The 142640-nt window shown below is 36.9% G+C and overlaps 2 protein-coding genes across 2 annotated transcripts; both read right to left on the bottom strand.

Moving 5' to 3' along the window:
• Positions 1-728: 728 nt before the first annotated feature.
• Positions 729-3307, bottom strand: LOC113429267 (vitelline membrane outer layer protein 1-like). The gene is made up of 3 exons (XM_026691788.2): positions 3012-3307; positions 2616-2710; positions 729-1334 (listed from the first exon to the last, which is right to left on the bottom strand). The coding sequence occupies exons 1-3, from the start codon at positions 3180-3182 to the stop codon at positions 1043-1045; spliced, it is 558 nt and encodes a 185-aa protein (XP_026547573.1). The 5' UTR covers positions 3183-3307; the 3' UTR covers positions 729-1042.
• Positions 3308-17327: 14020 nt separating this feature from the next.
• Positions 17328-109870, bottom strand: CWF19L2 (CWF19 like cell cycle control factor 2). Its single transcript, XM_087966218.1, has 18 exons — positions 109750-109870; positions 93766-93876; positions 85219-85320; positions 83220-83336; positions 80196-80315; positions 78720-78804; positions 77429-77544; positions 75607-76262; positions 71142-71238; positions 70385-70474; positions 53372-53497; positions 52110-52247; positions 35408-35620; positions 34350-34466; positions 25589-25744; positions 24266-24346; positions 20444-20545; positions 17328-19914 (listed from the first exon to the last, which is right to left on the bottom strand). Exons 1-18 carry the CDS (start codon positions 109831-109833, stop codon positions 19774-19776), a joined length of 2652 nt encoding a protein of 883 aa, XP_087822344.1. The 5' UTR covers positions 109834-109870; the 3' UTR covers positions 17328-19773.
• Between the last annotated feature and the right edge of the window lie 32770 nt (positions 109871-142640).

A 142640-nucleotide genomic window follows, 5' to 3' on the forward strand; every position in this document is an offset into this window, starting at 1 on the left:
GAGAAGGGCGGGGCGGGGTGAGCGGGGCAAGCTGTTCTTCAGAACTTCCAGTTCGCCAAACTGGATGTAAAATTAACATCCAGTTTGCCCGAAACAGTAGAATCCCACCCCTGGTCTGGTATTAATATCAATTAACAAGAGGACACATTTTCCTAGTGGAATCAGGCTTGTGGTCATGTTGGGATAAGCAGTTGATAGTTCCTCATTTTCAGAAATGCTGATTGGCTTCCAGCTACCTTCAAGAAGAAGCTAAGGACAGATCATTTCTGAAGAGTGTCATTGCGACCTGTTTTTTTGTTATTTATGTTTAAGGGTTTTAATTATATTTCAATTTATCCCAAAGTGGGTTTGTGTCAATTTGTAAGCAACTAAGACCCTGATTAGGTTGCAATGGTGTATACATAAAATCAATAAATACATAAAAATAAAAATTCAGAGCCAATGAAATGCATGGGATTGGAAGAGAGATCTTTTTATATACAGGTAAGTGTTTAAAGAACAGGAGAAAACTTTTGTAGCTCATAATTCACATATAATTAAAAAAAATCCAAAACATACATCATCAATTTTTGTTGGTTCTTAACTAGTGCTGGCTCATCTGTAGTTTATTTTCTTTAATATTTCAGTATTCTCTAGAGTGAAATGCAGACCACAAGAATAAATAAACCCAGAGAAATATATATGCATTATCGTGGCCCAAACCTGGCTCAATGAAAGAAAGAAATGACTTTGAAGATGCAACATAATTTTATTTGCAAGCAAGAAAACAGTAATACACAATTACAGTTTGGTTCTGTGACTTCATTCAAAATGATAGAGAAGAGGTAATTAATCTTTGCAATGCTTGAGATTTCTGCCACCACATTTATTTCTCTCTGATCTGAATCATAAAAAGACACACCTAGGGAAGTGTTACCGTGTACCACCACATTTTACACAAACATACCCTCTCTTCTCAAGTTAATATTGAACTATAATTAACAGTCTTTGGAAAGGTATAGCATAAAAGTGTATTTCTAGGTGACAAAATATGTATCAGCCATTAACAGCAGTAAAACTTGACATCATTCAGTGCTGTGTCATCACCCTTGCCCTGAATTCCCTCCACCTTTGTTCGTATGCCACATATACCAGTTGAGGGGCAGCGAATGCTCCATGGGCCAAAATCACCCCAACTTTGGCCTTTGCCCAGCAGGGGTTGACCATGACTGCAGGTGAACTGGATGTTGTTAGCTGATGTGTCATCACCTCTTCCTTGAGGGGGTTCCACTCTCAGAGAAAAGGAAACCAGGTAGCCCGAGTGGCAGATCTGGGGGGCAGTCCAGGTTCCCCACCTGCCAAAATAAGGAAAGATGGATACACATCTCTTTGGTCATCAGGCTGCAAGGCTCAAGCATAATGTCTAAAATCTGGGATTAGGAACCAGTTGAACTCTATGTCTGAGTATCAAAATTCATTATCTCTGGGCCTATAATTGACTTTCAACCTAACTCATTGGGTTGTTGTAGGAAAAAAAGAGGATCTTGGGGTTGCTGCCATAAGCTGCTAGGGGAAAAAATGAAGAATACATTTTTTTAACTCCCAACCTTCCCTTGACCACAGTTCCAAGACTACTCCATGTCACAATCAGAAACCATTAGAGCCCAGACTCCTTAGTCCAGAAATTGCAGCATTGTAAGCACCATTTCCCCTGAAAAGAAGACCTTTTCCTTCTATTACCCACTAGTGAAGAGGGGAGTCATTATTCAGCTAGTGAGTCACCTGTGGAAATTCAGTGCCCCATTTTCTTATTGGAAGTCTGAGCTTTTATCTCAGTTCCACAAGAAAATAGAGAGCTCCCTCTGGTGGCCATGGGGCCCTTCCCCATGGTTTTATCTGGGGAGAGAGTATTTTGCAATAAATAAAATTGGAACAACCTCTCATAGCCCCATTGCTGCCCTAATCCTGACTTGAGGCATTTTGATTGCTGAGACCTTCATTAGCAATGAACCTGATTAAGTAATCTGATAAATAAATCAAAGGTACTGTAAATAAGAGACATTACCATCAGTCTTTAATACAGTAACAAAATACTCTTTAGCATGTGACTGAATTGACTGAGATTTGATGTTTAAAGAGCTATCCCCAGAATTCAAGTATAGGACGTTAATAGCAACCACACTTCTGACTTTAATAAACAGCAATCTCACATCTAGTTCAAGACTGCAGTTCATGTCTCCCCACAAACAGAGTTATAAGAGCAGCATATAGATCCATGGATTGCATAATGAGAAAAGTGTCAGGGAGACTAAAGTCAATAAAGGGGTGTTTAGAGCATGAATGAATGGGGGAAGAGCAATGAGCACATCAAGAAAGAGCAAAGGTTGGAGATAGATTTGCTGTGGTCCACAAAATATTAGTGGCTATTTTTGGACTTCTCAGGAATAAACAAATCTCCATCCGTGTCTCTGCTGCTAATTCAGAGAGACCATTGCACATCAGTGCCTGAGAATCAGCTTTATTAATCCCAGTGCATCCCCTTCTGAAATCAGTAGCAGTAAACTAAGGATCAGTCATCTCCTCCCCCATTCCTGATCACAAGAAAATAAAATAGGGCATGAAAGTCAGTTACTCACCGTCCAACTGTAGACTCAATTGTATGGCCGTTGGCACAGTACAAACGGATTCCATTCAGAGCTGTATCATCCCCTCTCCCTTGGCGGGATTCTACCTAAGAAAATGAGACTCTGATAAAGTTCAAGATCAGCCATTTCCCCCCTTGGTGTCCTTCACCTTCAATTCTCAGATTTGCCAACATTTACCCATCAATATGGGACAATGAATTCAACCAAAACTAGTTCTGCCACGCAATATCGTACACTAAACTCGATGTCTTTGAGTATAGGATCAAAAACATGTTATGCATCAACATACATCTTGTGGCCTTTCTTAAAAGACAAAGTGGAAAAACTGAAGAATTAATTTCAAGGGAATAGACAGAAGTAAAAGAGCATCTGAAAAATAAGTTTTACCTTCAGGGAGAAGCCATTTGCATAGCCTTCAGAGCAAAACTCGCTGGAGCCCCAGGCACCCCAGGGACCTCCATTTGGTATAGTGAGCACATATTTGTAATTGTGGGCTTCTGTATTCCACAGGCAGCAGGAGATGATCAGGAGAAGAGTGGTGCTGACAGAGAGAGCCATGGAAGAGTAAACCAGTCAGCCTCTTGATACAGAAATGTTTTCAGAAATTGCAGCCTCCAGAAACCACGAATCTTTTATAAAGTATCTGCAGTGCCTCCTTCATGAAATCATGCAATTCAGTTATTTTATTGTGTATATATGAATCAATTTTATGCAAACTTCCTGGACTACATCCTGCACTTATCTTCGCAAGATAACAGAAATTATTTGCCCACTGTTTCCTTCTTCCTAAAGCTGAGAAAGAGAGACTTGCCCAATTGGCTTTGGCTTGGTGACTTAGTGAACATAATTGGTCATAAATAGTTTCCATCATAACATTTTACTGCCTCAAACATTATTAAACTTTATCAATTGCAATACAAGCTGGGATGACCAAAGACAACTCTGAAAACTTATTGTAGAATATTATTCTTCAAAAGATGGTCCATGACTATAATGAATTTTCACTACAGGAAGCTGAGACTATTACTTAGTAACTGTTTATTTAAACATTGGCAGCCTACAAACAAATTGGTTTCTTTGTAAAATACATTTTTCTGAAATTGCTGGTGTAATTTAAAAAAAATAAATGCTTCTGTGTCAAACAATATTTCTGGAACGTATAAACTTTATGTCAATTTTAGGGTGAAAACTTTGGTCATAAAAGTTTGGTCTTTGCCATCTTCCAGAAAGAAACTCCATCACAACTTTTTTTGTATTCAGAAGCCTTTGAGTCAAACTTAGTGAATTTATTTATTTATTTATTTATTTGATTTGTCAATTGTTTACAAGATAATAAGTACAAGTGTATACATAGTTGTGAATATATGAAATGGGTACATATAAGAAAAATAAAAGAATAAGAGAAACAATAGGACAGGGACGGTAGGCACGTTGGTGCGCTTATGCACGCCCCCTACAGACCTCTTAGGAAAGGGGTGAGGTCAATAGTAGACAGTCTAAGGTTAAAGTTTTTGGGGTTTGGGAAGAGACTACAGAGTCGGGTAGAGTTCCAGACATTGACCACTCTATTGCTGAAGTCGTATTTCCTGCAATCAAGTTTGGTGTGGTTTACTTTGAGTTTGTATCTGTTGTGTGCTCTTGTGTTGTTATGGTTAAAGCTGAAGTATTCATTGACAGGTAGGACATTGCAATGTATGATTTTATATACCATGCTTAAGTCGGACCGAAGGCGGCGTAATTCGAGGTTTTCTAGTTTTAGAATTTCGAGTCTGGTGGCATAAGGTATTCTACGGGTAGAAGAGTGGAGAACTCTTCTTGTGAAATACTTCTGGACTTTCTCAATTGTGTTAATATCACATACGTGATAAGGATTCCAGACTGATGAACTGTATTCGAGTATTGGTCTAGCAAATGTTTTGTATGCTCTGGTTAGTAGTGTGATATTACCAGAGAAAAAGCAACGTGGATTAGGTTAACAACTCTTAATGCCTTTTTGGCTATGTAGTTGCAGTGGGCTCTAGCACTTAGATCATTAGAGGTGAGTATTCCCAGGTCCTTTACAGAGCTTGGGTCATCAACAAGATCTTGACTATTCAGCTTGTATTTTATTTTCTGATTTTTTTACCAATATGTAAGACAGAGCATTTATTTGTTGAGATTTGAAGTTGCCATATGTTAGACCATTCAGATACATAGTCTAGATCTTTTTGTAGAGTAGTAGTATTGTCTGTGGTATTGAACAGCTTTACATCATCAGCGAAGAGAATGCAACTGCTCTTGATATGATCACAAAGGTCGTTTATGAAGAGAGTTGGTCCTAGAACACTGCCTTGGGGAACACCACTATTGACAGGTACTGGATTTGATAGGGCGTTCCCAATTTTGACCATTTGTTGTCTGTTTGACAGGAATGCTTCTATCCAGTTATTCAGTTGTCCAGAGATACCATAAGATTTTATTTTTAGGAGTAGTTTGTCGTGTACCACTGAATCAAAGGCTTTGCAGAAGTCTATGTAGATTGCGTCTATTGCTTTGCCCTGGTCGAGTTGTGTAGTCCATATGTTTTTGCAGTGTAAGAGTTGCAGATTACAGGATAGTTTTTTTCTGAAACCAAATTGTTTATTGGAGAGTAGGTTGTTTGTCTCTAAATGGAGGATGATGGATTGGTTAATAATTGATTCCATGACTTTACAGGTGACGCAGCATAAGGAGATTGGTCTGTAATTTTCAACTAGGCTTGGGTCTCCCTTTTTGAAGATGGGGATGACTGTGGCTTGTAACCATAGGTTGGGCAAGGAGCTGGTTCTGAAAGATTTTTCAAAGATTATGCTTAGAGGTTTGGCTATGGCAGTGGATAGTTTTCTTAAGAAGTAGGCACATATTCCATCCGGTCCAATAGATAGAGATGGTTTTAGGTTGCGTAGTGCTTTTTCAACGTTGTCTACTGTAAAATCGATATGTATTAGATCATTATTGTTATCTGTGGTACGGCTAGGAAACATTGGGCATGATCCATTACTGTTTACAAACACTGAGCGAAGAATGTGTTAAAGATGTTGGCTTTAATGGTGTCGCTGCAATCTTTACCATCAGGTCCTATCAAGGGAGGGATGGACCTTGAGTCTTTTAGTTTGTTGTTTACAAAATTGTAAAAAGCACGGGTGGAATTGGTGCTTAGAAGGTTTTCCTCTTGTTTAATGTGGTAATTGGTGCATTCGGTCTTTATCTGGTGGCATAAATTTTTGTATCGGTTTTGAAATTAGCGTGACCAGATTTGTTTTTCCGCCAGAGTGATCTCTTTTTGGATTGAAGTTTCCTTATTGATATGGGTAATCTGCTTTTTTGTTTTGTTTTTGGAGTTGTTGTTGGAACATATAGTTTGATGACTCTTTTGACTTCAAGTAAAAATATGTTGTAATGGTCTTCAACAGTATTGCATCCAGTGAATAGAGATTGCCAATCGAGGGATGAGAAGATCGTTATCTATAAGATCATAGTTGCCTTTTTGAAGTTACAACTAGGGATGACATCATTGTGGTGATTTTTGTGTGGACGTATGTTGAGGCAAAAGTCAATCATATTGTGGTCACTACTGGAAAAGGGTTCTTTGGTTTGTATTGATAAATTAAATTCAAACTATTGCAGAAGATGAGATCGAGGCAGTTGTTCAGTCTAGTGTTGTTGGTTACTAGTTGTTCAAGACCTAGATTTGTAATAGCATTGTAGAAGGTTGTGTGTATGATTTCAGTTGTACAATTATTTAGGGTCCAGTCAATATGAGGTAGATTGAAATCTCCAAGAAAGATAAAAGGGTATGGGCAGGATGCAGCCCATGTTAGTAGTGTATTTAGCTTGTTTACATGTTCGATGTAAAGAATATTACAACAGTTTTTAGAAAGAACATTAGTCTCCCTCTGTGCAAGAAAAGAGGTAAACAGAAGTTCAACAGAGAAACTGCAACGAAGACTGACCTTGAACGCATAAAATTATGAAATCTGGGTAATCAGACAACATCAGCAGGGACTGATAAACAGCTGGGTCTCAGGTTGACAGAATAGGTTCTGAATACATTTTACACACACACATACACACATGGGAGCTTTCCACAACCAAAATCCATGGGGAAGCCTGCAAGAAATTAGAAGTTGCTCCAACCCCACTGCTTTTTTGCCCATTGATGTTTATTCTGTTTTTCTGTTTCAGTAAATAAATATTGAGTTATGGTTGAAGTGCATTTGTTATTTTTCTATTTATCATATGTGATCATAATTCATCACAAAATTTTCCTGCATTGCAGTAAAAAATATGGTCAGTCTAAAATCAAATATTTATTCTGGTCATATCAGCTTGACTGCCTTTCTCTCAAAGTATAACCCAATTAGGTCACATGGTTGCCTAATATATAGTACATTAAGCTGCACACGCACAACCTACCACCATAACCACTGCCCATCTTTGCCTGATGAAGATATTATCTTATCTGTTAATGTACATACGTAAAAGCGAAAAAGAACTCATGCATCATCACAAAATCACAAGAACCGTAAAGTCTACAAACTTGAAATTTGGCACCCTCTTGGCTTCTAGGTGCTCACTAAGAAAGGATTTTCCAAATGATTATCAGAGCATTAGTATTTTGTATATTATTAACACGCTCTGATGCTAAGGAGTTCTACTCCCCCTCCCCACCTGAAAAGAAATCTGTTCCAAATGCAAAACACAAGCAGAGGAGAGGAGTTTCAGTTTCAGTTTTAGTTTCACAGCAGCAACCAGCTTTAGTACACAACAGTTGAGCTAAACCATGCCCAGGCTCCTTGCTGTCTCCTTCTTGCTCACACAGCAAATACTGTTTCAATTTCCAAACAGCCCTCAACTCTCTCACACACTGACAGGACACTAGACAGATGAATACCAACAGATGCTAATAGGCAGAGGCAGGTTTTTTTCCTTATTTTCCTCCCCAAAAACTAAGCCTGATCACATAGTTTCATAGCGAAGCATGGGTATCCAGCTAGTTCACTATAAAAAACATATGATTTAACATCTTTCTCATATCTAGAATGTATGTGCACTTGCTGGACTCATTTTTGCATAGAAGATTGTGGACAAAAATAGAGCTAAGTATCTGTGGGAGTTCCAGAAGGACAGGCAGGCGTTAGTTAATCAACCAGACACTGTAGTAGTAAACAAATTAATAGACAAAGACCAGAAGAGCTCAGATGCAAGGCTACATAATTCCTTCTTATTCTGCAAGGAGACATCACAGTCCATGATTGTCCGTAAAGGAAGTAAAGAACACTTATTCCCTGAAAAGCCAACATTTCCCAATTCCAAATGATCATTGAAAGATGCTAGTTTCTAGTTCTTCTACAAATTAAGACATCAGGCAATGCTGTTAACCAATTAGTGAATTTTCCTAGCAATAACTGATGAAGAGGCCTCGCTTGAAATGCTCAATACATCAGGCTAATGCCAGGCTATTATAAATTGCTTTAAAATGGGAAGAAACAGCAGTATTTTCTTCCAAAGTTAAGATATGTGAGAAAAGAATTGGCATAACTTCTAAATCAAATCTTCTTTTTCAAAATTAACTATTTTTTCGAGTTCTCAAATTCCAACCTCTTTAATGTTCCTCTTTTCATGCAAGCAAAATTCATCACTGTTTCAGACAGAAGCAGGATGTACAAGATGCCAAATGTGTTTCATTTGCCCAGAACAGTTTTCCTGGTCAAGATTAAGCTCATCGGTATCTCTACCTGCTATGACAAGACTCTTTGCAGCTAGAAAAACAGCAAACTTCGCAAGTGTGTGTCTTATGCTGCTTTGCAGAGGACCTGAATTTTCTGGCAACCTGGAAGCAAATTGCCAGTGTGATAATTTAGTGTCATAACAAAGGAAAGGTTTAAACAAGAAACAGAGGTGGGTATTTATTTATTTATTTCCCTTTTCAATAGGAGCTCCATTTTCACTTCCAAAATTGATACACAAACTTTTCTTTTTATTTTAGGTGTCCTTTTCTGAATGCATGGCATGATTCTCTCATAGTAAAATGCTTGTGGTATAAATGTATAAAATACACAAACTTTCGTGTCCTCAAACCATATTTCAATTATAATTTCAATTGAAATTATATTTCAATTTCTAGGAGAGTACAGAGAGTCCTTGACTTACAATGTTTCATTTAGTGACCGTTCAAAGTTACAACGGCACTGAAAAAAGTGACTTATGACCATTTTTCACACTTATGACTGTTGCAGCATCCCCATGGTCACGTGATTTACATTCGGATGCTTGACAACTGACTCTCATTTATGACGGTTGCAGTGTCCCAGAGGCATGGGATCCTCTTTTGTGACCTTCTGACAAGCAAAGTCAATGGGGAAACCAGATTCACTTAACAACCGGCTCACTAATTTAAGAACTGCAGCGATTCACTTAACAAATGTGGCCAGAGAAGTTGTAATAGGGAGCAAACTCATTTAACAAATTTCTCACTTGATAACATCAACGTTGAGTTCAGTTGTGGTCATAAGTTGAGGACTATCTTATTAAAATATTGTTTTTAAAAAATAAGGAATAGTTACAATCCAGGGGTGGGCTGCTGGGGGTTCACAGGGGTTCGGGAGAGCCCCTAGCTAAGATTCTGTGCAATTTGGAGAACCCCCAAATCCCACTCCTGGCTGGCCCCCCCATCCCTCCTGCCCCCCCCCCAGGAGTCCCCAAGTGGCCCGTTTTGGATGTAGGTAAGTGCAGGGCGCAAACGGAGGTTCAGGGAGGGTGAAAAACAGGCCTCCCGGAAGTTTGGGAAGACCAGAAATTGGCCCATTTCCAGCTTCCAGAGAGCCTCCGGAGCCCAGGGAGGCCATTTTGCCCTCCCGGAGACTTGAGGAAAGCAAAAACTCCCCCCACCATGATGCAGGAGTCCAACTAGGCCATGCCTACAATGGCCATGCCCACCCCGTTACAATCTACTTACCATTACATACTAGTCACATCTTCTCACATTTCTCAGGCATCCTTAAAATAATGCATAGCCCAAGGCTTCCTGAATCTACAATTACATAGGAAATGTAGCCCACACTGCCCCCTGTTGCCCGACCTGTTAGCTAGCAGGAACATTGAAAAGCCACCTCTACACATGTCCTAGCACAAATTATAAATCTGACAGCAAATGAAATCAGCATTACAATTAAATGTCATATCCAACATTCATCCTGCTGCACCATTTTGCTAAATGGTAATGACATTAGCAATCTATGTATCGCATTAAAACACCAGCTGCCAGCTATTTGCTAACACCTGCTCTCTTCTCTCTTTTCTGCTGTCAAGGAACCAGAGGGGAAGAAAATCTTATCTTCCATTCAAAAACATCCAACAAAATAGAACCTGAAACCCTTCGGGTACTTTTGAGAGTAATGCATATGCTAGTTAGGGTCAGTGGGTTATTTGCAAAAATCCAGATAACCACTAGATAGAAGCAAAAGAGATTCAAAACTTACCCTTTACTTCCAGCTGACATCCAGGTGTGTGCAGCCCAGGTATAACAACTGTCCTTTTCTTTGATGCATTTGTTAAATGGAGACAGTCTTCTGGAATTCAGCATATATGGCATTGTGGGTGGGTATGTTGCAGAAAAGAAAGACAATAATTATAATTCATAAGATATAAAGATAGAGGATATCCTCAGTTCAGACAACCAATTACAGAATTTCCATTCTTCCCCATGTTTAGGGTTGAATCTGTGGAACTGTACGCTATGTGTGTGTCGTTTTGTGGTTTAAAGCTAATTTTGTACAGGTGGGTGTAAGCCCCCAGTCTAGAAACTAGTCTAGAAACTAGGAGAGTTTGAGTTCTAATTCCACTTTAGGTACAGGTAATCTTGGGCCAGTCATTCTCTCTCCTAGGAAGAAAGCAATGGCAAACTACCCCCCCCCCCCAAAAAAAAAAACCTTGCCAAGAAAACTGCAAGGACTTACCCACGGCAGTCGCCAGAAGTCAATATTGACCTCAAAGGCAAAAATAGTAATAATTGAGGACGTCTCTTTTTTGTATTCCAGCTGAGAATTTTTGATAATCAAAAGCAAATAACAAGATGAAGATGAAGATGAAGATGAAGATGAAGATGAAGATGAAGATGAAGATGAAGATGAAGATGAAGATGAAGATGAAGAAGAAGAAGAAGAAGAAGAAGAAGAAGAAGAAGAAGAAGAAGAAGAAGAAGAAGAAGAAGAAGAGAAGAAGAAGAAGAAGGAGGAGGAGGAGGAGGAGGAGGAGGAGAAGGAGAGGGAGGAGGAGGAGGAGGAGGAGGAGGGAGGGAGAAGGAGAAGGGAAGGAGGAAGGAGAAGGAGAAGGAAGGAGGAGAAGGAGGAGAAGGAGACAAATGTAGTGCTACCCAAATAACATCGGTTGTGATTGTCCCAAAGGTGATTTTTCAAGAGGCAACTGGATTTTTTTGGGTTTTTCTTGGAAGACTTCGCATCCAAGAAGCTTCTTCAGCTCTGTTAGTACCTCTCAGGTACTAACTCAGAAGCGAGCTGATTTCAGGTTCATCCCAGTGCTGCGGCCAAGTGCTGTTGGGCAGGGTGGCCTAGACCAAGAGGGAGATAGGTGAATGTGAAAAGCGGCGTACATTTCTCAGTGACTTCAGCCCTAGTGCTGTCTCTTCTTCAAACCCAACCCTGGCACTATGGCCAAGAACCACTATGCAGGGCAGCCTAAGTAGGGCAGAAGAAAGGGAGGCTGCAGCACCTGAATTTTTATCACATGACCATGGGACTGCTGCAATGGTCATAACTTCAGGCATGGGTCTTAAGTCCCTTCATTCAGCACCACCATTATTGCAAACAAATGGTCATAAATTGAGGATTACTTGTAGAAAACCATGAGCGACATCTCAGAATAACATGTAGTTACTACAGCAAAGGAATTCCAGTGGCTCTACTCTGCTAGACTCTGTGCTTCCAGAGTTGGATGGCAGACCTACCTCTGTGCCCACAGATGAACAGCAAAACAGTAAGTCTTCTTTGAACCCAAAAGACAACCATATAATAGGGGTTTTATAGCAGGATAATTTGCCATTGATTTTATTTTTTAAATTTATATTCTGCCTCTAAAAAAACTCAAAGTGGCTAACATATCAGGCTCAAGGTTGACCCAGCTTTCCATCCTTCCGAGGTTGGTAAAATGAGGAACCAGATTGTTGGGGGCAATATGCTGACTCTGTAAACTTCTTAGAGAGGGCTGTAAAGCACTGTGAAGCAATATATAAGTCTATGCGCTATTGCTATTCCTCTCACCTCCTATTTTCCCCCAACAACCCTGTGAGGTGAGTTGGCTGAGAGAGTGAGAGATTGGCCCAAGGTCACCTGACTAGCTTTTATGTCTTAAAGCAGGAGTAGAACTCAGGGTCTCCCATTTTCTACTCTCGTGCCTTAACCACTAGGCCCAATTGGGTCTCTATGGTTTCAGGAAGTCGATATGATACTAACTCTCATTCAATTGTCTTTTTATTTGGCTGAGGGAAGACATTTCCCACAATTACAAACACTACTTTCTTATTTGCAGTAGAATAGCTGCGTTTTATTTAATTTTTACACATTTTTGACCCACTCATCTCCCTCGGAGAGGGATTTGAAGCGATGGTACAATCAAATATTAAAATATAAAAATTAAAAAATAGAAAATTTAAATTTAGAAGGCAAAGATGATTAACCCCTATTAAAAATATAATTAAAAAGGTGAAGAGAGGGCTTTCAGACCACAAACCAGCTCTCTGGTCCTCTCAGCTCATAAGGCCACAGGGCCATGTTTTAACATCTTTTTCAGAAGGAGTGAATAATAACTGTATATTCATTAAATGTGTATGCTGCTGGATCTATTAAACTTGTGGCTGTCATATAGTCCAAAATACAATACCATAACCATTGAAACTAAGAATAAATTATAGTGAACATTTGATAAGCAAAAGTGGAATAACAATTAAACAGTAATCAACACTAATTAATTTGTTTAAAGCCAATTATTAATGTCTTCCTTGTCTCGGCACTATTCCTCTGTGGCTTAAGAAGCAGAATGTGTGGAAGGAAGGGGGAGAAAAGCAATAAATAAATATTAGAAGAAAAAGTGGGCTGACAGGCCCAGCACATTGTATAAACCATGTCCCCTTTCTTGATCCTGACATTTTGATAGGTGTACTGTGTCCTGCCCATAAGCCATTCTTTTTCCCTCACAGAAAATCTTCATCCTGGCATCCTTCCTTTGCTCACTGTTTCTTCAAGAAGATATGTCATAAAACAACTGTCCAGATATTTGATTTCCTAGCTTTTCTAATATTGCTTGTCTGTTTTATAGAGATTTGCCAAAATGCTACTCTGTCATTTGTGATACATAATAGGTGTTAAAAATCATTTCTGTGTCATCCCGTTGATTTTACACAGACAGATTCAATCCTTTACCTAAACTGATGTCATGAATAAGGTTCTCTCTGAGACTGTTTTGTGTTGCTATTGGTTTCCCAAACTATTTACAAGGTAGTTCCTGAGATACCTGGTGGTGAGATGTACTTAGAAGACATAAACAATTCTGATATTTTCAAAGTCTGAAAGATTCTAGAGTTTCAAAAGCAGCTTGACTATTATCAAAAACAATGTATTAAAACTGCATGAAGATTAGAACTGTACTGACAATGTTCGTTTTCTTTTTTTCTTTTTTCTTTCTTTCTCTATTTTGTTTTTTTCTTTTCTTTCTCTTTCCCTTTTCTTTCTCTCTCTCTCTCTTTCTTTCTTTCTTTCTTTCTTTCTTTTTCTTTCAGAATCCATGATTCAAGTAATATTGGTTTATGTTTTGAAAATTAACCTTCGTTGGAAAAGATAGCAATGGATGACTATGTAATCATCTATTTTGTAAATATACAGATAAAGCCGGCACTGTGGGACTTCGCTGCCTGATGGTTTCAAACATCAATGCCTCTTTAGCTTGCATTCTCCATTATCTTCTGTTTTATATCTCATTTGTTATTTAGGAACACTTTTTTATCTTAAAATAAGAGAGGGTCACACAGGGAAGCAAAGCGTGTTTGGCATCTCAGCCTGTCGAAGTGGCCCAGGATTGACCTCCAAACCACACTACACGAAGGAATCCTTATCAGCCTTGAAACTTTTTATTTCCATAGGACTCTGCTTGTTCTTTTCAGAGTGCGTGAAGAGATAATATGCTGAAGCTTGAAACAGGAAGTTTGCTTAGAATGGAAACATTTTTGTGTAATAAACAAAAAATAAAAATAAAATCTTCCAGAGAGCTAGGTGGGAATAAAGATTTGTTAGCAGCATATAGTATAGACAATTTCTAACAGAAATAATTGGCAGACAGACTTCCAGTTTGAGCTTCTTCAGTGACGGACCAAAATCCGCAATTGTGTGCAGTTTCGATCTGTGCTCGCCGCTGGAGCGCCCCGAGCCGGTTGGTTTCAGAGCTAAGCTACCCCGTAGAGATGGTGAAGAGAGGGGAGACCGCCAGCAGGGTCGAGGAGAGCCGCATCTCTCTTCCCCAGCTGGCCATTATTCCCTTTCCCAAAGGCGGTTTCAGCGGTGGTCAGAAATGGCCACCTCAAAGAAGAACTCAACCAGAAAAGAATGTGCAGGAGGAAGATAAGAGAAAGTTTTGGCTGACTGGGTTGAACTGAAAAAGCAACAACATAAGGTACCCAGGAATTTGAACTATAAAGAATAACATTGCTCCCAAAGAAGATTTTGAAGTGGCGAATGAGAGAGGGAAGGGAAAGGATTTGGTTTCTTTTTCTTTCCTTCCCCATATTGACAGCTAAGAGATTTAAGTAAGAAACTGACAAAAATCCACTTTGACATTAACAGGCATTTAAGCTGAAAATAAAATGTCAAAGGGATAATAAAGATTTCTGGATTTTCAAAAAATTTCAAAAGAAGGAAAGGAGAGAAAAGGAAAAAACAAAAGGGCGGGATCTGGAAAAATGGAGAAGACCACCTGGAAGTGAAAGGAATTAACAGTGAAACTTTAACAAGATTCCTAAAGGATATATTCTAACTGAAACTTTGTAACAAGATAATAGAACCCCAGGAAGATAAAGTGGAAAAAGTAAGCAAGAAGCAGCAGCTTTGGATTATTTGGATTACTTGGTGATTTTTGGATTTTTGGTTATTGGATCTAAAGGACTAAAATCAATCGGGTGTTGTTTAAAAGTTTTTAAAATGGTATCACTCTTGGAAGAACTGAAAATGGAACTTAAAAAACAGAAAGAAGATGCACAAGAAGGAAGAGGTTCTTTTGGCTTCGTATTTCAATTTTTAGAAATAGAAATCTGGAACTATGAGAAACAACAAGAAATGCCTGTATAACAAGAAGGGCGGGACAAAGAAGAAGCCAATGACCAAGTAATTCTACGTGGGGAAAAGAAAGGAAAGGGGGGAAAGAGAGTAAAAAATTTAAGACCTGAAAAAACAACCAAAAAAAAAAAAGAATAGTTTGAAAAGTAATTACAACATTAGGAAGAAACAGAAGATTACAGAAGAGAGAATCAGAATTAGAGAGACAAGGGGTCAAAAAGGGATAGGAGAAGAAGAGGGGGAAGAGGGAAAGGAAAAGAAATTATAAAGGACAGAAACAGGATATAAAGAAACAGGGGAAACGTACAAGGATTAAAGGTATAAGCCTATTTAGAAGACACAGAGATAATGGGTGAAAACTTAATTGAAAGAGGGATTCTGCAAGGGTACATAAGATAGTATTGTTATATTAGTAATAGAAATTAACTTCAAAAATATGAAACAAGTGTGATCAAAATGATAGATAAAATACTCATTGTAATGTAATGGAATGTTTGTTAATAAATAAATGAAATAAAGAGAATTCCTTGCCCCTGCACAATGGCCATACTATATTGAGCTAGATACCAGACTCAATGACACCATGAAGATTATAAGTGGATATATTAAAACCACTCCAATTTGCTGGCTTCCTGTTCTGAGCCATATAGCACAGTCAGCTTTACAAATGCAAGATGCACTAGAATATAGAAAAACTATGAACAACTCACTGCTACTGGTGCATGCCGACTTTCCTCATTTAGCCACCAGAAGACTCAAATCCAGGAAGCCTCCACTGGCACTTGCACAACATCTGCTCAACAACTTTGATTCCCAATGTAAAGCCAATTCGGTTGCTCAACGTCCAGACATAGGACATACAAATGACCCAACAAAAAAGGTACCAGGCTTTAAAGCACCCCACCAGCAATGGAGAATCTTGAACAGAATTCACACCTCATTTGGCACCTGCCAGGACTTTCTGTACAAATAGAGCATAGTATCCTCTCCTCAGTGACTACAGGATCCCATGTCAAACTGTAGATCACACTGTGACCAGTTGTAAGCTGAGGGCATTTACTCTATCTATCTATCTATCTATCTATCTATCTATCTATCTATCTATCTATCTACCTACCTACCTACCTACCTATCATCTCTCTCTCTCTTAATGACAGTTATATACTGTATATAACTAGTCTGAAATAAATGATGCTGTGCTTCAATGGATAGATGGCGTAGACATTGATAATTGAATAAAGATCTTTTTAACATTTATATTTTATTGTGTTTTTTAATCTAGATAAAATGTTAATATATATTGCAAGTCTATGTATAATATGTCATACTCTTAGGTAAATAAATACTGTGCAAGAAATCAGCCTGATATTCTTTGATCCATCATAAAAAAAGTTATAAATCTTATGCCATACATAATCAAGCCCAATTGTCTCTGAGGCATCTAAAATCTTTTAGGACATTTGGAAATGTGATGGATAAAGTTGTTTTTGCACACCTTAGACCCCAAATATTAGAGTTCAATTTACATTGTTATATGTCGAGATCAAATCAGATTATACATCCCACTGAAAAACTTGCAGTATTTCTGAGTGAATATACAGTATATAAAACAGTGAAACGTGAAAGTTTACCAATCAAAAAGTGGATGGTATAGCAAACATAATACAAGCCCAAAAATCTCCAAGAGAAACCTACGAAACACCTATCTCTAAGTTCCGGGAGAAATATAGTTGGTACATATCGAACAACTAATGTGATTCATTTTGTTCAGTGAAACTCAAAATATAAATTCGTATCATCATTAAAGGTAGCCAGGATGTAACCTTAAAACCAAATATGAATGAGAAGGAACTAAAGCTTCTCCATTTCACTTTTTGGATCAGGTCCTATTAATATCTACTGTAATAACAATCTTGATTTTATAACCAGTTGTGTGCAGGAGGAACAGATATCTGTTAAAGTCAAATGGCCATTAAATCTGAATGTATGTAAAATTTACCAGCATTGTCCAGATTTATTAGTCAAACAATGAGGTTTATCCATTGTTTGGAGACACATTCCACATTCAGATTTTGTCTGTTTCATCCAAAGTCCACTGACTGTGTGTGTTTGTGTAAAATTGAGATTCTAGTGTATATTTCCTTAGGGTTAAATTAATTGCTTATACATCTGCTGGACTTTGGTTAGGGCAATGACTGTTTACATGATGAAAAAGTAACTTTCCATTTTTCAGTTGCAGTCCAGATTGTCCTAGTACAGAGACATGAATTTCATATCATAAAAGAAAAACTGCAAGTCATTAAACTGTAGCCAGATATAGGACAAATGTAAACAGAGATGCAATGTATTTGAGCTTAGATCATCATTTAATGCAGACTTAATACAATAGAACATAGAATCATCGGGTGCGCCAGGCACTGTTTTTGGCACGCATGGGAGCACCAGAAACTGGAAGAGCAGGTCCCCGCCACGCATGCATGCGCCGGGAATCTAAGCTTCCGGTTTCCGGCATGCTCCAGAAATCAGACCAGGTAGCCACACTCCTGGTTTCCGGTGCTCCTATGCACGCACACACACACCGGGGAGTTGCTCTTCCGGTTTCCAGCACTCTCCTGTTTCGGCATTTGGTGCCAAAAAGGTTCACCAAAACTGTTATATACCATTCCAGTCAAATGGTTGTTCAATTGATTTTTGAAAACCTACAGTGATGGAGCATTCACAGGGAGGTAAGCTACAGGTAGTCTGACTTATAAAAGTTCATTTAGTGACCATTCAAAGTTACGACAGCACTGAAAAAAAGGGACATGACCATTTTCATCCTTGCAACCACTGCAGCATCCTGTCAGAGTATATTCATGAACTGGAATAGAGCTTGGTAACAAGGTCAGCCAATGAATAGGCATAGCAACTAAGTCAGCCAATGGGGACTGTTTTGGAAACTGAAACTAGAAGTAGCCTAGGCTGGAAACTGAAACTAGAAGTAGCCCAGGCATGGCTCTATATTAAGCTCTGCAGTTCTGAAGCTATGTTGAGCTCTGAGTCTGTCTATTGAAGATGAAACTGCTTCTCTCCTCTGCTTGTTTGCTGAACTAAAGTGAAACTGTTGTCTGCTCTGCTGAAGTTACTTGCAATATGTTTCTGTTTGAGTTTGCTCCATGTTGGAGAAATCTACAACTGGTTTGTTAAATCTACTTATTATGTTTATAAAGACATTAAATGAAGCATCAGCCATCTGTGTTTATTTTTCTGGCGCTGAATTAACGCTGCAAAATTCTGAATACATCCCCATGATCAATGCAATCAAAATTCAGACACTTAGCAACTGACTCATATTTATGGCAGTTGCAGTGTCCTGGGATCATGTGATTCACTTTCCTGACCAGCAAAATCAATGAGGAAGCCAGATTCACTCCTCAACCATGTTATTAACTTAACAAGTGCAGTGATTGACTTAACATTTGTGGCAAGAAAGCTCATAAAAATGAAGCAAAACGTAACAAATGTCTCACTTAGCAACATAAATTTTGGGCTCAGTTGTGGTCGTAATTCGAGGATTACTTGAATTCTATTAATTAGCTGTTCACAACATTTCTTCTTACTTCTAGGTTGGATCTCTCTTTAACTAGCTTTCACCCATTATTTCTTGTCTTGTCCTCTGGTGCTTTGGAGAATAATTCCCTCCACTGTATGACAGCCCCTCAAGTACTGGAGGGCAGTTATCATGTCTCCCCTTCAATAGGCTAGACATACCTAGCTCCCTCAACTGTTCATTATGCTTTTGTACTATCACACAATAATCCCAAAGAGTGGATACTCTGACCCATAGCCACTTTCAAAAAAAAAATTCACCATCCACATTCAAAAGGGAATCTCAAGCTATTCTTCTTTATACTATATAGTTCTCAGGGTAAAGCAAAGGTTAGCCAAAAAAAATATACCAACCTGTTATTATAAATAAATACCACATAGTTCAAAGAGAATTCTGTATATGGAATTTTTTTCTCCTGTCAGTCTTATGTTCCTTGCATTTTTCTTTGCAACATTTTGGAAATGGTCACTTCTGAATTTAGAAAATACCCTTACCTATCTATCTTTCTGAAAGTCTGTGGTTATGGGTCCATTTTAGGGGAGAAAGGGCTATCTTGAACAATTACTCCCCTTTTCATTTAAAAAAAATAGGAATTAAAATTCCCTAATCTTTGGTAATCCTGACATTTTTAAAGAAACAATACTTTAGAAATATTGTCTTACTTTGTGTTTAAAGATTGGGACATATTTATTCAAAAGTTACATCATTATTTTCAAAAGAATTTACATTACATCAGTTTTCTTTTAAACTGCAGACTAAACTTTCTCAAATTGTCAACACTTAAACAGAATATTTTTAAAACTTTAAATGTTCTGCATTAAAAATGTCACCATTTTCAGTATTTAAAAATCTCTTCACTATGATATCCTTTATCAAGACAAGACTTACATACAATGTAAAGCACCGAAACATTAAAGAATACATGGCAGGAAAATTGCTAATCTATTATCTATTAAAATAAAGACTTTTTTTTCAAACATATATCTACATATTGTACATCAGACATGATTTATACATGACTCAAATATCTTAGCGTCAATCCACTTTTTTGTCTTCCTTAAGGTATTATTATTCCTTCCAGTGTTCACTTTACAAACACATGTTTATTATTTTCAGCAGGAGTTCTTCCACAAAAGGAACTTTGTAGATTGTGATGGTTCATTAACTTTTCAGGATCCTATATATCAGCATCTGCAGTATATTTTCATTCTTTACTTTTAGTGAAGTCATACAATTTCCACTTCTGAGCAAAATGCAACACTTTCTTCCTTTGGTCTTCAAAATTTTCTCGTAGTCCTTTCCTCCAAAGTCGTGGTTCCAAATCTAGCATGCCACCAATTATTTCCTTTCAAAATAGGAAAGAATATTATTTTTCTTAAAATAACCAGAAAAACCCACACCTGTTCGAACAAAGATTGTCAAGCAGGAGAAGAAAATCATTCTAGCTTTGCATGTTAAGAAGAGATGAGTCATCTAACTGGCTACCACATTAAAATCTTTTATGCATGCTAGATCTCCCAAAGGCCATAGGAGGCTGGGGGTGGAATATGGATTTGAACTAAAATAATTCTCAATTCATCCCCTACAGAACTAGGTAACATACCTGGAGTTATTCCATAAAATTTATTCCTAACGCTTGTAGGAACAGAATATATACAGCTTTTTTAAAAACAACAACACATTAATAATATTCTTTAAGGAAATAGTTATCGGCAGTTTCACTTTGCATCGTGGGAGCTTTAACAACCAATTAAACCCCAGATACAACATTTACATCCTCAGGTAATTCTGAAGAATATAGTTATAAAACTGTGGGGTATAATCCTCTTGGCCTACATCTTAAGGAAATACATAGAAAGCATTAATCTTAATACCTTTCCAAAGTATCGAGGGAACTTGTATTGATTTTCAATGACATGAGCGAAACCACCTTGGAGGCCAAAATCTACAGAGAAGTAAGGCAAACCTTTTGGCACCTAAATAACAAAAAATAAATAAAAAAACAATAATAATCCAGACAGTTCATTAATTGTTTCTTTCAAGCATATTCAATTCCAAATCTTTTAAAATGTTTAAATTGAAGGCTGGCTTATTTATTTACCTTCAGATAGTTTCAACCATTCCAAAGTTTCCAAATTTACTCAAGCTAAATCCCCAAATGGATAGGTGCTCTAAAGCTCTTTGAAGAGTTTGGGGAAGGGAGGCTGCCAGAGAAGCTGCTTTTTGTCCATGAAGACATATAAACATTTAAAATATTGCATATTTTTAGAATATAGTTTTTAAATATTCTGTATTGCACATAGCTTTATATATAGCTGAGTTTGACCTGTATTCCAAGTATTCTTTGATGGAGACAGGTAAGCAAACATGTTTGATTTCCTGATCAAACTTGTGAGTGGAAGAAGATCAATGTAAGATAGAGATTCAAGCCTAGCAGGTAATTGTCTGTTTTTGGCTAAAGCTAAAATTTAGCACTGTGAACTTAATTTCCTTAACAACCCATGACAAATGGGAGACATAGTGGAAGAAATCCCCAAAGGACAAATTGTTGTCACATGGCCTCTCATTAGAGCTTTTGCTACCAACGAAATACTAAAATGCTGTACAAGGAGAGGTTGTTTAAACAATGAGCTACCGATGTAAAATGGCAAACTGGCCTACTTTTAGTAATCAATAATGTTAGGACTTCAAGACTCAACATTAGTATCAAGCCAATTATTAGTATCTTACAACTTTAGAACTGCCTAAGTAGTTAAGAACTTTCTCTTGGGCCTGCTTTAACATTCTGCTATCTGCTTTGCTAGAAGGCTTGTTTAGTAAGATTTCCTTGGAGGAGCAAGCATGCGAATTGTTGAAGAAACTAGATGCGTTCTAACAATTGCTGTTTCCAGTAATCGTTGTTCAGGCAATTACAGCATCTCCTCCTGCTTTTAAACAGGCACTCTGGGCAAACTGGTAGCTACAGAGGAGAAACTGTGATGGACTACAGTGAAGCAGCAATTTCCCAGCAAGACAGGTGAGAAAAGAGGCATCATAGCCCAGAGCTGGAGTCAGAGGAAGAATGTTAGAATATTCATTCCCTAAAATTTCTCAGGTTACGTCCATTAGGATGAGAATAATAAGGGTTTAGACTGGCAAGATTCTATCTACTGTGCATAAACAAATAAAGAACTGAACTTTTGGCTGGATTGTGCTATGTCATTCTTCGACTAAGCCTGACACAGTCAGGCATTACATATATAGACATACTTACATGTGCATGACACATTTGGTCAAATTCTCTGAACCAGAAGGTAAAGCCCTATCTGATAAAACAATGGGTTGTTCACAACATTCCTACAAAATAGTGTATTTGGATAAAGGAAGCCATGATATTGTGCAAACACTGTTTTTGAATTCTACATATCTTATGTGTAATATTGCTGAGTTGTGATTATAACAAAGTTTCACGAATTCATTCTACACATTTTAATACTGTTCAGAACTGTTAGGAAAGTGATGTGCAAAAATTTGTTTCTTTATTTTAAGCTGTCATTAAGACAAACAGTGGTAAACAGAAAGAGCACTTTGGGCCACTTGCCATGATCATATGAATATCATCACAAGGCAGTCAAGGGGCTATTTAATGAAGCACTAATTCTAAAATAAACAAAAAATCCAGAATTAATAATTTGTAAGCGATTTAGACAACCCTGTGTGAATATGGTTAAGTAAATAATTAAAAAGTTAAAAATTGAAATCCTGGGCTAGGTGAAAAATACAAACATTGCAATGTGAGTCCAGAGACTCCTCCTGCCAAGAGAGGAAATGATGTAATTCTTCACCTTTCTCCGACCCCAAAATATTCTGAAGTGTCAAGCAACTCTCTAGAATATAACATCCATTCATTCAGCAAAGCTATCTCTTTCAGGGAGATTCCTCCACAATCAAGAGCTTTCTGGGGTTGAAATACGTCCTTCAGTTCCTGCAAGGCAAAGCTTGTACAGGTAGTCCTCAGTTAAGCACTGTACATGCATGTATTGTCAAGCTTCGAAATTGCGCGTTCACTGGTACAATTATTATCGCTTCTCAGCTTGCCAACAAACCAGGAAGAGGGAGGGAGGGAGGGAGGCTTCTCAATGCTTAGTTGCCCTGAAGAACTATGGATTAGGAGTTACAGCAAGATAAATAATAGCTGCTAGGTCTGTACTAACATTAGGTGAGACATTTCAGTTGACAGATTGACATGGATCTAATAATTAGATTTCTCTACATAGTGAACTCCCAACGTAATGCATACCCAAGATAGTGAACATAGTAGTTTAGGTGTTCCAACTAGATTTATTTATCCAATTTCTACATTGCCCGTCTCACCTAAACTAAGTGACTTTCGTTGGTTTAGGAAAAGAAAAACATATAGCAACATAAAAACAGAGTTAAAACTGAATTAAAACCAGTTAAAATTAGACATTACAGATTTAAAGGTTACAAACTTAGAGAGGCTTTGAAAAGTTAAACATTCAAGTCTGGCTTCCACCATGGAATCTCAGTAGGTGATTTTGGGCCAATCATTATTTCTTTGTCCAAAATACCTCACAGAGTAGCTATTTGAGGAAGGGGATGAAAGATGTTTTCTATATAAGCAGCACTGAATTCCTGGAAGAAAGGCAGGATAATAAAGTAAAATAAAATAGCCTTTCTTTCCAATTCTGCATCATAGCTCTTCTGAAGGAAACAAACCTCTAGCTGAAAATTTCAAATTATTCCAACTGAATGTGTAACCCAATTTTCATAAGCCACTGCATATAAATGTAAGCCATGCATCTTTCACTAAACTCTTAGTGAACTTAATGGGATTCAACAGAGTAATTACATTTGTAAGACATATGGAATTGAAGCAGATAAAATCTGCCAATAAAGCCAATACCTTCAAGAACTTACAAGATATTTAAGAAAATATTGGAATGTGCTGAAATGAGTAGATTGACATTTGAAATTAGAGAACAAGAAGATAAACAATTTTATGAAGTTTGGGATCTTTTTTATCAATGGTTAGATAATGCAATATAATAATAGAATAGTTAGAAATTTAGGAACTAACGAATATACATTTTTTCTTGGTCTTGAAAACACTTTTAGAATATTTTATTAAGATAGATTTGGTATGATTTTATGATCTGTTATAAAGTAAAATAACTAAATTACAGTTATCTCGCTTAAGTATGAATTAGTAAAATTATAGTCAAATGATTGTTTAATAATGATATTAGGATATATAATTGTTGATTGATAATATGAGTTATTATGTAATATAATTATTATGATGACTATGAAATGGATGCACAAAAAGGAGTGGTGGACCAACCGATACACTGTCTGTAAATATATGAAGAATGATGATGTTTTTATGTTATGTTTTATGTTTTTGTGTTTTTGTTTGTCGTTAAAATCAATAAAAACTTTTATTAAAAAAAAAAAAAAGAACTTACAAGATAATTAAAAAGCATTCCCATTGATATCTCTCACAATTTCATTGAAATATACCAGTCACTATGGTTAGATTTAGCCTTGGAATTCAGATATGTTTTTTCACCAACTTTATTCAATGTATTTTTCTATGTAGCCTTTTATTATAAAGGCGCTGTCTTTTAAAAGCATCGCTCACATTCACATGGAAATCAGCTTTGCATTAAAAGTGATGAGCTTGGAATGCTTACCGATTTGCGAACATCTTTTGAGCCTAGATTAATTAGTTTTTTATTCATGGCCCACTCTTCGTCTGATTCCATTATAGCTTTCTGGAAAAAAAAATATTGCAAGAATATACAAAACGTCCACAAAATGGCGAAGTATGACACAAAGTAGAATTCATTTGGACCAATCCCCACCCCCCAAATTATGATCAGAAGGGAGACTCCCCCCCCCCCGTTCAATTGTGTCAAATTCTCAGAGATTGCAGTTACTTCAGCAAGGTTTTTCAGAAGTGGTTTGCCATTGTCTCTTTCATAGCGCTACGAGAAAGTGACTGGCCCAAGGTCATCCAGCTGGCTTTGTGCCTGACAGTCTCCTGGTTTCTCCCTTAACCACTATGCCAAACTGGCTCTCAGAAATTTCATTAGGACATATTAATTAGGTAATTCAATTTATATATTAAATTAAAGCATAATGAAGACTGATGTAGTAATAACTTTACTCTGTACCTTTCTCTTTTTATTTTACTGTTTTAGAACTGCAGTTTAACTGCAATCTGACATAAATTATTTCAAAATAAGGAATTTCACTTTACAGAATTATACATGCTATTGCATCTTAATAATTGTGACAATTATGTGAAGTCTATTTACGGGTCACTTTCACCATATCAAAAAAAGGGAAAGGGAAAGGAAAGGAGGGGAAGGGGAAGGGGAAGAGAAAGAGGAGGGGAAGAGAAAGAGGAAGGGAAGGGAACGAGGAAGGGAAAGGGGAAAGGGAAAGAGGAGGGCTATGAAATGAAATTCAAGCCAAAGAATCATGTCAGTAAAAGCTCCCATATTTACTAATATCTTTACATGCGATTTAAATTGCTTCAAAATACACAGTATATAAAAGGCATTGTGGGTTCAACATGTCTGCTGGGACCAACATATTCAAATCATCCATCTTTAGAAAAATTTGATTTCCATTTTACAACATTCTATATTTCACTTCTACCGAAGGGTCTCATTCATGAAGAAAAGTTTGCTTTCCCCTCTTTGATTGTCTGGGAAGTGGATCAAAGCAGATAATGCCAACTCCACAGCTAGTTTAATATAACAATTTCCAGGCAGTGGCATACTTTAAAAATATTTCATTGCTTAAAAAAATGAAAAAGAAAAAAAAGAATCATCATCTGAGTCTTCAGCAAACAATAATCTTTTTGCTGATAGAAGGTCTTGGAGAAAAAAAACACAGTTTCTACGAAGTGCTATAAAGGGAAGTACAATAAAATGAGATATGCCTATACTAGTTTTGGCTATGCTTTAGGGTCAAAAGAAAACCAGAGATATTAAAAAAAATGTTACCTTGAAATAGATGGGAGCCATATCCCCCACTTCCTTTGGGAGAGGAATACATTCGTACACCATGTGGTATTGTTTGCCTATACTTAAATTTGTCTCCAGAAAGACACAATCCAACTCTTCAGCTTCAAACATCTTTACCAAAGTTTTTCTGAATACCTGATACAAGAAAGGGTGGGATGGAAGAGAGGAAGGGAGAGAGAGAGAGAGAAAGAGAAGAAAACAATAGTTTCCAACCTTAACATTATTAGGCAATGTGACTGTGCAAATGTCTGCAGTGAATTGAGGAAGTCTTATGCTTTTCATAGTGTTGGAAGAAAAATCTAGTCCGGTTCCAAGCCTGGAGGAAAAACAAAATGCTGGAAATAAAATGGAGGCTGGCTACAAGGAAAAGGGGTCTGTTTATTTGGTTTCCAGAAACTTCAGGAACAGCAGCATGTTTCCGGAGTGGCAGACAAAATGGTTGAGTGAATGAATGGATTTTTATAGGGTTCTGGGATATGGTAATTGAGATGCTCCTGGGGGTTGTGCAATGTAGTGAGTCTTGTGTCTTTTGCTATTCTAATGGTGGTGGGTAAATCCTATTATGTCCTAAAGGTCATGTCCTGTCCTTAGAATTTGGGTGGAGGTATGTAAATTCTTAATCCCATCAGCTCCAGCCTTCTGTGGGAGTTTGTCGCTGAAGGGGTTTTGTTTATGAATAGATCGACCCAGTCTTTCTGAATGGATACAAAATCTCCATTCCAAAAAACGAGTCTCGTCTACTTGAAGCTGTTTTCCTATGGCAGGAAGACTGGGGCTGCATTCTGCCTCTGTTAAGATTTTTCTGCGTTTTTCCTTTGGGGAAATATTCTATCCTGTCTCTTTTTAACATTAAGAATAAAGAATATTTTGATCTGGAGAGAAGGGGGGGGGGGCTTCCTACATTTTGCCTCTTGCTGCATGCAAAGTAAGATATAATGAACTGATAACTGAACATATTGGGTAATTTTAAATATTTATACAATATGCAAAATGTCAGAGGAACTTCTTGTGGAATCCTTGGTGCAGAGCGCCATTTATTGGGCAACATAAATGGAGATAGAAACAACAGGAGGTCCTTTAGGCCAGTGGTCCCCAACCTTTTTTATGCCGCGGCCCGGTACCAGCATCAGCTGGGCGCCGCCATCTTGTTTTGATGAAAAAGTGCTTCCGGTGAGCTTTTACCCGGAAAAGCTCACCGGAAGCACTTTTCATCAAAACAAGATGGCGGCGCCCAGCAAACCAGCGGCCCGGTAGGATTTGTTCTGCGGCCCGGTACCGGTCCGCGGACCAGTGGTTGGGGACCCCTGCTTTAGGCGCATTTACACAGAAGTTAATCTCTTGTCTTATATTGACTCCAAATGACACCATTCTTCCACTTTGCCTTCCAATTACATAATTTGTCAAAATGTGACATTTTCATCAGGCTTTATTGACCTTTAAGTGCAATAATAATATTCCCTTAAAGAAAAGCAATCATAGATCTCTCATCTCTGTTCTGCAGAGGTTTATCCAACCTGTTAACTGTAACAGACCTGACCTCTGTTCACGTTCACTCATTCTCCTGCATAGGATGGGATGTCACAAAGAATTACGGAGAGAATCAGTTTGAATCTGCCCTAGTGTTTGTAAACTGGGACTTTTTAGGGAAAAAAAAATGGAAAAGGTGGAAACCACAGTCCAGATTTCCAGTAAATGAAAGATGAGTCTATAACCCAAACTTGAAATGTTGTAATAATATTCGATAAAGAAGATGAAAGTGCTAACAACTTGAGGTCCTCAAAATAACCATAGTCTGTATTTGCTTGAATCACAGGCCGATTGTATAGCATCACATATATTTTATAAAACTCACGTTTCATAATATAAATAAGCCAAATAAGATGAGGAGGCATGCTACACTAACTCATGAAATACAGTTTCAAACTTTATTTTTTTAATTATGAGAGCAACTATTTATTTTGTAATACCAGAAGCAAATGAAACTGTCTGTATTTGCTGCTGAGGCCAAAACATCCATACAGAATAAAAAACAAACTGAAAAGCAATACATTCTTATAAAAAAATATCTAATACTAATACATCTGATAATGGCAGCCTAACTACAGATGGTTGCGTTATTTTCTTGCTAACAATTATGTAAATGTCCGAACTGCCTTATAATAAATCAGACTACTTGTCCTTCCAGAAAAACATGACATAGTTTGAATGGCAGAAATACTCCAGAGGTTTATGCAGAGTTTCCCCCACCCACATCCATTATTTGTCACTTGAACTATTATCTAGAGACGCCAGTTTGAAACTAGGACTTGCATATGTTCTGCCGTAAGTTATGGTCGAAAGAATCCCAGGATGAAAGGCAACAGATCTTTTATTTTCATGAAGTACCAGAAACAATGACAAACAAAATAACTGAATAGCCTGATGTGGCTACCAAGATGCTTGGTTCTCCAGTAAAGTAACACAGTGTTATTGGCAGTGTTGAAAGAAAACAAAATACAACAAAAAAACTAAGTAAGGCATACTTTAAAAAGGGGACTGAGTCTATAGATTAGACCGGGTGTCAGCAACCCACAACTCCTGAGCCACATGCAGCTCTTTGAGCCCTCTCCCGTGACTCCCTGCTGACCCAGTTGCGCGACCTGCTCTCTGCCCCGAGCCACTGGCCCAATCCAGCTGTGGACGACACCAATCTCGCTAACACAAGGGCTGGTGGGGTGGGAATGGGATCTGGGAGGAGAGTATGATGGAAAGGGGGACAGGCCTGCAGCTGAGGAGCAAAAACGAACTGCAGTGGCGGCTTCCTCCTCCTTCTCACGTGACCCCCTGGCAGGCTGTTGCGAGGCCAGGAGGGCACGCACGAGTGGGGATACCCTCCTCAAGCTAGAGGCTGGGCTTGGCCAAAGTGCAGCGAAGGCACGCAGAGTTGGCAGGTTGACTGGCAGACGGGCGAGCATCTTTGGTGAGGGTCCTCCGGCTTTCTCCAAGCCTGATCCCTGGGGTGGTCGTGTGAGGTTCAGTGGGGCCAGCCCCCTTTTCCTGCTACCCTGCTTGAAGAGAAAAGGATGGAGGGAGAGAATGAGAGAGAGGAAAAAGAGAGAAGCAAATGAGAGAGAAAGAGTAGGGAGAGAAGGAGAGGGAGGAAGACAGAAATGAGAGAGAGCTGGAGGTAGAATGAGAGAGAGGGAAACAAATGAGAAAGAGAAGGGGAGAGAGAAAGAAAAGAATGAAAGAGGGGGAGAGGGAGGGGAAAAGGAGATAAAAACAGAAATGAGAGGGAGAGAATGAGAGGGAAATGAGAGAGAGAAAAGAGGAGAAAAACAGAGAAAGAGAGAGAAATGGGGAAATGATGGAGGGAGAGAATGAGAAAGGAAAAAGAGAGACAAATAAATGAGAGAGAAGGGGAGAGAAAGAAGAGAGAGAGAGAGAGAGAGAGAGAGAGAGAGAGAGAAACAGAAATGAGAGGGAAGGAGAGATAGAGGGGGGAGGGAGAGAGACCCATTTCCCACAGAAAACACCCAGGAGCCACAAAATCTGGGGTAAAGTGACTGGGGTCATGTGACTGACGTTGAGTTGGCCATGCCCACCCAGGTTTTGTGGCTCCCGGTGGTTTGTTTGTTTTTCTATGGGAAACGGGTCCACATGACTCCTTGAGTGTTTAAGGTTGCAGACCCCTGGTTTAGATTATACATCAAGGCAAATCTCTGCAAAAATACATATATATTTGGAGAAAATCTGAAGACAGCTAACAAACTTCCATTTCAGATTTTTGTTTTTAGTTTTAACGTGCTGAGAATTCTAATCAGCCTCAAGCAAAGGCTATCAACCTAAAATCCTGGCATCAGAAGGTCTGAGTTTCAATGACAATTAAATGCAAAAATAAACAGAAACAACCCCCTGGCCAGCATCTTCAAGAACCATTTTACCAGTCAGCTAAATATCCTGTTCTTGTTGTCCAGACTAAGAATTAATTCAATGGTTAACACATTATTGCTTGACATTGCCACTAGCATGCATTCTGGCAATAGTATTTGGGAGACTTTTGTGGCAAAGTATACCAAAACAATCTGCTTTGTCACTGCAGTTACTAGGATGAGGTTTGATTATCATCCAGGATATATAGTAACAAGTACCAGGTTCAATTCTCTAAAAGTTTTAGGAGACAATTATGAATTTTTTATAACTATTACTTGAGGTTAGCTAAGCTGAAGTTGCCTAGGTTCCCAGAGACTCCTAAAAGTTGTTACTTATTTGTTTGTTTATGTATTTTGTATGGCTGCCACCTCACCAATGACTCTAAGCAACAAACAAAACTTAAAAGAATAAAGACAATTAAAATAACACACATATTAAAATTCATAGCAGCCAAGAACAACGCATACATAATTATGACTAAATGAATGACCTAAAATTGCTTGGCAAAGGGATCAATGTTCACCTGAAAAGCCCAGTAACGTTAGCCATAGAATAATGTTTTAAATCAGATCGTCCTATCAATATTTTTGAACTTAAGAACAAAAACTGGAAACAAGAAATCCTGTACCCCAAAATGCCATTTCCAAAAAAAAATACTCCAGTCCAGCAGAGACCAACCAGTGCCATTTTTATTTTTTACCAATTTTACTTCCCTGTAGACTTATCCGCCATTACCCAGACCAAAATATCTGGGAACCCAGAGACAGCAGGAGTAAGAAGAACAAATGTTACATCCCCCAATTTACCAGAGTCAATGTCATACAAGCGAAGTTTCTCGCTTGGGAAACTGACAAAATCCACAGCATAACAATATGACTAATGGAACCAGAGACTTAAGACAAAAAAAAGATCAAAGAGTAAAGCTTGACTTTCCAAAAGACATTGCTCGGCTCAGCTCTGAGGCAAAGGCCTTTGCTAGGACTATCAGCTCTGAGCTTTAAAAATCTGGATGATCATCTGATGGCAAGGGGGGAAAAAAAAAACTACTTTACAGACTGTCATCTGGATTTCTGCAACCAAGATCCAATAGCCTGCATTTGTTATAGATTTCATTAAACCTTCTCCGAGATTTTGTATTTCATACCTGTGATCAGAGTGCAAAAGTTTATAGTTCAACTACAAACTGTATACATTTCAGACTGAAATCAATAACGGCAGCATTCCAAAGGATATGTCTGACACCCATTTTTAATATTGTTTTTCCTATTTGTTTGACCATAACTAAAGAAAGAAAAAAATCACGGTCTTCCTTGCTGTCTGCAATATGTTAGAATATGTTGTGCAAGCTGAGTACGAGAGGTGATTTTAAAAGGTATTTATTTTGTAAATTAGACAGTTCTTGCACATTGCAGCTGACAAAACTAGGCTTTATTAACAACAAGTTATCTCCAGATTAAATAGTTACGTGCCCAGTTTCTGTGCCAAGTAAATGTGTCTGTTTCAACAACAGAGGCGAAGGATGAACAGGGTTTTTTTTTTTTTTTTTAGAAAGGCTCAGAAATCCCAGTTTTATGAAATTATTCAGTGCACTGGGGATGGATAATTTAAACATAGGATTGTATTCACATAGATCTAGAAACTGAAACGTTATGGCATAAATCAGCCATAGTGATGCCAATAATAATTTTGTGCTGTCCAAGGTATTTTGGCATAGCAAATATTATTGGCACCCTTGGTGCCATACCAAAATATGCTGGACAGGACTAACAAAACCTGTGCGTTGACAACATTTCCAGCTGTCAATTAAAAAGGCCACACCGCTTGGATCTGCAGATATACCACGCATCAATATGTCACAACTCCTAGGTTCTGGTATATGAAGGACCATACCAGCTAAAGAAGTGGCAGCTGTAATTTCATATTTTTGTGCACATGTGTGTAAAGCTGAAGAAACAGTGGACCACTTATCTAGTTGCTGCAAGAAGATCAAGCAGACTTGAGTTACAAACATGACAAAGTAGCAACGATGGTATATTGGACCATCTGCAAGAAAAACCATGTGCCTGCAAGCATGAACTGGTGGAACCACAAAATAGGAAAAAATAATAGAAAATTACTTTTTCTATTAAGAGTTTTCATTCAACATTTAACAATTGTTGATAAGAAAGATAAAAAAGGCTGGATAATAGACATCGCAATACCTGGAGACAGCTGAACAGAGGAGAAACAACAGGAGAAAATCACAAAATATAAAGACCTGAAAACAGATATAGAATGACTACGTAAAAATAAAGCAAAAATAGTACAATGCAGGTAGTCCTCAACTCACAACCATTCATTTAGTGACTGTTCACAGTCACAACAGCACTGAAAAAAATGACTCACAACCATCCTCACACTTACAACTACCACAGTGTGCATATAGACACATCCCAGGGTCATGTCGTTGCCATTTGCAACCTTCCCAGCCAGCTTCCGACAAGCAAAGTCAATTCGTTCAACAACTGCATGATTCACTTAATAACTGCAGTGATTCACTTAACATCCATGGAAAAAGTGGTCATAAAATCGGTGTGACTGACTTCACAACTGCTTTGCTCAGCAACAAAAATTCTGGTCCCAATTATTGTCATAAGTCGAGAGCAGAGAAGAGCAATCCAGATGATTAGGGGACTGGAGGCTAAAACATATGATGAACAGTTGCAGGAACTTGGCACGGCTAGCCTAGTGAAGAGAAGAACCAGGGGAGACACAATAGCAGTGTTCCAGTATCTGAGGGGCTATCACAGAGAGGAGTGGGTCAACCTATTTTCCAAACCACCTGACAAAAAATAATGGATGGAAAATGGACGAGAGATTCAACCTGGAAATAAGGAAAATTTTTCTGACAGTGAGAACAATCAACCAATGGAACAGAAGTTGCTTTCAGAAGTTGTGGGACCTTCATCACTGGAGGCTTTCAAGAAGAGACTGGACTGCCATCTGTCAGAAATTGTGTAGTGCAAAGGGTGTCAAACTCATGTCGTTATGGCGGTGTCACGTGACATAATGGGGCTTTCTTCTTCACTAAAACGGCTGTGGGTGTGGCCAGCATGGGACGCATCTGGCCCCATGGGTCGGGAGTTTGACAGCCCTGGTGTACAGTCTCCTGCTTGAGTGGGGGGTTGGACTAGATAACCTACAAGGTCCCCTGTTAATCTAATCTAATCACTATTTATAGTAATAGGCACCATGAGTACAATTCCAAAACATCTGGAGCACCCCTTGAACCCTATCAGCATTCACAAAATCACCATCAGTGAATAGCAAAAGGCAGATATGTTTGGGGCAGCTTGTATCCTGTGACAATACCTTTAATATTATTAAACATCTGCTTATCCAGTTCCTTGGGAAGGACTCAATAAGTGGACAAAATTGCTAAATCCAGTCTAAAATTCTGGCTGACTGGGAAACTAAGCAAAATAATAAGCCAGTAATTGAAATCACAGAATAGTTTAATCGAACAATACATTTTCTGTCATCTGGTCCACCCTCAACACATGACAATCCAGCCCATTGGATCATCTTGGATGAAGGGAAGGCCAAAATTCTTCCTCTTGACTCCCTGTCAGGGGCTGCTCCGATATGCCTTCCTCCTGATTAATCTCAGGCTGTTCCTCTTGGTTGTCTGATGAAACCTGAGGCATTATCAGGGAGGAAGGCATTGCCAGAGAGGAAGGTCCTGGGGAGGAAGGCATTCCCAGTTCCTCCTCCTCATCTTCCGAGTCCTCTTCCTCTAACAGCACAGGCTTGGGAATCGGAGCCACAACATGTATGTATATATTTCAGTGTGTGTGTGTGTGTTGAGCATTTATATTTAGCTTTTCAGTGAATTGGTTTCCTCTATCTGAGGAATGTGGAGAACCTTTGCAGGCTCTTAAGGGCTTAAATGATCTCTAGTAAACACCATTAATCATCCCAAACAAATAAACATTATCTCCAAAGATAAACTATCTAATTTTTTCTAAAGTTCAATAAAAATGAATATCTGACTTGGCAACTGTAACTGTTACAAATCATCATTAGCAAGGTTATCATTGTGGCTTGTTTTGCCAAAGCCTTAAACTGAAAGATTTAAGTTTTGAAATATTTTTATTTCAGTAACAGTGAGATCGTCAACAAATGCACTGTAATTTCCTTTGAGAGAACTGGTCTTCGCAGAGGTCTGGAAAGCTCCAGTAAAACACTTTTTATCAAAAGCATTTTGATAAGCGTATCTCTTTGAAGGAAAACTGATACAATATGTATTTTACAGACCATATTCATCTTTTATTTATTGTGTTTTCTTTCTTCTTCTAGAAAGAGATAAGGATACTCCATACTCGGCTCTCAGGAAATGTCTCAACTTGCAGTCCTTATCTAGTGGGCTACAAACTCTTAATCCTCAGAATGTAAGCTTCTCTTATAATTTCTTGTCGAACTTTTGTAATTCAAAGGACAAATTTCACAATTCTACAGAATATGAACTACAATAGTGGTCATCCAAAGACATTCAGAAGAAAGGGTCTAAAGCAACAGTCCCCAACCTTTCTGGCTCGAGTGGACCGGAGGAGTGAAGGAAATGGTTTCGTGTGCACATCACTTTCACAAATGCAGCTTCCAGTACATTCAACCACCACTTCTGCGGCCCGGTTCTGAGCGGGCTACAGCCTGGCATTAGGCCACAGCCCGGGGGTTGGAGACCCCCAGCATAAAGTACATACCAAAACCAAGCTTCGTACCATGTTATACTTACAGCACCTAAAACTCGCATCATAAAAAACCGGATCAAACTAGAAGCTGTGCTCACCTGAATTTCTTCCCAAATGTCTTCATCTAGAAGTGTGGCAGCAATGTAATGCTGCATAGGAGTGATCAGGCAATGACCTTCAGTAAGAGACTGGTACCTCGGCAAGGATAAGTACACCTAGAAAAGAAAATGCAATGTTTGAGCATCTAGTTAGTGTACACTGACCTTATGATTTGCATGATTTATTCTAGCCAAACTAGACATGTTATAAAACTTGTTTAAAGAGACTCTCATTTTAAAGGAACTACAAGTTCCAGCAGTGGGGAATCTGCTTAACAGATTTCATACCAGGGTTTTATATATCCATATAGGACAGGGTCCATATGGGACAGGTTCCTGAATGAGAAAAAGTGGCAAAACGGGAAACATTATTATTTCTCAGCTATAAGGTTCTTTTATTTGTATATAGAGTCTGAAAAAATACACACAGAGGGAGAAAGAAAGATTTCCATGTCATCTAATTTGGACTGGAATCCCTTCCTTGAATATATTCAAGCACAGGCTGAACGTCATTTATCAAGGATGCTGGATTTCTGCAAGGAGCAGAAGATTGAATGTGATGCCTTAGAATGGTTTCTTTCAGCTCTTTGAAACTAATTCCAAATTCGTTTTAAAAGGAGGAGAGACTATATCTGTTGTTTTTTTAATATCTGAATGACTTTGTTTGTCTTTGTGCCTTTGTTTTCTTCTGCCAATTATAATTTCACCTGTCCTCTATGACTCTTCTCGTCTTACAACTCAACTCTGCTTTGGCCTCCTAATTATTTACTCTTCTTGTGCCACCTAAATATTCAGATCTTGTGTATCATTGCAGCAAGGTCATCAACAAATCTGAAGTACTGAAAATTAAGTTTATCATTCAAGACAAGTCATATTCATATTTGCTGCATCCTTGAAGTGGCTTTTTCCTCTTAATTGAAGAGCCAGGGTTATTCAAAAGCAATCATTCATGTCATGAGAAGCAATCTTAATTTTAATTTCATAACATCATGCACAGAGAACAGCCTTCTTTTAATTCATCCATTTCGATGTCAGAATAACGGATGCTCTTCCCTTACCTTGTTACCGATTGCAATGATTAGGTGTTTAGGAAGTTCAGAGCTACCAAAGCAATGAGGGCATTTTTCCATGCAGGCAGCAAGTCGTTGATGCTCACGGATTGCTTGGTTTCTTTCCCTTTCCTCCGCTTTTCCACTTTCCTCCCTCTTTGCTGCTTTGGAAACGAACATGTCATCCAGAGTGTAATAATCTCTATCAGTTTTGTCTGAAAACTAAAGCAAAAAGTAGATCAGGTGAGATGGAAAGCTAAACTTGGATTATAAAATTCATTTGATGACTTCTAGAAACTCACTAGCTCTAATATAACAACTATGGACGGTGGTGTTTTGCAAACAGCAAATGCACAGACTACAGTGGTGCTATATGCTTAACCTCAAAGTACTCAACAATTCTGGGATTGCCATGAGGTAGCTTGTATGTGCACTCACATACAAAAACAACATGTGAAAACTCCTACAGCAGCCATACTGAATCTTCAAGGAAGATGCAACTGCTTCCAAGCTCAAAGGTGTGTCCTTCAACCAGTGAACTCTGTGAAACTCCACTGGAGATGTTTGCACAGCCCTAATAAAAACCAAATCTCATTTCATTTTTATTAAGGCACCTTGCTTTTCATCAGTGGGAGTTGCTGCCTTACATAAAGTCAATAGCTTGTCTTTATTCTTATAATCTGCATTAGATGGAGGATCAGGGATAATGCAGACTGCAAGTAATGACAACGACAGGTTAAGACAAAGTCATGATAGGTAAATTTAGGCCTTCAAAAGTTGTTCCAAGTTTGGGGATGAATGGAATCTATTAAATCAAGTTATATATAGAGATACAAGGCCACACTCTGATATCTTATTAGAATAAGATTTGCAATAGGAAATGTTTTTCTTTTGATGCCTAATCATTCCCAAGTCCCTTCTCCTCTTGATTTATGGGAAATGTTTTCCTCCCTGTTTTATTGTTTAATTTCTATCTTTTGGTTTCTGAAGGAAAAATTGTGCAGGAAGTAACCTGAGCTTCATTACCTATAGTGAGTGTCCCTCAGGCAAGGGTGATGTCACCGGCCAATCTTTCATCCATTGCTGGGATTCAAATAATTTAACAACTGACTCGCCCAGGGTCAGGCTGCCTGTTGTGGGAGGCGTGGCCAAACCTGACCCTGGGCGAACTGGTTGTTAAATTACATACACCCCTGCTATCAAAATGGATTCTGGGTGCTGTCCTGTGCTGCCATGGAGAAACGGGCAATGGAGCGGCTGGCGCAAGGGGGGGGGAGGAGCAGGGAGAAGAAAGAGGAAAAGCGGCTTTCTCCTTCTCTTGCACCAGCCGCTCCATTGCCTGTTTCTCCATTGCAGCAGAGCATAGCACCCAGGATCCACTCTGATTGTGGGAGTGGGTGGGTAATTTAACAACTGGTTCACGCGAACCAGTGCGAATCATCTGAATCCCACCACTACTTTCACCATAAAGGGCTTCGGTGCTTCCGACAGGGAAGTATAGTATAGAAATACATATAGTAACTTGAAATCCTTTATCTACTAATAAGTACCCTACTTCTGTTGCTTATGCATTGGATTCTCCTATCTTTCTGAAAAGTATAAATACAAGTGCATCACTTTGTTGAGCGGGGTCTCTCTCAATATTCATTCTTTTGAAGGAATCCTACCAGCACATGCTGCTTAATAAACACCACAGTAAGTCTTGATTATTTACTTTGGTTCCTATGTTTGATTCCGTACAGGTAGCTTGGCCCAGTCTTGTCCGAAGAGTAATGTGTTCTAGCAAAACTCTTCTGTAGATAGCAGAACAAACAGGCACAGCCTTTCTGACTGCAAGTGAGATGCCTCATTTTGCAACTACCGAATTTCAAACGCAGGACCCAGTTTCAGAGTCTTGCTACTAATTTTGCACAGCCTTAGCCAAATGCTGCATTTTCTAGGTAACTATCAGACAAAGGGGGAATGGATCTCAAGTCTCCCATGGAATATTACACTGGAAGGACCCTTTACGCTCACACATTTGGAATCCGTTCAAATATATATTTCCTTCTAGGACTCTGGATACCCTCCCTCTTTCCACTGTTTTGGGGGGGGAGAGAGGACTGGGAAATCAGTGCCTGATTTCTTTTTCCTAACTTATCAAGACAAAATAGTTAAAAAAGAAAATAACCAGAAAATGAAGGCAAGGAAATATTTTTAGAAGAAAAAAAAAAAGATGGAAATTGCAACTTGTTACCTGATTGCATATAATAACTAAAAGTAAAAAAGAAACAACCAAGACATAAATGGACACAGTGCTCTACCCATCTTAAACTACCAAAAGGTGAGTGAAAAAATAAAAATAAAATAATAAAATAATAAATAAAATAAAATAAAATAAAATAAGATACATCTTTTTTCCCCCAAAGTTTTGCTAAATAACTTTGCCCAAATGCTATTGATGAAAATACCTAGTATCATGGATGAAAATTTCACCATTTTTTTAAAAAACACACAAATGGAAGAGCATCCATAGTATGTGGCAGAAAAATGCATGATACATGATACACATGATCGTCGCTGCAGTGTGATTTAGAACATATTTTCATAAGATTCTATAGAAACTAAAGAAATGCGCTTTAGAAAGCTTTTCAAAAGACAAGTTGCCTTGAAATGTTAATATTTTTTCCGTCTTCTTCCGTTTAATTGTACCCAATTCTCAGTGACTGCCTGGACTAGCCTCTGCAGTTTTCTTGGCAAGGTTTTTCATGAGTGGTTTGCCATTGCCTCTTTCCTAGGCCTGAGACAGAGTGACTGGCCCAAGGCCACCCAGAAGGCTCCGTGCCCACAGTGAGATTAAAACTCAAGTCATCCAGTTTCTATCTTGATGCCTTAACCACTATAGCAAATTGGCCCTTTCATAAAACAAAAAAATATATGTTTATTACTGTGTGGTAAACTGAAGCATTTATGAAGTTAAGCATATAATTTCATGAACTGATTGCTTTTTTTAATAGTATTTTTAAAAGTTTAATTCTGACATCATTTAGAGCTCCACAGGTCAGTATCTTTTAATGAATGTTGACAACCAAATACTCGGAGACACTGAAAGTTAATATAAACAATTTTAAAGTCTTGACAATATAACATACAAAGAGAGGTTTCTATATAATTTCCTTGTACTAATTAATCTGAACAACACACTGAATTTTAAATTAACTCATCTTATAAAGTATTTTAAAGGACCATACAAAAGAAGAGTAGGTTTTAAACCTGGATTGTCTTGTCTTTGCATTGTGTTTTTGTTTTGTTTTCTGTTTATTTGATTTTTTTGTGCCTTTCAGATTTCAGAAGTGGGGTTTTGTTGTTTGTTTGTTTGTTTGTTTGTTTGTTTTGTGTCTTTGAATCAGTGTTGACTCCTGGCAACCTCATAGACGAGTCTTTGCAGTATTCTTGGCAAGATTCGGGAAATGGTTTGCCATTGCTTCCCGCCTCCTAATGCTAAGAGAGTGATTGGATCAAGATCACCCAATTGGATCCAATCTAAGTTGGTCCCCAGGACCAGAAGTTTTGTCTTCTGAGCTTTCGGACTTCTACGGGAGCCAAACTAGAGAAAAGTTCCTTAAAGATGGGCTTCAGCACGAATCCGAAAGCTCGGAAAACAAAACTTCTGGTTCTGGTGACTGACGCAGATTGGATCCTGCAACATTATCCTGGGTCACATGTATTCATCTTCATTTGTCACTCAACTGGGTCTGTGCCTAATGAGGGGGACTGGAATTCATGGTCTCCTGAATCCAGTGTCTTAACCACTGCACTAAAGTAGCTCTCTTAAAGTAGCCCTCTCTACTAAAGCAACCTAAGAAACAGCATCCTTAATATTCCAGTGATGAAATCACTAAGAATCAAATATTCCTTGCACCCATCTGGTGAAAAAGCAATCACATGAACAGTATTTTGCTTATTAATGTAAGACCCCTGCTGGATTAAAATATAGGCCTAGAATAGCACTTCCTTTTTATGGTAGCTAAAAGGATACTATAGGAAATCCAATGAGGATGTAGGATAAACTGTAATATCACAGTAATATATATGAAGAGGCATATAACCATAACAGTTAATAGCCTCCAACTATTTTACCCTTCATGAATTTCTTTAATCCCTTTTAAAGACTGTCTAAATTACTACCATCATTTTAATGTCATCCTATTATGGAAGAAAATGCCTCTTTTTTTTTTATACCATGGATCATGCCCCCTCTCTACTTTGTATTCTTTTCACCCTTTCTCTTCTTCTTTTTTAAATGTAAACTATCTTTATTAAAAGTTACTGTTCTATCTACCTGGGTTTCTATAGAAACCATGCTCAATAGGTTCTTATTCCCAAGTTACACTACTTCAGCCTGGACAAGAACAGGACAAAGCTTCCACATTAATGGTGCCCAATTATAGGAAAAGTGCTGAATTCAAAGGCTCAGATCTAATTCTCAGAGGCTCATTATCCACTAGGAGAATGTATCTTACATGTCTTGAGGAACATATTCCATGGAAAATTCCCAATGAACAATCACTGAGCATGTATAGAGATTGCAAATGCCTTCTTTTTTTCACAAGATCACTTGATGTTTGCCATCAAATCTGTGTCAACTCTTAGCAACATACAGATCCTTTCTATGGTGAAATGTTGGGTGTAAATTCTACATTACTTTATAGGGGAGGTCTTGCTGTGCCCACTTATGCTATTTATGACTGTACCATATTGTGTACTTGGCTTCTTCTATCTCATTGATCCAGATTTAAGGCAGTGTCACTCTCCATGTTCAATACAACCATAATAAATCATGCAAACTAAGCATAACATATACTATCTATTGGCTTATAAGGCAGTTTGCATATAAGATACAGAATTCAAACTTTCTTAACATAGAATTTTAACTCTTAGTTTTAAAGCAAAGAGTATGAAGAGACCATATTACAGGATAGGTCAACTAGACTCAACACTTCATCTATCACTATCATCAGTATTTTTTCTTTATCAATATCAACTGGAAAAATAATCCAAAAACATGTTTTAGTACTTCTGTAATGTGTGGGTTTAAAGAATTGTAATTTTTGAGACAAAATATATTATCAGTTTACTATTTATTTCACAGTGCTTGCTTTTGACAGTATAGTTTGATAGTATTGTTACTATCAAACTATACTATCTATTACTGTTATTTGAAAGTAATTTGATCATATTATTTTTCAGACCTTTAAGGTGATGTTACCCCTTTTCATTTCCCTTAAATTATCCAGTATTCACTTAAAATGTTTGGTTTCTTTAAAAAAAAAACCTTTTATCTTGTCAAATCACATTCATTCACAGTGATCCATATACAGGAAATATGAAAAGATGGCTAATATAAAAAATGGTGTGTTTCCTAGAAATTTATTTTCTTTTATTCCATTTGTTTCCAGAATTTTATAGATTGCAGGATAGATGCATGGCTTGGAAACATTACATCAGAAAATGACCTGAGTGTGGTCAGTGACTACAAAATGAATTGAACCAGCTCTGTGAGATAGCTGCCAGAAGGACTAATATGATCTGGGATGCTTTAGAAGAAGCATGATAACAGACATGCGAAGTCTACACTGCACTGATATGGTTACATCTGGACTTAATACAATTCTATGTACTTTATTTCCAGAATATTGGCAGGCTAGAATGGTTTGAAATCAAGCTGCCACATTTTGATAAAAACTAAAGGATGTCATTGTTTGTGGAGCTTCTGCACGGAACCTACTACTAGTTATTATGGAAACTGACTGCCCTTGAGATATCTCAGCTGTCATTATTAAGGACCTCCCTGGCAGTCTGTGAGAGATTTGAGTATTATCTTGCTTTATATTTATGTTTTTTATGTTACACTTTTAAATTTGTTTGCTTGAGCTAATAGTCAAGCTTAGAATCCCTTTATTTACTGGAGTGTTCATGAGCCGTAGTGGTGCAGTGGTTAGAATGAAGTGCTGCAGGCTACTTCTGCTGACTGCTGGTTGCCAGAAGTTTGGCAGTTCGAGTCTTACCAGGCTCAACACTGACTCAGTCTTCCATCCTTCTGAGGTGGATAAAATGAGGACACAGATTGTTGGGGGCAATATGCTGACTCTGTAAACTGCTTACAGAGGGCTGTAAAGCACTGTGAAGCTCTATATAAGTCTAGATGTTATTGCTATTGTTTCTGAATTCAAAAGACCCAATTGCTTGAACACTACCCTGACACCTGGCAAAACAATAAGCTAATCAGCTTTAGTCAAAGCTACTCCCTGTCATAAACCTATCAAACAATTATCTCTGCTATGTGTTATGTTATGTTAACTAGATGTTCTATTAAAAAAGGGTCTGGGCCTTTTTTCACGTTCACTTCATGAAAAAGGAACAAGGAGATGATTGTTCTTTTTTTAAAAAAATCAACCATTTAAAAGTATGTTGATATATAGCATAAAGAAATGACCAGCAAAATGACAGTCCTATTAGTTTATTGCAATGAGCAGAACAAACAGTTCTATGGCATTTTAAGGAAAATCAAAATAAATATATTATGGAATAAGCCTAGGATGACAATCTGCTTGCCAAAAAGTCCTTAGGTGTCTGCCCAACTCCCTACTCTATTGAATTATGTTTGTTTAGGTTCTTTTAATTAAAAATAAAAAATGGGAAGCTAACGTGCTGAAGCAAAGAAATAACCTCAAGCACACCATGCATGTCTATCAAAGTCTTTGGGGCCCATTTCCGTACCTGAGGAATTGTTAGGGTGGGAGGGGCAAAGGGAAGATGACCTTAGCTCAGTGCTTTTGTTAGGCTTCAAGGTCACACTCTCCAAGCATCCATTTCAAGACAGTGCCAACTGTCAAAATGTCAAATCTGCTCATTGGCTTAAACTTTTATAGATCGCATTTCACAATCTTCTGAAGCTGAAGATTTCTACTCTGAATCTCCAGTAAATCATTATTTGAGCTTTTTGTGCATTGTTTAAGGAACTGGTATCATTGGGAGTGGATGGGGAAGAAGGCTTTGAGTGACCAGCAATTGCCTTGCAAAGGCCACGCTCAATTATGATAAGAGGGGAGGAGAGACCACTACTAAAATGTCTACTTTGGCAAAGTGCTTCAAAATAGAAAAGGGAACAGTCAACAGAATAAGCCTGCCACAACATAAGCTTGAGTACAGCTTAACAATCATTCGTTCAGTGAACTATCTTGAAAGACTGTTGGCCGAGACTTTGCTGGAGAGGAATTCACTGTAAACTAAATAAAAGGGGTTTATCGGGATGAGGAGTCGGTTTTATGCTGTTGGGGAAGCCTAGGTCAGAACAAAGAGCAGCAAATGCAGGAATAGGCGGTTGGGGAGTTGAAGGAGAGGCAGTGTCTGACCTTAGAAGAACTGAGGGTCAGGTCTAGGAAAGGAATGGCTTGGATCAGATTGGGTGCTTAGCTAATGACCAATGGATTCTGTTAATGATGGCAACAGGGATTGCCACTGCTAAGCAATTATATAAATATAAGTTATGACATCAGTTGGGTTCAGAACATTTGTCACTAAACTATGTGGTTATGGAGCTCGACATCATGTGACTACATGATGTCGAGCTCCATAACCACATAGTTTAGTGACAAATGTTCTGAACCCAACTGATGTCATAATTTATATTTATATAATACTTATATTTGACTCGAAATTTATTAGCATTTTCTGTGGGCTGTTTCCGTTCTTGCTTGTATTCATCTAGTGAACTAAAATTTGTTCTGGTAATAACACTAATGCAATACCAAGTCAAGATGCCCCTTCCACATGAATGCAAGAGTTACAGCTGCTGTGAAAAACTGCCAGAACAAAAAAGGTGTACAGATTGTGTAAACAGCATCAATATGATTTTAAATCACCATGGCAACACTGACATTGTCCAATCTCAACGGTAGAATTTGTATTCCAAGAATGTTAGATTCCAAATATATTACATAAAATAGAACATATGTGAACAGAAAAGATTTTAGACAAATGGACTTACAAATGCAAAAAAGAATAGTTTAAATGCACTTAATGTTATTTCATTCACATTAATAAAAGAAAATCTGTATCTTAATTAAATATAGCTTAGATAGATTTCATTACTCAAATGTCTTTATTAGTTTAAATCCTATTGTATCTATATGAACCTGAATTTGAATGTAGAATATACACCAACAATTTGTTCTATTGAAACAAAGTCAGTGAATTATTAATTATTATTAGATTATTTTGCATGATGATCATCTACAACTGCTGTATCCAAATTACCAACAGAAGAAAGAAAAACTATTTCCAAACTATTTATAAAGGACTCAGGTGATACTATTTTGTACAGAATAAAATGTACAGGAGTTCTTTTAAAGAAACAAAACTGTAGAGTTGTAATTGCAGGAATGTTCCAATCTCGGATGGCAAACCTCAGATAAAGAATGTTTCCAAGCAAATACAACTCAGGCAAACAAAGTCACTAATCTAAAGGAGGATTAGAGAGAGGAAGTAAACATATGTTAGACTTTAACTAGAGATAATTAATTGTATGGATTACTGTGCTAAACAATAACGGAAGTTAAACAGTAACCAAAGTTAACCAATGATGGAGGATAACTAAAAATGTGTATAAATGCAAGACTAGACTCCAATAAAGATCATCATGATTCAGTTGTTCATGATCAAACAACTCGACTGCCTCGTCATTACAACACAAAACTATTTCAATTTAATTTCACTTCTCTCAGACAATAGAAGCAGAATAAATTTTCTGCATGGGACATCAGTATTATTAAATGAACCTCAATAGTAATACATGAGTTTGTCACACAAATATATAAAATCAGTACCTCTGTAGAAATAAAATGAAACCAATAATCAAAAGCTATATTATGTAATTAAAGTTTATTGATTTCTATCAGACATCTTTGTCCTGCTTAGATGCTGAATTACTGCTAAGAAATAAATTGGAAAAAAAATCAATTATTTTGGAGGGTTTGTTATAGATGTTTTAGAAAAGACTAGTTTTAGAGGGACATTTTCAGTTGACAGAACTGAAATATACCATGCCATTCCCATACAAAATGTTGTTGTTAAGTGTGCTACTGGAAAATATTTCCAAAATAAAACCTATAGCCAGTGTTGATTTAATGTTTGAAAAGGAAAAAACTAAAATCACATAATGTGCAATGGCCAGTATGCAAGTTCACAAAAATTAAAAAACTTGAAGGAAGCCAGAAATGGGTAAAGTTCTATTATACAAAAATAGCAAACTGGACGATGGGGATAATCATATTTTACTTTTATTCTTTTTAAATGAGCTGTTAAATAATTACAGGTAAGCCTTCCCGAAGGACAACTGTCCATCATTCCAATGTTTGCATTCATTATTCACTTGGACAGGTAACAATTCCTAATAGCTTCTACAAACTAAGTTTTTCAAATATAGCAGAGTTTCTGGAAAGACAAGTAAAATTTCCCTGAGGGCAGAAAAACTAAAATAATTAGTAATTGATATGATTGGGGAGATTTAGTATATTAAAGATTTGTGATGATTCCCAACATAAAAATGGCCTTGGCTCGTGACACAATCCTGGGGTGGTGAGGAGAAAAAAAAACTTGCTTGCTTGCTGTTCCCACATCGTTCCTCTTCTTTTTTTTAATTTAGAAATAATTATTTTAACATTATTTTCCCTATGTGCCCTTGCTATTTTTATTCTAATATCCTTTTCTGTGTTTGAAGAATCACTTTCTCAGTATCTAGGCAAAATATTATTTTCCAGCTTTTAACAATTTTAAGATAGCTTTTATATTAACTAATGTATTTTTTATTTCTTCCTCAAATGAAGGTATCAAACAGTAAGTCATCCTGATCTGTAGACATCATTAATAAAAATGAGAAAAAAGTTAGAAGCAAAAATGCCTAAAATTTATATCTTCATTCTTTAAAAACTGAATACAGATTTCATCTATTGTTCTCTCCCTCTCTCCCTCCCTCCCTCCCTCTCCCTCTCTCTCTCTCCATGCGTATGTGCATGCTAAAATATTGGGGCTACTCTACGAAACTGGCTTCAATTTTTAATATAAATAAAGCCTACTCTCAGTCTTTGGGTTAATCATCTCTCTCTAAGCTGTTTTAAGGCTTAAGAAGGCTTAATGGTTTTTACAGGGTTCAAAAATTTAACCTTCTTTCAAGTTTTCAGCTAAATGTAAAATTATATCAATTACTAAATTGTAAAAAAAAATGGACTAGTGGAAAAATTACTTCTTGGACCAATCTCTTTCATAAAAACAAAATGGTACTTTTAAAGTGAGATGGAAAACCTGTAGCCCACATATGGCCAAATTACCTTCAATGGACCCCAACCCACCTGGAACACAGACCATTGATTTACAACTGCAAACCTTGAAGAAACAGGAATTCAATTTCCATTTGCTTTGCTTTTGGCAGAACAGCAAATGAAACAGCACGAGACTTTAGGGGGGGAAATCACACTGTGACAGATAACAGGAGGCCATGCCTTTCTGTGAATCTGTCAGAGATACAACGGCAGTCTAGATATCCCAACACACAGTGTATTCTAGCAAGTGGATAACAGGATTAGAGAATAAAAGACCAGGGAAATTTAGAAAAGAGAAAGCTGGCTAAAATTAAAAGAAATAATAAAGCCGAAAAATTTAGAGATAAGGGTTAGGGATTCTATAAGCGGGATACCACATGGAATATATATTGGTATTTAGTTTAAAACTTGCTGGGAAATATCTTAGGAATGTATAACTACACACATATATATGAATATGAACTGTATATGACATATGCTGTTATGAACCCTTTTTTGGAGGATTAAAACAAGGGAATGGAAATGAATTTAAAATATGATTATTAATGATTATAAGTAAAGTGAAGATAAAATGAGATATATTAAGAAGCTATTTTAGTGATTTTCTGGAGGGGATACTTTAAAATATATACATTTTAAAATATACAGTTGATTATTTAATGGATATCAGAAGTGTATAATGAGAATATTTTATTATGATTAAAGTAGGGGAATGGAAAATACCATGTGGATCCTAAATATATTGGCTTTATTCTATTTTTACTCTTTTTAGATTGTTTACTATACAGGTGAAACTCGAAAAATTAGAATATCGTGCAAAAGTTCATTTATTTCACTAATGCAACTTAAAAGGTGGAACCAATATATGAGATAGACTCATTACATGCAAAGCAAGATAATTCAAGCCGTGATTTGTCATAATTGTGATGATAATGGCTTACAACTCATGAAAACCCCAAATCCACAATCCTAGAAAATTAGAATATTACATGCAATCAATAAAACAAGGATTATACATAGAACAATATCGGACCTCTGAAAAGTATAAGCATACATATGTACTCAGTACTTGGTTTGGGCCCCTTTTGCAGCAATTACTGCCTCAATGAGGCATGGCATGGAAGCTATCAGCCTGTGGCACTGCTGAGGTGTTATGGAAGATCAGGATGCTTCAATAGCGGCCTTCAGCTCTTCTGCATTGTTCGGTCTCGTGTCTCTTATCTTTCTCTCGGCAATGCCCCATAGATTCTCTATGGGGTTCAGGTCAGGCGAGTTTGCTGGCCAATCAAGCACAGTAATCCCACAGTCAGGTTTTGGTGCTTTTGGCAGTGTGGGCAGGTGCCAAGTCCTGCTGGAAAATGAAGTCAGCATCCCCATAAAGCTCATCTGCAGAAGGAAGCATGAAGTGCTCCAAAATCTCCTAGTAGACAGCTGCGTTGACCCTGGACTTAATGAAGCACAGTGGACCAACACCAGCAAATCAACACAGACTGTGGAAACTTCACACTGGACTTCAAGCATCTTGCAGTGTGTGCTTCTCCATTCTTCCTCCAGACTCTGGGTCCTTGGTTTCCAAATGAGATGCAAAAGTTGCTCTCATCAGAAAAGAGGACTTTGGACCACTGAGCAACAGACCAGTTCTGTTTTCCTTTAGCCCAGGTAAGACGCTTCTGATGTTGTTTGTTGTTCAGGAATGGCTTGACAAAGAGGAATATGACATTTGAAGCCCATGTCCAGGATCCGTCTGTGTGTGGTAGCTCTTGATGCACTGACTCCAGCCTCAGTCCACTCCTTGTGAAAGTCCCCAACACTTTTGAATGGCCTTTTCCTGACAATCCTCTCCAGGCTGCAGTCATCCCTGCTGCTTGTGCACCTTTTTCTTCCACACTTTTCCCTTCCACATAACTTTCTATTAATGTGCTTTGATACAGCACTTTGGGAACTTCCAACTTTGTTTGCAATTACCTTTTGAGGCTTTCCCTCCTTATGGAGAGTGTCAATGATGGTTTTCTGCACAACTGTCAGGTCAGCAGGAACTTCCGGTTTGCAGGTTTCGGCAGCGGCAGGGATTCGCGATACTGCGTGATCCCTGCTGCGTTCGCCGTCAAGGTTCCCCCGATCCGTTTGGATCTGGGGGATATAGCTGCCCCGTAGAGGCAGCTGAAGATAGGGGGGATCCAGACAGGGGTTTGGGGGCATCGCAGACCCCCTCCCCAGCTGGCAAAACCCCCTTTTCCCAAGACGGACGAGCGGCGGTCAGTAATGGCCGCCACGAAGAAATCTACAGCCGGACAAGCAGGTGCAGGAGGGAGAAAGCTGGAAGAGTAATGAAAGTTGCTTTCAACTGGGACAAGGCAAGAGAAAGTGCCCTGAATCTCGAAGGCTGCTAAGGATACATTGTTCCTAGTAAGAGTTATGAGCTGCGATCATTCTAAAAGGGAAAGTTTTTTTTTTCTTTCGTTTCACTCTCCTTCCTAACGTGACAGCAGATGGAAAAAATCTTCTTGGCTGTGAGTGGGAAGGGAGAGGGGGGGGGGAAAAAATTGGAGCATTTGAAAATAAGGAGAAGATTGCCTAGATTTTTAAAGAGTTACTAAACACCAATAAGACTTCTAAAAGATATTTTAAAGGGAATTTTGTGACTAAACTTTAACCCCAGAAAGAGAAAGTGAAGAAGGAGAGAGTATTTAAAAGAAACAACCTGTTTCGATTGTTTGGTGATTTTGGAACTTCTGAGAATTATTTCTGATTAAAAGCACTCGGGTGGTTGTTTGGGAAAACTTTTTCTCTGCACAATGGCATCACTTGTGGATGGACTGAAACTTGTATACCAAAAATATGAAAAAGAAAAGCAAGAAGGGAAAGATGTCCTTGGCACTCTTTTTCAATTTTAGAAATGGCGGTTTGTACTTATGTAAAGCTGAATGAGCAACAGGATGATGGGGACAAAGAAGAAGCCATCTTTGATGAACAAATAACTTTGGTCGGAAAAGGGAAAAAGAAAGAGAAAAAGGAAAAGAAGACTTTAAGATCTGGAAAAGCAACCCAAGAAGAGAAGAGCAAGGTGAAAAGGGGACATTATGTTAGGAAACAACAGAAAGGGGGAAAGCAGAATAAAAGGGAGGTGGAGAGACAAGGGGGTAAAGAGGACAGGGAGAAGAAGAAGCAAGGGAGAAAGGAAGAGATGAGAAGCCTTAATGGTGGGGAGCAAGTTGTAAAGAGGAAAAAGTTTTTTAGAGATAATGGATAATTTATTGAAAAAGGGATTCTAGAAAGGTACATAAGATTGCATTTCTATATTTGTATTTAGAAATAACCATAGAAAATTAGAAATAATATGTAATTTAAAATGTGATAAAATATTTAGTATAATTTAGTGAAAATTTTGTTAAGAGAAGGGGAGTACTGTAATGGAACAATGATTTAAGATATGTGATGTGGGGGGGGGGAATAATTTTGGAAAGCATAAGTGTTCCCACAAAGGCATGATATTTAACTGAAATGGGTAAAATGTTCAAGATATAAATGATTGATAATATTAATGATTAGACTATGTTATTCTAGTGAAACTTTTTGTGAAATGAGAGATTTGAAGTAGGAGAAAGGGGAACATTGTAATGAAATAATGATTTATAATATGTGACGTGGGGGGGGATAACTATGGAAAATAGGTGCTCCCATAAAAGTATGTGATTTAACTGAAAAATAATGTGTTAAATGTTTAAGACATAAATGAATATCAATATTAATGAATAGATTTGTATTGGTTTTGATAATACTGTATAATTTTAGAACGTACCAGACAGAATCCCAATGTAAGTTATGTGTTTTATATTAAGTATTATAAATATAGGGAAAGAGATAAAGGCATCATATTCCATTTAGTGTACAGGAGAAGTTTTTTTTTTCAAAGAAGAAAGATAAATGGATAGTTGGAAATAGAACAGACAAAGAATAATAAATATTATGATTCGAATTGAGAGGAGATAAATAAAACAAAATTGAGAAAATTTAAAAGAGAGGAGAAGTTATATAGAAAATTGAAAATGCTAACAAGATATGGAATGGTATATAAAATGAATATGAATTTGAATTTGTGTCTGTATCAAGAGTTTTAACCCGGGACTAAGCAACTTTCAGAAAAGAGATTTTTTATGCTTTTATGTTTTGTGTTTCTGTGTATCTATGTTTTGTATGTCTTTAAAAATCAATAAAATTTGTCCAAAAAAAAAACCAAAAAACCCTGTCAGGTCAGCAGTCTTTCCCATGATTGTGATTCCTACTTAACCAGACTGAGAGACCATTTAAAGGCTCAGGAACCCTTTGCAAGTGTTATGGCTTAATTAGCTGATTAGAGTAGGACACTTTGAGCCTAGAATATTGAACCTTTTCACAATATTCTAATTTTCTGAGATTGTGGATTTGGGGTTTTCATGAGCTGTAAGCCATAATCATCGCAATTATGACAAATCACAGCTTGATTTATCTTGCTTTGCATGAAATGAGTCTATCTCATATATTAGTTTCACCTTTTAAGTTGCATTACTGAAATAAAAGAACTTTTGTATGATATTCTAATTTTTCAAGTTTCACCTGTATATCGGCTTAGAGAAAATTAAGGATAATAATGATGTGTAATGTAAAACAAAATAGGTGGTAAGCTGAAAATGGAAATAATAGGGGATAAAAAATTGATGAAATGATATTGAATCAATGAACTGAAATATGAAATGCAAATTTATTTAAAGATGAGTGAAATGGATAATAATATGAGCTGATATTATATAAGATTAATGAAAATGAAAGTATGACTATGTACAAGTGTTATAATCTGGAAACATGTTGCTCACGTGAAAAGATGTGTAAAAATTTTTTTAAAAAAACTTTTTACAAAAAAAAAGAATTAGAGAATAGGAGTTTGGTTTAGTTTCCCATAAGGAAATCATCTCATGGCAAGGAGAAAGGCGTTAGAAAAGGATGATGGAATCTTAAAAACTAGGAGGAATATTGGAAAGAGGAAGTATATTTTAGAGGGAAGAGGTGGAATGGCTGGTAACCTAAGATGGATATACGTTGATCATTGGCTTTTGAAAAATGTGTTACTTATTAAAGAGCAATGTTGTCTGGAGATTGAAATGAGCTCTACAGTTCTACTGTACATTAGGAGTACTAGTTCAAGGGGAGCGAGAAATGGAGCAGTGAACAATTCAGACAGGTGTGCTGAAGAAAGGTGCAGATTAGTGTGAGAGAGCATTCACTCAGCAGGTGGTGTCAAAGGAGGGAAGAAGGCCATGCTCTACCAATCAAATTGATGCTAGACCGAGAGAGACCAATGGTCAGTATCACAATATCATTTGTTCAGTATCTTCAATCTGTTCTGAAGTCTACTTAAGAGTCTTCAGAAATAGAACATATAAATTAAACCAATATTATAGAGCGCACATATAAGCTATTAGAAAACATTTAAGCTGCATGCTTATCGCACAAAACAGTTCCCTCTCTTCAACACAAGATGTGGCTTCAGTGCTTTTCTGTTGATTATCATTATAAACAGGCAAGAGAAGCTATGAGAGCCCAAGTTGACATATCTAGTTATAAATTACACGAGAAACTAGATTGGAGTAACCAAAAGGAAACACCTAATTGGAACACTTATACTGATTTTTCATCAAAGCATTAGAACCCATAAAAAACCATGACAGCTGTTTCAATAATAACAAAGCTCAAAGCAGGAAATAAAGAAGAAGAAGAAAGTGTAAGGCAAAGATAGATAAAGACAAAACAAGTGTTGAAACACATCTCCTTTGTATATGTGTTGGAATGTTGCCCACAAATACCTAAGGGGTAAAGCTTGTATTATGATATCACAATACGTATTTCCTAATTTTGACAAACCATACAACTGCTGAGGAGATTTGTAATCTGTAAATTAGCACTAACAATCTTAATTTTATAGCAACAGGGTTTGTTACTTTAAAACTGTGGTAGGTCTGGCCCCGTAACAGACTGAAAAACTTTTTGTTTTTTTGCCTCATCCTGGCTTAGCATTGAAATTTTAGGATCCTATTATAAGTCTATTGAAAACTAAAATTCATGGCACAAGAAAAAATTCATGGCCACAGAAAAAAACAAGCAATTGATATTCTTGCTCTTAAAAATGAAATTTCCTTAGATAATCTATTAAATGAAAGCCCTGTTATCTAAAATATTACACTATTAAGCTAATTTCCTCAAAATTAAATTCTAACATAAGTCTAAAGACATCTTAGAATATATGAAATAATACTTAAAAAATTAAAATATCAAAAATGTACTTTTAATTTTTAGTAAGAATTCAGACTGTCAAGTCTTACCTTTGATGCCATTCTCATGAAAAGCTTATTTTGATCCTCTGATGTACTCATCTTTTCATTCCTGATCAAATCCTTCAGGTCTAAATTATCATCATCTTGAAAATATCGGATTCGTTCCTTATCCACATGAGTAGGTATCTAATAATCAATATAAAAAAAAACAAGATTGCTGATATGATTGTCAACTGATTTTAAAACAAACCCATGAAAAATGTTATGAATCGTGCTATCACAAACCAACATCTGAAATTACGTGTAGTCATTGACTTATGATCATTCGTTTAATGATGGTCAGAACTTATGATGGTGCTGAAAAAACACTTACAACCTATCCTTGAAGTTGTGACTATTGCAATACCCTCAGTCACATGATAATGATTTAGGCATTTGGCAACTGGATCTCTTTTAAGACAGTTGCAGCATCCTATGATAACATGATTCTAATTTGCAACCTTTCCAGCCATTTCCCAACAAGCAAAGTCAGTGGGGAAGCCAGCTGGAAATGTCTCACTTAATGATCATGATGATTCACTTAACAATCATGGGGGGAGAGGGGAAGCCATAAAATTGGGTGTAGCCACTTAACTATCGTGCTGTTTAATGATGAATTTTCTGATCCCGCTACAATCATAAGTTAAGGACTTCTTGTTCAGAAACTCAGTTTCAATAAAATGTAAATTGATAGAATGCATGAAGTATAAAATATAACTTTCTATTTGGTATAATCAACAAAATGGGCATCTGGAAAAAGCTGTTCAAAATTATAGAAAACCATATTAAAAATATTTTTTCTTAGAACATTTTTACAAATGCATCATTCCTTCAAAAGGAAAACAAAAACAGGGATGTATAAAACATCTCTATCCAAAATGGACTATTTCCAACCATTGAAACACCTTGTTCCTTCACAAAACAGCTCAAGAAAATGTTTAAAGGTTGAAACAGGCATTTCAAATCTTGAACCTTTGGAAAGTTCCAAGAGGAAAACAAATAAAGTCTTCATTCCCCTTATTGATGAGCTGATATGAGCTCTACTATTCCACAGAAGTCATAATAAAAGAGATGAAGGAAAGTTTTGATGACATTTTAGAAATAGCTAAGAATTTGCTTTTTATGGTATATGAACTTCAAGGTCACTATTGCTCTAGTGCCACCTCACACAAGATATGTTTAGGGAGTATGAACTAATGAGATGTCTATATATTATTTTATTAATATACATCTATACTAATAAGAAATATATATATATTTAAAACACCCACCATTTGATTCTTCCTCCTTCTGCCTATATGATCCAATGTTTCTTCTGGAATATTAACAGGCCATGCTCTGCCAGATTTATCAGTTCTGACCAAGATCGCTTCATGGTCTTCTTGAAAACCAGTTTTCTATATTAAGACATTAACAAAAAACAGAGAGAGTTAACAAACACTGAAGCAGGTGTTGCACCTTAGTTTATAAGCTCAACAACTGTTATACACTAAATTTGCCATTTAAACAGAACTGATGAAATCCAGAATTCAAAACAATTTTTTCTACTAAAATAATTATAGAATTAAGCTCCTTCCAAGAGAAAAAATTATACACTTTTAGTATAATTTCATTCACTAAGTGCTGATATTATAAGTAAGTTTGAAAATATTTTAACTTACTAGACATGTATTGTACACATTATTATTCCTTATAACCTTTAAAAGATCGAACAGCATTTCATCACACTTCAAAGCTACAGACTAGTTAATATAGGCCAGGTGTTTTTGTGATTGACATGAAATGTTACCTTGAGCTGATGAAAAGTGTCATGGAAACCCAAAACTATAGCCCTATCAAAGCCCAACCAATCTTGGTAATATATGCCAGAGTTTTGTGTTCATCCACTATCATATGATATTTACTGTGGAGGAAAAAACTAATCCACCACTCTCTACTCAGTGTGGGATCGAGATTAGGACTAAGAGAGAGTCCAGGGACATTCAGTTACTGTCCAGGGGCCTCTAGTCCCCCATGCTTTAAACATTATACCAAACTGGCTTTTAATTTAATGTGCAAAGCCAGTCAAAGTTTCCTTCCCACCCCACCTATGAAAATTAGCAGGAGTCAGATCCTTTCCTTAATCTTTAACAACATTTGCAGGTATGACAAAATGTTGTAACCTTCATATCTGTTACTATATATATCCTTTAGATATGCTTATCTTGGTCTTCCATGAAAGCTTCATAGGAAAGCCTGTCACCACATAAACAGAACCTGAAATAATATTTTCAACTTACTTGCACTAATAGAGGCTTCCATAAGATGCAAGTGTGTATTTTTATTTATAAGCTTTGGAAACAGAAATTAAGAGCAGAATACAAGCTTCTTACTCAGTCATTAGAGAAGCAGCAGCTCACTGTCTGTTAATTGATTAAATTAACTCTAATAAGGGGAATGTCATCAAAATTGGGCACATTAAAACTGACTTTGTCAACTTTGATATACGCTGAAATAAATCTCTATCCAAGTCATTTTCAGGCAAATAAACAATGTGTTGAACTCACTTCTGTTCTACCACTAAATGACAGCTCCCCCCCTGAAAATTCTAAGACCTACTAAAAGAAAAAAGTTTTATAGTTATGGAAGTATCAAAGCTCAAAGGGTTTAATTATATTTTTCAGAAAAACCAACACAGCAGTAATAAAGAATTGTGAAAAAACTGCATATCTATACATTTTGCCCTTGTTATATTTTGATCTACAACAATCTCCCTCTTCCTGCAGGAAATATTAACCATACTTTTTGCATAAGCATTTTTTTTAGAAATTAAGTTAATATTTCTTGTCAAGTACTAAGTAATATTTTGTATTATTTCCAGATATGGGACATGCTTTAATTACTTAACATTGTACTTCAAATAAGAAGAGTCCCTGATAATGAATACAGTAGTTTATGCTAATAAAAAATAAAAAGAAGGAAAATTTGCCATCAATGGTATTCATACATTTGTTTGTAAAATAATGAGAATTTCTCATTGCCATGCAACTGAATTCCATTTTTACTAATATATAATTCACTGCTGTTGGGCTAAACATTTTCATACATGGTCCAAAAGGACTTTGATATTCCCGTTATGTAACTACTTTACTTTATATAACTACTATTTTAAAGGGCTACTTTATATAATTGTCCCAACAAACTATGAGAATTTCTCACTAATAATATATAAAATTGAATTCCATGCTGTATCTAATGCCACAAATCCCTCATAACTTGCAGATATTGGGAAGTATTGTTAGTAGTCCTGCCCCAAAAACCAAACTTCTATGTTGTTATTGGACAACAATCTTCCATTTAATATTTAAGACACTGGTACCTTTAAATTATTGACTAATTCTGAAATAAGTCAATGAAATATGCAGTAAGATATACAAATAACTATTTGTCAATCAAAAAGCCTCATTCAAATTTCAGGTTAGCTCTTTCATAAATTACTTTCAAATGAGCTTATCCATATCAGGAGCTTATTTTATTATTTATTTTTTGCTCAAGAATAGTGGCAGATGTTTTATATCAGGCATTCCTAAACATGTCTAAAAAAATGTGTAAATCAGAGACAGAAATCTGTTTCCTTCCAAATGTTGAACTCCCAATATCCCTCCTCTCCCTTGTCAACTAATTCATACTATCTACACAACCCACAGAGTTACATTTTTAAATGACATAAATGACGTAGATGAGGAAAAGATAGCATGAATTTCTTTGGAATTCATGTTCATATGTCATGAGTACTTTAATAGTCACTGCCACAAAGAAATGGACTTGCAATTTTTCATGAAAACGCTGCCCTGCTAGGCTTGGCTACCTACAAAATGTTCATTCACCAGAAGGTAGCTGGTGAGATTAACTCTGCTATCGCATTTAGCTGACTAGATGGCCAGAATTAATTTTAAGAAGACAGAATGGCATGTTGTTATTGTTTTAGAACCAGATTTCCAGAAGGATGTAGTATTTTTAACATAGTTTTTAAAGTATTCCGTTTTTTTTTTAAAGAAAATCACTCATTAACTTGTTTGGGAATACCAACAGAATATCAATAATACAACTGAATTCAGCCACAACAGAAATATCACCTGACTTAATGCAGAACCTGGAAAATTACAGGAATCAAGAAAATCACAGGAATTATGCAAACATTATTTCCAATCTTTAAAAAGGGAGCAATTTCATGATTTGGAAGACTCCAATACTTACAGATAAATAAATGAACATATTAAAACAGAATACTTCTTAACAGAGAGAACATGTCCACACTATGGGTTTGCATAACATGAAAAACCATAAGCCAGGGGTCTTCAAACTTGACAGCTTTAAGACTTGTGGACTTCAACTCCCAGAATTCTTCCTCCACTCATGTTAGCTCAGGAATTCTGGGAGTTGAAGTCCACAAGTCTTAAACTTGCCAAGTTTGAAGACCCCTGCCATAAGCTATGGTTTACTAATAACTGTGGTAAATATTAATGGGACCCATTAATAAAATAGATACATAAGGAATGCAGCCTTGGAGCAGCTACCTCAAGCAAATTTTATCAGAAGATTCCCATGGTAACCCCTTGATATGTTTCTTTTCATTACAATTATTCTCTTTTTGGAGATATTAACAGTAGAAGGTTGGGAAGCAACCCAAGATCTATTACTTATGAATGTGTATGTTTACATCATCTATTATTTATGCATATATGTGCCTGCATCATTTTTCCTTCCTTTTTTGAATGTGTTAATATCAACGCATCTTTGTTTGCAGGTCTCTCACTATTTATTTGGTAGATATCCTCCAGCATGTACTATCTAATAAAGACTGGCTATGTTGACACATTGCATGAAACCATAATGTGTTTGGTTTTGTGAGCCTTGATTATTTGCTTTGTGTCCTCTGTTTTGATTCCAAACATAAATAACTGATTTACATAACATACTGTATTAAACAAAACCAAACACACATTATGGCTTCGTGCAATGTGTCAACATAGCTAGTTGCTCTAGATCAGATTTTAATTTACTAATTTTGGACAGGAACTATCTTTTGCACAAGATCACTCTCTCCACAGTAAAGGCATAAAATTATGTGTTATAAAATTATCCACAGTTTCTATGGATCAACGAATCAGCATGGTAGGTTTGAAGGCTAACTATGGACATGACTCTGCAGTCCCATTATGCCAAGGGCTTCCTAGCAGGTTCTGTCAGCAGCTGCAGGTTCTAGTTCCTTTGGCTGGATGCCACAATGGAGTAGGGTTTCTTCACAGCACTGACCTAAAGGTCTCTTCCCAGACTTCACTGCACTGTGTAGGGTAACTGGCAAGGCATATGAAGGTTATCCATTTTGATGACATGTCCTACTACTTTCATTTGGGCTTTGATAATCAGGGACTCCATGCTGGTGATATACCTCACCAGTTGCTGGCAAGCTGTATTATGAAGCTTCTCCATCAGTTTTAAAGGCAAGAGCTGCCAAAACCTGATATAAATCTGACCCAAAAGTACTTTTTTGAAGGGGCAACTGGACTTTCTTGTTTTTCTTTGAAGATGTTTCGCTTCTCATCCAAGAAGTTTCTTCAGCTCTGATGGGATAGTGGGGAATAGAAGGATTTATATTCCTTGCAGACAGCTGGACAAATAGAATGCAAATCCTTCCATTTCCCACCATCCAGTTAGAGCTGAAGGAGCTTCTTGGATGAGAAGTGAAACATCTTCAAAGAAAAACAAGAAAGTCCAGTTGCCTCTTGAAAAAAGCACCTTTGAGACAACTATGACCTGGATGACTGAGAATCTCTATAGACATTCTGATATAAAACTGTGAACAGCACTGCAGAATAACACCCACAGTTATCACAACAATGGAGTTTCAGTGCCTCCATTGTATTAGAATCTAGAGTAGGACTGCAGAGCCACCTCTGTGCTCACAGATGAACTGCACATCAGCATGTCTTCTTTAAATCTGAAAGACTATCATATATAAAAAGCCCTAACTGATCAAAACAGGATTCTAAAAGCATCCGAGTTACTTCTTTTGACATCAGAACAATTACCTCAAAATTATAAACTACATGTCAGGATTCCGGCAGTTACCCCAATTAAATCATGAGTCTCGAGCCAAACTTTCAAAAGTAAACAGATTTTATTGGGAGTTAACATGTCCAGCACTGTCTGGGTACAGCCGACTCTAAGACACGTAATTCACTGTCACCCTTGACCCTAGTTTTTCCCTACCCCTATGGGTGTATCATAATTCATGTTCTCCAATGAAACACGTGCATAGCCAAGAGACATCAATCATGCTCTCCAGTTAGATTTTTGCATGGCAGAAACTTCAGTCGCCTAGTTACTATCTCTGAAAAACTATTCATGGATTTCAAGCTGCCACACTGCTCTTTCAAATCCCTTTCCCCCTCCTCCCTTTCTGTTAGCAACTATAAAACATCCATAAAAAATGTTTTATGAGTTGAGACTACATTCATTGCATGTTGCACATACTCTGTGATATACGACGATATATCATATATATTTGATTAGTCAAGTATTATGTATATTTATATCAATTATATAAAGAGATTACATAGTAGAAACCAATTCCTACATTTTAATTCAACAAGCCTCCTACCCCCTAGAAACACCCTCAATGGATGGCATGCTAAAATATGCTTTTCGCCATAATTTCACATCAGAAACTAAAATGGCTCCACAATGCAGTGTAATTGGAACACAACACACAGCTGAGCAAAGCAGATTAATTACATGAGGTCACTATCTATTAAAGTGGCCCGTTTTTCAATATTTATTGGGTAATTAATAAAATTTTAAGAATAGCTCCGTCACAGAGAGGGGAGGAAAGGGAAAAATAATGATTCTTAAAGACAAACATAAAACAAGCTGAGCTAATGAAAAACATAGGCACAGGTCCAATAGGGTACAAGATAAATGTAGTTCTCTACTAAAACTAAACGAAATTAATCCAGATCTAGTATCAACAAAAGAACAGCAATGTTTAGATAAAGAAGTCATACAGCATTAACAGGGAGAGTGGAATGGAAATGTTTAGACCAGTTCACAGATCTTAAATTTGCCAACATTGACAAACACTGGTTTAGCCACACTGACCCAGCTGGATATTTCAGTGAAAGCCCTAAGTGATCAAAATGTGACTTAAATCAATGAATTACTGCAAATATGAATGCATACTTACTATTTATGTAACCAAGTAAGTTAACTCCAAGGCACACAAAATAAAATGGGACAACCAAAATTAAGATAAATAAACTGAGACTACAAGGAGAGGCTCTGAGTAAAGTTCATCAACTTGTATATTAAAAGAAAATTTAAAAAAAATCAAACCTGAAAAAAAAAACCCACATAAAATAACGTGTTCACTGACTTCATGGACTTCTGAATTAATTACAGGTAGTCCTCAACTTACGACCACAATTGAGCCCAAAATTACTCTCATTAAATGAGACATTTGTTATGTGAATTTTGCCCCATTTTACGACCTTTCTTACTGTAGTCATTAAGTGAATCAGTGCAGTTGATTAACTAGTAACACCGTTGTTAAGCGAATATGGCTTCCCTATCGATTTTGCTTGTCAAAGTGTTGCAAAAGGTGATCACATGACTTTGGCACACAGCAACGGTCATAAGCATGAACCAATTGCCAAGCGTCTGAATTTTGATCACATGATCATGGGGATGCTAGAAAGCTCATAAGTTGTACAGTCCCTTTTTTCAGGGCCATTGTAACTTTGGATGGTCACTAAATGAACTGTTGTAAGTCAAGGACTTCCTGTATTGTACTCTGCAAAAAAGTTGGTGAGATACCATTTTGTGGGTTTAGCAGTACATTGTACTCTGAGAATGAAAATTAAATGTGGGGCAAAACGTGAGAACTCCCAGCACTATATGCAAAGGTATCTGGGAAAGGACAAAAAAAAATTTCCCCTTTTTTAATTTTTCAAAACATTTGCTGGCAAGCTATTTAGCAACTAGGCATCGGCTGCAATTCTAGCTTTTTACAAAGAAGCAGTTATCTTCTGAGGATTGTAATCCTGATGTGATAGAAGAGGTCAATAGCTTCAATACTCTGAGAGCTACACCAGTAACAGTGTGAGTTCCTCCTTTGTCAGTGATTGAAAAGGGAGGGAAGGGGAGCTAAGAGCTATCCACAATAGAAATGGAAGACTTGCAGAGAACTCTGCAAGGGTGAAGGAAGTGAACCTCAGTTAGAAATTCAAACAAAGGGCCCAGCAGAGATTATACTACCTGAGACTTCTCAGGAAACATAACAATCTGTGGTTTGATTCCCAATGGGCTGTTCTTTCCAGTAGAAATGATAAATATTTAAGCCTAATGGGGGCATATATTTGGCAGTTGAACAAGATGTGGGAAATATCTTCAATGGCAGATGAACCACATAAGCAGGTTCTCTCGTGGTATGGTACATGGTGGAAGCGCCCATGTCTGGACATGGAATCCAGTAACTCAAATCTGGCTCTGGTATAGGCTCTTCTCTGTAATTGTGGCATACCCATTGAAAGGTATTTTTCAGGTTGGAAGATGTTTTTATTCTTAGCCAACCATCTAATAGATCTGTTTTTTGCTAATAATTCCATGTCAGTCTGGGCACTGATATCCAAGACTCTCTGTTTAAAAATTTCCCTTGCCTGGGAAACCCTTGTCAATAAAAATTGGGTAGAAAACTTAAGATGGCTCTGTGGAGTTGACTGGCCCAGGAGTTAAATTGGAACTTATTTAACTGTTCAGTTAGGCATAGTTTGGGAAGTCTATCTGAATCCATTGATTGTATCTTTAGCCAGTATGTAAATCTTTTAATTATTAAGTGGCTATGTAAGGAGTGGATACCCAATTCCGCTCTGACTGCTGAAGCAGAAGTGTTCTTATCAGTCACCAATAAGTGTCTTAAAAAGCGGGTCTGTGTTTGTTCAAGTGGGGGCTTTATTATTGTTATTTCTACATTTTTATCATTTTTTTTCTCTTCTATTGTTTATGCCGCTCAGAGTAGCCACTCAGTGAGATGGGCAGTTAAACAAGTAAGTAAGTAAGTAAGTAAGTAAGTAAGTAAGTAAGTAATTAAGTAAGTAAGTAGCATCAAATAAGATTTTAAAACATAGAAAAACTGGATATTTTTACAAGTGAATTACAAAAATGAAATACTTGTTGAGAGAGTAAATAATCAGGAATTAATTCCACAAGAAATTAAGTTACAACAGGCAATAGTCTACCTGTTAAAGATGGAAGCACCAGAAAGAGATGAAATACCTACTGAACTGTTTAAAGTTACATGAAGAAGCAGAAGTTCTGAGGCCAAATCAAAAGCAGATTGGGATATAAATTGAAAAAGGAGAATGCAAGAAAATGCACCAATTATCAATCCTCATAGTGGTAAAGTTTTGCTTAAGATCTCACAAAACAGCAAAATATTAGATTAACCCAAACATTTCAGAAAGGCACATTAAATTAATTAGCTAAAATAAGATAATGTAGAACACATTAAACCTAATGAACGTGCCAGAACTGTTTGATTATTCTACTGACCAATTTTACAATGAATAAGGAGCTATTGTGAGAACTGAATTTGGAGAAACCAAGTGGTTCAGAATATGCAAGGGAGTGAAGCAAGGATGCACATTTTCCCCCTACATTTGTTGAACTTACATAGTTAACTTACATAGTTATAGTAGAAGAATGACAAGATTGGAAAATATAAAGCTGGAAAGAAAGCTCTATATTTTGTAAAAAAAAAAAATTGGGAGTTTGAGATGTGCAGCTATTAATTTGTTAAATAAAAGTAAAAACAATTTAGAACAGTTCTGTATAAAACTAAAAATGGAAAATGAAAAAAAATCGGTTATTGCTGCTACCGAGAAAAATAGTTAATAACAACCTGTAGGACTAGTGAATAGATGACAGTGAATAAGCGAAGACAATAGGATTTTTTTAAGGCTCAAAAATGAAGCTAACAGTGTGCTGGAGAATTAATTCTAGAAAGAAAAGTAATACAGGTAGTCATTGTTTAGTGATTGCCTTGTTTGGCAATTGCGGTGATAAAAATGTGATTTTGCAAACAATTTTCTCATCTATGACCTTCACAGGTGTGTAAAGCAAAGGGAAGCTGCAATCATAAGCAGTTTTATTTAGCAACAGCTTCATTTAATGAATCAAATTGACAGTCCCAATTGTTGTTGCTAAATAAGCACTACCTTCAGTTAACTTAAGGTCATGACCATACAGACATTCCTTATAACAATAAAGACTGAAATTGTTACAGTAATGGTCTTTCCAGGGGTAATGTACGGTTGTGAAGGGCTGCACTATAAGAAATGCCAAAAGAAAAATGGAAAACACTTTTGGATGATGTGCTTGGAACAAGTTACTAAGAGTAGCATGAATGGGAGGAATAACCAATCAAAAAGTATTGATTATTTTGAGGGGCTGCCACAGGGAGGAAGGGGTCAAGCTATTTTCTAAAGCCCTGTAGGCCAGACAAGGAATAATGGATGGAAACTGAACAAGGAGAGATTTAACCTGGAAATAAGGAGAAACTTTCTGACAGTGAGAACAATCAACCAATGGAACAGCTTGCCCTCAGAAGTTGTGGAAGCGCCATCGGTTGAGACTTTCAAGAAGAGATTGGACTGCCATCTGTCAAAAATGGTGTAGGGTCTCCCGCTTGGGCGGGGGGGTTGGACTAGATGACCTACAAGGTCCCTTCCAACTCTGATTATCTGCTAAATCTGTTAAACTTTCTTAAAGAAATCAATAAGTAGAAAATCACATACTTTGGGCATCTGAGACACTTGAATGATGGACTAGGGAAAACAATTGTTATGCTTAACAAAGTTAAGGAAAATAGAAGAGGAAAACAATGGACAGGATCAAGATTCTTGGAAAGAACTACAATAGAGGCAGGTCAAAAGGGAGTGCTGATCCATACCATTATCAGATGTCGAATCCTACTCAATGGCATTTGATTACTTAGTGGTGGTAGCAGAAAAGTGTCTATATTGAGACAATCAGAATGGGATCTGACATTATCTTCCTCCTCTCTTACAAGGATTTCACATATTTTGAGCAATACTAACTAGAGTGTTCTTGAGAATATGATATAACCTTGGAAAGTCAAAATAGTTCCACACTGTAACTGTGATAAGAGCAATATCAAGATAAATTATGCCTTCATATATTCAGCTGAGTTGTAGAAACATGATCTCAGCTAATTTGAACAGGATTTCCTCTACTAAGCTTTTATTTAGTTGGTATTGCAATTCTGTAACGAACTTTTTTCTTGTGGATGATTTCCATCCTTCGGTCATTAGAGTCTTCAGGTATCTGACATCCCATCGTCTTAATCCAGAATGAATTAAACAAACTACCCATCTGAAGGGAATGAGGTCATAAAAGTATGGGATAAGTTGAGGATTTGTCTTATGCTAGATATAAGATAAAAATGGTGGTCAATAAATTCCTCACCAGCAAAAGGCTTAACTTCCAGAATGTATACATATTCTAAAATACATTTTGAATATTGCAGTCATTGGCACTGGGCACCATATAAATTTATTATTACATCTTGGAAAATATTCAAATGAACTGTTGCAAACCTAGTTATACTAAAGAATCTGGATATCTTGTGTGATGCTTATCCAAAAGATCAGCTTCCTCCTTTACTGGCCTCAGTGACTTAATTTAAAAAAAAAAAAGATTCCACCCAGTCCTATCATATTACTTCTCACAAAGATAAAAAAAGAAGTATAAAAAAAACGCAACGATCCAATCAACACACTTATGTACATACATATTACAAACTTGCAATTAACTGAAAGCCCATCCATATTCTCCAGATGCATTGGCTGAAAGCTAAACATCTTTATTTAAGGAATATAGTTTAATTACTCATCTTAAACGGTGTAATTATTTGTATGAATTCTTTTCCATACATTTTGGAGACCTCTGACTAATGACCTTTAGAACACCAATTACACATATGGCTATATTGATGAGTTTCTTTTATAATTGCCTCTCAAAATTTCAGCACTCTTAATTGGATGACACTGAATCATGGAAAAGGCAATTTTGGTTTAATTCATGCATATTTTAGATTTCAGAACTAAGCCAAAGATGTGGATTTTATAACATTTTCCAGCACAGGTTGTGCCACTTGAGATGACAATGAATATAAAAAGTAATGTCTTTTAGATAATAAACTAACTTTGGCTTACAGAAGCTTCCAAGGTTAATGGAGCCTTTTTAATCAAATCAGCACACTACATTTCTGATGAGTTTTCCACGGAAGGGCCAAAAGGGGAGGGGGGGAGGGGTTGAGCCAAATTATTGTTACCGTATATGCCGGCGTATAAGACGACCCGGCGTATAAGACGACCCCCCAACATTTCCACTCAAAATATAATTTGTTATATACTCGCCCCCTCTTCCGCACGCCTTCCACTTTTGCACTTTTTTTTTTTTTTGAGGCACTTTTGTCTACCATGGAAAGCGAATCCCGTGAAGCTGAAAGGAGCAGCCAGCCTTCTCCCAGCTCCCAAGGAAAGCGAGGCTCGCACCGCCCGGGCTCCGCTGAGGTATCCGGCTGGGGCTGTCAGGAGTTGTTACCGCTGGCGCGGCTCCGCGCGGCTCCAGTCCCGTTGCCTCGGGAAGGGAAAGGCAAAAGGAAGAGCCACGGCGGCGCTTTGCAATGGCAGCAGCGGCTCCTGGTTTTGCCTTTCCTTCCTGAGGCAGCGCGGACTGGAGCGCGCGGAGCCGCGCCAGCGGTAACAACTCCTGACAGCCCCAGCCGGATACCTCAGCGGAGCTCGGGCGGTGCGAGCCTCGTTCCTTGGGAGCTGGGAGAAGGCTGGCTGCTCCTTCGGCTTCACGGGATTCGTTCCACGATCGCAAAAGTGCCTCAGCCGCGGGCAGCCGCAGTGCTTCCCAATTACTATTTGCCGGCGTATAAGACGACCCGGCATATAAGACGACCCCCCCAATTGGAGGCATCTTTTTCAGGGCAAAAAAGTCGTCTTATACGCCGGCAAATACGGTATATTAATTTGAGAGAGGCTGTAACGATTTTTAAGATCAACCCAGCATTTTTCTTTGCATCCTGAAAACATCTCATTCCTTCCTAGAGTTAACATCACTTTTGCACATCCTCCCTTGTTCCATCTAACTCATCAACACTGTTCCATGAGCCCTAAAGGTATGCTCACATAAGTCTGGCCTTGCCTCATTTTCATCAGGAACTCACATAATTTGGCAGTTTCTGTTCACTGTCTGTGATCTGAATGAACCAATTAATTCCACGCAAAGAGATACCGTGTTTCTCATATAATAAGGCCGGGTCTTTTTTTTTTTTTTGAGCCCCCCAAAAATGGCTAGGCCATCTTTTTGGGGGGGACTTAATTCCCCACCCCTTGCATCTTCGGGCGGGCGGTGACGGCTTGGATGTTGACCTCGGCGTTGGTGGGGCACTTCGTATCGGGGTCAACGCAGGCAGCACCATATCTGGGTGTGCAACAAAAGTACTTCCTAACAGCAAGCCCCCCCACCATTCCCCCCATTTCGCATGTTTTAATATAGGCCTTAATTTGGGGGGAGGGGCTTAATTTCATTTCGTGTCTATAAAACATGCTGGGACTTCCTATTGGGGGAGGCCGTATTGTTGGAGAAACAGGGTACCTATTCACAGAGTACCAACCAGATCAGATTTAAAGGGATTAAATTAAAGATACAGTTGGTCAATGAAAGCGCTGAAAAAAATGACTTGCACAGATTCACCATTCTTTATTTCTTCCTTCAATATTAAATAATAATATTTGTATTAAGGGTTTTGGTTCCATTTTTTAATGCATTCATACATTATTATTTGTAGTAAATCCATCTTCTGCTACATCGCACATAATCTATCCTTATAGTAAATGAACACCACCTTTTTACTGGCTGTTTGCAAAAGGTCTTTTAAGGTTTGCTGTTCTGAAATAAGTTCTCTTTTTTGTTGGTATCCATGGTACCAAGAACTAAATCCCAAACTTACCATTTTAAAGGTGATTTGAATCATTGTACCTCCATTTTCCTTGACTTCTACTGTCCCATGTATATTTCTAAATCTAACATATCTTTTGAGTGAATGATTACTATATATGTTCTTTGAAGTGCCATAGTTTATGAAGTACATCACAATTTACTTATATTCATGGTACATACATGGTCCTAAAAACACTCTGGAAGGGACCAAAATTCATAAAAATTCAAATTCTTATGTCTTATCTCAAAGAGAAATTTGGCAACACATGAAATTTGATGGCTTTCTCATTTGCTGTTCTTTCTTGCCTGGTGTTTCTATTTACACTTACAATTATACTTTTCAATTTGGGGTGTAGATTTAATATGCACTGCCTAAATCAACTTTGAGAACCTTGCAATATGCTTAACTTTGAAATAGTTCCTGTCACTTCTTTCCAATATGAAAAAAACGTTCAACAGCAGTAATTGTTGACTTAAATGAAAAAAATAGTTGATATTATATCTACAGCATTTGAAGCTTCTAAAAGTAGAACGGCTAAAGTTTAACTAATTGGTGTGGAATATTGTATGCATATAACTGATAAACATAGTAGGGTGATATTTTAGCAAGTTTTAAAACCTGGAAATTGGCACAGAAGCACCCAATCCTTTGCTTTTTAAGTATACAGCTTTTATTGAAGCACTTAACTACAATTTGTTTGCTTAATCAGAGCATAAAGGTGTTTAATATATACTGTTTATTATTTGCTGCCCAGAGTTATGTATTTAAGATGATTAGTTATATACGTTTTCTAACTAAATAAATTTACTTCATACATTCACTGATATTATGAAGGTGTGAGTAAAATCAGATTCAAAGTAATTAGTAAACGATTAATTCATATTGGTAGACTATTTTTTTTAATTTGGGCTGCAGGTAATCAACCCATAACCCTTTTTCCTAAATACCTAGCTTCTCAGATCACATTACCAGAATTCAAGTAATTATATTTAATGGCACCATTTTTCTTTTTTGCTTAATATACTAATGCTTTTCCCCGAAAAAGAACCATTAATTTCATGTGAAAAGCAGAAGAGAAAAACGAGCAGAAATTATTATGAAACTGTCATCAAACCTCATACATTCCCTGCAGTTACTGCATTTTGTAGTTAATTAAAGCAGTAAAACATTTACAGTCTAAATAAATATCAAATGCTTCTGTATGTACCAGAATACAAAAGAAAAAAGAATATACTCTTCAAAATTTCTCATACAAACCACACTTACAAAAATCTCTTAAAGATATTGTCACTGACACAATACATCCACTAATTTTCTTAAGATTTCAAAGTGACTATGCTCTTATTTATTTCCAAATATGTCCCTTTCTGCTTTTAACAAGAATGCAAATACAGAATGCATTCAAATGTGAAAATACAGATTTTCTTACATTCCATTTCAATTTTTCAGAAACTCTTCCTTTTCAGGCTTTCATTCAGTTAATTTCCACTTTACAACTCATACATAATTATTAAAGTACTGTCTGGCATTATACTGGAGCCAAGAGATCTGTTTTTGTTACTTGCATGCTAATATAAAAATGAAGAACAGCACTGTTGAACAATGTAGTTTATTTAATTAAACTACCTAATTCTATAAAGTGAGTTAACTTACTCCTCATCAGGGAAGTTTTCATATTAGAATTCTGACATGTATTGGAAGAAAAAAATTTCTTCATTTTTTAATCTATTTAAGTTTTCTTTATTTAAGCATTCAGAACGTTTGCATAATTAATATTAAATGTGAACACCAACAGCATGATATTCAAATTTGAATAAGGATATGCAATCCATGGAACTCCAGTTCTGCCACTAATGAGGAAGACTGAGAGTTGAAGGATAACAACTGAAATGGTATGTGAGAAAGATCTTGAGAAATATAACGGGCTGTAAGGGAGGCAATGGGAAATTTGTATTTCCAAAATTTGCAAGACTCTTGTTAAGGTAACCTTACAAGAAAGTAGAATTAGTTCATCTGGTTGTGGTTTCTGTCTGGTCTACATATACTGACATCAATCTTGCAAGTCTCAAAGTACAAATCTCCTACCATCCTCTTTTAAAACTGGGAAGTTTGGGAGGGTCCTTTCATAATGGTTGTTTCTCCAACCATTAAGCATCTATGCCCTCTCTTATCTGACCATTCCCTGGGGAGCCTCCCTTCACCCATTTCTGAAGGAGTTTCTCACATATCATTATAACAATATCTTAAATTCCAGAAGCTATTACTCTATGTAAGACCGGGTTGGATTCCATTTGTCAAGGAAATAGATTATTTTAGCTTACAAGTGATTTCTTGTTGTCTTATTAAGTATTCTAACATTATAAGAGAAATCGATTCTTGTAGTTTGCAAACCTCTGCCCATGATTGAAATTTCTGTATCTAGACTTATCATACCAAATACAAAAATATGTTCAGACTGCAAATTAGTTTTTTTTTAGGAAGAATGAACTCCAACAATATACTCTAAATTGGAGATATGTATCCCTTTACCTATATTAACTGACCAAGAACTTCTCTATTTTGTTTCCATCTCCTATAATTTACTACTCATAACCAACTCTGATTTAAAGAGCTTTATCAGCTATAATAAAAAAGAGCAATAAAGCCAGATGCCATCAGCATAATGATAGCACTAAAATCTGAAGCCTTTTTATAATACCTGTTCTGACAGAAAGAGTACATCAATTGTATCGATGTAAATTTATTCCCTTATCTAGTCGTAACATAATTATTCCTTTAACATAGGCACAGTCCTACTTAGACATAGGTGGGAAACCAGCTTGATATTCAGCTGCATTATCAAATCATCCAGAAAACTCTAGTGTCAGTACAAGTCCCAACATCTTGCCTAGAGAAGAAATATGGCTGGAATAAATTCCATAGAAATTCAAAATATTATGTTATTAACAAATTTCTCATCACCACCTCTTTGAAATCACACCTTGTTACAAATAGGTTTCCACAATAAACCTTACTCACTGTTATTTTAAATTAGGGTGGGTGGGTGGGGGGTAGCTGACACATCACAAAGCAAAGTGCTATTTCCAGAAAAATCTTTCTTTAGGAATCACCACTAGCAAAACACCATCAGCATATATGGAATAATGTTAGATAAAAAATTTTGCCCTAAAATGCATCACTGGATGCCTTCTTGCGTTGAATCATAGTCAGGATATTATTTTTATTTTTGCCCCTTTTGGAATTCTTCACTGTTCCCTTTTATTTTCATTGTTTCCTTTTGTTTTCTTTTGAAATGATTTGATTTTTAATCAACAATTTTGCTTAGCAACCCTAATTCCGGTTCTTTTATGAACAAGTACATAAAACATCACCCCTTTATAGCTTCTTGAAGCCACTTTCCTTCCATATCCCCATTGCATATAACCAACAATCACATCAGGAGAACTGCAAAACTGCTCTTGCTCCCTATTTTCTCAAAAGAAGTAAGTAATTATTTAAAACTACTGAGTAACAGCGTTCCGTGCACCTTCGGCGTTTAGTCATGCCGGCCACATGACCGCAGAGATGTGTTCAGACATCGCTGGCAATTTGGCTTTGTAACTGAGATGAGCACCGCCCCCTAGAGCCAGAAACGACTAGCACACATGTGCAACGGGAACCTTTACCTTTACCTTATTGAGAAACTAACCAAGATCTTTGGTAGAAACATGGTCTCAGAATCTTGAAGTAAGCTTAAGGCAAACAAAAAGTCCATTCACCTTTAAAAGGAAATTAATTCCCAAGACTACAGTATGTATAAGTATAATCATATAATCATATATGTATTTGATTAATCATATAACTATATTATTTTCAGTATGTATACAGAAATCAGAGAAAATTCTTGTATGTAGACTCTATACAAGTTTATGGCAAACTAACAATATACATTCTGAAATACAAGAGATAAGCAACTCCATGTTTATATTATTTAAAATGACCAAATATGCCATCATTTTAACACTGATACTGAACAATGTATTTTCACAGCTTGCCTTCGTAGGCTAATGTTTTACCACACACTATAAATTGTTTTGTAGGTATTTTCTGCCAATGCTAGGAACTATATTTAACGGTATTACAGCCTTAGGTGCTGCACACCTGTCATTAAATCTTTTGTTTCCAAAGGCACTAATGCAAAATGAATGCAAGATAATGCATACCCTCTTACCTCATCAGTTTTTCTAGCTTTAGCTTGTGCTCCACTGTCCTTTAGCATGTGTGCCTTATCAAGCTGAGATTGAAGTTTTGCAGCTAAATCCTTCAAACAGAACAAATATTGCACAATGTAATTTTTTTTAAACGTACAATGCATTTGATGCTAAAATATTCTCTGAATAATTTTTCAAGCAAAATAAATGTTTGATGCTATGTAAACAGAAGTGTCATTATAACTACCCAAAGCTCTTGATTCCAGCTGCTCAATGTTTATCAGCAGTAAATCAAACATTATGAAATCAAGGGTAAAGGTGCTTCTAAAGATACAGTATTTATAGAATATTTTCATAAACCTATTTAATTTTTTATTACTTTGGAGCTATACTATTTGAACAGTATTGAACAATTAGTCTAAAAATGTAGAGCGATGTGACTCGCATGGTTTGGACGCTGGGTTGACAGTCTGCAAGCTCGTAGTTCAAGACCCAAGTGCTGATATGTGATGGGCTGAGCTCCTGTCATTCGCTCCAGGTCCTGCCCTTCTAGCAGTGCAAATGTGAGTAGATAAATAGGTATCACTTTGATGGGCTCAATAATGGGGACATGAAAGGCGCCCCCAACTGGGCAACAGTAATGTCACCAGCTAATCCTTTTAACCCAGAAGTGCCTTGATGCTTCCAACATGAATACAATGACAAGTCTTAAAGTGTGGTATTATAGTTATCTTAAAATATAAGACAAAAAAAAATCTAATAAAATCAATCACATACTTTGTTTCCCATCAATTCTGCTTTTACAATCCTGGCTCCCAGTTTGTTCATTTCTTCATCACTGAGAATGAGAGGAGTCTCATCCTCTGAAACAGATCTGGTCAAATACAAACACAGGGCATTATTACACATGGAGAAAAGGAGAACATGCCATTCACCGTTTCAGCTGGATAACTTAGGTGGGAGAAAGTACATTATGACAGTCCTGCAGGGAGGTCTATTCAGGAAATTCAGCTTAGGCCCTGAGTATTTTACATCAGGCTTTATCCCCTTTTAAATATATGTTAAAAAAACAAAACTTTAAAAATTTGTTGAGAACATTTGCTACGTTACTTGAAATCTTAAATTAGAGTCAGTTTTCCTAGTTTTAATGCTAATTTTAAAAGTTTACATGATCTCTGCCATAGCCTCAGGAAATATGCAATCATGCAAGATTTTGTTGCAGTGCTCCATCTTCTTTATTCTGCAAACTATATTCCATTAATAAATTTGGAAAACTGTATTTTCTAGATGTCACTGAATGCAAATGCTATCCTTACCAGCTTGTGTAAACCAATCACAGATGAGGAAGTTGTAGCCTTGACATCTGAATGACAGGAATTATTTTTTACTTACAGAACCTAGTCATTCATTAGTTTCTATACTGTATTTTTTAATAAGAAACAGTGCAGCATTCAAGATTAGCATGAAACCATAATAAAATCTAAAACTTAAAACCTACTAAACAAAATATTTTACATATTACTAAGAAAATCAAGCCATCTTCTCTTAAAAAGACACTCTCATACTGCATGACACATATCTCATAGAAAGTAACTAGAGTTTGAGCTTCCGGTTTCGCCAGGCTTCGGAGGCGGCGGGGTTTCACGATCTCTGCGATCCCCGCCGCGCTAGCCGTTCTTGGTTCCTCCGACCCAGACGGGTCTGGAGGATAAGGTTGCCCTGTAGAGGCAACCGAAGACAGGGAGGATCCGGACAGGGGGTTGGGGTGTTCGCAGACCCCTTCCCCACCCGGTACAACCTCCTTTTCTCAAGTCGGTCCAGTGGCGGTCAGCAATGGCCGCCACAAAGAAGCCAGCAACCGGACAAGATCGTGCTGGAGGAAGAAGGAGAAAGTTTTGAAGCGAAAGTTTTTTTTGGCTGAACTGGGACTAGAAGATACATTTAATACCCTGAAATCTAAGATTTGGTGTTATGTTTTTTTTTTTTGAAAGATACTTTGTTTCCAGAAGAGATTTACAAGCGGTGAGTGAAAATGTTTAAAGTGAAAGTTTACTCTCCTTCCACATGGAATTAACAAATGAATACTGAAAATCCTACTATTTTACAAAAGGTAAAAATTTAAAGCTTCTTGTTATAAATGGGAAGGGAGAGGACAAAAGGAAAATTTATATTAAGATTTTGTTGAAGGAGATGCCTAGAAGATTTTGGAGATTGGAAGTTACTGTAATGAGAATTTAAAATACAGATTGGCTTTTTTTTTTCTCCCTTTGCAACTGATATTAACCCAGGAAGAAGGGAAGAACTTTGTGCTTTGTTTGGATTGTTTGATGACTTTGGGACTTTGGGAATTGTTTTAAGCTTGGAAATATCTTTGGCTGTTTTAAGAAGAAGAAGAAGAAGAAAAAGAGAGGATTTACAATGACTTTATCTGCTGATGAACTGAGAGAGGAATATGGCAAAATAAAGAAAGACGATGTGGGAGAAATTTTTTGCTTTTTAGAAATGGCTCTTGCTACTTATCAGCAAATACAACAACTGATGATTGTGGTTTTGCTGCCCACACCCTGCGGCAGGGTCTGAGTTCAGAGAAGAAGAAGTCATAGCAGGAACAAGAATTTTCCTTAAGAAGCTAATACCATCATTGCTGGGGTCTTATCACCTCCGCTCTTAGCCCTGCCCAGAGTTGTTTCTCTACTTTCTTCTCCCATAACTTTCGTTTTCCAGCAGCGCCCTCCCAGCCAGCAAAGGTTGGAAGTCCATCCATTGAGAAAGCAACATTGATTAAGAAAGGGAAAAAGGAAAAGGATATAAGACTTAAAAAAATCTAAGAAAGTCAAAAATAAGATGCAAAATTAATACAAGGCTAGAAAGCAAAAGGAAAGAGAAATACAACAGAGAGGGGAAGTTAAGGGGGGTAAAAAGACCAGATGGGATAAGACAGGGAGGAAGAAGGGGGGGAAAAGGCCACAAGGGTATGAAACAAGATGGGAAAAAGAAATTGTTTTTCAGGGACAAAGGGTAATATAATTTTGTTTTAAAAGGATTCTGCAAGGTACATAAGATAGTATTGTAGTATTTGTATTAGAAATAGAAAATTATAATTTTATAAGACTTGAATAAAGACTAAAATATTAAAGGTTTAATAATGGTAGAATTTAAGATTTAATAAAATATTAAAAGGAAGGTTTAAAATACTTAGTTTAAATATAGATTTTAATTGACTATTGTGTGGATGTTGGTATGAATATATTATTGTAATATTTGTTTTTGAAATAGATAATTGGAATGTTATGAGATTTAATGTTTAATTATATATTTAATTATGTTATGGAGTTACTATTTTCTTTTTGTAAGTAGTATGTACTAAGCAGAATCAGATAGGGAACTTGGTGTTACCTTAAATGTTAATTTAGAGGTGCGATGGAAAGGCATCATACTTTGATTTGTGATTTCAGGAGAAATTCTTTTATTTTATTATGGGGAATGAGATAAATAGACAATTGGAAAAGAATGGACAAAGGATAGAAATATAATGATTTAAATTAAGATAATAAACAAAATAGAATTAAGAAGAGTGAAAGCGGGAGAAGTTATAAAGCAGACACAGAATGGTAATTAAGATAGGTAATGGCATATAAGATGAATATGAATTTAATTGAAGTCCATACAAAGAGAGGTAATCTGGGGCCAAGCTACTTTTTTGAAAAAGAAGTTTTACTTTATGTGTTTTGTGTGTGTGTGTTTATCTGAGATTTAATAAAACCTTGGAGGAAAGCGGGAGGAGAATAATTGCAAACAAGACAGAGGGAAATATGAATAGGATGACTAAATTTAAAGAGAAGAAATGAGAGTGTTAAAAGATATTTAAGTAGAAATGGGATATATTAAAATCACACTGTATAAAATAATGTATTATCTGCCTTGTAAAAATTTACAAGGGAAAGAGGTTTAATGTCTACAAGGTTTATGTTTTGTTTGTCTTTAAAAATTAATAAAATTTGTTTCAAAAAAAAAAAAGAAAGTAACTAGAGTTTATATATTTTTTAACAAAGTAAACTGTTTCCTTGCATTTAGTCATCCATAAATTATTATAGAATTATATCCCAGGTGTTCTTTATTTTTGTAGCATTGTAAATCATTTGTAGTGGATATATACTGCATGTAGGATGAAGTATCTATACAAATTTCCAGTTCAGAACCTATTAAAAGTATTCCTCATTTAACAACCACAATTAGGAGCGGCAACTCCATCGCTAAGCGATACAGTCATTAAGTGAGACATCACTGATTCACAATGGATTTACAACCTCATTTCCACTGCAATTGTTAAACAAAACACCCTTGATCATTAAAACAAGGCATTAGTCATTAACAAGGCACTGTCATTAAAACAAGGATGCAAGAAAACAAGCCAATTTTCTTAGAATTAAAAATTATGCTGGGCAGTAATTTCTCTGGCTTGACTTTAAGTAAAATAAGGTAACATTTTTTGAACATTCAAGTTGCCCATGGTTGCCATTTTATGAGGATGCCCATGGTACGATTCCGAAATTCCAAGCATATCTTAATAATCAATCAATCTATCTATCTATCTATCTATCTATCTATCTATCTATCTATCTATCTATCTATCTATCCGAAATACCACTTACGCATCATCACAAAATCTCCAGAACTATAAAGCCTACAAACTTGAAATATGGCAAATATGGCTTCTAGGTTCTCACTAAGAAAGGATTTTTCAAAATGACCATCAGAGCATTAGTATTTCCTATATTATTATTAACACACTCTGATGCTAAGGACTTCTACTTCCCCTCCCCAACTGAAAAGAAATCTCTTCCAAATGCAAAACACAAGCAGAGGAGAGGAGTTTCAGTTTTAGTTTCACAGCACCAAGCAGCTTTAGTACAGAACAGTTGAGCTAAGACACGCTCAGGCTCCTTGCTGTCTCCTTCTTGCTCACATATCAAATACTGTTTCACTTTCCAAACAGCCCATCAACTCTCTCACACACTGACATGATGCTAGCCAGATGAATACCATGGATGCTGGTAGGCAGAGGCAGAATTTCCCCCCCTTATTTTCCTCCCCAAAACCTAAGCCCAACCACATAGTTTCGTAGCGAAGCACAGATATCGAGTAGTGTATGTATATTTAGATAAATTTAAAATGTGACAATAAAGCAATCATGCAACTATAAAGCCACCCTCTCCTTCAAAACAAGAAGATATCTAAATACCTGGAACATGATGGTTTATTGTCTACTAGCTCCTTTTCTTCCACTGCAGCTTCTGAGATCTGTTCTCCTTTCTCTTTTGGCTCTTCCTCCTTGCTGGTAACAGCCTTATTCATTTCGGGAGATTTTTCATTTGGAGTTGCTTTTCCAATTTCATCCTTAGGTTGTGCTTTGCGCCATCTTGGGGTCACGTCAGCATCATAAACAGGTTTCCGGAAACCGGAGCTCATAAAATGAGGAGTCGATAATTGGGATGACATTCTCTGCTGTCTGCCTCTTTCATTGCCATCATTGCTAGGTTTCAGAAATGCAGCTTTCACGGAGCTTGAGAAAGGCTTCTCATAATGATTTAATTGATGATGATCTTTTCTGGTTGTACCAGTCCAGTTTGCTGCTGTAAATTCTTTACTTGGCCTTGATTTTTTGGTTTCTGTCTGTTCGTTTCCTCTGTAATTTTTTGGTTCCTCAGAATATGCTTTATCATACTTCTCTTTAAGTGAAAACCTTCCTAGGTTGTTTTCCTCCTGCTTCTCTTTATCATCCCTTGAAGTACGTTTGCTTTCTGAATATTTGCATTTTTGCCAGTCCCTTCTATCATTTTCTTTGTGGACTGCAGCTGTCTCAGCTTCTCTTAACTTGGACTGAAATAGCTCCACGGACTACAAGACAGAGGAAAAAGCACATATTATTTGTATAAAGAAAATACTATTAAGATAAACACATGAAAAAAAAAACTGTAATGTTAACTTTGAAATGAACATCATTTGAAATTGCTGAGTTTCACAAACCTGGTGATAAACTTATGAAATATTTCATTTTTACCTAAATGTTCCCTCCAAGAAACTCAGGATTTCAATCACTCTTTTTATGTGTCAAATTACTTAGTCCTTTGTTGATTTATTCTAGTGAGCCTCATAGTTGAACAGAGGAATTGGTTTACTTATCAATCAATTTAAGAGCTGGCTCAATCATTCAAGAAATTCTAGGTGACATAAAATAATTAATAAATATCTTTTAAAAATCAAAGAGAAAAACCATAACAGCATTGAACACCATGTCATGGAAAATACCTACAACTATCAAATTAAATATCCAATCTTAGCTGCAGGAACATGTCAATTGTGCCAAATCTTAAAAAACAGGTAGAAATGGAGAGGCATATCTAACCTTACACTGCCTCAGTGATTGGAAATAAAGCCAAATCTTAAAGGTATTTCAGAAGGCTAGAAAGGTAAGGCCCTGTAGGATCTCAGGGAGAAGAGTACAGGTAGCTCTTGAGTTACAACCACAACTGAGCCAGTTGCTGATTGAAATATTTGTTTTGCCCCATTTTACAATCTTTGTTGCCACAGTTGTTAAGTGAATCACTGCAGTTGTTAAGTTAGTAATGCGATTGTTAAGTGAATCTGGCATCCTCAATGACTTTGCTTGTCAGAAAGTCACAAAAGCTGATCACAGAACACTGCAACCGTCATAAAAATGAACCAGTTGTGAAGCATCTGGATTTTGATCGTGTGACCATGGGGATGCTGCAACGGTCATTCATTGTGAAAAATGGTCATAAGTCACTAAAGGAATGGTCACTAAATGAACTGTTGTAAGCTGAGAACTACCTGTATTAGGCATGCATAAAGTTCATTTTAAGGTCTTATTCTTTGTTATTTTGGTATTTGTGAGGCAACACTGACCATCCCAAATAATGAAGCACATTTTTATTCGTCTATGTGTTATTTAAGACATTGTTTTATTGATACTTTATTAAGAAACGTCATTTTTTTCTATCCTGCACAAATATTTTCACTATTATCATCCCCTCAGCACTTACCCCATATCTTTCAGCTACAATTTCTTCCAAGTCTCGTTTTTCTCTCTCTGATTGCTCCTTCATTCTCTGGTAGGATTTCCTTAGCCAGCTTAATCCACCATCGTCTACTGTTGTTGCTACAGAAAAACGATAGTAAATTACAGTATTTGCATTCTGAAATGTAATACAATTAGCTAAATAATCTTAGTGCTAACTGCATATGGTATGTTTCCATTGCAACATGTTAATCCAGTCATATTCTTAACAATAGTACATTTATCCCATTTGTGTTCATGTTCTTACATGCATTTGAAAACCACAGTCTACCTAATAGTCTTTAAAAATTAGTCCACTCTTGAAGGTGACAGAGAGACAGTGGAAGTAATGGATTTGGTAACTTGTAACTAGCCACTTTTGTAGCATATTAAGTGGGTAACTACAGGGGGACAATATTATTGCGTTTTTAACTTGAATAACTAGGAACATATAATGGAAATGCATGAGAAAAAAAACTCAGCAAGAAAGGTAGTTGTAATAAAATAAATCTTAGGGTCCTTTCATGTTATAATGAATTTTTATTTAGACATCTAAACATATAAAGTTCAACTCTTGACACATGCAATTTCAGTTTCTTTCTTTCGGCACTTTAACATTTAAGTAACTTGAGCTGTAAACATTGTGAAGTTAGGCTTTTTCCATCCTCTATCACTATTTGCCATTCAGCAAACATCTCTACCATTTAGCACACCACAGAGTTTGCGTAATTTTATAAATAGTATTGTACAGATGAGGGTGGGTGCACACCCACACACCCACACCCTTGTATTTGCTCTTTCCAGAAGAAGGGTTACATAAATAATATTCTGCCCCAATAGTAGCCTTGGTGTACTTTATTTAAAATAGGATTCACAAAGTTCAGCCCCTGAATATTTTAAAGGTGCAATTTGTATAATGGAATGAAACGGCCAAATGAGATGACAACAATTCATCATGTCTGAGTACAATCTGCCTTTTTTTTTAATTAGTTCATGATGGATTCTGAACATTCTGAAGGTCAAGCTCTAAAGATTAGAAGAAAAAGAAATGAGTTAAAATATTCTGCGGTTATGAGGTACAATTTTAATGAAGGTAATCATTACCATCTAATATTAATTATATTTTATTTTAGCATCAACATAGTAATGAAGATGTGTGTGTGTGTGTGTGTGTGTGTGTGTGTGTGTGTGTGTGAGAGAGAGAGAGAGAGAGAGAGAGAGAGAGAGAGAGAGAGAGAGAGAGAGAGAGTCAGTCAAAATTTATAGAACAATATTACCTTTTACTGATGTTGATATTTCTGTTGGTAAGCCTGTACCACCATCTTTCCAATATGGGTTCAGTTCTCTTTCTGCAAGCAGCAACTATTTGGCAATTAAAAAAAAAAAAACCAAAAAGTTGCATAGTTAATAGTTTCATGGAAGTACCATTTGTGCCTCATCCAATTTACTTTACCTCTACAATCATATGAAGAACAATTGCGCTACAAGGTATGTCTAGTTTAACAAACAAAAAAAACGGACTAGGGTGATATTATAATAGTCTTCCAGAATTTGAGGAGCTGTCACAGAGAAGAAGGAGCCAACCTATTCTCCTGTGGGCAGGACAAGTAATAGGTGGAATATTAACAAAGAGAGATCCAGCCTAGAATTAAGGAGAAATTTCCTGATAGTGAGAACAATTAATCAGCGGAACAGAAGTTGTGGGTGCCCCATCACTGGAGGTTTTCAAGAAGATGCTGGGCAGCCATTTGTCTGGAATGGCATAGGCCTCCTGCTTGAACAGGGATTGCTCTCCAAAATTCCTTCCAATCCTATTGTTCTGTGTTATATGTTTTAACATGGTGCAGTGGTTAAGTCACTGTGGCAGGCAAACTCTGCCCTTAGCCTGGAGTTCGATCCTGATGGGATTCAAGGTTAACTCAGCCTTCCATCCTTCCGAGGTCAATAAAATGAAGAGCCAGATTGTTGGAGGCAATAAGCAAATATTGTAAACCACCCAGAGAGTGCTGTAAAGCACTATGGAGTGGTATACAAGTCTAAAATGCTACTGCTGTTGCTAATGTTGTACTCAAAGATTGAAAGTATCCCAAAACTTTAACTTATTTCAGCTAATAAATAATAAATATATAAGTTCAACCGATTTTACATCAAAAATAGGGGAAAAAATTAGTTTGACAACAATGGCATAAGTTGATTATTAACAGAAAAGCATTATTCGTTATATATGTGTAGTCATAAGGCATTCCACCCATTAATATAATGAATAATTAAAATACAATTAAAAGTAAGAAACCACAATTCAACACTGGGCTCATAACCAGCAATAAAATAATTCAAGCTTTTTAGTTTAAAAACAAACAGGGAACCAATTATTACCTTCCAAAATTGTCAAATTAAAATTCAGCGAAGGCTCTTGCATTTTGTTTGCAAAGTAATTTATTTAATGTTACTTTTATTTATATTTAAATCATTCTGTTTTTCTAATTCATATACATCACAAAAAGTATGGCTTCATTTGCTCCTAGGATTTTATTTTCATTTTTTGGCAAGAATCATCCAGACAAGCAGAATACTTATTACTGCTGGATGGAATGCCCTATGGCTACACATATATTATAAATAAAGCATGGAAACCTGAATTCGCTCTCAGGAGAATTGAATCCTCAAATTAATATCTGATAACTGAAGAAATTCACATTCTGGCTGTTGGCTAGTTCCTTGCAATCTTTTAATCAATTAGTAACCAAACCTACCTGTTCATTTTCCTGTGCTTTCTGCTGCTTCAATATTTTTTCTTTCTGCTTTTCAGCCCTCAGTGATGCTGAAGACAGTGTTTTCACAGACATAAAATCTAAGGTCATCCATTCATCCCTCTATGAAAAAAGGAACACATATTTTTTTTCTTATTAAAAAAGATCCAAACTCAGCAACAGCTTACTTTTGAGATAAATGACAGAAAAGATGAAATTACAGGCTGTGGAATAAAGAAAGTTGATGGGTGTTTTGAAGACATTAAAATAGAATAATTTCCATTTAACAGTCTTACAGCAATTCATAAGCCTAGCCTATCCATCGTTTTTTCTAATTCCATACACATGTTTTAAAGAATGCATTTTAAGTAAGGACAATAGATCATGTGAGAATAGGAATATAATGCAAATGTATATGACCATTGGGAAATTTTTTCCTCTGTTAAGAATCTCATATTTTGACAATTTTACAAGATGCTGGAACATTGGTGGTATGCAATGCACACAATTTCATTTATCTGCTTTATTCAATTGGGCATCATAAGTCAGGTGCAGTATTTAGCTGCTCAAACTGTCCAAGTATCAGATGAACTGCCAAGATGAATTCAGTAAACGTACACATTTGTTTGTGGCCCAGTTTGGATACTCTGAATAGTATTTGCACGTCAAGGGCCATGTTGAAAGGCTTTCAAGAAAAACAATTTGCCAGAACCATTGGAAATAAAAATATGAGAAAATATTCATGACCCAGAGGAAGAGAATAATTAAAAGATCTGCCCTCATTATTATAATTGATAATTCCCATTCTCAAAAGTATTAAAATAGTTGGCAACCGCAACCCACAATAAACATTAAAGCATTATAATATCAGCAATTCATGCAATGCTTTGAAATGAACTCAACCTATTTACACTTTTGGCCAAGCCATACATGTACTCTTGCCTTCAGAAATCCTGCAAGGGCAGTCAAGCACAGCACTGATGAAAAATATTGGTGAAAAATATTTCTTTTACAGGAAAAGAGTCAGCCTTAAATATTCCCCAAAGCCCTGTAAATATGTTTTATGAACAGTACTTCTTAAAGGGATATGCTAATAAAAAAATGGTTGGTAAGCATATTATTTTAGGCTTACAGCTGATTTTACTGATGTTTTAAGATGTGTTACTAACCCCAAGTCATTCCTGAAAAGAAGCCAGAAATAAAATATCGTTTTTAAAAATCCACCTCTACACTGAATTGCTGACGGCTTCCCCAAATGCTTCTGCCGCTGTGGAAGAAGAATCTCAAACGGTGGAATCCTCATTTTCAAAATACTTGTCTATTGTTTAATGTAAAATGTTTGCTCTTTGCCCTTTTCAAGTCTGAAAAGCATGTCTGCATAATGCTATCTTCATGCTCTCAGGAATTGTGGTTTTACTGCACTTTTCGAATTTAGCTCTTTTACTTTCTTTAGGAAAACATTTACTAACAGATTCATTCTCTCTCTCTCTCTCTCTCTCTCATATTTTCAATGCATATTGAAAAATTTTAAAAACTTCATTACACTTATTTTTATTCCTGTCAGCATAACAGTGGGATGGGGGAAATTATATCTATGCTCTTAAAATAAAAAAAAAATCACTGTGATAAAATCAGAGAACATTATCTGTTTCATATTTCTTATATTCAGAAACCAACTAATTCATTCCAAATTTTGGTGAATCGCTTGCTTTTCTTCACATAATAGGAGTTTTCTTCTCATTTCTAACCAGACACTATCACATATACTTTCCACATCTTTTTTCTTCGGCAGTTCAAGAAACAAAATATAAAACTGTATTAATTACAAGAAATGTAGGTAACCATCGGGCTACAATAACAATTGGGATTATGATTCAATCATAAAGAGCTATGACATGTGACCGCATTGCTTAGTGATGACTGTCCTAGCAGTCCTGATTGCCACTGTAACCCCAGCACTTCACAAGGAAAAATCAAGGATGGAATTTCCTGGTGTTTTCTGAAGCACTCTATTTTTTTCCTTCCTGAATATGCCATTGCCCAGAATACTATGAACCACTTTCTGGTTTTAAAAAATTAGAACTTATTTTATTTATTTTTATTTTATTTATTTTTATTTGTCAATTGCTTACAAGATAATAGGTATAAGTAAAAACATAGTTATGAATACATGGATATATATAAGAAAAAATATATAAAAGAAATAATAGGACAGGGATGGTAGGCACGTTGGTGCACTTATGCACACCCCCTACAGACCTCTTAGGAAAGGGGTGAGGTCAATAGTAGACAGTCTAAGGTTAAAGTTTTTCGGGTTTGGGGGGGAAAACCACAGAGTCAGGTAGAGTATTCCAGACATTGACGACTCTGTTGCTGAACTTTGTACTTGATGGAAATCTACCAACTATCCTTATAGAACATTAGGATCTGCATTCTAGGCTTTAAAAATTATATATCACTACTCCAGGGAAGTTTGAAACTCTCTGTCCCTGGACTGGTAGTTTTTGTTTGTAATCAATGTTGAACTTTCAACTGCAATTGTGGGGAAAGAAATCATAGAAATGATTGCCTGTCTCTTATTGCTTTGTTTATTTCAATCAATTTATATGATCATCACACAAGGGCAACTCTGGGAAGCTAACATAAAGTTAAAAACACAACTACAATCAATAGTAATAGATATAAATAGTGACAACCAAGAATGGCATAAATTGCTTACAGAGGATACATCAGTCACACAGATCAAATTAACCTCTCAACCTCTGTATCCAGGAAAAGAGCCACGTTTTTAAAGCTTTCCAAAATCTCAGAAGGGATGGAGCCAACTGAATCTCTTGAGGCATTATCACACAAAAGTTGTAGGATAAGTCTTAAAATAGGATTAGCATCGTTTCTTAAAAAAATCTTCCCAGTCTAAGGAAAAACAAGAATCCCTGGCCCTGCAACCAGTTTGACATTTCTCTACTGATTGCCGACTTCTTTCCTCAAATGTTAAACACAATTTCCATCTACAAAAAGGATGCTAACCTGAATTGATGTAGGGTTTTCCACGGTTTCTTCTGATTCTTCTTTCTTCGCCTTCCAAGCCTGCACAGTGCTAGAAGACTGTGCAACAGGCGCTTCCACCCATTCTTCTGAAGAACCCTAAGAACACATTTTCAAATAATCATATGTGTTTTAGAGGATTGTAGAGGCCTTTTAAGCTCAGTGAAACAATATAAAAGTCATTTAAAAACCTATTTCCTTTTCTATATGACTAAGAGAGTTATCTTAGCTATTCAGAAAGAGAGAATAAAGGGACTATTATAACATTATAATAGTTTTATTGGCGACTGCAGCTCTTTAAATGTATTTATAAGAGTTGGGCAATCAGATAAAAAGTAACTAAGTACAGCTGATATTTATTACAGTCACTTTTCCCCACTGAAAATAGGCATCAATTTGTTCACTTGGGTACTATTATTAATAATACAGCGCTACATAAAAAGACGGGTTGTTAACTCTCAGAAGACTTTTCAAAGGAATTACTTTTGCAGTCTTCCTTGTTATAAATGACCACTTAAAATGCTAAAATAAAGCCAACACATTTTCACAGCTGGAAGTCACGCAATCAGCAGAACTAGTGGGAATGATGAGAAGAAGCAACAATATAGCCTATGCATAACAACACAATTAGAAGAAAAACCCAAACAAAGTGCAGACAACAGTATTGTTAATGGCACTTCCTTCTAGCGAAATAATCGACCTTGATCATAAGCAGATCTATAGTTTAAGAAAAAGCATGCAGCCACCAGATATAAAACACTGCTTTGTTATCAAACCAGCTAATCCAACTGCGCCTCAGGGACTTGAAATCCGATATTATCTGAAGGTTACTATATTATAGAAGGCTGTGAGATTTTCTACCATTGAAGAATCTTAAGCTAAATTTGTAAAATTGTGCAGAGCATATCTAGTAATAATGTAGAATAGAGTCCAAATAACATTGCTGTCAAGTATTGCAATGAACAGCATCAGTAGAAGCAATAACAAGACAAACAAGTTCGTATTTAACCTTTCAAGCAGGCCAATATTCTGTATACTGTGTCTAATGATGCATTATTACCCATACTGAATGCATATAGCACTATGAGAAAAGACCCAGCAGCTGAAATCTGGCTCTTTCTACAATGAGCTTTCTATTTCTTCCATGTTACATCAGAAGTATGCTTCTAAATGAATGTTCATTTCACTATCTGTTCAGCCCACTTTCTTAATATAGGTGGAATTTTTTTCCCCTGACCATCTATTTGCATCCTTATCTTTTTTTAAAAAAATAGCCTATTAAATTAAATTAAATTAAATTGCAGGATATTGATCAAACTGAGGCCTAAGTATATAATACACACACACACACACACACACACACACACACACACACACACACACATATAAAAGCGAAAAAGCACTCGTGCGTCATCACAAAATCTTCAGAACTGTAAAGCCTACAAACTTGAAATTTGGCATGTATGTTCCTCTTGGCTTCTAGGTGCTCACTAAGAAAGGATTTTTCAAAATGACTATCAGAGCATTAGTATTTCCTATATTATTATTAACAAGTTCTAATGCTAAGGAGTTCTACTCCCCTTCCCCACCTGAAAAGAAATCTCTTCTAAATGCAAAACACAAGCAGAGGAGAGGAGTTTCAGTTTCAGTTTCACAGTAGCCACCAGCTTTACTACAGAACGGTTGAGCTAAGCCACACCCAGGCTCCTTGCTGTCTCCTTCTTGCTCACACAGCAAATACTGTTTCAGTTTCCATATTTCAGTTTCCAAACAGCCCTCAACTCTCACACTGACAGGACGCTAGCCAGATGAATACTGATGGATGCTGGTAGGCAGAGGCAGAATATTTTTCCCCTTATTTTCTTCCCCAAAAACTAAGCCCAATCCAAAGTTTTGTAGCAAAGCACTGGTATAGAGCTAGTCACTAATATAGGTAACAAATAGCTTTCTCTCAGCTGGCAACTTGGATTTTAAAACTTACAGAGCTAGTATCAGGTGAATCATCTGTTTTTTCTCTTTTAGTCTTTTTCTTCTTTTCCCTTTTATGTTTTTTTGAATGCTTCTTCTTTGTAACAGCATGTTCCTACAAAAAGCAACATTTGTATAATCTGACAAGCCACGTTAACTAGAATTAGGAAATTACAGTGTTTTATCATTTTTAAATCACCACCTTGCTAAAAACGTCCCAGGATACTTTGCTTAATGGTTTATTGTATTATATATCACACCCAAAGCTTCTTGATAGAAAGATACATTACTTAGCATGTGTTAGAAACATACATATAAAAGATGTATTCTACAATAACAAAGTTGATTTTACAAAGCTACAATTATTATTATTGCTAACCTAGTGAAATTTTACTCGACTAAGCAACATGTCCCTTCTTCAGTTGGCATCACCGCTGTTGATTCAATGACCAAAAAGATACAAACTCAAATTACTGTAAATATCTTTTCTGTATTAGTGATAATCTGATTTGACTGGGTATTGATTTACCCCATATTTTATACTCCATCATGGTGTTATATCCTCCCAACACCAAGAAAGTACATAATAGGTTGATGCATCTGGACCAACTTTACTTTCCAAATACTCTTTATGGGTAACCACAAGTAGAGCGAAAAGTCTATAGAGATTCTCAGTCATCCAGGTCATGGTTGTCCCAAAGGTGCTTTTTCAGGAGGCAACTGGACTTTCTGGTTTTTTCTTTTGAAGACGTATTGCTTCTCATTCCAGAAGCTTCTTCACCTCTGACAGGATAGTGGGGAATGGATTTATATTCCTTGCAGACAGCTGGTAATTTGCAACTTTGAAAAAATTGCAGACTACAGGTAAGGAGCACTACTCAGGTGACCCTGAGGACACAGATAAAAACCTCCAAGTGCTTCAATGACCCTCTAAAAGGATGCAAATGTCTGCAAAGAATATAAATCCTTCCATTCCCCACTATCCTGTCAGAGCTGAAGAAGCTTCTTGGATGAGAAGCAAAATGCCTTCAAAAGAAAAAAACAAGAAAGTCCAGTTGCCTCCTGAAAAAAGCACCTTTGGAACACAAGTAGAGCTCATTGCAATAGTCCAACTGGGTGGTAAAAAGGACATAATTACAGTAACCAGGTTCTCTTGTCCCAGGTAGACCATATGAGGATGGGAATAGCCCCTCCCCCAGCCATGATTTTTACCTGCTGACCCAGGATGAGCTGTAAGTCCGGAATGTTCCCCAAGCTGCAGGCTTAGTCTCTGAAAAGTAGTACTTGTCCATTAAGGAATAAATTTGGTGGAATCAGCATCTACCTGTTTTAGACTTTAAGTGTCAGGAAAGGATCCTGATACCATCTCCTTCATGACTCAACATAAGATATCCAACTGGGTATCTTCAGCATATTAATGATATTAAATTCTGAACTTTCGTGTAGTGGTTAAAGCATTAAGCTAGAAACTGGGAGAGCATGAGCTCTAGTCCCCTTCTAGGCACAAAGCCAGTTGGCTCACCTTGGGCCATTCCCTCTCTCTCTTACCCCAAGGAAGTCGGCAAATGGCAAGATATTTCTGAAATCTTGCCAAGAAAACTGCAGGGACTTGTCCAGGCAGACACTAAGAGACAAGTTTGACTTGAAGACAATACCAGCTCTACATTAAGATAAACAGATAGAATTTTATACTATGCAGCCAGTGGCAATCTCCACTATATTAAGACATGAGATCTGCTACAGTATTGGATTTTGCATATTCTTTTGCATACCCACACCACTGCATTTTGAACCAATTATGGGTTCCAGATGCTCTTCAAGGGCAGCCCCTTATAGTATTTTAACATTACGGTATAGCATTGCACTAATCCATTCTGGAAGTGATCAATCTATGAGTGATTGAAAGTGAATGGGAACAACTGGAAATACAATCTGAAACTGACCAAGGTCAACCTAGCCACAACTGCCACTTCTAGTCATTACTTAATTCGTGTTCTGGGCTTCCTTGCAGAGGAAATGCTATTTAGGTGTATGTCTTAGTTGTCCCATGTCTACATTATTTTAACAGATTCTAATTTTTTTCTCCTTCCTCTGAACTTACTCCAGAACAGTTTATCTTGGCTATTCCAATCTTTTCACCTTATTCTCATATTTCAGTATAGTGCAAGGCTCCTCACTGGATCCTAATTGGTAGGTGTACTTAATAAATTTCCCAATATTCACCTATCCTTTTGTTCATTTTTTACATTCCTCTAATTCTCACTCTTCTTTCAGTTTCTCATTCCTGGGTGACTGTGAGTTCCAGGCCTTTCAGGATGTTGCCAGTGGTTCTTCTTTCTTTATATCTCTATAGAAATTTGATAACTTTTTAAAAGGGTATTAAAATATTTTTAATTTAATTAATAGTTTAGAGGCGGAGCATCTGATAGTTGACTATTGTAGATTAATACCTTTGTTAAACCATTGGGTAAATATCCTCTGCAGTATCCCCAGTTTATTGTTTCAACTGGATTGTGTTGATCCTTTAGTGCTAATATTTGTTTACTAGGTTCAAAGCTAATCTTATTTGCATTATTTGTAAGTATCGGTGGCAAGAGTTATTTTGTACAATGCCTTAATAACAACATGTAATAATTATGTTGTCGTTATCTATGCTGAACATCAGTTCAACATTTCACAATTATTACTTCTATTTGCTTTTATGTTCCAGAATTTGTTTTTAAATTCATTCAAATTTCTTTCCAAAAACTATTTATTTTTTGCTAACCCAGCAGAAAATAGGTTTCCTGGGACTTTGATTGAATTTGGCCTGCACTGCCTATTATCACATTTTGAAGCACTTGCCTCATTTTGCTTTTTCTATAAATTCATTAAATTAAAACTGAAATTTTATGAGCATGTATTTAAACTACTTAACAGCTAGTTGTTAGGGTTTGGGGATTAACCCCTAGCAGAGTATTGCAGCAGTAGTCAAGCCAGGCAGCCAAACGAGAGTGGAAGGGCCCCAGAGTATACACACACTGAACACAAACACTGTTTGTAGTTTAAATAGTTTTTAATCCAGTTAGAGTTTAAGCATTGTCATTCAGTCCATTAAGTCATTCACAGTATTTCCATCCAGTAAGACTCACTAGTATAGTCCAAGTTAAGAGTCCTTGCAATATCTTTATCAGCCGATAAAGATATCTTCTCCTCCTCCGGTTTCACTCTCCAGAGAAACAAACGCTGGATATTCAGCAAACAGTAGCAAACAATAACAGTTCAGTCACAGGCACTCACAGTCAGTAATCACAGTTAGTCGCAGCAGCACACAGTAACAGTTACAGCCAGACGGTAACAGCCAGCTCACAGTTAGCTTTCCAGCTTCTAATGCTTCCTTATATTGTAACTTCTAACCGCACCCTTAATCGGCTAATTGCCTGCTGCATTGTTCTTAAAGTGATAAGCACTTAAACCATGATATCTAAGTTTTATATATTTATTCACCCAAACCATATTTGGTATCAATGTTATACCTAACATACTCCCCTTTTGGGTGAAATAAATATATAATACCTTTACAATCTTATCCCATATTTATCACAACTCTCCTGGTGCTTACTGGCACCTTGGGCTTTAGTAAAATTATCAGCTAAATTGTCCTCCGACATACAGTACTCTAGCTGAATCATCTTACTTCTTACAGATTGTCTCACGTTTAGGTATCTTAGATCTGTATGTTTGCTCCTTGTTTTTACTCCAATATTTGTGGCCATTTGAATTGCTGCCTGATTATCTTTATGTATAATTATAGGATAATCTACAGTTATACCTATATCAATTAACATTTGTTTATACATTATTAATTCTGTACATAACAATGATAAACAGGAGAATTCTGCCTCCATAGTAGACAAACTTATATGCTGTTGTCTTATTGACTTCCAGCCTATTAATGTATTACCCAGCATTATGGCTGTTCCTGAAGTCGACTTTCTAGTATCTCTTTCTGATGCAAAGCTAGCATCTGCATAAGCACTCAAAATTAAATCACCCTTTGGTTCTAAATACAATGAATAATTCATTGTCTTTTAAGATATCTTAATATCCTCTTAGCTGCAATCCAGTGTCTTTCACATGGTGCAGAATTGAATCTAGCCAACTGATTCACGCAGTACGATATATCTGGTCTAGACCAATTACTAATATAACTCAAACTACCAATTAAAGATTGATAAATCACCTTATCAAACTCAGGGCTTTGTTCATCAGTGTTGCTAAACTCCTGACTCATTGGAGTCTTAGCCGGCTTACAAAGCTCCATCTTGTAATCTTTTAGCAATTTGCTTATCTTATCTTCCTGAGATATCTTAAAACCTTTCCGTGTTTTCTTTATATTCAAACCGAGATACTTCTTTATCTCCCTAATTGCTTGATCTTTATTCTCTTTCCTAATGATGCTATTATTTTATTTGCTTCATCATTAGTTTCAGTTATCAATGCAATGTCATCTGTGAATAGTAATAATAATGATACTTTCCCATTTGTCTCTCTCTTAAACAGACATGGATCGGCTAAACCAGCTTTAAATCCTATATTGTCTAGTTCCTTTACAATATACTGGTTCCATTCATAGCCTGATTGTTTTAGACCATAGAGGCTTTTCTTTAACAACCAACAATCATTATTATCCTTATTTTCACTTTTAATACCAACAGGTTTTTTCATATAAATAATATTTTTTAATGGGGCGTGCAAGTAAGCAGTTTCCACATCTAAATGGTTAACTATATAGTTTTTACTAGCTGCCCACACTAAAGCTGCCCTCAAGGTTGCTGCCTTAAGACTAGGTGCAAACACCTCATCATAGTCATTAGCATTCTGCCTAAAACCTTGGGCTACTAACCTTGCCTTATGGATTAAATTACCATCTTTATCTGTTTTTACCTTAAATATCCATTTGCAGCCAATGGATTTCTTTCCTACAGGTAATTTGGCATTTTCAAACACCTTCATATCTCTTAATGAATTCAGTTCCTTATTCATTGCTGCATACCATCTTTCTTTTTCCTTATTAGGATACTTTTTAATTTCTTCAACAGAATTAGGAACTTGATTAATCTGGCACACTGTGTTAGCCTGGTACCTATCAGGCGGTCTAGATATACGTGTAGTTCTTCTGGGAATTACAGGGCTTACAGGAGGACTTTGTTGAACTACTACCTGTTCATCTTCCTCATCCTGTTCAGCTATTGAATCTGTTTCTTCCTTTATGGGCACTATTTCATCCTGTATTTGTCTCTTTACTTTATTTTTAAAGTTACAGGGATAACTAATGGGATTTCTATAGGATTCAATAATTACATCTTTATTGGCATCCTGTTCTAATTTCTCCCATCCTTCATGTTCTAGAAATTGGGCACTAGCACTACATAGCACTTTAGATGTGCCTTTCTCCCAAAATCTATATGCCCTATGGTTTGCCTGATAACCAACGAAGAAAAATCTTTTAGCTCTATGTTGCCCTTTTTTTCTGAGTTGTGCAGGAATATGCACCCATGCTGGTGCACCAAATGTGTGCAGGTAACTTAGATCAGGTTTCCTGCCATGCCATCTGGTAAATGGTATTTCACCTGTTGTTGTATTAACAACGTTGTTCAATATGTTATTAGCACACATTGTAGCCTCCCCCCACAAAGAATCAGGTAACCCAGAATCATTTAACATTGTTCTAACCATTGCCTGTAGTGTTTGGCCTCTTCTTTCAATAAAAGCGTTATGTTCTGGCCTGTATGGAGCAGACTTCTTATGCTCTATTCCAGCTACCTTAAGTCTGTTCTGGAATTTGTTATTAATAAATTCCGTGCCATTATCTGTCACCAGGGTTATCAATTGTCGTTTAGACTTTCTTTCAGCAAACCTAAGCCAATTGAAAAAATGTTGATATGTTTCAGTTTTGCTTTTCATTAAATAGCAAAACCCATATCTAGAATAATGATCCATAATGCTCAGTATATATCTAGCACCCCCCCATACTGGGTTTCTTTGGACCTATTATGTCTGCAAATACTACTTCTAAAGGCTCTTTTGTTTTGAAACCATTTAGCCTATTTGCAGGCAATACTTTGCTCTTATCTTCACAGCAAACATTACAACGCAAATATTTATCACAAGATTTTAACCTTATTCCTTCAGATAACTCAACTGTACGTTTTAGCATTTTAAAATTTACATGCCCCAAACGCCTATGCAATAAATGGATACATTCTTCATGAGGCTTTATATTATTAAATACAGTTTGTGCCTCCCCTTTCTTACTATTATCTAAGACATATAATGTTCCATTTAAAGCTGCAGTTACCCTTTTGTTATCTTTTTCAATTATGCAATTATTATCCTTAAAAGTAATTACATAACCTAATTTATCTAATACCCTTACTGAAAGCAAATTAAACTTTAGTTGTGGTACATACAACATTTTTATATCCTGGTTTATGTACGGACAACGTGCAAAACCTTGACCTTTCGCTTTCAGGTTCCAGCCATTGGCAAGAGATATATGTTGAGAGCTTGTAGACATTTTTATAAATTTTGTCTTATCTCTTGTGATGCAGTGGGATGCGCCACTGTCAACCACCCATAAATTATTCTTCACATCAGAGTTGCTAAACGTGGCTAGTTCAAATGCTTTCTTTGGCTTTTTTACATTCTGGCTTTTTCTCTTTTTGCAGAATCTTGCCAAATGTCCTCTGCCTCCACAATTAAAACACTTTTTAATTGTGTATGCCGTTGAAGATAAATTCTCTTCTTCCAGGTGCTTTACTTTGCTTTGCAGGTTTCTTTCAAGCTTTGAAGATAATTTCTCTTCTTTCTTATCTTCTCTCAGCTCGTCACGCTCACGCCTTCTTCTGGCTTCTTCTAGTAGCCTGCCTGTAATCTCGGTTAATGAGAGGCTTTCTTTTGGCAATACTTCCAACGAAGTCACATAGTCATCATAGCTTTGATCTAATGAAGATAATATTATGTAGACTTGTTGCAGTTCATTAAATATAAGCTCTTTTTCTTGCAAATCTTGAAAAATGCTCTTCATACAGTTTAAATGAACTAACATATCTCCATTCCTCTGAAGATGCGTTCGAAAAAGCTTCCGTGTAAGATTTATATGTGCTCCTACACTGTCCCGAACATAAATCTTCCTGAGGTTCTCCCAGCAGTTTGCAGCATTTTCTTCTCCACGAATATGGACAAGCTGCTGATCACAGAGAGTCAGTCCTATGATGCATAAAGCCTGCTCATTCTTCAGTTTAAAGTCTTGTAACTTTTCTTTATCATCATCATTAGCAGGATCCCAGCTACTCACATCTGGTGGGTTTGCTATTATGTCCCACAAACCTTCTCTGCGTAGAAGTAAACTACATTTCATTGACCATGAAACATAGTTTGTTCCATCCAGCCTGGATATCATGGACAGTTGTGACAAATTTACTTGTGCCATTACTCTTCAGATATTTTGACTATTTTAAACTAATTAAAACAGTTTGTTTTTTACAGTTATGTGCAACTCACACCAACTCTCTCTGCTATATCCTGGTTAGTTAGACTATGCTGCTGGGCCCATAACCAATGTTAGGGTTTGGGGATTAACCCCTAGCAGAGTATTGCAGCAGTAGTCAAGCCAGGCAGCCAAACGAGAGTGGAAGGGCCCCAGAGTATACACACACTGAACACAAACACTGTTTGTAGTTTAAATAGTTTTTAATCCAGTTAGAGTTTAAGCATTGTCATTCAGTCCATTAAGTCATTCACAGTATTTCCATCCAGTAAGACTCACTAGTATAGTCCAAGTTAAGAGTCCTTGCAATATCTTTATCAGCCGATAAAGATATCTTCTCCTCCTCCGGTTTCACTCTCCAGAGAAACAAACGCTGGATATTCAGCAAACAGTAGCAAACAATAACAGTTCAGTCACAGGCACTCACAGTCAGTAATCACAGTTAGTCGCAGCAGCACACAGTAACAGTTACAGCCAGACGGTAACAGCCAGCTCACAGTTAGCTTTCCAGCTTCTAATGCTTCCTTATATTGTAACTTCTAACCGCACCCTTAATCGGCTAATTGCCTGCTGCATTGTTCTTAAAGTGATAAGCACTTAAACCATGATATCTAAGTTTTATATATTTATTCACCCAAACCATATTTGGTATCAATGTTATACCTAACACTAGTCCTCCTGGATTCTTAAGTTTTCCTCAGAGGATTTTTCCCTCCCACGATTACAGAAAGATGATGAATGAAAAGTATGTTGGCGATGATACTAGCAATGCAATGCAGTCATTTCCGCATCACGTAATACTTCATCTGTTTTTAATTGAATTAAACAATACTTTGATATTATTTTTAAATTACTGTTACCTGTTTAGCATAACTAGAATGGAAACAAGTGGGCAAATCTTTTGCTTATTCACAAATTTAAAATGATTGCAATGGCAGTATCAGCAGTGACTTTTAAAACATGGCTTGCCCACAGTCATTAATACATTGCTCATTGCAAATATTTATTAGATGATATCACAAGCCTTACCTTTTTCATTTCTTCTAAACGCTCATTCACATCATTCAGCATCCAAGTATCTTCCCCTCGCAATCGCTTCAGTTCCTTGCGTCTTTCATCTTTTTCATAATTAGCTTTTGCCTAAAGTGGAAAAAGAGATATGGATAATGCAGCAAATTGCAAATATGCATATAAAGTAATGCTTAGCTCTTCAGTGAAATACTCCTTTTGGAATAAATCAGTGATGCTCCATTATATCTCAGAGATACTTGATTATGCCAAATCAATGAAGCATAAGATTAGCCGGGGAGTTTTAAAAGAAAAAGAATTATAGTCAGCTTAATTTTTCTTTCTAAAAGCGGTTATAAGATAATAGGCCTATGAATGCTGAAGAAAAACAAAATTGAATTCCAAAACCTACAGTAAATCATCTCATTTATCAAAGAATATGGTTATTGAAATCTAAATCTTCACAAGCTAAGACTTACTCAAAAATTGTATTATACTCAAAGATACACTCGTATACACACACACGTACACACATATTAATGTGGTATTGCATTGCTTGGAATCCTAGGCTGGCATATTCTTTTTTTTTCTTTTACTGTATATTTGTTTATCATTATCTAATGATAATGCCTCCTAAACTATTTGCTATTGTTATTGTTTCCCATAGCCATTGGAAACATAGCCATTGGAAATAATCAACCAATGGAACAGCTTGCCTTCGGAAGTTGTGAGATCTTCATTACTGGAGGCTTTCAAGAAGAGACTGGACTGCCATTTATCAGAAATGGTGTAGGGTCTTCTGCTTGGGTGGGTGGTTGGACTAGATGACCTACAAGATCCCTTCCAGCTCTGTTTATCTAATGACAACATTGTTATTACACTGTTCTAATTGCTTTAGCCTCCCTAAACTATTTATACATAGGGTTCTCTGGGCCAACTACATACTGTATGGCTTACCTAGTTTAAAATATGCTATTAGCATTTTTATTTTAGAATTTTTAAATTTAAAGCATTTTAATTATTTTTGCAACTTCTCGTGGAAAATATAGTGATTTGGTTGTACAAGACAAAAGGAAGATAAGCAATTTCATGATTTCAAAAAGTGGATACAAGAGGGAATTAAAGTTTTTACATAGAGGAAAGACTTACAAACCTGTAAGATGCTGCAAAACAATGCAACAATAAAATACTGAAGGAGAATTTTGAAAAATGGGAATCGGAAAATAGTAGTCACAGTATCAACAATGTCAATAATGATGTCTATGTCCAAAAGATGCTACTGAAGAAAGAACAGATGTAGAACACATTTTATTGGATGAAAGCAAATGGTATTGAACGTGTTTACAACTGACAAGCCAAGAGAATGACTCACAAAAGGAAGTTTCACTTGATCTATAAAATAAAGTAGTTAAGGTTTTAAATTTTAAAAGGAAAAGACAAATGACAAACCAAGAGAGTAATCTGAATCATTTTTACTATTGGATTTTCCCATTGGATTGTTAAAGCCTTGGAGAATTTTGGCAATGGGACAAAGAAGAAACGAAGAGAAATCAAACCCTATGACAATATTTGTATGAACTACACATTAAGACTATTATAAGTAAAAGGCGAAAGATTTATATGATCTGAAGAGAAACTGGTTGCACTTCTGGTTGCAAGGCTTCGGCGGCGGCAGGAATCCGCTTCCCTGCGGGTCCCTGCTGCGCTTGCCGCTGAGGTACCCCCGATCCAACTGGATTTGGGGGTTGTCGCTGCCCCGAAGAAGCAGCGGAAGACAGAGGAGATCCGGGCAGGGGTCTGGGGATATCGCACCCACCTTCCTCAGCCGGCTAGACTCCTTTTTCCTGAGGTGGTGGAGCGGCTGTCAGAAATGGCAGCCATAAAGGAATCTTCAACTGGATAAGACTGTGCAGGAGGAAGACAGAAGGAGAAGTTTTCTTGGCTAAACCGGGACATTAAGTTACTTTTAAAACACCCTGGAAACCTGACTTTTGGATTGATATATGTGTTTCCAAAAAAAAGTTGCTACAGCGGTGAAAGTGCTGAAGGAAAGTTAACTCCCCTTCCTTACGGAGAAAGCAAATGAGCACAGAAAAACCTGCTTCTTTAAGGTAAAAACAAGCTCTTTGTTATAAGTGGGAAGGAGAGGATTAAAAAAAAATCTTTAAAAACTGATTGGAGGAGACGCTTTGAAGATTATAAGACCAACAACTAATTGCAATAAGGCTTTAAAATATATTTGGGATTTTGCCCCAGGAGGAAAAGTTGCAAAGAGAAGAAGAGGAAATAATCTCTGGCTGTTTGGATTGTTTGATAACTTTGACATTTGCAAATTACTTTAAGACTAAAAACATCTGGGTTGTTCTTAAAAATTTACAATGGCACCATCTGTGGATCAACTAAAAATGGAATATGAAAAATTAAGAGAACAAAGTGGCAAGAATTTATTGGGAGCTGTCTTCCACTTTTTAGAAATGGCGGTTTCTACGTACCAGCAAATACTTGAAGAAGAAGAAGAAGAAGAAGAAGAAGAAGAAGAAGAAGAAGAAGAAGAAGAAGAAGAAGAAGAAGAAGAAGAAGAAGAAGAAGAAGAAGAAGAAGAAGAAGAAGAAGAAGCCATTTTTAATGGACAAAAATGTTTGATTAAGAAAGAAAATAGGAAGAGAGGAAGGAAAAATGAGAATTTAAGATTCAATAAAACAACCAAGAAAAAGAAAAATAAGGTGAAAAAAAGATACAATGTTAGAAAGCAATTGAAAAGAGAATTACAACAGAGAGGGGAAGCTAAAAAGGTGGACGTTAGAAGAGGTGGGGGCAAAAGGATCAGACTGGAGAAGAAAGGGAGGGAAAAGGGGAAAAAAAGCCACGGTCTGAAACAAGATATCTTTTTTATAGATAAAGGATAAAGAATAGTGTATAATTTAAGAAAGATTCTGCAAGAGTACATAAGATAGTATTGTAGTATTTGCATTTGAAATAGTCTATTGGAATACTATAAGATTTAACAAAATATTAAAATATTAAAATGTTTTATAATGATAGATTTCAATATTTAATAAAATATTAAAGAGAATGTGTAAAATGATTAATGCTTAGTTATACTATTAAATAGAATTAGAATTAGAATGGAAATTATATACTTAACTATATTGTAAGTTTATTATTCTTTTTTCCCCCAAAATGCAACATGTAGAATGTACTAAGCAGAATCAGGATAGAAATTATGTATTATTTTAAGTGTTACTTTAGGGAAAGGCATCACACCTTAAAAGTGATTACAGGGGAAATTCTTTGCTAAAGAGAAGAGATAAATAGATGATTGGAAAAGAACGGACACAAGATACAAACATAATGATTTTGAAATAAGATGAAATAAACAAATTATAATTAAGAGAGTGAAAAGAAGGGAGAAGTTATATAGAAAATATAGAATGGTTAATAAGATATGAATGGTATATAAGGTGAGCATGAATTTGATTTAGGTCTGTAAAAAAAGATGTAACCCGGGGCTAAGCCACTTTTCAAAAGAAGTTTTATGTTTTATGTTTTGTGTTTTGGTTAGCTATGTTTTGATTGTGAATTAATAAAACCTTGGAGGAATAAAACTAAAGGGAGAGAAATTTGGAAAAGACATGTATAAATAATAATTAAGAAGGTTTTATCTTTTTATGTCTTGTTTTATGTTCTGTATTTTGTGTGTTTATGCTTGATGGAGAATTAATAAAACCTTGATAGAAAGAAATATAATTGAATAAAAGTGAAGGGAGAAACAATGAGAAATTTGGAAAAGATATATATGTGTTTAAATGGAAATGTGATAATGTGGAACTATGCTTTAAAAAATAATGCTTTATTTGCCTTGTTAAAACTTATAAGTAATTTTGAGAAAGGAGGTTTTATACTTTGATGTCTTATGTTCTGTTTGTTTTTAAAATCAATAAAAAATTGTTTAAAAAAAAAGACTATTATAAGTAAAAGAAATATAAAGTTGGTTTATTTGATCAAAAGTAAAACACATTTAAGGATAACAGATATGGGACAAGGAGATAAACATTTGTAATCTTAGAAGGGGTGAAGAGTTTACACTAAATCTGTTTATACGTGACAAAATTTGGACGTCACTTTATATATTTCTTTTTTCTTTAATATATTCTTACTTTTTTTTCTCTTTTTGTTACACTTTTTATTCCTTTCTATTCTCTCTTTCTTGCCTTAAACCATTAAGTTTAGTTTGTATCAGATTTTACTATTATAATCAAAATCCTTAATAAAAATTACATATATATCAAGAACTAAATGACATAACTTTCTATATAAAAGAAATATAAAAATCTAAATGAAATAAATATTAGTTGTGTCATAGAAGGGATGACAGCTCCACAGATGCACCTCTGACATTCCCTCAGGCACCACTACACTTTTCAAAAAAATATCCCAGAATTTGCAGTTCTCCTAAACTACTTTCTATTTTGATGACTGTCACAAATCAGTGAGCAGAACACAAGTAAGTCTTGTCACTCTCCTTTTCACGTATTTCAATGCTTCTCTTCATAAGGACAGATACACTTTCTAAATAAGTTTTCCATAATTCTCTCTGGCAGTCAGCACTGAGGGAATTCATAAATAGACATCCATTTAGCAATGTCCTTCAATGTTTGGTCCAATATATTCTTCCATTTATTAGATACGATGGTTTCAACTTAAAAATTTAAACAGTTCTTGTTTTCCATAATAACCAAGCAAATAGTGTTATATGTTACGTGATTATAGGACTTTTGCTGAAGATAGGCATTTCTTAACTCAAATTGTGATATTCTGATGATACATGTCTCTATACATTATTCATATTTTTCATTCCTGCCTAGCAACAGAAAATAATGAAACTCCAGATAATAAGATATGAAAAAGATAATATCTGACAGCCACTGCTATTTTGCATAATGTAACCCCACCCCACCCCCCAAAAAGCCACCACCACCCCCAAAAGTTCACAAACATTTTATTTCAGATACCATGATCTGCTCTCTTTTTAGTCACAACAGAAATGTAAAATTAAGGATGATAGAATTATGGATAAGCAACACTACTTACATTTAATTTCATTAGCTCCTACTGGTGGAGTGGCAAAAAAGGGACATCACAAAATAAACACAAACTGATAACATACAATTCTTATTCTATTTGCATGCTTCAATGCTACCCAAATCATCTGATAAGGCTGTAATCCAATACAGATTTAAGAATGAGCCATTTAACCCATTTGAAGCTTCATACTGAAATATCTAAGGCTGGGAGAATTATTGAATTTACAGCAGTGAATAAACTTTCCTTATCTTTTTCAACACAAGCTAAGCTTAAAATAACCTTGTTTTCTTTTAATAGCCTTGTTTTCATTTAATGCTATCTTGTGCAAATGAAATTCAGTACCTCATTTTAGATTTATTTCCCTTATTCAGGGGCGTAAATACTTGGCGTTCAAGGCTTGTGCTCATTAATTTTTGAATACATATTTGAATTTAATAAGAAGATATACAAACACCCCACTCACAAAACCACCTTGAGTAGGAAGTGAATTATTTTAGAGTTGTTTGCTGTTAATCTATGTAACTTGTTAACTATAAAAAGATAATAAACCATGAAGAATATATTTTATTTATTATTGTTTACATGTGCACAATATTAACATCTACTTAATATTAACATTAAAATATTAAAATTGGCATGGCCCTGTTCATACAAGACTTGCTTGATGAGCCAATGAGAAATGGTAACAGTCCATGAAACAATAGCATATATGCAATTCTGAGCTACCCAGTTTATCTACCCAACATTATTCTTTCACCAGGATTTGGTTCATGTTTCCAAAGAAAAGAAACTTCAACATTTCACTGGCTATATGGAAACAACCAGACTAGAGTAAAACCTTTTCATTTTCCTTTCCTGAATAACCTTCAAGAATAAATTTATCAGGCAAATCCAGCAATTATCTTGAGGTTACATCTGGACTGATTTAGGGTTAATATGAAGTGACTTAATCATTTCTGGTTCATGTTAGATAATTGCTTCTTGATTCCAAAGTATAGCAAATATATAGCTATTGATTGGAACACAAGTAATAAAGACTTACTCAACAACATACAAATCCACTATAAGACAAATATCAGTTTTCTCCAAATGTGTGCCCCCTTTTCCCTTCTCCAATATTTTAGAGCCAAATTTTAGAGTCATAACTGACATTATTCCCTATCAAATCATCAACAGCTAGCTAAGACATCTGGAAGTTCGAAGAATAGGATAGCAGATTGAAAATTGGTATCTGAAGGATACCAGGCAGGAGAAAACTGGCATTTTAGATGTACATTTATTATTTATTTATAAAGTTTATTGGTTGCCCATTTTACCATAGGGTAACATATCTATTGTATTATTTCTTATAAACTTTTCTTGGAGTCCATCTATCTCAGAATAAGAAAAATATAAACCTTTGATGTTTTCTTAATTTACTCTCATTTAAGCAACTGTTAGGAAGCACCAATGCATTTCTTGCCATAGCACATCATTATTTACTTCTTTCCAATGAACCATCTGTATCAGGGATGTCAAACTCAAGGCCCGGGACCTGAATCCAGCCTATGGGATGCTTAGATCTGGCCCGCGGGACTGCCCTAGAACCAGCGAAGGACTGGCCCATTGTGCCTTGGCCAGCAAAAATGGAGCCCGAACTTTGTTTTTGGCTGCGACTGCCTACTGCAACCCTCTGTCAGCAAAAACGGAGCTCAGGAGGGTCACACGCAGCCCTCCCAAGCTGTTTTCTGCTACGATGGCCTCCTGCAACCTTCTGCCAGTGAAAACAGAGTTTGGGAGGGCAGCAAGCACTCGGGTCACCACAAAGGGCCCCTGACGTGAGTGATGGCGAGATGACCATGCCCACCTGGCCATGCCCACCCAAGGTCAAACACAATCCTGATGCGGCCCTCTATGAAATTGAGTTTGACACCACTATCTATATCAAGCAGCCTTAGTATTATTATTTTCTTCAGTCAATTATTGCCACGCTGAGCACCTCCAACATCCCAAATTCTAGTTCTGGTGATAGAACCTTGGTCTTCTGAGATATATTAATAGCTTTGCCAATCGTATTAAGAATTATTTATCCATGTTATTCTTTCCAAGTATCACAACAATATCTTTACATACACCTAGCGTTATCGTACAAACAGAATCATTTAAAAGCACAAGAAAATATGTTTACAATTATATACTACAACAGACTTACAAGAAATGTAGAGTTCACCATTGAGTTATGGGTTAAGCCCCCAACTTATTCTTGGGACTTTATAGACAAAATGTATCTTGTTTAGCAAAAATACAGAAATGATTTCCATTATTCTCTTTGGAAGTGTTTTTTGACCTTCCTATTCTACCTTACAGCCCTGGATCTTCTTCAGGATTTGCCATTCAAGTTATGACCAGTTTTTTTTAGATTTGCCATGCTCAACCAAACACTGTCATCGAACTGGGATGTGACAGTTTATGAAATATTTTTTTTAAAATGGACTACTACTTTCTTTTGAAGCGCAGGTAGCGCTCTCAACCATTTGTTCAACTGCAACTGTTTGAAATGGGCGTTGGTAGAAGTTACCGTGAACGCCCTTTCTATCTATACTGCGAGAGAGCCAAGGATGGGTTGACTCCTTCCTATGACGTCATTTCGCTGAGTCTGTACTAAGATATAAAAGCCAGCCACCGGGAAGAGACCCCAGCTTTGGCGAAGATACCTGACAGACTGAAAGGTGTCTCTGAAAGCCCAAAATAAATACAGAAATATGTCTTACCCTCTCCGGATGAATCAAGGGAGGGGCTGGGCTCTCTCGCAGCAGAGATAGAAAGGGCGTTCACGGTAACTTCTACCAACGCCCATTCTCCTCCATGCTGCATCGAGAGCCCAGGATGGGACATACCAAAGCTTGCATGTCCATGGGTGGGTCCTCGTCCGGCTCATCACACCGACTGTGGAACCACTCGTTGAAGCACCCGTCTGCCAAAGGCTGCAGTCGCCGAGGCAAAAGCATCCAGACGGTAGTGTCTGATGAAAGGAGACGGGGATGTCCACGTGGCCGCACGACAAATCTCCTCCAAGGATGCTTGGGTCGCCCAGGCAGCATAAGTGGCCGCCCTTCTGGTAGGGTGCGCTGTCAGACCTCGGGGAACTGGAAGGGCCGCAGCTTTGTAGGCCTGCTCAATGCAAGACCTGACCCACCTGCTAATAGTAGGAGAAGAGGCCTTGTGCCCCAAGTGAGAAGGGAAAAAGGAAACAAACATGGCTTCCGACTTCCTGAAGGAGGAAGTGCACTTAATGTATATTCTAAGACCCCTTCTTACATCTAGCGTGTGCCACTGCCGCTCTAAGTCATGGTGCAGGAGATGACAGAAGTCAGGCAAAACAATGTCCTGGGACCTGTGAAACCAGGTGTTAACCTTCGGAATAAATGAGGGTCCAGACGAAGAACAACCCTATCATAGTGAAAGGAACAAAAAAGGTCCTATCTGATGGAAAGAGCAGCAAGCTCGGAAACCCTCCTGGCAGAAGTGATGGCAACAAGGAACACTACCTTCAGAGTCAGGAAACAGAGAGACACTGTTCTAAGGGGTTCAAAGGGGGACTTTGTAAGGGCATTAAGGACCATATGAAGGTCCCAGGAAGGATACCTGTGAACCACCGGAGGGTGCAGGTTGGAAGCCCCTTTCAAAAACCTCCTGACTGAAGTGTGATGGGATAAGGAAGGAAGCGAACCCCATGAAAGGACCGAGGAGAGGGCCGCAACCTGCCTGCGTAAGGTGTTGGGGGCCAAACCTTTCTCCAGTCCATGCTGAAGGAAGCTAAGAACTTCTGCCAACTGGGCTGAAGCAAGAGAAAAACCCTCCCTGAGGCACCATCGGGAAAAAGCCTTCCAGGTAGCATCATAGATGCACCTTGTAGAAGGTTTGCAAGATGCCAGGATAGTGAGCATGACACTTTCTGGAAGATCAGCCTCCTCTAGCCACTGCCGCTCAAGTGCCACATGGTCAGCTTGAACCACTGGGGCTCTGGGTGGAGCAGGGCCCCCTGGTGAAGGGAGATTAGATGAGCTGGGATCCTCCAAAGAGAAGCCACCGATAGGTTGACCAGGTCCGCAAACCAGGGCCTCCTTGGCCAATAGGGTGCCAGGAGGAGGAGCTCTGCTCGTTCCTCCAACATCTTCCGAATTACTGCCGGAATGATGTGAAGTGGGGGACCATCTGCACCGAAGAACATTGGTCCCCTCCGCTCCCTGGCAAGGAAACCTGGTGAAGAATCTGGTGACTTGGGCATTTTGAGGAGTGGAGAAGAGATCCACTTCCAGTGTTCCGAATCTGAGGGAAAGATCCCTGAATAGAGACGGAGGAATGGACCATTCTGCCTGGTCAACAAGGCTCCTGCTGAGCCAGTCGGCCTGGGAGTTGTCGACCCCGGAGATGTGGTCCGCCAAGATCGACAACAGGTGTTTCTCTGCCCATAACCCCAACCGTAGAGCCTCTCTCATGAGGGCTTTGGACCTCGTCCCCCACTTGCCGGTTGACATGAGTCTTTGCGGCCATGTTGTCCGTAAGGACTAGAACATGAGAGCCGGTCACTGATTGCCTGAAATGCTTGAAAGCCAGAAAAATGGCTCTGAGCTCTAGCCAATTTATGGGAAGGGTCTGCTCTGATCTGGACCAAACGCCCTGAGCTATCTGGCCCTGCATATGGGAACCCCAACCCAGGAGGCTGGCATCGGTGGTTATCACTAGCCTGTCTGGGTCCCTGAACAGGAGTCCCCTCCAGATTGACAGGGAATGCCACCAATTGAGAGATCTCTGGATTTGTGGCGGGAGAGGGACCTTGATGGATGAGTGGCTGGTTCCTGCTCGTTGGTAGGGAAGCAGGAACCAGTGGAGGGGTCGGGAGTGGAGCTGAGCCCACAGGACGATGCCAATACAGGAGACCATCTTCCCCAGAAGTTTGGACAGCAGCGACAGGGGGACAATTTGATGTTGTTGGATCTGGCTGATGATCTCTGCCAGGCTCTTTCCACGAGCTGGGGACAGGAAAACCTGGCATGACATGGTATTGATGACTACTCCCAAGTGTTGCAATTTGGTTGTGGGAGAGAGCTGGCTCTTTTTGGTGTTGATGGAAAATCCGTGGCTCTGGAGACATGACAGGGTAATTTGCAGATCCCGATGGGCCGCATGGATGGAAGAGGATAGAATCAAAATGTCGTCCAAGTAGCATTGGATCCTCACTGGAATAGAATGCAGAGATGCCATCAATGCTGCCAGAACCTTTGTGAACCTTGGAGCCAATGAGAGGACGAAGGGAAGTGCTCGATACTGGTAATGGGTATTCTGATAACAGAAATGGAGAAACTGGAGATCCCCAAATTGGGATGTGGAGGTAAGCCTCAGTGAGATCAATGGAAGAGAGGAGGTCGCCCTCCTGAACGCTCTCTAAAATAGAATGCAGAGTCTGCATTTTAAATCGCCTGTATCTTACAAATTGGTTGATAAATTTTAGATCAAGGATGGCTCGCCACCCCCCTGAGGCTTTGGGAACGATGAAAAGGCGAGAGTAAAGCCCACGTCCCCATTGATAGGGGGGAACAGGTTGAATAGCCCTGATTTCAAGAAGGTGCTGAATGGCCTGATTCGTGAGGGCTTGCATGGAAATGTCCTGAGAGACAGGACAGATCAAAAAAAATTTGGGTGGTGGTGGTGGTGAAGTCCAATTGTAACCCTGACCTAATAGTGCTGAGCACCCAGGCGTCCATCGCTGACTCCTCCCATTTGGAGGCAAAGAAGTCTAGGTGACTCCGATGGGTGGGGAGAATGAGGGTTTACTTAGAGCGACTGAAGGAACGACCCCCTTCCCCCCGAAAGGGCCGGTTACCAGTAGAAGGTTGTTGCCTGCCAGATGCTTCCGCAAACAATCAAGGACCAAGAATCCCACAGTTCAATTCTGAGCTTCATGTTATTTGCACTTATTCTTTCGCTTAACTGAATTCGAACATGTATTACAGTATATTGAAATTACTGTTCTTCTCTTTGATTGCTGCTAGTTTTAATTCCTCTCCTGCCTTACAATGGTTTCTACTTTTAAACAAACTGCATCCTTCAATCATTATACTCCTATATAAAGGGATAGATCAAAATGGCAATTGGTTAAATCTAACTTACATATGTTCCCTGGCTTCGTCTTTATTTGCTGTTTACATGATAACATAGAACAGGGGTGTCAAACTCGATTTCATTGAGGACTGCATCAGGGTTGTGTTTTACCTTGGGGGGCCAACTCAATGTCACTTGTGTCAGGAGCTCCTGTAGTGGCCTGAGCACTTTGCCAGAGAAAATGGGCTCACAAGCTCCATTTTTGGCTACAATGGCCTCCTGCAACCCTCTGCCAGTGCAAACAGAGCTCGGAAGAGCCACCAGCGGCCCTCCTGAGCTCCGTTTTCACTGGCAGAAGTACCGCGGGCCAGTCCTTCACTGTTTCCAGGGTGGCCCCGCGGGTCAGATCCAAGCAACCCATGAGCCGATCTGGCCTCCAGGCCTTGAGTTTGACACCCCTGACATAGAAGATTCAAACAACTGCTTAGAATGCTTAGGCTGGAAGAAAGAATGCAGAAGGCATCAGAGAAGGGAGAAAGCAAAAGCAGTCACAGGCTGGGTGTGATAGTTTCTCTGGGAAGGATGGGCAAAGGGAAGAAACAAGTCCTGGACTGCATAGAGCCAATCCTGGACTGCAACTATCTCCATATTCTCCTATCAGCCAAAAATTGAGAAATCCCTTCTGCTTGCAGAAATTGTAAATAAATTACTTCCTTCCTTTATTTCTACTTCTATCCCAAATGCTAACACATTTGAGGTACATGAGTGGGATTTGCATATAGAAATAGAAAAACAACTGTCAAAACTCTTATCTCCTGAAATAACAATTAAATTGAACTGTCAAATTCCCTTCTGGCTTCTCTTTCTAATTCATCTCATATATCCACAGATGACAAGGTAACTTGAAGCAGGACTGGGAGAAGATGTTTTCTCAAGGTGGCTCAACTGAATGTATGAATAAGTAGCGCTTTCTCACAGTCCAGACAGTTCCAATATGGAGCCTATGCTACTAAATGCCCATTATTCCTATTAAATCGTAATTCCATTTTTATAAAGATTCAAACTCATTTTACCTACTTACTGTGTTCTGAATAGGAGAGAAAAATGTAGTCTACAGACTTTATTAGCCATCATTTTTTCTGATTTTCATTATTAGTTTAGAAGACTGTATTACTATAATACTCTTGCTTCCTTTCACAGCACATCAGTCTTTTCTGAGGTATTTAAAGTTTTTGCTTTAGGTAAATCTCTAATATTTCAGCCTTACAGTATTCTCGTAACACATATGAAAATAGTTACTGGCGACCCTTATCTAATAAAGCAGAATTCCAAATTTTTCCCTTCAAAGTAACTATATTCTTCTATAACAAATTAAGTTTCAGGTCTGCTAATAATTTAGCAACAATCTTGTCATTATTCTTCAGTCACTTCTGATTATTTGTGATCAGATAACAGTTTGCAAGGATTTTCTGTCCATAATTGCTTCAAGTTTTTATAATCTCAAACTCATATCAGAAATACTGCTAAACTGTTTTGTTTTCCGACACCTTTTCTATTGTCTTTGATTTCCTCAAAAATTCTTCAAAAAGTCTACCTTTCTCATTACATATCAACATTATTTAAAATTTAGCTTTATTAGTACATCCAGTGAACTGTCTGGACTTCCCTCATATATTGAACTATTGATCCTTCAATATATTTTCTCCAGCTCCACAGTTCATTGACATTATCACCTGCAAAGGGTAGGACTGCTAAGTCTTTATCAGCAATCTTAGGATAGTGGAAGTTCTGTGCTATTGATTCACGTAGAGATTATTGTATGCATTAAAGAGTAATACAGCAGGCCTTCTCAGCTATAAGCGCCTCCATGCTATGAAACACACTTTCCCTAGAGGCATTCTTGGCTCCATCCTTGCTTTCCACAAGATTCTAAAAAATAGTTTTTTCCATCATACTTTTGGTCTGAGTTCATTGTCCGTAATCTTACTTTGGTTTGGAATCTTTATTTTTATACTTATTTTGTTGTCCTTACTTCTGCTTTTCGTGAACTGCCAGAATTCTTTGGGATTGGAGTGGTCTACAATAAATAAAACCACTGGTTTCACATTCCCAACTATAAGGATAGGAGCCATAAAATGCCCTCCAAAAGTTTCTAATTTGTAGAACTTTTCCCACTAGTGATGGGAAACCAACACACACAAAACCATTTCTTTGCATAAATAGTAATATTTTGCCAAAAATGAAAGGATAATACCCATTGGCAGCCTGAATTAATTAATCTCAAGTTTCCATGAGTGCATTCTTCTTTTTAGTTTTTAACAGAACCTCAAACTGATTTTTAGGCTAAACAATATTTGTGGGATAATCCTAAAGTACATTTCCTTATAAAATCCATTTAAAAAATAAAATAAAATAACGTGACACAGTTCTTGCAAACCAAGGCTGTGAAGTTTAAAACATAGGTTCTGGCTCCCCTAATTTTCAATCTTACCAAGAATCTTACAGCTTGTTACGTGGCTGTTAATAAAGAAGCTCGTCAATTCTGAATGTAATCATTTCTTTGGATCCTTTTCTATCTGAAGGCACAATCTGACTTGCAAATAACATGTATCTATATGTACATCAGAAGGGACTTCTTTCCCCTGGTTCTAAGACCACCAAGGAGTAAAAAAGGAAATTATTTACTGATTAATAATATTTTACCCTATGTAAGGTAGGTTGGGATAAGGCCGTGAGCCTTTTCTGCTGGCACCCGAGCCATCGCCCGGAACTGATTCACTGCGCATGCACACGTGCCCCCTGCCACACATGCGCGGGGGGAGATGCATGCATGGGAGACAAGTGCGCATGAGCAGGGGGTGGGCATGCACAGAGGCGCATGGCACAGGGTCACACATGCATGCAGAGGTGCACGGGGCGGGGGTCACACATGCATGTGCATGCATGGGGTGGGGATTGCACATGCATTGCATTATGGGTGCAGCATGCATGCACATGCACTTTCAGCATGTGACAACGAAAAGATTAGCCATCACGGGGATAAGTCATGTAATAACTATGTGTGGCCAACCACAAGGGTAGACTTGTATCTGAGTCCCTTTGCTCCCTGTGGAAACTTCTCATCCCGTACTACTGTTTTGTCTTACATGCAACTTAAAATGAACTATGGAATAAAAAGACCAGGTGTATGAAAAGGGGAAACATGATACTACGATAATCAATAAAGGAAAATATTTGTAGCTCAGGATTGAAATGATGGGTGCTCTCTGAGCTTGTTTTCTTCAGATGTTTCATTACCCAAACTAGGTAACATCATCAGTCCACAGAATAACAGAATTGGAAGGATCTTAGATGTGTTCTAATCCAACCCTCTACTCAAGCAGGAGACCCTATAGCATTCCAGGCAAGTGACTCTCCAGTCTCTTCATAAAAGCAATGGAGCACCCACAACTTCTGAAGGCAAGCCATTCCACTGATTGTTCTCACTGTTAAGAAATTTCTCCTTAGTTCTAGCTTCTTGCTTCTCTCCTTGATTAATTTCCATCCATTGCTTGTTTTGCCTTCTGATGCTTGACTCCATCTTTTTTGTCGCTGCCTCTCAAATATTGGAACATGTCACCCCTAGTCCTTCTTTTCACTAGATTAGACAGACCCAATTCCTGCAACTATTCTTCATATGTTTTAGCCTCCAGCCCCCTAATAATCTTTGTTGCTCTTTTCTAGTCTCTACATATTTTTATAACATGGTGACCAAAACTGGATGCAATATCCTAAGTGTGATCATACCAAGGCTTTATAAAGCAGTACCAGTACCTCACATGATCTTGATTCTACCACTCTGTTAATACAATTTAGGATTGTGTTGCCTTTTTTGGCTGCTGCCGCATACTACTGGCTCATATTTAAGTGATTGTCCACTAGGACTCCATGATCCCTGGTTTGGGTAATGAAACATCTGCAGAAAGCAAGGAGAAAACCAAGCTCAGAGAGCACCAAGGACCTCTCACCATGATAGCCTTACTCAGAAGGATTCAATGATGCATTAATACTTTGCCTACAGTTTAAAAGGGACTTTGTACAAGACTATTGCATAATTCTCTGATTTCCCAAGACATCCCAACAATCCAGTGAATTGTTGTAAATAAGACTGTTCAGGTATTCTCAGATGCAAAAATACTCCCTTATGAAGATAGGATTTAGACTTATATACCGCTTTATAGTGCTTTACAGCCCTCTCCAAGCAGCTTTACAGAGTCAGCATATTGCCCCCAACAATCTGGGTCTTCATTCTACCAACCTCAGAAGGATGGAGGGCTGAGTCAACTGAGAATCAGATAACAGTGGATTTATATTTTGATCACTTTACTTTGGACATCACTCAAGAGCAATTGGGTAAAAGGGGGGAGGTCTATATTAATAAATAGGCATTGCCTGGAGGAGGGAGTTCTCTGCCACTACCATCACCCCGGCTTCAAAACTGCCATTGACGGCCATTCATGGGAGCCTCTCTCCAAGAGCAATACGAGAGATGGCTTCATTGGTAAAACTACATTTCCTGGAAAACGACATAAAGAAGGCCAGTTATTAAATCGGGCGACTAATCCGGCCTAAGGCGCAGTCCTTCAAAACGAAAGGTTTTCATTTATTTATTTTTTTATGGCGACGTCTCCAAGTCTAGAACCAAGGGAGTCTAGACGGGAGGGCTCGGTCATAAACGAGACAGCAGGGAAGGCGAGTCCCAAATTCCGGAGTTTGGTTTTAAAGATCAGAGACGCGCGACTTCCCCCAAGAAAGCAAACGGCCCCGGACGCGGAGCCAAAAGCCGAGCCGGTGGGTCACCTGCTGCAGCAGCGCCTCGCGCTGGCGACGCTTCTCTTCCTTACGCGCCGCTAAGACCCGCTCGCTTTCAAATCCGGACGCCATGATTGTTTCGGGGGCTGCCGTAAAGGAAACCGGCTAGCGCGCCTGCGCAACTCGCAGTCGTCAAGATCTGGAACTCATTTCATGTCTCCGTTTCCGCGCATGCGTAGACGGAGTCATCAGGACCCTTAAGTAGTTGGGTGGTACTTTCTCGCCTTCTTGGCAGCTGCGGAGAATAGAATAGTTGCTACGGTCTTCTGAAGCCTCTCCTTTGGTTCATTCATATTTATAGTGACTTGATGTATTCCGGTCGTCCGTAATGTACTGTAGGAAGTATGGAAGTGGTTATACTGTTCAGGCAATATGGGACATATGACTTAGTGGGGCAGCCTTTTAAAGCAGAGTAGAAGTCGAAGTGGAAGCAGAAATGGGGAGTGGAGTGAAAGAATGGAGAATATAGAATAGAATAAACTGGAAGGGACCTTGGAGGTCTTCTCGTCCAATCCCCTGGTCAAGCAGGAGATTTAAGATAAGTGACTGTCTAGTCTCTCTTCCTAAAAACATCCGGTGATGAAGCACCTGCAACTTCTGATGGAAAGCTGTTCCACTGGTTAATTGTCCTCACTGTTAAGAAGTTTCTCCTTAATTCCAGATTGCGTCTCTCTTTGATTAGTTTCCAACCATTGTTTCTTGGTGCATTGGCAAATAATTTGACCCGCTCTTCTTTGTCCACAGAACTACAGTATAAAGTAGTCAAACAGCCCCATACAGGAGTCCTCGACTTACAAAAATTTCATTTAGTGACCTTTTTTTTTATAAATAAATTTTATTGATTTTACAATTAAAACAAACCGACAACACATACACAAATGAAAAAAAAGAGAAAAAAGGGAGAAAAAATAGAAAGAAAAATAGAAAACAATTAAAAACATTCTCATCTTCAACAGTTTGTAAGACCTCTTTTTTTTATCCTTAATTTATGCCATATACAGACACCTAATCCTTACATATATCTGTGTATCACTACTATGGATTTATCCTATTGTCTTTTGCCTTATAGTATAAAGTCTATCTTTGGTCTATCCATTTGTACCAGCAGTTCCAGCTGTTGTATATTGAGGTGTCTTTATTTTTTAATGCCAAAGTTAATTTGTCCATTTCTGCACAACTTGAAATTTTTTGAATGATCATCTCCTCTGATGGAACATGAGGCTGCTTCCAACATTGGGCAAAAGCTAATCTGGCCGCTGTCAAAATGTGTATTATTGTGTATTTCGCTTTTTTTGATATTTGTTTATCAAAGATCCCTAACAAAAAGGACTCTGGTTTGTATTCAATCTGTTCTCTTGTCATTTCTTCCAGCCAATTTCTCATTTTCTGCCAATATTTTTGAGCTTCTGTACAGGACCACCACATATGGAAAAAAGTTCCCTCTTTTTTTTTTGCATTTCCAGCAATTCGGACTCATATTGGGGTGCATCTTCGCTAATCTTGAAGGAGGAAGGTGCCATCTATAAAACATTTTATAGGCATTTTCTTTATATGCTACCGATTTTGTAATCTTATTATTTCTACCCCAGACCTTTTCCCATTCTGTTAGGGTGATGCTACGTCCTACATTCCTACTCCAGGCTATCATGTTCCCTTTTACAATTTCTTCTTCTAATTCTACTTCTAATAAATAATTATAAAAAATTTTTATTTTATTTTTTTGCCTGATCCTAATAAATTTTTATCTAATTGCTGGAGTTTATCATTGATTCCGAATTCTTTCTTGTTCTGTTTATGTCTACTTTGAAGGTATGCCCACTGATCAATTTTTAGTCCCCGCTTGTGAAGTTCTTGTCGCGATTTCAAATTTCCTTGTGTATCCAATAGGTCCTTATATTTAATCATTTTAGTAATATCCAGATTATTTCGGTGAATCATTGTTGAAATCCAAATTGGTACTTTTAAATAATGTTTTTTCCGTATTTTCTTCCAATTAGTTAATAATGAGTCTCTGATTAGGTGTCTGTGGAAATATTTCTGGCTAGTTTTCCCTACATCCCATAAAAAAGCATGCCACCCCCTCTGCAAATCATGGCCTTCTAAAAATAATATTTTCTTGTTAGTTAAATTCACCCATTCCTTCAACCATACTAAAGAGGCAGCAATATAATACAACTCCCAATTTGGAAGTGCCAGCCCTCCCCTGCTCTTCATATCCTGCATTGCCTTTACATTTATTCTAGGTTTTTTCCTTGCCAAATAAATTTAGCAGTTATTTTATTAAGTTCTTCAAAAAAAATTTGTGTACTTTAATTGGGATCATCTGAAATAGATATAGAAATTTTGGAAGAATATTCATTTTAATGGCAGCGATCCTGCCTAATAATGAAAATTGCAGCTTACCCCATGTTTCTAAATCCTTCTTTACCTGTTGCATCAATTTATCATACTTATTTTCCTTAAATGTCTTAGAATGTGCTGTCAACCATATTCCTAAGTATTTAGCTTTCTTTATCACTTGTATTCCCATAACTTCTTCTAATTCTATTTTCTGTTTTTCTGTTAAATTTTTAGTCATTAATTTAGTTTTCTTCCTATTAATTTTGAGTCCTGCTACTGCTCCAAATTGTTCTAATTCATTCATCAATTTTTGTCCTCTTTCTATTGGTTCCTCAATGAAAAAAATCATATCGTCCGCAAACGCTTGCAACTTATATTCTTCTTTCTTAACCTTTAATCCTTTTATATCTGGGTTCTGTCTAATTCGCATTAATAATGTTTCTAATGATAATATGAAGAGCAGGGGTGAGAGTGGGCAGCCCTGTCTGACTCCTTTTTCTATTTTTATTGGGCAGGTATATTCCGTGTTTATTATAATATTAGCCTGTTGTGTATCATAAATAGTTGTTATAATGTTTTCAAATTTGGTGCCTAAATTCATATTATAAATTTTTTGGATTAAAAATTGCCAATTTAAATTGTCGAAGGCCTTCTCTGCGTCTAAAAACATAAGTGCAATTTGTTTTTCGGGGTGGGCTTCATAAAATTCTAAGACATCTAGTACTATTCTTAAGTTGTTCCTAATTTGTCTGGTCGGGAGAAATCCATTTTGATCTTCATGTATATGCACGTTTAACATTCTTTTTAGTCTACTTGCTATAATAGAAGTAAATATTTTATAGTCAGTGTTTAAAAGTGAAATCAGCCTACAATTGTTTATATATCGGGGATCCAAATCCTCCTTCGGGATCAGCGAAATCAATGCCCCCTTCCATGAGTCCGGCTGCCAATAAGACATCATTAAAAACTTCCACCATAAGAGGTCCAATTTGTTCTGCAATTGCCTTGTACAGCTCCCCTGGAATCCCATCTGGCTTTATTGTTTTTCTGGTTCTCTATTGCTGATTTCAATTCCAACCAAGTGATGTCTTTGTTTAATAGTTCTACCATTTCTTCCCCAATTGCTTTATCCTTCACTTCATCTAAATAGTTTCTTATTCTATCCTCATTAACTTCTTCCTTTTTATATAACTCTTCAAAATACTTATGGGCAATTTCTTTTTTCTGTTCTATCTCCTGTTGTATATCCCCCTTTCCATCTATTAGCTGGTATATCAATCTCTTTCCTTTTTTTAGTTTGTAAGATAGCCATCTTCCTGGCTTATTAGCATGCTCAAAATAAGTTTGTCTAGTCGTATTCAAATTTATAATCATTTTCTCTTGTTCAATTAAATTCAATTTATGTTTAGCTATTATTATCTGATTTTGCAATTTTGAATCCTTTGGGGTACTCTGTAATTGAATTTCTAGTTCCTTAATTTTTTGTTGTAATTTATTTTGCTGGGCATATTTTTCCTTATTCCTCTTGGCATGATAAGAGATTGTTATACCTCTTATTACTGCCTTCATTGTATCCCAAATGTTTTGTTTCGTAGTTACTCCATTATCATTTTCTTTTAAGAAATAATTTAATTCCTCCTTGAGTTTGTTAGTATATTCTTTTTCTCTTATTAATTGAGTATTTAACGTCCATCTTTTCTTTGTTTTTTCCCTACCCTTCCATATTATCCGAATTGGATTATGGTCTGCCCATTCATTAGGTAAAATTTCAATCCCTCTTATCTCATTTGCTATTTCCCCATTCATCCATGCCATGTCAATTCGTGTCCATATTTGATGCGGATTTGAGTAGAATGTGAATTGTTTTTTCTCGGGATGTAATCTTCTCCATATATCAATCAAATTTAACTCCTTCATCATTTCCCTACATATCTTGGGAAGCTCTCTCCCCCCTTTATTCTTCCCCCCATTACTGTGGTCTTTTTGATAATCAGCAATAGAGTTGAAGTCTCCTATGATACAAATATTTCTTTTTTCCAATCCTACTATTTTTCCATAAAGATGCTTAAAAAACTCTTTTTGATCTCCGTTCAGGGCATAGATTACCACTAAGAGAATTTGAATAGCATTAATCCAGATCTGCAAAACCAGAGTTCTTCTCTCAGAATCTGACCATATTAAATCTGCTTTCAAATCCTCTTTAACATATACTGCAATCCCTTTCTTTTTTCCCGTGTCTGCTGGTGCGGTAAATAGCTTCCCTAATTTCGGACATTCTAGGTGTTTTTCATCTGTTTTCTTTATATGAGTTTCTTGTAGGCATATTATATCAGCATTTTGTTTGATTAGTTTAGCTAATATCCTTTTCCTTTTTATCGTCGAGTTTAAACCATTTATATTAATTGATAGTAGTTTCTTTTCTTCTTCCATTTAATTAATTCTGTTTCGCTCTTTGTCTTGTAATGACTCCGGTCTCTCCTTGTGCCTGAAGATGTGTAGTTTCTTCTCTCTCCTGATGTAAATGAGTATTTCCTTAATTTCCTAAAGTTCCATCTTTATTTTTGTGATAACCTTGATCTTCCTGGGAGTTTGTTTCCAGTTCCTCCTTACTGCTCTGGTCTTCCGGACCTACCAGCCGCTCATAGAATTCCTGGGCCTTTTTCATGGAATCTATTTTAATTTTCTTTTTGTTCCAAGACACTAACATTCCCTCTGGGATTAGCCATTTAAATGCGATTCTTTTCTGATTTAAGTAAGCTGCTAAGAACTTGTAGTCTCGCCTTTGTTCTCTTACTCTTCTTGGTATTTGTTTGAGAATCAAGACTTCTTTACCTTTGTACGTGATTGTTTCATCTCTGGACATCCTATATATGATATCCCGGACACTCCTTCTCGTAAATCATATATGGACTTCTCTTGGGTATTTGTGGCGTCTCGCATAATTAGTGCTAACCCTATAAACTTCATCAAACTTCCTTAAGATGTCATCTTTATCCTTTTCCAATAATCCAGCTAGTATTTCTGCCATTAGTTGTTCCAGGTCTTCTTCTTTGGATTCCATTACATTTTGGAATCTCAAGTATGTAGCCTCCTTGTCCATCTCTAGGTAGACCAGTGAGTCCTCCATTTCTTTACTCGCATTCTTTAATTCTTTAATTCTTTATCTACCCTTTCTAATTTCCTTTCAGTTCGTCTCTACCTCTTTTATTGTTGCTTCATTTTTCTCGAAGGCCTGCTGTAATATTCCAACTTTGTCCTCTACTTTAGAGATGTCCGCTTTCATTTCTGCTTTTAATTTCCCCATCTCCTCTTTTAGTTCATTGATATCTGCTCTTGTCTCGTTATGGTTTTTCATCATTGTTTCTTGCAGCTTTGTCATCGATTCCTGTAAAGTCAGCAAAATTGATTGGATGTTGGCATTCGAGATATTGGCTTGTTTCTCCACTGGTAATGTTTCTTCTATGGTTTTTTGTGCCATGGGCGAAGCTGTTGCCAACATAGTTGTTAATGTCGGGGTGACCTTTCTTCCAGTTTTTAGAGCTGTAGTAGTTGTGGAAGTCATTTCTTTTAAGATTTGTTTCTGTTGATGAACTATATTAATTATATTTTCCCAAATTAACATTCAGTGATATAATCTCTGTATTAGGATTGACCGGTATCTAATTACTTTATCTATCTGCTGGGTACCTGTGTTCTTAACTGGTTACTGGAGTATATATATTATTTTAGATCCAAATTCTAAATCACATATATAATTTTGTACGGTCTGTGCTCAACCTCTATACTTCACTTCATGTAATAAATATATATATATAATAAATATTATATCAAATCCAACTATATTTAAATATTATAAATATATATGTGTATTTATCTAACCTTATCTTAAATATTAAATATTCTTAAACACAAACAATATTACATTCGTCCCAAGTAGATTAATTGTAGTCACACAATAAATTGTAATATTAATATATGAAACCCTGTACTTATTAATTAAATAGTACTTAATGTTCTTACTATTTTCTCTATATATCTAGTCAGAGTATAACTATCACTATTATTAATAAATTAATTAAATCAATTAATTCAATTATTTAACAATCTAATACAACAATCGATATTCCTTTACTCAGTATGCATATTTATAATCATTATAAAGAGAGAATAAGGAAGGAGAGATAGTTCATCATAACGCCAAATAGTAAGGAAAAAAGAAGAAGAAAATTGAACAAATGTATACAAAGAAAGGGGAATTAAAAAGGGGGGGGAAAGGAATTTTGAAGTAAGTTTTTAGTTTTCCGTCTCTAAATTTAAGAGCTTTCACTCCAAACGCACCGGAAGTGGGGAGGTAAAAATGCTGAATAATGACTGCAATTATGCGGTATCTCCACTCATTCAGAAGCTTCCAATTTTGCTTTTTATCATAATGTTCCTAAGTTCAATTTTCCTGATTTTCTTCAGATGGAACCACCACCTCAAATAGATCAGCATTCTCCCAAAGGTCTGTTAAGTGGTTTATATCGGTAATTTTTTTTTTTTTTTAAAACAATTTTATTGATTTTCTACAAACAAACAAGACAAACAAAACATTAAAACATCAACTCTCTTATGTACGTACAGTGTGTCGGTTGGTTCATCAGTTTTGTGCATTCATTTCATAGTCTCAATTACAATTATATTACATAACAACTCATATTGTCAATCCAAACTTATATATCCTAATATCGCTATTAATAAATCATTTGACTATACTTTTAATCATTCATGCTTTATGAGATAACAATACTTTAAACAGTTTATTCTATAACAAATCATATAATCATACCAAATCTATCCTAAAAAACACTTTATAGATATAATGTCAAATAACATAGGCAAAAGAAAAAAATAAAGGTATTCCTTGCTATCTAACTTTCTAAATATTCTATTATCATATTTTGTCATCTAGCCACTGATAAAAAAGATCCCAAATTTCATAAAATTGTTTATCCTCTTGCTCTCTAATTTCAAATGTCAATCTACTCATCTCAGCACATTCCAATATTTTCTTAATAATTTCTTCCTGTGATGGTATTTTCTCATTTTTCCAGTTTTTAGCAAATACAATCCTAGCCGCTGTTAACACATTTACAATCAAATATTTCAAATCTTTACTATATGTATCTGGTAAGATTCCCAATAAAAAGAACTCCGGTTTCAAATCTATACGTTTCTTTGTCATTTTTTCCAACCACATGCGAATTTTAGTCCAATATTTTTTAGCGTCCTCTCAAGTCCACCACATATGGTAATATGAGCCAGGTATCTGATGACATTTCCAGCATTTTTCAGATTTGTTCTTGAACATTCTTGCTATTCTTGTCGGGGGAAAGTGCCACCTGTAAAACATCTTATACAAATTTTCCTTATATGCTGTTGACATTGTCATTTTATAATTTTGAGACCACAATTTTTGCCATTTCTCTAAATCAATCCCATATCCAAAATTCTTCCCCCAAACAATCATAGGTTCTTTAACTTGTTCTTCTTTTAATTTAAATCCCAGTAAATAACCATATAATTTTTTAATCACCTTCTCATCAGTACCCATCAAGATCTTATCTAGATCAGTCTGTTTATCATAGAATCCCTCTGTTTTAGAATCTTCATCATACCTTGAACGTATTTGCGCATATGAAAACCAATTCATCTTTATACCTTGTTCCTCTAAATTTTGTATCGATTTAAGTTCACCCTTTTCATCCAATAGTTCCCCATATCTAACTGTTTGTTCCTTCTTATAAATTATAGGATAGGAAAATGCTTCAATAGTCGATAACCAAACTGGAATTTTCAAATAACATTGTCTTTTTATCTTCTCCCAGTTTAACCACAAAGACTCCCGTATATAATGTCTTCTAAAATAACCCTGTGTTTTAGTTCCCTTATACCATAAAAAAGAATGCCAACCTAACAGCAAGTCATGACCTTCTAATGTCAACAATCTGGTCTTTCTTAATGTTATCCATTCCTTAACCCACATCAAACTTGCAGCTTGATAGTACAATTCCCAATTGGGCAGGCCAAAACCTCCTCTAATTCTAGCATCTTGCAAAAGCTTTAGCTTTATTCTCGCTTTCTTACCTTGCCATATATACTTCAACATAATTTTATTTAAATCATCAAAATAGTCTTTTCCGAGCCTAATTGGTATTGTTTGAAAGAGAAATAGGATTCTGGGTAAAATATTCATCTTAATTGTTGAAATTCTCCCTATTAATGACAGTTGCAAGTTTTCCCATTTCTTCAAGTCTATAGCTATCTGTTGTTTAAGTTTAATATAATTATTCTCTTTTAATGTGCTACATCTTGCTGTCAAATGTATCCCCAGATACTTAACCTTATTCGTAACTTGGATTTTCAGCAGGTCTGCCAGTTCTTCTCTTTGTCTCAGTAGCATGTTCTTTGTCAAAATCTTTGTTTTGTCTTTATTTATTTTCAAACCAGCCACCTCACCATATATCTCAATCTTTTCCAATAACTTTGGAGCTGTTTCTAGCGGATCTTCCAAAATAAAGACTAAGTCGTCAGCAAAAGCTTGCAGTTTAAATTCTTCCTTTTTAATTTTCATTCCTTTTATGCTTTTATCATCTCTAATATTTCTATTTAACACTTCCAAAGTCAATACAAATAGCAAAGGAGATAGGGGACATCCTTGTCTTGTGCCTTTTCTTATATTAATAAAATCAGTAAGTTCTCCCTCCATCATTACCTTTGCTGTCTGTTTATTGTATATGGCTTCTATTGCTTGGACAAATTTTCTGGCAAAACCCATCTGTTCCAATAGTAATAACATAAATCTCCAGTTCACGTTGTCAAATGCCTTTTGAGCATCTAGAAATATCAACGCCATTTGCTTTTCAGGATGTGCCTCATAATATTCCAAAGTATCCAAGATTACTCTCATATTATCTCTAATTTGTCTCTTTGGCAGAAATCCATTTTGATCTGGGTGGATGAAATTATTTAAGTATTTTTTAAGTCTTTCTGCTAAAATTGAAGCAAAAATTTTATAGTCTGCATTTAATAGAGAAATAGGTCTATAGTTCTTAATTTGCAGTGGATCAGCCTCTTCTTTTGGAATAAGTATAATATAAGCCTCTGACCATGTTTTAGGTATCATCTTCTTTGACATAGCTTCATTCATAACTTCAAGCAATGGAATGCTCAATGATTCTTGAAATGTTTTATAAAATTCTGCCGGAAGCCCATCTGGACCTGGTGCTTTCCCATTATTTTGTTTCTTAAGTGCTTCAGTTAATTCCATCATTGTTACGTTGCTTTCTAGCATTTCTTCAATCTCTTTAGGCATCTTCGGTAGATTAGCATTCTGTAAATACTGTTTAACTTTTTCTTCATCAATATTCTCTTGTTTATATAGTTGCCCATAAAAATCTCGAACAATTTCCTTTTTCTCCTTGTTACCATAACAAACTTGACCTTGATCATCTATTAACTTCAATATTTTTCTTGATTCTTTCTCTTTTCTCAATTTATATGCTAGCCATCTACCTGGTTTGTTTGCATCTTCAAAATAATTCTGTTTAGCATTTCTAATTTTCTGTGCCAATTCTTCTTTCTCTATTAATTCCATTTTATGTTTAGTTATATCCAACTTCAATTTAATTTCCTTTTTCTGTGGCATTTTCTGTAATTCTTTTTCTAGTCTTTTATACTCCTCTTCCAAGATCTTAGTGGCTTGCCTTTTCCTAATGTTCTTTCTTCTTATATAATCTATTATCAAACCTCTAACATATGCCTTCATTGTATCCCAAACATTCTGCGATGAAGTATCTTCTTTTTTATTTTCCCTAAAGAAAAAAACCAATTCTTTCTCCATCTATTGTGTAAAATCTTTTTCCTTTAAAATAGTATTGTTTAACGTCCATCTCGATCTTTTTTTTTTTTTTTGTCCCTTCCATTTAATTGTCATTGGGCTATGATCTGCCCAGGTACTTGTTTCAATATTTGTTTCTTGAATATTGGATATTAATTCTGATGAGATCCAAATCATATCCAATCTGGACCATGATAAATGTCTATTTGAATAAAAAGTATATTGTTTAGCTTTAACATTTCTTTCTCTCCAAATATCCTTTAAAATTAATTCATCTGTCATTTAAAAAAAAGACTTAGGGAGAGTCTTTCTATTTTGCTTTGTTGTTGTTGCTATATAATCCAGTTTATTATCCACAATTCCATTAAAGTCTCCCATCATAATTATATTAACATAGTCCAGTCCAGTTATTTTCATGTGTAATTTTTTATAAAATTCTTCTTGTTTATCATTCGGAGCATAAATTGCAGTCAAAAGTATTTTTATATTATTGTCCATTATTTCCACCATTAATACTCTTCCGTCTTCATCCGTATAAATCAATTTTGCTGGGATGACCTCTTTGATGTATAGAACCACTCCTCTTTTCTTACCTTGAGTCAAGGAAGTAAATATTTTCCCTAATTTTGGTTGTACTAACAATTGTTCATGTTGTTTTTTAATATGTACTTCTTGTAAACAAATTATATCAAATTTTAATTTCTCTAATTTATAAAAAGTTTTCCTTCTTTTAACAGCTGAATTGAGTCCATTTATATTCATTGTAATCAATTTTTTTTCTTCCATGATTATGCTTTATATTTAGGTCTAACAGCTCTCATGGATCTCACTTCACGCTGTTCTTTACTATCCACCTGTCTACCTACTGCACCTTCCTCTTCTTCAATCTCCAGTTGTTCCTCTTGAAACTCAATTAATGAGACCTCTTTCTCTGCCTCTGCTTCTCTCCTTCCAAAAAATTCTGCGTGGAAAAGTTTTGCTTTCTCAATTGAATCAATTCTATGTCTCTGTTCTTGCCACGTAAACATTAATCCTTCTGGAATCAGCCATCTATAATTCACTTCCTTATTCAATAACATTTTGGTCAGGAATCGATATTCTCTTCTCATCTCTCTCACTCTTCTGGGTATTTGTTTTAAAACCACAATCTCTTTGCCTTTGTATTTCAATATCGTCTCTCTTACAACTTGTAGTATTTGTGTTTTGATGGATTTTTTGGTAAATCTAATATGGACTTCCCTTGGTAATTTATTTCTCATCGCATATCTTGTAAAAACTCGGTATACCTCATCTATTCCATCCATCATCTTTTCCTCTGTAATTTCCAACGCATCCGCCAAAATTTCTATCATTATCGCAGCCAAGTTTTGTCCTTTTTCTTCTTCTATATTTTGAAATCTGAGATAGAATTCTGACCTCTCCATCTCCCACCTCAACATCCCACTTTTATCTTGTTCAACCACTGTTAATCTGCTGTCAATATTTCCAATCTTCTCCTCTCTTTGTTTACCTTCTTCCTCAATTTTTTGGAATCTCTCATCATACTTCACCATCATTTGTTGAATATTTTCAATTTTTTCATCAGTCTTCCCTGTTCTTTGTTCAATATTTTCTATTCTTTGTTCAATGGCATCTGATTTTGTCTTAAGATCTTGGATTCCTTGCATAATCATCTGTAAAGTCACTTTTTCTTGTTCTTTATCTTGCTTCAACATTGTCTGAATCAAGCGTTGTCCAGCTGGTGGGGAGGCAGAAGTAGAAGTAGAAACGCCAGAAGATATAGGTTTTCTGCTCATTTTGATGCTTCAAGACCTTCAAATTCTTTTTAGCTTTTAATCCAACTGGTAGAATAGCCAATTATAATCCAAAATGGAAAAATCCAATAATAAAAAGCCCAATAACAAAAAAAAGGAGAAAAAGAAGAAGAAAATCTTCAGGTTCTTCTAGACCCTAATCCAATTATGAAATAGTCCAAAATAAAAAATGAAAAATAGAAGAAAAAAAACCCAAAAATAATCTTTAATCCAATTGGGAAGTCTCAATAATAAAAAAGAAAAGGCAGAGTGGTCCAAAAATATAAATGAAAAAAGCAGAAAGAATCCCAGTAAAAAAAAGGAAAAGAAAAGAAAAATAAAGAAAAAATTCTGAGGCTTTCCCTTTAAAATAAAAAGCAAAAATAAAAATATTACTAAAATTAAGGTTTACAGAGAGGCTGGTGAGTAGGGGTACACGACTGAAAAAAGATAAAAAACACACGCTGCTCTCTATTTATTTGTCCAAGGCTCTTATTATGACTCTCTTCTCGACTAGCTTCAAGGCCAAGCCTCAAGTGTTGAAATGTTGATAAGGGTCCAGGAGAACACCTGTAATAATATTCTACTACGCTCTCCCTCTATCTTATCAAATTGAAATGTCCTTGAGAAGTAGTCTTTTCAAAGTTCTTCTCCAATTCAAATAAAATATTTTCAAGCCTCTAGTTGGCAGTGTTACAGAATTTCTTAATCCACTTCCCCCCCTCACCAGCCAAAAAAACATTTTTTAAATTAAGCAAAAAGAAAAAGTATTAACATTATATATATATATATATATATATATATATATATATATATATATATATATATATATATATATATATATATAAAGAAAAAAAAACTGGTTAACTACAAAGTCGCGCTGAAGTTCCAAAAAAAAAAAAAAAGTAAGAAATAGAAAAAAAAAAATATCCAAGCCTCAATTTGACATCCCTTTAAAAAACGCCGCTCATACAGTTTTGTCAAAGAAAAATCTCACAGATTTCTTCTTGTATTCAGAGTGTCCTTTCAAAACTCAGCTAATTAGCAAAAAAAAAGTTTCTCACCCAGCCGACATACTTTCACTCTCGTCTCTTCCTTACCGGAGCTGTCCCGACTTCAGCAGCTATGGAGGCTGCCTCTCCGCCGCCAGCAATAGGACTTCTTCCGGATCGAACCAGGGACTTTGTGATGTCCCTGGGATCCAGGAAATGTGCCCTACACGGTCACCGTCTCTATGGGACGGTTTAGGTCCGTTAGGACCGACCGGGGGCGAAAATATCAGCTGTATCTCGGAGCCCCGAGATACAGCTGTATCGCTGAAACGAAGCTCCGCCTTCTCCCCGGTAATATTGTTATGATAACTTCAGGGTTTCTAAGTATTGCCAATTTTTATAATTAATCCTTAAATAATAAATTCAAACATACTTATTTCCTTTTATTTTTAGTACTTCTAAATTCAAAAAACAGATTCTTTTAATATTAAGACAACGTTAATATTACAATGTTAATATTACAATAGTATTACAGTAATACTATTGTCCTGAAAAATGAATGAAAAATGATATATCAACCCCAAACATTAGCTGTATTTCCAATAAAGGGTGTAGTAAAGCAACTTTACCAATTTGCTGCCTTCTTTCATTCATTCCACAGTTCTTCTGGCTCTTTATCAATGAAGTTTAATAAGTTCAAAGCAAACTTTGATTCCCAAACCCACCACAGTACTCATTTTTGACAGATAAATAGATAAATATAATTTATTACAGCTAAAGGCAAAATCTGATTAATGCCAAAGACATTGCCTCAAAATACCAACCAAGGAGAGAACTAATACTAATCAAGGAGAGAACCAATCTAGAAATAAGGAGAAATTTCTGACAGAACAATTAATCAGTGGAACAGCTTGCCTTCAGATGTGGGTGCTCCATCACTGGAGGATTTTAGGAAGAGATTGGAAAACCATTTTTCTGAAATGGTATGGGGTCTTCTGCTTTCAGAGAATTAGACTAGAAGACCTTCAAGGTCCCCTCCAACACTCTTATTCTATTACTCCCCTCCCTCCAAATTTAAACAGCTTTGCTATCCATATCATCCTGGGCACCCTTTTTTTGAATTATTATCATCTGGCAGGTGGTACAGAATAATAAAAACAAGCACAAATAGGCTGAAAAACAGCTTCTATCCCAGGGCAATAACTGTTGAATTCTACTGTATAGTACAGTGTTGGTACAGTGTCGGGGTTTTTTGGTTCAATGTGTGGAGAGTGAAGGATGTGTGTTTGTGTTTTTTTTCATGGTCATGATGTGTACTGAAGATGGTGTTTGATTTCATTGTACGAGGTGCAATGACAATAAAGTAAACTAACTAAAATGTTACAGGGAATCAGGATTCTATCCAACCAGCCATGCTCTCCCAGAATATTCCACTTTATTCCATTTCAAGTTTCTAACCCAACTCATCCCATCAATAAGATATATTTTTTCCTGTTGGAAACAGGAGTAACAGAGAGATTTTGGATGGCTGAGTTATTTTTACTAAACAATTGCTCTGCCTCCTAAGAAAGGTACAGTGAAGACACTGACTGATTTCCAATGTTAAAATAACATTAAAATATTGAAGATTTTGTATAAAGGAGGAGGAGGCATTACTTTGTCCTTTCCTCAGCTGTCTGTTCAAATTTCCAGGATCGTCGTGCACATAGCTGAGTTTATGAGTTACTCCATTTTTAAAGACTCATTTAAACCAAAATGTTCAATTTATCATTTTATAATTTTAACCGGGAAGAAGACAAGTGTCACAAGGAAATGTCAAGGAGGATAACAAGCTGAAATGTTATGAAACATAGCTTTCAAGAAGATACATACTCTTATAAACACTGATCTTTTCACAAGCAAGCAATAAAACCCTAAATAAAGCAAATTTCCAAACGTCATCTCTCAACTGCATATGCTGAGATGCAGACCGTGCAGTCTGCAGAAGAAAATAAATGTGATGTGTCAGGGTCCATAATTCAAACCGATTACAGCATGATGTGTACACAAGTGCTGAATTTATTTCTACCTACAGAATATTTTTACAATATTTGCCCATATCAGCCTTCCATTAATGGTCTCTTGGGGGGTCAGAGAATTAGAATAGAGTCTCCTGTAGTTGAAATGACAAATGGACCAGGCAAAGTGTCACTCTATTAAGGGAAAACCCCATTTTCAACAGTGATATATTCTCTAGGTTCAGAATTTTTATCTCAAATCCTACACTCGAAAATTGAGGTGGACACTCCCGAGTACAGAATTTAAAACAGCATAGGACATATATCTCAATACTAGCTTGATACCCATGCTTTGCTACTAAACTATGTGTTCGGGCTTAGTTTTTGGGGAGGAAAATAAGGGAAAAAATTCTGCTTCTGCCTACAAGCATCCATTGGTATTCATCTGGCTAGCGTCCTGTCAGTGTTTGAGAGAGTTGAGGGCTGTTTGGAAACTGCAACAGTATTTGCTGTGTGAGCAAGGAGCCTGGGCGTGGCTTAGCTCAACTGTTCTGTACTAAAGCTGCTTGGTGCTCTGAAACTGAAACTCCTCTCCTCTGCTTGAGTTTTGCAGGAGGGGAGAGGGAGTAGAACTCCTTAGCATCAGAGAGTGTTAATAATATACGAAATACTAATGCTCTGATGGTCATTTAGAAAAATCCTTTCTTAGTGAGCACCTAGAAGCCAAGTGGAACATACATGCCAAATTTAAAGTTTCTAGGCTTTACGGTTCTGGAGATTTTGTGATGATGCGTGAGTGGTATTTCACTATATAGATAGATATAGATATAAGGAGGAGGAGGAGGAGTTTGATGTAAACACATTTTAAGCACATTCCACAGTTTAATATGACCAACACAACCAAAGGCCTTTGTATTATCAATAAAGCACATATTGATATTTTTTTGGTATTCTTTGGCTTTCTTTGGATCAGTTTACTACCTGTTCATAGGCATACTTTAGCATTCCGGTTTGAGATTGGAACTTCTGAGTTCCAATTACACAATCATTATTTGCGATCTTCATGGCTGCCTTCTGACAAGCAAATTCAATGGGGAAGCTGGCAGGAAGTGGGCAGATGCGGTCATACGGCATTGCACCTAACCACCTGCGGTGATTTGCTTAACAACCAGAGTCAGAAGTGATGTCATGAGGCATGGTCATGTGACCTTTCACTTCATAGCCATGATGTTTACTGACAGACTTAGCAGCCCCATTTGCAATCAGCGAGGGCTACATATATATATGCTCAAGATCGTATCATGGAATCTGATTGGCTTCTTCTGCTGCTGCTTTAGCTTAACTTGGAAGTTGCAAATGAGCAATTTCTGTCCATAGTCGGAATCAATTTATGTCCTGGCTATAAGTTTGATCTTATCACTTGAGCTCTCCTTTTAGCAGTAATACAGTCAATTTTATTTCTATGTATTCTATCTGTGATGTTCATGCATACAGGCATAATTTGGTTTGTTAAAAGACCATATTAGCTGTAAAGATACTTTGTTTCGTTTGGATTTCCTAATCCATATAATCCAATTAAATTCGTTAACCTTCTCTTTTTCTACATGGGTAGTTGAGACATAAGGAGAGACAGTTTGGTGTAGCCCTCAAGACAGTAGGCCTAAAAGCAGGAGATAATGAGTTCCAGTCCCACCTTAAGGCAAAATAACACATGTAGAATAACAAAAGTTGGAAGGGACCTTGGAGATCTTCTAGTCCAACCTCCTGCTTAGGAAGGAAACCCTACACCACTTCAGACAAATTGTTTTCCAATCTCTTCTTAAAAACTTCCAGTGTTGGAGCATTTACAACTTCTGGAGGCAAGTTGTTCCACTGATTAATTGTTCTAACTGTCATTCTCCTTAATTCTAAGTTGCTTCTCTCCTTGGTTAGTTTCCACCCATTGCTTCTTGTCCTACCCTCAGGTGCTTTTGATCAGCTGGGTAACCCTGTGACAGTCCCTCCCTCTCAGCCTTAGGAAGGAAAACTGCAGGGGCTAATCCAGGCAGTTACCAGTAATCAACAATGTCAAGAAAACAACCTTGGATGATCATCTTATTAAAAAATATCACAAAGTGTAATTGATATTACCCTTAAGCCAAATGCTACTGTTGCTATATCCTTCCTAACTATAAAAACCATTCCTTCTGTTGGAAGAATTATCCTTCTGGGTTCAGTTCCAAGTGGGGAAAAAGACACTGGAAACATGGAGGCTGTTTGGAAGGTTTAATGGTGGACAGGACCACATCTCCAGAATGAAAAGGAAGGATGATCACATACTTCAAGGTGAAGGAAGAGATCAAGAAAGGGACAGAGGTGCTGAGAGTGCCTGGGTTTTATAACCTTTGTTGGGATCTGAATTGAAGGTTGTTTCTAATTGGTTGTCAGACTCCCATGGGACCATGCAGGGGCAACTCTGTAGGCTGTCCTGCGTTCCAGGCTTGGTTGAGCCTTGCTGGATGATGATGCACTGAAAAGGGCTTTGGGCAATTGCTATAGCTTTACCTGGAGATCTTTGTTATGTAAAGTATTCTGGCCCAGGCCTTAATGGCCCACCCATTAACAAAGGTGGGGGTGAGCTTCTGCTTCTGAGGTGGGTTTCTGCTTCTGAGTTTCTACTCTTTTTAGAGGAAATAGTCTGCCTTTTTAATATTTCCTTGGATATTTCAATTTTCTAGGAGAGGGGTGTGTGCTAACATCCTACACTTCAATACCATTCCTGTAATAAGCACTCCAATCCTCTGGCTGAAAGTGTGAAATCCCAATCTAATTCATCCACTTAAATGAAATAAAATTAGGAAAGGAATTGTGGTTTAAGAGAAACCTGATCATGAATAACAATGGGATAATCACCCAAGGCATTCCTAAAACAAAATCTTCAGGAGGTGAGAAAGCTCTTCCTTTTATATTAGAAGAAGTATACCTTAGAGAAAACATTTTAAAAAGGAAGGATAGAAAAGAAAATAGCACTCTTCCATTTGTCTACTTTGAAAATCTTACCTAAGTTTAGTTCTCATTGTTACAAGCAGACAATATTTTCTTTTTGTTCTATAATCTTCCCCTGGTAGCTGGGGGGAAATGATCATGTTAATAAAAGGCAATGGTCTCAGATGACATGAGCTCCAGCAGGAAGGCATTAACCTTTGCAAAGTGAGTCACCATATCCCATTTAGCGGAGAGTTTTAATGTGCTCCCCGGTAGAAACAGCATGAGCCACTGGCAATTTCCACAGCGAGCAACTGCATACACACACACACACACACACACACACATATATTTTAACAAAAAAGACCACTGGAAAAAAAAGAAGGGATATTTAATGTCTGGGAGGGGAGGGAAGAAAAAAACACCAAGATTTCACCAGCATGGCCAAGGTGAAAAAAAAAACCTTTTTAAAAATGTATTTTGGGGGCATTCAGAGAATGACAGGAAAAGCTGGGATTTAATGCGTAAATTCTGGATGTCCCTGCATGAGATCTTAGCCTGAATCTTAACTCTGTATTTCAGAAAGTATTCAGAGTCATACCTCATAAGATGGGAAGGCGATACAAAGAGAAATGGGCAATCCCTGTGTTGAAAAGCAGCTGCCTCTCGTTCAGTTATTTATATCTCCTTGTTTTAGCAAATCATCCATTTCTCAGTTGAGTACTCTTGATCTTTTTCAAGGATTACAGAGACAGAAGTGGGAATGTTAAAGTAACAGTTTTGGGCCTATGGGACATTGTGCAATAATAGCAGAAAGGGGAAAAATTGAAAATGTATATCTATTCACTACTGGTTATAAAGACTTTCCTGAATTATTATTTCAACTGCCACAGGTGCTTTCAGTCATCTAGGTCAGTGGTCCCCAACCACCGGGCCCCGGACCGGTACCGGTCCGTGGATCATTTTGTACCGGGCCGCCTATTTTGCTTGGGCGCCGCCATCTTGTTTCAACAGCGCTTGAGAAAGTGCTTCCGGGTGAGCTTGTCGGTCGTCGGTTGGAAAGCAGCGTTTGGGTGCTGAAGGAATCCTCATGCCTTAGTTTTGTCAAATGGGGGGGGGGCGGCTTCGAACGAAGAGCCATCCCGATGGCGGTGGAGTCTCGCATTACTCAGGAGGAAATTAAGAAAGAGCCCAAAAAGCCCATCGACCATGAGAAGGTACAAAGGAGGAGTTGAAGGTGGCGGGGAGAAGCGGGGGACGGCTGGCTGGCCGGTCACTCGGCTCGCCTTGCCTTGGTCGTGCGTGCTGATGCTGGTACCGGTCCGTGGATCGGTCCGTGGATTGTACCAGTCCGTGGTACAAAAAAGGTTGGGGACCACTGATCTAGGTGAGATATGCATTCATTTGATAGGCAGATAGAACTTCCTAAGGGGAATCTTGTAAATAATGATTGCAAAAAAAAAGAAAAAGGAAATTAGGCTAGGAACAAGACAGTGCTGCTAACATCTATTCATTCATTCAAAGTTTTTGGTTGATTCAAAGTTTTCATAGGGTCCATTCAACTCGAATAGACCCTATGAAATAGCCTGTTCTTTCAGTTCCACAAGGTAGAAACCAGTCTAATCTCAGATACTCAAGGATTAGTGGTGCCATTGAAAGACACGACATGTCATTCATTCACTCACTCTGTTTCCTTCTGCCTGACTCTCATTGATTCTGAGCAACATGCAATTAAACAGAAAACCAACAGCAACAAATCTCAAAGAATATAGCTAACCTGAGGCATATTTCTTGCAGGTCTAATAGGCCGGATAGAGAGAATCAGAGAGAGATGGACTTAGAAGTATCTTGGCCCCGTGCCCTGAAGGGCTTTGTAAGGAACACAACCAAAACCTTGAATATTAACCTTGAATATTAACAATCTATCCAACTACTATCCAACTACATAATTCCCTATGCCACACCTGTAGCGTAGTTTCTTTGGACACTACCCTTGCTCTCATGGCATCTTCCTGTTATGTTCTTCTGAACACAATGGATCATTAACCAGTTCCGTTCAGGTCAGAATGACCCTAGCATGTCTTACATCAATTCTCAAGCCAAAATACAAACCCCCATGTTCCAGCAAAAAACCTGACATTTACTTTAGAACATAACACGTTACAAAACAGTACTTATTTGTTAGATACAGTTATATAACTAGTAATCATTGTAAAAAGGTCACATCTTGAACAAAAGTGGAGTCCTTTTTGCTCTATACTTCTCAGGTGTAACTTGCAATATATATGTATTATTTCTATATATAACAATAATTATCATTAATTAATTAATTAATTGCTCCCACCCCCATCTCCCACCCCAGAATCTGCCAGTTTGTTCTTCCAGTGAATGGTTTTTCTGCAACAGAATCTTCTGAAGAATGCCTTCATACTAGCATCCTATAGGCCCAGAAAGCCCAAACTGATCCATCAATGGGTAAGTGAAATTGGGCCCCACTGCTCCTACCCCACCTCAGATTGAAAATCCCAATAACTGGTGTGTAGGAGTATAGCCTTTTCCAAATTTAAAAAAAAGTGAAAAATAGAGGAATCCACAATTGTGTTGGTAAGAAGATGGCACACTGGCATAGAAGTAGTTTGAATGATATGTTAATAATGTCATTTTGGGAGGCTTTACCCATTTTCTTTTAATTTGGATTGGTGAAGTTTGGTTATGTTTTGTTTTTGTTTGCCACTCAGAATTCCTTACAAACAATGTGTCAGCAGCAACATAAATTTGTTAAATAAGCGAGAAAGAAAACTGAGCCAAGTTATTTGGGAGTCAGAAGGTACCTTGGTTATAGAGGTGGTATTCAACAGGTTCTGACCAGTTCTGGAGAACCGGTAGTGGAAATTTTGAGTAGTTTGGAGAACCGGCAAACACCACCTCTGACTGGAGATTTTACAGTATCTTTCCCCTGCTATGCCCACCAAGCCACACCTACAGAACCAGTAGTAAAATCCCACCCCTGGGAGTTGGTTAGGATCTGGATTTAACAGAAATAACAGAATGACAAAGTTGGAAGGGACCTAGATGGTCTTCTAATCCAATCCCCTGCTCAGACAGGAAACCCTACACCAGGGGTCTCCAACCTTGGCAAATTTAAGCCTGGAGGACTTCAACTCCCAGAATTCCCCAGCCAGCTTTGCTGGCTGGGGAATTCTGGGAGTTGAAGTCCTCCAGGCTTAAACTTGCCAAGGTTGGAGACCCCTGCCCTACACCATTTTAGATAAAAAGTTGTCCAATATCTTCTTAAAAACCTCCAGTGTTGGAGCATTCACAACTTCTGGAAGCAAATAATTCCATGGATTAATTGTTCTGTCAGGAAAATCCTGTTGATAGGATGGGGACGGGGAAAATAACAATGCTAGCTCCAGGTATAGCAAAGTTAACAAAATCCTGTACCTACCTTCTGCCACAATGAGACCTACCTGTATACAAATACAAATTAATATCTCTCCACCCTTTTCATATTGCTATTTGTAAGAGTCATTTTTGCTATAAGATCTAGACATTTTCAAGCCTGCCATTACATATTAATGTGATGAGTGCTAGAAAATTACAGTGGGTAATTTCCAGTTTAGTATGAACCCCAGCACATACCCAGTCAACTCCAGATCACTGCAAGTAGAAACAACACTCAATTAAGCTAGCAAAAAAGATACATACAGCTTAAAGTTTCTTTAATAAACACCAGCAAACATCAAGATATTTAATTGGTAGACCAAAACAAAAAGCAGGCAGAACAGAAATAGATAAATGAATCGCTAGAAGACTTAATATCAAAAATCCAAATATTATATAGATAACTACAAACATCATAGTACTTTCCAGATTTACTTGAAATTTACTATGCGTATTTACCATGGATAGTCCTGCAGGAAGGTTGGTTATTCCAGCTTTTGTGTACATGCTGTAGCAGCAAAAGAGAGATAAGAGTAAGGACATCATGTTATCTTTCCTCCATAAAAGAAACAATTTGATGGACAGGGATGATATCTCCAACATTGAAAGGGCCAGTATAGTCATTGTATTTACTGCAGAATCTAAGATCTAAGATTTATCTCAGACATCCCTTCTCAAAATCACAACTCCAATTATTTCTCCCTATTGGTTTCAGTGTCTGAGGGAGTTGAAGTTCTCAATAGCACAAGATCCTTATATTTCTCACTATTGTACATACTAATCGGGTTATCAAGAGTGTCGGCTACACTACTAAGAACTGTACCAAAGGGAAAATACTGTCAGCTACAGTTTGTTCCATCTTTGTAGTTGTGTGAGATGTTTAAAAAAAAACCCTAGCAGCACAGTTTCCTTTGTGTACAATCTTTGAATTCAGCTTACATTATGGCAAGAGCTGACAAATGGCAAGATGGATCCCTCAGGCCCCCATTTCTAAGGCTAGCTATTTATTTTTTTACCAGTAGGAGAATGTGTAAATCCTAAGAACAGAAATAAGTGGGCACCATATTTAAAATCTCCAGGAGAAGTTAGTGGAGAGCATCCTTCCTTTTTATGAATCACGCCATTTGGGAAAAATCTGTGTTTTTCAGATACATTGATATACATAAGAAAGTGAGGCCAACACCTTCACAATTCAGAGACCTCATATGTACAACACTTTCACTAGAACATTTAAACAGATGGATTAAAACTTCACACTCCAGATGGCTTCAGGCATAGCCAATCATTAATACAGAACAATGTTAACAGCTCTGATTAAGGTCAGAGCCTTATTTTTTTTAAAAAAAAATAGATAGCCTCTATTGTAGAAAAATGTTTTATAGAAAACGTAAAAGTTGAATATCTCCCCATAATCTACCTGGAATATTTCTCTATCATAGTTTTACAAGTGGATTTTGTTTTTCCCTAACTTGATTTTCTGTTATAATTATAATCCCTTAAGGGATCCATCCAGTGCACACTTACCTGAGATTCATTGGTAAAGCAGAATATTCCAGGGTGAATCTCTGATTGGAAAGAATCAGGGAAGTGATGAGGAAGTTCTGTGCTAGGATCTGCCTTCAGATTACTAAGATAGAAAGGCAACACAAGGCAGTTTCCATCAACACCTTATACCTTATACCTGCTTTCCTAAGGAAAATATGGAAGGTGACTTGGAAGATACTATCACTTGGAAGACTGGAGTCAGCTAGTAGTGATATCTTATATCCTCATTAATATCTGTCAGGCATCCTCACCTAGGCTCAGCCATAGATCACTGTTTCCACAGTTTAGCAATAGCACTTCGACTTATATACTGCATTAAAGTTCTTTATAGCCCTCTCTAAGCAATTTATAGTGTCAGCATATTGTCCCCAACAATCTGGGTCCTTATTTTAGCAACCTTGGAAGGATGGAAGGCTGAGTCAACCTTGACCCTGGTGAGATTCGAACTGCCAAAGTACAGGCAGTCAGCAGAAGTAGCCTGCAGTACTACATTCTAACCACTGTATCACCATAGCTAGATTCTTTGGCTGGATTTGTCTGAAAAGTCTCAGATGGGATTCTGATCATTTAAGATCCCAATTGTAGAGAACAATGAAATCTTATAAACCAATTGTTTGCCTGTTGCTCATGCAAAAACATCAAAAACTTAAATCCCAGTGTGTTTAAACTGATATGTTCTTTCTTTCAACCATTTGGTGGGACACTTGGCAGCTTTAAAGATGAGTGGGGTTCTTTCTATGATGGGTATTCTTGATCTACAGCAGGCCTATCAAACTGGTGGCCTGGGGGCCAGATGCATCATGCGCAGGCCACCCCGACTCCGCAAAGGAAAAAAACATCATGATACGTCACGTGATGCGATCGAGTTTGATACCTGTGATCTAAAGACTGCTAAATTCACCTTTACCATATAATTTCTGTGGTTAGGAACTGCTATATTATATGGCATGCTTTTGAGTGGGGATATGCTCCTTAAACTTGTTTTTTCCAGCTATCCTGTTGATCCAATATTTCTACACTTGTTCTGAGCAGCAGTTTTTTTTAATGTTTTATTCATTCTAATTTAAGCAAGATTTCATAACATGCTCCAGGAAAAGCCAAATCATCCATCACTGTGATAATACAATGTGTAGACTGATTCATTTATCTGGAATTATCCCATTAACAAGACCATTATTCTATTAACAAGAGCAATAATTAATTTTTGTTGCACAGATGATCAAATCATAGTTAATTAATATACGGCTTCTGGGCATAGATGGCGCATGCAGCTTCTCATTTCTTTCAAGAAGGAATATGGTATTATTATTATTTTAAATTTTATTGGTTTTTTAAAAACAAACATAAACAAACAAAACATAAAAACATCAAGCTATCTTCCATAGGTGTACATATAGTGTGCGGGTTGGTTTACAAATTGTTTTGTGCTTCCATTTCATAGTCTTCAATTACAATTACATTACATATAATCTCATATTCTCAATCAAAAATTAAATACCTTAGTATCATTATTAATCAATCATTTGACTATACTTTTATTCATTCATGTTTTACAAGATAACCATAATTTACTTAATTTATTTTATAACAGTTCATATTATCATCCCAAATCTATCCTAAAATCATTTTGTAGTTATAATAAGAAAGAAGTACATCCTTATATATATATTATTTTCTAAAAATCTACATACTTCATTACTGTACTTTGTTGTCTAACCATTGATAGAAAAGATCCCAAATTTTATAAAATTGTTTATCCTCTTGTTCTCTAATTTTAAATGTCAATCTACTCATTTCAGCACATTCCAATATTTTCTTAATGATTTCCTCCTGTGATGGTATTTTCTCATTTTTCCAGTTTTTAGCAAATACAATCCTAGCCGCTGTTAATATATTTACAATAAGGTATTTCAAGTCTTTACTATATATTTCAGGTAAAATTCCCAATAAAAATATCTCTGGTTTCAAGTCTATATGTTTTTTCGTCATTTTTTCCAACCATGTGTGGATTTTAGTCCAGTATTTTTTAGCATCCGCACAAGTCCACCACATATGGTAATATGAGCCAGGTGTCTGATGACATTTCCAACATTTTTCGGATTTATTCTTGAACATTCTTGCTATTCTTGTCGGGGGAAAGTGCCACCTGTAAAACATCTTATACAAATTTTCTTTATATGCTGTTGACATTGTCATTTTATAATTTTGAGACCACAATTTTTGCCATTTCTCTAAATCAATCCCATATCCAAAATTCTTCCCCCAAGCAATCATAGTTTCTTTAACTTGTTCTTCTTCTAGTTTAATTTCTAATAGATATCCATACAATTTTTTTAATCACCTTTTCATTAGTACCTGTCAAAATCTTATCTAAGTCAGTCAGTTTATCATAGAAACCTTCTGTTTTAGAATCTTTATCATACCTTGAATGTATTTGCGCATATGAAAACCAATTCATCTTTATACCTTGTTCCTCTAGTTTTTGCATAGATTTAAGCTCACCCTTTTCATTTAGTATTTCACCATATCTAACTGTTTGTTCCTTTTTGTATATTATAGGATACGAAAATGCTTCAATAGTCGATAACCAGACTGGAATTTTCAAATAACTTTGTCTTTTAATCTTCTCCCAGTTTAACCACAGAGACTCCCGTATATAATGTCTTCTAAAATACCCCTGTGTTTTAGTTCCTTTGTACCATAAAAAAGCATGCCACCCCAACAACAAATCATGTCCTTCTAATGTCAACAATCTAGCATTTCTTAGTGTTATCCATTCCTTAACCCACATCAGATTTGTAGCTTGGTAGTACAACTCCCAATTAGGCAAACCAAATCCTCCTCTAATTCTAGCATCTTGCAAAAGTTTTAACTTTATTCTCGCTTTCTTACCTTGCCATATATATTTCAACACAATTTTATTTAAATCTTCAAAGTAGTCTTTTCCAAGCCTAATTGGAATTGTTTGAAACAGATATAAAATTCTGGGTAATATATTCATCTTGATTGTTGAGATTCTCCCTATTAGTGAGAGTTGTAAGTTTTCCCATTTCGCCAAATCTAGCGCTATCTGCTGTTTAAGTTTAATATAATTATTCTCTTTTAATGTACTACATCTTGCTGTCAAATATATCCCCAAGTACTTGATCTTATTCGTGACTTGAATTTTCAATAGGTCTGCCAGTTCTTCCTTTTGTCTTAATAGCATATTCTTTGTCAAAATCTTTGTCTTATCTTTATTTATTTTCAAACCAGCCACCTTTCCATATGTCTCTATCTTTTCTATCAATTTTGATGCTGTTTCTAAAGGGTCTTCTAAAATGAAAACCAGATAATCCGCAAATGCTTGCAGCTTAAATTCTTCCTTTTTGATTTTCATTCCTTTTATATTCTTTTCATCTCTAATATTTCTGTTTAACACTTCCAAAGTTAACACAAACAACAAAGGTGATAGTGGGCACCCTTGTCTTGTTCCTTTTCTTATATTAATAGAGTCTGTCACCATTCCCTCTATCATTACCTTTGCCGTTTGCTTATAGTATATAGCTTCTATTGCTTGGATAAATTTTCTAGCAAAACCCATCTGTTCCAACAGTAATAACATGAATCGCCAATTCACATTATCAAATGCCTTCTGTGCATCTAGAAATATCAGAGCCATTTGTTTTTCAGGATGTGCCTCGTAGTATTCCAAGGTGTCCAAGATTACTCTCATATTGTCTTTGATTTGTCTCTTTGGCAAAAATCCATTTTGGTCAGGATGGATAAAATTATTTAGATATTTTTTAAGTCTTTCTGCCAATATTGAAGAAAAGATTTTATAATCTGCGTTTAGTAGGGAGATAGGTCTATAATTCTTGATTTGTAATGGATCGGTCTCCTCTTTTGGAACAAGTGTGATATAAGCTTCTGACCATGATTTAGGTATCCTCTTCTTTAACATAACTTCATTCATAACTTCTAGCAATGGAAGATTCAACGATTCTTGTAATGTTTTATAAAATTCTGCCGGAAGTCGATCTGGGCCTGGTGCCTTTCCATTATTTTGCTTCTTGAGTGCTTCAGTTAACTCCATCATCGTTACGTTGCTTTCTAACATTTTTTCAGTCTCTTTAGGTATCTGAGGTAAATTAGCATTCTGTAAGTACTGCTTGGCTCTTTCTTCATCAATATTCTCTTGCATATATAATTTCCCATAGAAGTCTCGAATGATTTCCTTCTTCTCTTTGCTACCATGGCAAACTTGGCCTTGGTCATCTATTATAAAAAGCAAACATAGAGATTGAACTTCCAAAAAAAAAGAAAGAAAGAAAAACAAAGACAAGCTCCAACAAAGCCAAAAACCCAAAGAGATATTACAAAAAAAAGATTAAAAAAATACAATAAAGCTGGTGAGGAGGGATAGCACAACTTAGGAAAAGTAAAAAGGGCACACTGCACTTTTATCCAAGGCTCTTATTATAGCTCTCTTCTCCAAAAACTTATCACCTTTTTCCCCCTACATTTCAACACCAGACTCCAGCTGTTGATAGAAACCCAGAAGAGCACCTGCAATAATACTCTCTCATGCTCTTCCCTCTATCTTATCAAATAGCAATGTCCTTGAAAAAGAGTCTCAGTTCTTTCTTTCTCAGCTTTGTCTGGTCACAGGGAAAAGAATATTTTCAAGCCTCTAGTTGGCAGTGTTACAAAGTTTCTTTGCTCTCACTTTCCCCCTCCTTTTCCAAGCAAGATATAATAAGAATTAATAAAGGGGGGGGGGGAAAGATATTTTTTAAAAAGAATTAACCAAAGGGAGCCTCTAGCCTAAAATATTACAAAATCAAAAAGGAGAAAAAGAAAAATAGATATGAACGAAAAAACCAGTCCAGTTTCAAAATACAAGATCGTATATAGAAAATCCAGCAATGAGAAGAAAAAAAACCAAAACATTACTTTGACATTCCTGTTTAAAATTGCCGCTTAATCACTTCTGTCAAGACTTTTACAGATTCTTTCTTTTCCTTAGGGTGTCCTTTCAAATCTTAGAGTAAAAAAAAGTTCTCACTCTCTTTCTCTCTTTCTGCTCTCTTCCGTTTCGGAGCTGTCCCAATTTCAGCAGCTTTAATGGCTGCCTCTTTGCCGCTGGCAAGAAGAGCTTCTCCTGGATCTACCAGGGACTTTGCGATATCCCTGGGATCAACAGGATGTGCTCTTCACTTTCACCGTCTCTTTGGGACGGTTTAGATCCAATAGGACCGTCCAGGAGCAAAGATATCGGCAGTGATCTCAGACCTCCAAGATCACATGCCGTATCGTCGCGACGACAGCTCTGCCCCTCAAGGAATATGGTATTATTGATAAATGCCACATTTTCATGTCTGGCTTTCATTAGAAAAGATCATTCCTTGGATCAGGACAACTCCAAATGTTTGTTGAGTAAATCCCCCTAATAACATGGCTATGAATCAGGGGTGGGATTCTACTGGTTCAGCCCAGTTCAGCCGAACCGGTAGCACCGACGATCAGCTGCTGGGCTCACCCACCTGCCCCGGCTCCATACTGACCTTTATTTCCTGCTTTTGAACCTCAGCTGCATCGCGCAGCACAGCGGATTGCCGTGCGTCAGCTGTTGAAGACACAGGGAGAATGTAGGAGGTCAGTAAGAAAGCCTCTGCGTGCACACACAAAGCACCCTCACCAAGCCACGCCCACCAAACCAGTGGTAAAACAATTTGAATCCCACCACTGCTCTGAATCCTGAAACTCTCTAGGAGATAACTCCCCAAACTAATGAGTACAAGCTTTTGAGTACAAGTTGTTCAGCAAATCACTGCAGCTGTTAAGTGAATTACGTGGTCATTAAGCAAGCCTGACTTCCCGCATTGACTTTTCTTGTTGGAATCCAGCTAGGCCGGTTACAAATGGTGATCACATAAATTTATGTCAGTTGCCAAGTGCCTGAATTTTTATCACGTGACCATGGGGATGCTGCAATGGTCATAGGTGTGTGTCATGCCCTTGGTAGAGTCGGACTCTGAGGGAGTGGAGGATCAGCTGACAGGGAGTGAAGGTGTGGCTCCGGAGGTTGTGGAGGAGGCTGGGGAAGAGCAGAGGCCGACTGAGCAGTCAGAGGAAGAACCAGGCCCATCCCCTCTTCATCCTAGGACACACAGGGAGAAACGGAAAAGGAAATAACTTGGCTTACAAGAGAGGAAGCGGCCATGATCCCCCTCATTAGTTGCAGCTGGGGAGAATAGTATATAAGAGAGATGGTTACAACACAGCATTGCCAGAAGCAAAGTGTGTTTTATTTTGGGCTGAAGTTATCTTGGTTGGTGTCCTTCCAATAGACTGTGCCTTGTTATCTCCTTGAAATGTGTAGTTACTTATCCTGGTCCATTGTGGAATTTCCTTCATTGTAGTTGGTTCTGGGTTTTTTATTTCACCTCTATCTGCTCATTAAGTTTGGACTGTATTGCTTTCTTTTAAAGACTATTTTTGAGTAAATTTTATTTCCAACCAAGAATTATTGAACAGTGGGGCCAAGTTGGAGGCATTAAAGGACATTTATTTACATTTTGGATTTTGTTACATTTGTGTTACACTCCGGGTCATCACAGTGTGAAAGCCAATCATAAGTAAATATTTTCAGTGCCATTGGAAGGAAGGAAGGAAGGAAGGAAGGAAGGAAGGAAGGAAGGAAGGAAGGAAGGAAGGAAGGAAGGAAGGATGGATGGATGGATAGTTGGACAGACAGACAGATAATATACATGTAGTTTGCACAAAACTTTACTGAATATTACAATTGATATTATTACCATTTGGCCATTGTTAAGTTAAAAGGGTCATTATGTCATATTACTCTGCATACTTATTTATTATTGTTCACACAACAAACAAATCCTTAATTTATTTGAATTTTGATTTTTCAACTCTTAACAGCCCCATAGAGATATTTTCTCCATGATGATTTATCCCTCATTTGGCCTTTCAGGTCTTCCAGTGATGTGTACCATCACCATTGTAACTTGAGTCCATCTACATTGCTGCTGTTCCTATTCTTATTCTTTTCCCTTCCATCTTCCCCAGCATTAGAGCTTTCTCTGGAGAGTTGGGTCTTTGTACAATGTGTCTGAAGTAGGATAATTTGAGTCTGGTCATTTGTGCCCCAACTGGGACTTCTAGTTGATTTTGTTGATGATTCATTGGTTTGCCTTCTGGGTTGTCCACAGAACTCAGGAGGTCAATAGTCTTCTTCAACACCAAAGTTTATTTGAATTTAGTCTATTCAGATGCTATCTTTGTTGCTACATAGCAACTGCAATCAAAATGCTATTTAGCATTTAATGCTAAATGCTTTTATCTAAATAGCAGAGATTTTGCATGCCATTTAACACAAGTTGTTTTTCAGAGTGAGATGGGTAGCATATAAATGTAAATGGCTGAAGAAGTAGGGAAGAGCCACTTTTATTATCTTACTTTTGATAGTAATCTTGCCAATTTTATAACTAAGCTCTATAGATATGTCAATAATAGGAACAGCTATCAGACAGTAACAAAAACCTAAATATTGCAATATGGTTCAATTCAATGAAAAGCTACAGGTTGTTTAATCTTCTTGATCTTGGTTTGCTCCAGGAAGCTTGTCCGTTGTAAAAAAAAAAAAACATCTGGGAAGATCAGTTTAAAACAGTTAAGCAAAAATATGACACATTTTGAAAAAAAAACAATGATAACATAATATATAATGATTGCATGCATTGAAGCACAATAAATGAAGCATTGCAATATAATTGACTGTAGTAATTAAATCAGAATAAATGGTAGAAACTAATCAAAGTATGATTAATGGCAAAAAGAGTAATTCAAATAAAAAAACAGTAAACTTCAACTCTGCTTAGCATACTGAGAATATGGAAAATATCATATTTAAGCATAAAAAATATGAAATATCATATTTACTACTCCCAAGGAAAGATAACATCCTTAAATAGTTTTTAGGTTCAGATGAAAAAGCCCAGAATGCTAGAAAAGTTTGAGAATGTGAAGAAGACATTAAAAAGAGAAGTTTTTTCTATCTACTTATTTGGAAAATAAAGTTAAAAAAAAAAACCTAAAGCAAATTTATTGTCAGTTGATATATATCGATTATCTCTGATGCATGAGATATAGTAGTTCATGCAACTTTCAGGGTTATTGAAACTAGATCAAATCACAGCATTCTGTTAAAATAAACATGTTTCTCTGTACCAGAGCCACACATTCCTACAAAGCTGTATAAAAATAATAATTATAGCTGAACAAGTCCAAGAATTAAATGCATTTAAGCAGCAGCAAAATGCGATTTAGTGTAATAGTTAAGGCTTCAGACTGGAGAAAATGAGTTCTAGTCCTGCCGTAGGCATGGATGACCTTTGGCCACACACTTTCTCTTAGCTCTAGGAAGGAGGCACTTCTGAACCTGTACCACCAAACCTGCAGGAACTTGTCCATGCTGTCCCCCCAAATTGGACACAATTGAATGGAAGAGGGGGGGAAAGGAGCAACACTATAAAATCTTCTTAATATTATTTCTATCTAGTTAATATCATAACTTCCAATCAGCTCTAACGCAGGGGTGTTAAACTTGATTTCATTGAGGGCTGCATCAAGGTTGTGTTTGACTTTGAAGGGCCGAGGGAGCATGGGTCGTGGCTGGGGGGCATGGCCATGGTGGGCGTGACATGGACTCATGTTGGGGACACCTGTGGTGGCCAAATGCCAAGGCAAGACTTCCTTGAGACCATCCCTCACTCTCATTATAACCTCCTTCCTTCCTTTCCTTCCTTTTTTTCCTTCCTTGCTCTTTTCTCATCTTTCCTTCTTTTTCTTTGTCTTTCCTCTTTCCCTTTCTCCTTTCCTGTCCTTTCTTTCATGCTGAAATGCAACATTTCTCCTTTTATTTTGTTTTTAGTTTGTTTTGATAGCCCTCTGCCACCGCCTTTTGCTCTGCCATAAGCAAAAGTAATTTCATAGTTTTCATTGCCCTTTTTTTATGAGGAACTGCAGATGCATTATCTTCACTGTTGCAGATTTCATGCATCTCCTAGCACTGTACATTTTGCGATTTATTGCCCACCTTTCATAAATGAAACTCATGTCCTGTCTGGGCAGAAAGTACAAATAAATATCTACAACATTAATTTAAAATAAGTAAGTCTACTGAAAGGAAGATGAAAAATTAAAACTAATTGTTAACCAATTTTACAAATCAGAGTTAAAAGCAGCCAGGTTGCAACAAGAACTGAAGTCTCCAATGTTCTACAGAGTGGGGTTTTTTTTTTTTTTTTAGCCTTTTGAAATATCAGAAATTGATAGTCTGGTTTTGGGGGACTAACATGAGAAATGGGTTCCTCCTTGACTATTCAATTGTCTCTGCCCATCCCAAGAGGGTGGAAACACTCTGGGTCCCTTAAATTAAACAATGCCATCTTCTGGGATTCTGAAACATGCCTTCTTTCTCTCCTTTCTTGCCCTTCCCAGCCTCCTTCCCTCCCCCTTCAATATTTGGTCATCATAGCTTAACAACAGTAGCTTGAACTGAATTCAGAAAAAGTCTTGATAACTAACACGGTATCCACCATTTGCAGATAACACTGCTAAAGTAACTTTCCCCAGCTAGTATTGTGCCATGATATTTTGTACCAAGTAAATTTTTGGAGTGGTCTTCAAGGCAGCCCCGAGTAGAAAGCTTTACATCTAATCTATAATATGGACATGAGTAACTATTGTCCCTACCAGCACATGAACCAAAGCTGGGTAAAGCCTCCCCTAGCCACTGATTGTACCCGTGGTTACAGAAGAAGCTATGAATAAAACAAACAGTTACGGATGTGCTGATTTAAGAGGAGGTTGTAATAGTATGTGGGAATGACCTTGGGAGACAGGAGGAAGAACTACTGCC

Source organism: Notechis scutatus, chromosome 5, assembly GCF_049901735.1.
Source record: "Notechis scutatus isolate UNSWTSFEM ecotype Mainland chromosome 5, rNotScu1.2, whole genome shotgun sequence".
Taxonomy (NCBI): Eukaryota; Metazoa; Chordata; class Lepidosauria; order Squamata; family Elapidae; genus Notechis; species Notechis scutatus.

Excerpts from the sequence above, each read along its gene's own strand:
- CWF19L2 (XM_087966218.1), bottom strand. The coding sequence starts at position 109,833 with ATGGCGTCCGGATTTGAAAGCGAGCGGGTCTTAGCGGCGCGTAAGGAA. Across the intron at positions 71,239-75,606 it reads AATAAACCATCATGTTCCAG|ATCTGTTTCAGAGGATGAGA; the intron begins GTATTTAGATAT and ends GTATTTGACCAG. Across the intron at positions 20,546-24,265 it reads CAAAAGATGTTCGCAAATCG|GTGCCAAAAGGTTTGCCTTA; the intron begins GTAAGCATTCCA and ends TTTGTTATTTAG.
- LOC113429267 (XM_026691788.2), bottom strand. The coding sequence starts at position 3,182 with ATGGCTCTCTCTGTCAGCACCACTCTTCTCCTGATCATCTCCTGCTGC. Across the intron at positions 2,711-3,011 it reads CAAATGGCTTCTCCCTGAAG|GTAGAATCCCGCCAAGGGAG; the intron begins GTAAAACTTATT and ends TCATTTTCTTAG. Across the intron at positions 1,335-2,615 it reads ATTGAGTCTACAGTTGGACG|GTGGGGAACCTGGACTGCCC; the intron begins GTGAGTAACTGA and ends TTATTTTGGCAG.